A 130,311-nucleotide genomic window follows, 5' to 3' on the forward strand; every position below is an offset into this window, starting at 1 on the left:
CAAACAGTATCTATTCAAACCCCCTTTACTTGTAGGAGTACATCTTGGATCTGCCGATTATGTTATGGCCGAAGTCCTACTCATGGCGACCTGGTCGAATTGGGAGAAGATGTAGGTATTATTGCGAGTCAATCTATTGGAGAACCAGGCACTCAACTAATATTAAGAACTTTTCATACCGGCGGAGTATTCACCGGAGGTACTACAGAACATATACAAGCCCCTTCTAATGGAAAAATAAGATTCAATGAGGATTTGGTTCATCCCAGACGTACATGTCATGGGCATCCCGCTTTTCTATGTGGGGGTATAATTAAAAATACCCGTATAACATTGTGCCTAGTCATTTAGAAACATAAAAAATATGTACAACAAAACAAAGTTATAACAATCATGCTATTCCTATGACTCCAACTGGATCTTTATAATATTATTAAAAATATGCTATTCCTTTGCCTGTGTTAAACTTGGTCCAATCTCCAGTTTTGGTTTTAAATGAAGAAGCAATAGTGGATCAGTTATTAGATGGGGAGACTGGTTCATGGAATAGATGTTTGGTATATCAGATTTTTAATAAGTGGCCTACTCAAATGGATAGTTTTTAGCAATTATGGCAGCATGTGATCTGCAAGTTACAGAGTAATGAGATTGAATGTGTAGCAGCTATACTAAGGAGCATTTGGGCCAAAAGAAATGCTTTAATTTTTTAGGGTAGGTTTGATAAACCAGATCATTTAGTTCATTTATAAATTTGGGACGGGGCCGCTATGTGTGAGGCTATTGGCTCTTCTTAAAAAAAAAATAATAATAATAATAAAAAGAAGATCATGTAGTTCATAAAGCATTGAAGACAGTAGAGAGTTGGCTACATGGAGAAGGCCTGACATGAATCAATTGAAGGTTAATTGGGATGGAGCAGTGGACTTAAAGATGAAGAATCTGGACTGGGAATCATTATCAGGGATAAGGGCTGAAGTTCAAGTAACTCTATGTGCAAACATAAAGGCAAATTTACAACCCTTAGTAGCTAAAACAATGACTTTGAGGAGAGCTATATTGCTTTGTACAGAGTTGGGTTTCTCGAGTGTGCTGTTTGAAGGGTGATTGTAAGGAGCTAGTTACTGCTATTTCAACATTTGTAACAAACCTTTCAGAGGCAGCTGTTGTGATACACGACATTAAGCAATTGATGCATTATAAGTGTGGTTGGCAGGTTCGCTTCAATTATAGAGAAACCAACAAAGTAGCTCACACACTACAAGAAATCAAGCCTTTTCCAGCAATTTTAAAATCGTCACAAAAAAAATCGCTACAAATATATGTTATTTTCGACGATTTTCAAGTCGCCACTCAATCTTCTGTGTGAAGTTGGGAAATGGAGAAATATAATTTTGGCTTGACCTTTTGCAGCGACTTTTTCATCTTTAGCGGCGACTTTTGTCGCCGCAACAGATAAAAATTATTTGTTGCGGCGACAATTTTCCGTCAATGTGAAAAATCGCTATAATAAATGAAATTTGAGCGAAAATTGTCGCCGTAACAAATTTATGCGGCAAGTAAACCTTATTAGCGTCAAATAAAAATTGCCGGAAAAAAGCACATAAAATTTAAAACCCGCGGGTTAGGTTTTTCCCTCATTTGTTTCCTTGAGCTCTCCCCCCGCGCCCCCGCCCCCGCCCCCGCCCCCTTTCTCCCCACATTCTTCTCCTTCAAGCCTCCGCCACGCACAGCTGTCACCGACGACCCCATCACGCCATTGCCACCTCACCTCGACGGCCAACCCCTCTTTTTCCCCCAGCCCCCACGCCGATCTCTTGCCTTTTCCCAAATCTAGCCTCACCTCTCTCTCTCTCGGATTTCTCTATATCGTCGTCGCTGGGGGCGCCATTCGCCACCACCCACACCTCGGCGCTGTCGAAAGTCCTCCATCAGAGCCCCCTTCTCCTCCACGCCTAGCTGAGCAGCCCTAGGGCCTCCTTCTCTCCCTTGCTCTATTCGCAACCCACGACCACAGCTCTCCTCAGCACCGCTGTGCTCCTCCCGAGCCACCACTCCATGCCATGCTACCACCACGACCACCCCTGGTATGGGTTTTCACATATGGGTTCTTTTCATTCCTTTTATCTTTGCTTGATTTCTTGGTTTAGTTTATTCAGAGATTGGGTTTTGTGTTTTGTACCTGTACTGTAGAAATATCTGTGTATCCAAGAAGAAATTCTCATTAGTTCTTAGGTTGCTCTGATTCAGATGGTCGCTTAAGCTTGTCCTTTGTGTTTTAAGATTTTCTTTGAATCTTGGAATAACTGGCACTGACTTGAAAGTTGACATTTGATCTGTGTTTATAAGGTGGGATACTTATTGTTTGATAAATGTTAATAATTCCATTTCTCTTCCTCTCCACCAAGGTTAATGGATTATTGTATTATTTTGTTGATATTATTTTTCTTGAATTTTGCATGCGGGATGCATTTGCATTGTTATTTCTTCCCTTTATCTATGCATTTGCTTTGGTGGTGTTTGAAAAAGTGGTGGCTTGAAACTATATTGAATGGAAGACCGTCAACATTTGAATGAATGAGAAAGATGTGAGAGAAATGTGGCATCTAAAGCTAGCTTACAGTTAATTTTTTATAACAAGAGTAATGCTAGTTATAAGTTCTAAATGTACAAGTCTTGTACAAAATTCTTGGTTAAAATGTAGATTCTACCAAGATGCATGTTGAACATGATAATAATTCTAACAAGACATGTGGATAATATTAAAGGAAACCATTTCGATATGCAAATCTTTCACAGCCTTGACATTACGTACTGCTGTCTCTGATTTAATTTCTAGAAATTAAGCTGTCACGTCATGATCGTCATGTGGAGCTTGAAGATTTATGAAAAGTGGAGAACCAGCTTGCCCTGGTTCATCTTTTTGCTACCAAAATGTGGGGTTTCTTCAAAGACATTATATATACCATATCTACTTATATATAAAGTGCGAATCTAAGAGGAACATTATTTTCGTCTAACACTTTTTTTCCCCATTTTACCCCTGCTTTGTCTACGTTATTACGTTTTTGCCGTTTCCTTTTGCTTTTAAACCAACAAAAATCTCTTTATCTTCTCTCTCTCTCTCTCTCTCTCTCTCAACAGACTACTTTCCCTCGATTTCTTTCTCCATTTGCCGCAACCCTCTCTTTTTCATTTATCCATAGTCGTCGTCGTCCTCCACAAAAGCAAACATAAAACCCATCAAAAGCATCTTAACAAATCCAACTATGGGACAATTTCGCAACCAGAAACAACTGATAACTCAATTCCACTCCCACAGTCGGATCCATGCACATTGATAGAGAGAGAGAAGAAAAAAAGGTACCTTTTTGGGGTTCGAGTACGCGAAGAAGAAGAAAATAAAGAGGACCCGGAAGAGTACGAGGAGGCACCGCGGCTAGACCAAAACCGAGATCACTCGAGGCATCGTTTTTGGAATCTCGATCTCTGTAACTCAGATAAAAAACTATGTCCACTGGTTTCTTGGTCTTCCATGAATTATAAACACAAAGTTTGCTATATCTCTCTAGACTAGAAGGGACCAACCAAAATGCACCAGTCTCAGTTGCCTCTCAGGAAGAGAGTGCAAAACTGCTTTTACCCGGTTGCTGCTGCAAAGTACTGCAAAGTGGAGAAAAATTTTCCCTTTGTATTTTTAATTAACAAAAGAGCCTCTAAACATACCGTGGGCTATTCTGGAAGAGATACTGAACAAAGATTTTTTTATGAAAATTGGTTTTGTTAATAATTATTTTAAAGTACAATGATTTTATATTAAAAAAAAACCGACATCTTCATAAACTCTAATTATTTTATTCTATTTGCGAATAGATAAACATCCATAACATAGGATTCATTATTTTCATTTTTAAAATTTAAAAAAAATTATATATTTTTCATAAATTCAAAATTTTCTTATCCATAACTTTACGTTGGATTAACTATTGAATTCATTAAAATAATAATATAATATTATTTTTTTAATAATAATATTTTTAATTTATATTTTTCATATTTTACAATTACAATAATTATATGTTAATTAATAATTTAATTTGATATTTAAATTATTGTTTTACAACTTAAATATATTGTGGCTCAAAATTAAAAAATAATAATTTAAATAAATAAAATAATGGTTATAGAGTATAAATAGTGAGTTTTTAAATTTAAAGATGAATTGAGATATATTGTAGCTCATAGTTTTAAATTTTAATATTTAATAAATTTAATACAATAATTTTAAATATAAATTTATCAAATTTTAAAACTCATTTAATGAGTTCAATACCAATGCTTAAGGCATCGTTCAATAAATGAGGTGGGTTGATGGGTTTTAGCATTGGGAGAAAGAGAAAAGGGGATGCATGCTTGTTACTTGGATGGGTTATTTTAAGTGGGTAGTGATAGGCTTACCATCCTATTATTATCACTCTACTACTCAAGTGTATTTTAAGTTTTTTTTTTTATCATTATTTAAAATATTTTTTTAACATTCTTAATCATTAAAAAAAAATTAAAAATATATAACTTTACTAATACTCACTTTCTTAATCATTAAGTAAAATAAAAAATAAAAAAATAATAATAGTAAAATAGTAGTAAAATCATTATCATTATTCAATCATAAAGTCAATAAATTATATTCTCTTGCTTCGATCGTAGATCCCACAAATGTAGACTTTAAGGGTGAGGCCGATTAAGCAAATCAGAAAATCAACCCATATATATAGTGCATAAACCCATTTCTGAATATACATATATACAGATTGCCAAATGTTAGGAATATGCCTCACAGAGGAGCAACATGAACGTACGTAAATCATGTCGCAGAAAAATCCATTTGCAGACCAAGCTGCTCACTTGTGTGCCCTAGGTTTCAATTCTAAGCTAGGGATGCAGTCCTCCACTTTGCCAAGTAGGGCTTGGCTTCCATTTGCAGCTTTTTAGCTCCACAAAATAAACCTAACCCCCGCCAGCTTATTCGGTTTCAGCACATTTTTTTTATTTTTTTGGTGCAGCTAGCATTTGTGATTCACATTAAAATTTAAAACAAGCAGGCTGGTTGGTGTGTGTATATATATCTATCTACCTATACTAAAAGTTAATAGTGTGAGGGTGGGAATATATGAAGCTTTGCACAGCAATTGCCATTGCTTATCTCAGCAGCTTGATTTGGATAGTATTGATTCATTGTGGTTGGTACCAACAATTATAAAATCACTTCAATTTATCTCTTATTAATTCAAGGATAACAATTGTAAATTAGACAAAAATGTTTCCCAGTAAGCTTGTGAAACTTAAAATGGCCCAAATCCTATGAATTGAAATCTGTAATTGGTAATATTGACATGGAATGGAAAGTTCAACCAAAGAATACATTGGTTTCCCACTATTATCTATCCATTTGTGGCAAATAGTGTTCTGTTTGCTTAATTTTTGTATTTTCTTTTCAATTATAGCTGCATCCAACTTACACCAACTTCAATCTTAAGCTGCTACTTGTATGTGGTCTTCTATATACTTGATTCAAAACAAGTATTTCTGTGTTAGAGTTGGTTTTGGTTGCTTAGAGTTGGTTTTGGTTGAAATTTGAGTTCACTTGGTACTTCTCATGTCACCTCTTGAGGTTGAGATGGAGGGATGGAACAAAGGAAGAGAAAATGAAAAATAAGGGGTTGAAATGTTAAGAGAATAGAGAATTAAATCTACTGATTTAGTGCTGAATTATTTCCTCTGTTGTACATTGGTAATATTTTCTGTTTTGCTTCTGTTTGGGCTCAATTATCAATTATCTAGCTACTGAATTATCTTGATTCTAAACCAAGATTACATAGCTATTGTGTGAAATGTAAAATGTAAAATGTGGTTGAGTTTACAATTGTGTGATTGGGTTGAATGGCATAGTTGTTGGGTTGTTATTCATTCTGTTTTGTGCATTTTTTTTTAACTACCTGAAATCATTTCCGACGAGTATATTTCACCGGAAACATCGCCGCAAATAAGTTTTTGCAGCGACACTTACTCGCTGAAAAAGAGCCAATCTTATTTGCAGCGATTTTAACCGCTGCAAAAATATTATTCACGGCAATTTTTGAACACGCTGCAAATAATATCAAGATATTTGCAGCGATATTTTGTGTATTGGCGATGATAGAAAACGCTGCAAATACTTTTTCGCAGCGAAACGAGATTGAAATCCTAATGTTATTTTCGGGGAAATTAATAATATTAGCAGCGAAAAAAATCGCTGTAAATAAAAAATTTTTGCAACGAATTTTGTATTTCGCTAGCTAATCTTTTAAAAGGTTTACAATTGTGACGAAAGTCCGGCGCAGTATAAATCGCTGTAAATACTTATTTGCAGCAATTTTTAGAGTTATTTGCAACGAATTTAAGGGCCGGAAAAGACACTATTTCTTGTAGTGACATGTTGGCTAAACATGCACTAACTGAAGAGGGAGAACATGTTTGGATGGAGGAATGCCCCATTCATGTATTGAATGTTGTGATGCATGATCATTGTAACTGAAGTTTATTAATGAGAATTGTTTTTCCATTCAAAAAAAAAAAAAAAAAAGATTGATTTTGATATTTTTTGTCTAATGATCGAAATACATTTACAATTATTTCTGTAACCTTCTTTTTTTTATCTATTTTAAACGATTCTAATTTTTATAAAATAATAATAATCTTACAAGATTAAATATCATCCATTTAAAATAGAATTATAAAAGAAATTATGTATTATTATTTTTCAATTTTTAACGTGTTACATTAGCCGTGAACTAACTATTCTTTGGTTAAAATTCGACTATAAAACTCATATTTTTTATTTTAATTATCCACTTCTTAAAAGTATTACGTAATAAATTTTTTAAATTTAAGATAATGCTATATAATGTGCAGTATTTACTTATTTCCTTTAAAAAAAATTGAGTGCCACCATTAAAAAAAAAAAAAAAAGATTATGTAAGTCGAATTTATTTACTATTTTCAAATTAGGTATACGAGAATTGAAACTGTAAATATTATTTTTTTTAAAAAAAAGTGCCTACTTTCCGTACATGTTGCAATAAGGATGAGTAGCTAGATTTGGTCCAAAAGATAAGAATGGACTAAAAACAACATTAACTGCCACGTTAATATCGTATCTTTTAAGGAAGGAAATGCTTACTTCCCTCCCTATAAATGCAACCACGGAAACACATTTCATGCAAAATAAGAACGGAATTGCGCTCTCTCGCTCTCTCTCTCGCCTCTAGTTCTCTACTCTTCTCTGGCTCAGTGTGTCCTGAGGCCTATTCGTTTCTCGGGGAAATGGAAAATCAGAGCGTTAACGATATTGAAGCCCCGAAGATGTCAGTCCTCAATTGTATTGATCTCTCCAATCCTGACATTCACCAATCCGTTTCATTGCTTAAACAGGTCCATTTCTATTTCCTATACCTTATTATTTTACGATTCTTTTTATCCTTTTCAAAATTCTCAGCTGTTAGTGATTTTTTTCCCCTTTTCTCTCGTTGGTGAAGGCGTGCTTGGATTCGGGGTTTTTCTACGTTGTAAACCACGGGATGAGCGAGGAATTCATGGATAAGGTTTTCGCAGAGAGCAGAAGATTGTTCGGTCTGCCATTGAACGAGAAAATGAAGCTTTTAAGGAACGAGAAACATAGAGGCTACACCCCTGTTCTTGACGAGATTTTGGACTCTGAAAACCAAACTCACGGTTTGTTTTCGCTACCAAGTTTCACTCTTTTGTTTTTATTACGTTATAATTGTACTTATTTTTATTTCTCTGTAATTTTGTTGTTTGGTAAAAAGTAGGAGATTACAAGGAGGGATATTACATTGGAGTGGAAGTAGCTGAAGACGACCCAGAAGCGGAAAAACCATTTTATGGGCAAAACGTTTGGCCTGCGCCAGGTAACTACAGGAATTTGATACTAACAATATTTTTCTTTGAAGGGATATAAAGAGATATAGGAGGCGAATTTTCATTATTCTTTCATAATTCATTATAATGAAAATTAAGGAATGATAAAATAATAAGTCATAGTATATTATCATTATTAAATTTATCTTAATTAACGTCTTATAATAAAGAAAAAATGTTCCGTTAGATAAATTTCACTTAGCATACAGTTAATTATTATTATTATATATATATATATATATATATTTTGAGCAGGTCACTTTTTTAATTGTTTCGTTTTTAGTTTTGAAAATTATGTGATTGAATATTGAATTTTTTGCTATTTTTAAGGACTATTTCCTGGATGGAGGGTGACAATGGAGAAGTTCCATCAAGAAGCTTTGTAAGTTTTACAAACATAGGGTTTGTATGATGGAACGATTAGCAGAGTCTTCTATACACACATGCACGCACAAGTACGAAATGTAATAAAACCACAAAAAGCAGGATTCTAATCCTTTTTTTATTATAATGTTATTGTGGGATGAAAGTATCCTTTTGTAAGTGAGTATATTGCCAAGCAACATATGGTGAGACCAAATCATAGCCGTAAGGGTTGTATAACTATCCACAATGTAAGAAGCTTACATTTTGAATGCAAAGAAGGGCCACACTGCTAATGAACCTTTTGCTCTTGGCAGTGATTGTGTATGTGTTGTTTTAACAAGCCTAAATTATTGGGTATGTTTAAAGTTTGGTTTCCCATATTAATGCGTGTTTAAAACATTGTGATTCCATTCTCGACTCTCATAGTTGTTGTTCCTGTGGATCAATTTTCTGTAGAATGGCCGGTATTCAAGGATCCGGATAGTATAAGTTATTAGCTATTTATTTATTGCTTTTTTTTTTAATCTATTCCTCGTGTATATTCAGGGAGATCGGGAGAGCAGTTGCTAGGATAATAGCTCTTGCACTTGACCTGGAGGCTGATTTCTTTGACAAGCCAGAAATGCTTGGCAAGCCTATTGCAACCTTGCGCTTACTACACTATGAAGGTTGACTTTAATTTCTTGTTCTTGAACAATTTTGAACCCAGCTGTGCTATGGCGTTGGTAACACATCAGGGGACTTTTTTAGGTCAATTGTCTGATCCCTCAAAGGGAATATATGGAGCTGGAGCCCATTCGGACTTTGGTTTGATTACTCTCTTAGCAACAGATGATGTCTTAGGTCTCCAAGTAAGAAGACAGCTGTCAAAATTAAATCTTTTTGGAAATAGAATAGTTAGTTTTTTTAATCTGATTAGCTATTGCAATTGTGTTAATTAATCACCAGATATGCAAGGATAAGGATGCTAAACCTCAGATATGGGAATATGTACCACCACTAAAAGGGTGAGTAACCAAGGGCTTTGGAGATTGAGATTCTAGAGCTTCATTATATTGAGTCTGGCTGATGCATTAGAACTAAAATTTAGTTTTCTAGGTAGACATTATTCTCAAATGGTTTCTGAATTCTATTAATTCATTATTATGATCAAACTTGATTTTGATCTTCTTCCACTTAATTAAACATCAGAATAAACCCCTAGGGGTTGGTTCAAGGGGTAAAAGGCCTTGGGCTTGGGGGTATGCTCCCCCCAGGTCTAAGGTTCAAATTCCCTTGGGTGCAAACAATCTCTAAGGTTCATCGGACTAGGGGATTTTCTCCTTGAATTATCCAAGGTGTATTTGCGAGAAACTCTTTGCCGAGGGCTTGTGTACCCTCGGGATTAGTCCCTCGGGATTAGTCGGGACGATGTTCTTGGACACCCGGTGCCAATAAAAAAAAATTAAACATCAGAACATTTTCTTTCAATAGTTGGAATTCCCGTCATAAATAGATCCCAATGTAAAGTTAGCAATGAGATCAATAAACTTAAGTATCTAGTATATTGACTTTGTTTCTCTTATTAGGCGTTTTTCATGTATATGCTCTGTGTACTCTGATAACAACTTGTTTCTTCATTAATTAAATTTGAACTTCCTTATAAAGAAAAATCAACTTTCTTTCATGCAAAAGGATGTTAGAAGATTTTCTTATGAGCTAAAAGGTATAATTTGTTTCTTCTTCTTCTTCTTCTTCTTCTTCTTCTTCTTCTTTTTTGTGAAGATGATACTTTGTAAGCCTTACTTCAGTACTAATCACTCAGATTAATATTATGAGGACCATATTGATGAAGTTGTAGAGAAATTTAATTAATAAAAAAATTTTCTATCCACCGTGATTATTAGTGGTGTGAAGACCAGGCATAAATATTATTGACTGAAAACATTGAAACTTCTGCTCCAGCCTTCTGTATGATAATATTTTTCTTCCAAGTGGTTGTGCTGTTTTGAACGATAAAATGCTCGTATGCTACCATTTTAGCTGTACATTGTCTATCTGTAATCTCAATAACATTTAGTAAATATGTTTTGATATGAAATATGTAAATAATCACATATTCACATTATAAAAGTGATAAAGAAAAGTTTCTGTTTGGCTTGGTATGCTGAATTTCTTTTCTATGGTTTGTCTTTGTCAGAGCATTTGTAGTGAATCTTGGTGACATGCTGGAGCGTTGGAGCAACTGTGTTTTCAAGTAATACACCTCTTAGCTGTAGCCTTGGTCTTAGCTGTACTTTTATCCCATATAAGAGCCTTTCAAGACAATTAGGTTTTCATCCTTAATGGTATTTAATACTTGGTTGTTATGTCTGAGTGTTCTTTATTGCCATAACCTGGTCTGACTTTGGCTGTTATCTACATTGATCTGGTACAGAAACAATTTCAAATTCTAATATGACTTGTGAATTAGTTTTCCCTGGTTAGATTACTGCAGTGTAAGTTTCCTTAAATATGATTTTCAACATCTGAACATACATGGAAAATCTAAAACTAAATAACTCTCTGGATTTCATATGTAAATAAGTTAAAGATGTCTATATTGCACTCTTTATCGATATTGTATTTATTGCCATCCTAACTGGCTTTAAGAATTCAATTGTAGATGTAGATTTAGCTTTTCTAAGGCATAACGCATTTGATATCCCCAATCAAAATCTAAGTTATTAATCAATCATGTATCAGAAACAGAAAGTATTACTAGTGATCTTTTAAATTACTGGAAAGTTTGACTTTTGTCCTAGGAGTGGTATTATACTGCTGTTTCTTTTTATTGAGCTATTAAGATGTTATCCCGCTTATGCTGGCAAACTTGAATTCCAGATTGAAGTTTGTAGGGTATAGATTTTCCCCAAAAATCATGATTTTCAAGACCGTTATCATGAACCTACTGCTGCTATTGCCATTGCTGGTTTGTTCTTTTAAAGTTTTTATTAAAAAATTGTTGATTACTGTTGTAGGCATTTCTCAGGGACTTTTATCGAAAACTATATTATTCTTGCTCCCCTTCTCTGAAAATTTTCTAACCCTTGTATGGACATTTTGCTACTCAGGTCCACGTTGCACAGAGTTCTTGTGAATGGTCAAGAGAGATATTCTGTAAGACCCCACCTTATATTTTTATTTTTATGTTTATTTTTAATAAAAATTGTTTTGAGGCCCTCCATGAGCCTTTAGATGATACATGAAGATGATGTCACCGGCTCTATAATGTCATCAATTAATTGTCTTAAATGTATTTTCTATAGTTTAAATTTTAATTATGAATTGTAGTTGGATTAATTTGCACAATGTCAAGATGTATTACCAATGGCACTGATAGGTTCACAGTTGAGACTTTAGCTACTCAGAACTCGTTTTCCATATCTTCCTCTTTTAGCAGTTGTAGTTGTGGCTGTCAGGTGGACAAATTGGTTGCTTAGAAATTAGAGATTAATTGTTCTCCTACACTTTTTTGTCTAGCCGAGCCAATGACTATGTCAGTAATATCAGTCTCTCAAACATCAAATCTCTTGCTCTTGATTATTACCCTCTCAGTAGCCCCAGTGAACTTCTCTGTTGTTTCCGAGTGTGAATATTACAGCCCAAAAGTATGTATTTACCCACTTTCTGTTTCAGAGAACATTGTGAATATCTGATGCCTGTAAATGAAATTGTTAACTTGGCGAGACTCTGAAGATTGTTGAAGATTCCTTCAATCTTACTCATGTTCTCTTTGCATGACATTCATTTTATATATTTAGCCTAGTTCCTTGAGTACCTCTTTTTTTTAGTTGTTATTTTTCATCTACATAAAATGCATTTCTATTACTTTCTGTAGATCCTTTTAAAAGTAATAATATGTATGTGTATCTCATTTCCTTTTCCCTGTGGCAGATTGCATATTTTGTGGAACCTTGTCATGATTGTCTTGTTGAGTGCTTGCCAACCTGCAAATCAGAAAATAACCCTCCCAAGTAAGTTAGTTTCCACAAACTATTGCCATTGCAAATTATAAAGCTCAGTGAGTTCCAGTTTGAAACGATTGCTTGTTTTCCTATGCATAAAGCGAATGGGCAATGTGATGTGGGTTTGTCTTAGGATTTAAAAGAAAGGAACAAGTAAATAAAACTGGGTAAATAAAAGCCTCTGAATTGCTGATCTCAGGGTAACACAAATGGATGCGTTTTTACTAAAAGAAAATATTTTCTTGCATAATGTTTTCTAAAATTGCAGACAACATTTTAGTGGGTGGATTCCATTTTAACTTTTTTGTTTACCAGCTATGAGAATTTGTTCATACAGAATTATATACTCTTGCACACGTTAACCATTTGACTGTGAAAATAAAGATCTAGACCACCCAAAATTTACCTGGATAATTAGGTGGCAGTTTTAAATGTGAAATCATATGCATGAACTGAGAAATATTAACGGATTTCAAATTTTTTAACTCTTCTATTTCTGTGCTGCATTTCTCTGTTTTGCCAGGTTTCCTCCAATCTTATGTCAGACTTACCTTTGCCAACGTTATAAGGATACTCATGCTGATCTGAGTAGATACAACAAAACTGAAGCATAATTATTCAACCAAAATATAATTTGGGAGATCTACAAACCTGAACAGCCAGCAAATAATTCTACTGAAACAAGTTAAAAGCATATAGCCAGACCAGTAGAGGTCCTTTCTATACAAGTTTTGCATCTTTATACGTATAAGGGTTGATCATCATCCAGAGATCATATAACCTTTTCTACATGTTTACGTTTTTCTAAGCAGCTCGAATGGTGTAGCGAGCTTTGTATGATGGTGTTCCTCTGCCATAAGTGAGGGTAAATAAATAAATTCGGGGTACAATCCTCTTTAGAAATTGGTGTGTTGAGCTTTCATCAGGCCTCTGAGACATTGTTCGTTTGGTTTAAATCATAGGGGTGGGTTGGTTAAGCAGAGCACCAGTTGCTAAGATCTTGTGTCAGCCAGTCAGGATGTATATGGCAAGGCCAATTTAGGGTTTCAGTGGGCCATTTACTAGAGATATGGATTTATAATAAATTGATGTATATAGTTCATTTTTAAGAAATATGAGACGAAAGAGGTGTATGACTCCTTTATATCTTCCTTTATGCATGCAAGTGACTAGTATCTCTTTCCTTTATGCATCTTGTGTTGCTTTGACATGATTCAATTTCGGAAAATTATTAGTTACTCTCTGAGTATGGATGATGTAGTACTTCCATCCTATCGCAACATGTCGTCTAATTAAAATTGCTTATATAAGCATCAAATTTAATTGACATAGTATCATATGAAATGTCTCTCATGAGACTGATTTTTTCCTTCTGCATGGATATGTGACTGTTTGCTATTGTCGACCAAGGTTGGAATTGTTTAAATGGCCAATTGGATTTTTTTTTTTTTTTCACTGGTTAATGTCTCTAGAAAATGTAACTAAGGCGTTCTTTCTACCAATTGACATGTCAGGTCTGGGGCATACCGTTTCGATTGAAATGTGCAAATGTGACCATTCTTGATTTCATTTTCTAGTCCATGAGCAGCTCCAATAGGGATTGTGCATCACATCACATTGGAAGTAGCCCTTTTGACTGTTGGTGGAAATCTAGAGAGATGAAGAAGGAAGAGTTGCTAGAGATAATCTATAGGAAGTTGAGCAACCACAGCAAGATTGTTGTCCATTTCTAAATTACTTTAGGAGCAAATTGTTGATTTTTATTTTTATTTTTATTCTTTCTATAAGCTGCCTATGAAGTTACATAGCATTCTTTAATCACTAATTGTAATATATTAGATAAAAAGAAGAGACAATATTATAAATGAAAGAAGATAAAGTGGGAAAGAAATGGATGACATGACTAACTATATAAATAAAGAGTAATTCACGGTTGCAAATATATTTTCTCGTACTAATATCATCGAGCCTACATACATACATATATATTATTCCATGTTATTGGAATGGGAACTGATGAGGTTAGGGGTCGATGAAGTGATAAAGTTTGAGAACAAACGTCAGACAAATTATCAGAATCAACACCAGCAATAAACCAGCAAATCTACCGTCTTTCTGCATTGCTCTCATTTTCAAGAAATCAACTCCAGGAAACAAATACTAACAGAACTTGGAAGTGATAAAAGCCTATTCATTCATAAATAATACACAAGAAAAAGTAAAACCCGTCAAGATTTTATTCAACGGCAAAACAAGAAGCACAGACAAAGCAACACATCCTGAAGAACATATAAAGCAACCCCCAAATCAGAAAATGATATCCTCATCCTTGTGCGCAGCTGCAGACAATAAGTTGTGAGCTGAACTTATTGAAATCCCTTGCTGCAAAGATACCTTCTCTGCAGACTGCTCCTCAGCAAACTGCTTGGCAGATGCGACCTGCTTCTCAATTGCCCTCTTCTTATAACCTTGTATCTTCTTTAACCTAAAGAAGTCCTCCCTTTCCAGTTCATCCAACTCCGCCTTAATGTAAATTATGGTGTTCTCCAACCTTGGCTTCACAACATTCTCTAGTGCATTAACCCTACGATTAGTGGTCTTGATTGCTTCATCAAGTGTTAAGAATGATGTCTGAAGTGAAGCAAGCTCAACAAGAACCTCAATTGCTTTCACATAAGCTGCACGACACTGCTGAACTTGTTGTCCACCTCTAGCCAATCCAGTTAGGTCATTCTTGGTCTCACCTTCAGTAAAATATTCGAACTTGGGGAGCTTCACGCCAGCAATATTTTCTTGCTTCGATCGAACTTTAAGAGATGCATTTTTTACATTCTCAAGGACACTGTGCTTGATACTATCTCCAGCAACGTACTTGACTTCGGTTAGGGCAAATGACGAGGTCTTCATGATCTCTCCCATTGACTCTTTTGTGGAAACAATCTTTTTGAGAATCTGACGGAACTGCACAGTTAAAGCATCACTCTTCTTCTTGAGAAGGGCATGACCTCTAGTAGCACCAACAAGACGTGCTTTCATGGCTCCCAGCATTGTTACAGTGGGAACTACATTCAAGCGCTGGCTTTGACCGGACATCTTTACAAATGTCTAAGCCAAAGATACAAAGTGGTTAAATATTTTAAGACAATAAAATGGCTTAGTGCAGTAATGAAATGATCACAACTTTTATAGTTCATTGGAATGATCAAACCAATACAAAACTGTTTATTTCCTGCTAAGCGCTTCAATAAGGAAAAGAAAATATCACATCAAAGAATAACGAAGCGAAATTTAGAATATTACCAGACCCTATTTTATAATAAAACACAGCCTGAATCTATGAGAGTCCGACCTCGAGATGATCAGCATCTGCTAGCATCATATTTATTTTCAAGCTTAAAGGCGATTCCAGAAACTTTCTGGGCTTCCCTCATCATTATCTCTATATCTAATTCCCCTTCTTACTTTACCATACCAACGCTCAAACGCTATAATATAAAAACTTCAAAACTGATCACATAATTCAAATGACGTACTCACTGTATTAAGAAATTAAAGTAAATGAAAACTATTACTGTATCATCGCATATAACTCAAACTCCAAGAAAAATTTTACCCTATTTTGAAACCCAAACAAATACAAAGAGATGAGCAAACCCCCAAGTTCCCATTCATGAAATCGACAATTTTTCCTCGCATATGAATTTTATACCCTTAAAAACAAACCCACAGACCCAAATTCATAAAACCAAATGACATTAACCGTATCTAACATCAAAATGTACCAGATCGGACCAGATTACACACCTAGAATGGTTCGATTCAACAGGAACTAGAGTTTCGGGGTCTCCCAGCGTTGCCCAGCAATTTTATCGCGCTAACGGACTACGCGTAAGGCTGTCGATCGTCTTTTATTTTCGGCGTGAACTCTGCTTCCTCCGGCTACGTCAAGCAGTAAGCCCGGCGACACACGTCTGCTGCTGCTATTATTGCCGAAATAACAGTCGAATGATTTGGTTCGAGTAGAAGGTGGAAATTTCGCATAGAGATGTTATTACGATCCTATTGTTTGTCGTTTATTACTTAAGATAAAAATATCTTGCGGCGGTGATTGTCGCGTCTACAACTCAAATTAAGTCGCCGTAATAAAACTATCTTATAATAATTTTAAAGAAGTGCACAAAGATGCTATAAAAATAATGTTATAAACTGATATTTTAGATCTATTTTATAATAAAAATAATTTTATAATCTAACATATTACATTAAGTTACACCAGTTTATGAATTTACTCTTATGAAATCTATTTATTGCTAAAGTATTTTTAAAAATTGTCTAGAATACTTTGATTCAATGCAAAACTCATTTTGAAGTTTCATATCAGTTTACTCCATCTGTTAAAAAAAACATACAATAAAATATTAACAAGTGCCATTGAAGTAAGCATGATGGGTAATTTTGTCCATTCACACACCTTCATCATCGAATTAATGCGAGTTATGGGCTGGTGGATAACATTTTACTAAATCATAATATGAAGTGGAGACAGAGAGCTAAGAATAATTTGTATAAATTGGGTGATAGAAATAGTAAATACTTTCATTTATGTGCTTCTCAGAGGAGGAGGATCAATAGAATTTCAAAAATTCGAGATGCTGAAAATCAACTATATATGGACAAGGGAAGAAGGGATTAATGAAGCTTTTATGAACCATTACCAGCAGGTTTACAGCTCTTCAATTCCAGGGGTGGGGGAGATTGAAGAATGTTTAAAAGACGTTATTCTTAAGGTGTCAGAGGAGATGAATACTTAGCTGCTGAGATCGTTTACTAGATGTGAGGTGGAGGTAGCTTTAAATGAGATGGGGCCTCTTAAATCTCCAGGACCAGATGGGTTTGGAGCGTGCTTCTACCATAATTATTGGGGTATAGTGGGAGATGAGGTTAGTAAAGTAGTGTTGGATTTCTTAAATTTTGGGATTTTTAACAATTCCTTAAATGAGACTTACATTGTTTTAATCTCGAAAAATAAGAATCCTGAGGGGGTGGGTGATTATAGACCTATTAGCGTATGTAATGTTTTGTATACAATTCTTGTAAAAACATTAGCTAATAGGTTGAAGTGTGTGTTGCCTGGGGTGATTTCTCCAAATCAGAGCGCTTTTATTCAATGAAGGCTTATCACTGATAACATAGTTGCTGCATATAAGGTGTTACATTCTATGAATGTAAGAAAGAAGGAGAGGGTGGGATGTATGGCTGTAAACTTAGATATGGCTAAAGTTTATGATCGGATTGAGTGAATTTTTTTGAGAAGAATTATGGAGAAATTGGATTTTGGGGAAAGGTGAGTTAATTTAATAATGGAATGTGTCTGCTCTGTTAAGTATTCCGTTTTGATTACTGGGCAGGCAGGAGAGCCTATTATTCCTTCTAGGGGTTTGAGGCAAGGGGATCCACTCTCCCTTTATTTATTTGTTTTATGTGTTGAAGGCTTTACTGCTCTTATTAATAATGCAGAAAGGAATGAATGGATTAAAGGGTTGGCTGTAGCAAGGGCTGGAACTAGGTTGAATCATTTGTTTTTTTGCAGATGATTGTATTTTGTTTTCTAGAGCCACATTGGAGGATTGGATTTGTTTGAGAAGTTTGCTGAATATTTATGAAGGGGCCTCTGGGCAGAAATTAAATATTCATAAAACTTCTATTGTTTTTAGTGGGAATACTAGGATTGAAACTAAAGAACTGCTGCTGAGAGTTTTAGGTGCTAGAGCTTGTGGGGATTTGGAGAAGTATTTAGGTTTGCCCACTATGGTTGGGAGATCTAAGTAGAATTCTTAACGAAGCATAAAAGAAAGGATTTGGAATAAGATTCAAAATTGGAAAAATGTATTTCCTTCCCTAGCTGGGAAAGAGGTACTCATTAAGGTTGTTTTGCAATCTATTACCACTTATGCTATGAGTGTGTTCTGTTTTCTTAAGAAGTTATGTGCTGAGATATATGCTTTAGTTGCTAATTTCTGGTGGAGTAGTGTGGAACAGGATAAAAGAATGCAATGGGTTAGATGAGATAAGGTATGGGAGTCTAAAAGTATGGGGGGTTTGGGATTCAGGGATTTGTTATGTTTTAACAAAGCCTTGTTAGCTAAACAAGTGTGGAGGTTAATTCATAACCCTTGTTCTTTGACTGCTACTATATCAAAGGAAAAATACTATCGGAAGGGGGATCTTTTGTCTGCAAAATTGGGACAGTTTCCTTCATATATATGGAGGAGTTTTAGGGGGCAATATCTTTGGTGAGAGATGGGTTGAGATGGAGGATTGGAAATGGGGAAAAAGTGCATATCTGGAAGGATAATTGGTTGCCAACTCAGACTACTTTTAGAGTGTAGTCTCCTATTAAATTGTTGAGGCAAGATGACTTAGTGTGTGCACTGATTGATGCTAAAGAAAAGGTGTGGTTCAGAAGAGAGATAGTAGAGAAATGGATTTTTGTAGTTTGTGGGAGTTGTTAACTATAGGTTTATGTCTAAAAAACTTGAATAGGTTGCATGTGTGAAGAGGAGGATTTGGCTTAGGCGAAATCAGTTTATTTTTTAGGAAAAGTTTGTTGACCCCAAGACTGTTTATAGTAGTGGTTTGAGGGAGATGGATGAATTTCAGCAGGCACAATCAGAATCTCCTAAAGCAAATGATAGCTTCACCAATCCAGTTGTGAGGATAAACTCTTGGAGGGTACCTGTTGTTGGCACTTTAAAGATTAATTGGGATGCTGGTATAAAGGTGGAAGCTAGCTGAATGGGTGTAGGTATTTTGGTTAGGGATTCGATGGGCGAGGTGATTGCTGCTATGGCAAGGGTTCAAGATTCAGTATTTCAACCAGTTTTAGCAGAGTTGTTGTGGAGAGCTGTAATTTTCTATTTGGAACTTGGACTCACAGCTGTAGTGTTTGAAGGGGATGCCCAAAGTTTAATCAAGGAGATTAATAGCTCAAATGAAAACTACAAATGGTATGGACAGATTTTGGAAGATGTTAAAAGCATTCTTATGGACAGATCTTCATGGAGAGTACAATATGTGTCCAGAGAAAGTAATCAAGCTGCTCACCATTTAGGAAAGTTTGCTTTAAAGTATGTTGAAGATGAAATAGTGTGGATGGAAGAGGTTCCGGATTGTATTTATTCTTTTATTGCTGCTAATAGACAATTTAATGCTTGAGATTTGATGAATGAAACTTTTATGAGTTATTTTCAAAATAATAATAATAATAATTTAGTATCATAAAAAAATACTAAATTTCTTATTTAAATTTCAAATTTTACCAAAAAAAAAAAAACCCTCTATTTAAAGTTAAACTAGAGTAGTAAGAATTTATACAAAATTATCTGTCATTACCCCAAAATTAGATTTTAAATTATAATAACTTGTATTACCAACGAACAAAATGAGATGATAATTCTCTTGAGCAATTTTTATTTTCGTATGTTCTCTACAATTATTAAAAAAAATAAAAATAAAATAAAATAAAAGGGATGATTTCAAAGGATGTTGGCTAGAAAGCAGAAAACTGAGAATTTTAAGGAACCAGAAAAGTGAGAGAACTTTTGTGGGGAATATCTGATAAATGCCGGAGAGGGGGAGATGGATCCCTACTAAAGTTGTAGAAACTGTAGATGCAGAACCAAGCTCATGTAGAAGGTTTGAACCTCAACAGTAATTGAATTTTTCCCGACTATACAACCTGCTTTTACATTCACTCACAGCTAAATTGCCAATCGTGGTGGCCAAATTCTTACAATATATAGTTAGTTGAGTGTCAAAATGGCGTTCAAACCAAATCATAAATACATGTAATCATTTTGATATCACAGCATTTGCATGCCGATCCAAAATGACTGTCCACTTTTCTCCTCAATCTCTCCTAATACCAACCATACATCTCAAATGGTTGTGACATGAATAATTGAGTAACAAAATTTCAAGTTCTTAAGCAAATACATGTCCAGAATTCGAAGACGCCGCACCCTTGTAAAAGCAGGATGACTTGAACTAGCTTTCACCTGGCTGCAGCTAACTGATCAAGGCAAAGTAGGGTTTGCAAGTCCCATAGATTCTGCAACTTCTCTAGCATCAAAACTGTCTGCTTGTGCCTAAACATTGCGAAGAACACACGTCCACTGTTAGATGCATACAGCTTTCTTTCAAGTCATGAGGACCAGGTAAGGCATGGGGTTTGGTAGGGTAGATCTTAGTTTTGATTTTTACAAAGTAATACATATACATACAGTCAAACAGTCGTTTTTGAAAGACGACGATTCCTTTTGTTTTTCCTTTTCCTCAGTCTCACAACCTGAGAATTTTCTGTATTATCGCCCCCCCCCCCAAAAAAAAAAACTTTTCGATACAATTATCCTAGCCTATTGTACAACAACATTGATGACAGGTATGGATCATACAGCCGTATGTATGTATGGCTGAAATATAAAATATGGCTGAAAGCATACTTCTTATAATATTTCTGCAAATGACCAAGTATCCGTAGGACCGTACCTGAAGACGATGCATCAGATGCATCAAGAAGAGATGTACAAATACCTAAAAACAATTTCTCATAATTATCAAACAATTCAAATTCATTCATAATCTTTGTCACAAGTACAAGATGAACTCTTCTTACCAGATAAAAAAGCAGGATAACTCGAGCAGTTGGGTACCTCCAGAGAAATCTAGTGGCCCTGACAGCTCCTGAATCTAAAAGTTTTGCTGCCTTCTGCAACTGCACAAGGTAATTGAAAACAAAGTCAACTAAGGAAAGGGAGTGTAGTAATGGTGCGAGATATGAGAGCAGGGATACCTGTAGGCTTGCCCCAACCAGATGGCGGTGATACGAGGGGAGGGGCCTGCAGTTATTCATAAGAAAATTTCCAAGAATGAACGATAAAACTGTAATTGAGACAAACTGCTGCACACATGATAGTGACACTTGCATACCTATTAACTATAGACAATCATTTTTGTTTTTTACAAGAAGATATTTTATTGATATTAAAGTAGGCATAGTCCAAGTACGCGGAAAGTATACATGAGATTACACCTAGTTAGGAACTAGAAATGGATAGAACGAAATCATGAAAGTTGAGACCATTAAAGTCTATAACACCAACATAAATAAAGTCTTCCAGAAAAAACTCTTGAACTCTTCCAAAGAGCACTCTCAAATCTCAAAACTTCAGTCATTCATTTCCCTCCAAATGCATCACAGTAGACAAATGGAAGCCATCTTCCACACAGCTGCAATTTGTGGTATCCCCTTGATCCCTCTCCAGCTAGCTAGTAGGTCAACCACCCACCCCAGCATAACCTATGCTAATCCCATTTTGCTGAAAAAGTAATTCCATGAGGCCCTTGCAAATTCACAATGTAGAAGTAACTGATCCACTGTTTCGCCACTATTTTTGCACATACAACACCAATCAATAAGGATAAACCCACGTTTCCTTGGGTTGTCAATGGTCAGGATCTTCCCTAAGGATGAAGTCCAAACAAAAAAAAGCAGCCTTAAGAGGCGGTTTACTCCTCCAAATGCTTCCAAGGAAAGTGATTACTAGCTTGAGTAGTGAGAACCTCATAGAAAGAGCGTACATAAAAGTTTCCTTTACAAGGAGTCCAAACAAACTTATCCACCACTGTATCACAAGTTAAAGAATTCAACAAAGGCACCAACCTCCCGATCATGTGCCACCCTAATGAAACTGACATTCCACTACTGTGAGCCATTAGTAATTTCCCTCAAATCAGCCACCAAAGCATCCTGTTCCCGCGCAATTCTGAAAAGAGAAGTGCTACATACATAAAAAGAGTACACAAAAATAAACTCACAAACCAATGTGGCTTCATGTAATCCATTAGATCTACTTTACAATAAAAGTAACTTTATAATCTGACGTACTGCATCAAGTCACATCAATTTGTAGATTTACTTTTGTGTAATCCCTTTGTGGCTAAAAGTATTTCTCTTCTGAAAATAGAGGGATAAGCATCCTTAAGAGCCATATCTCCAACCCAAGCATCATGCCAAAAACTAATTCTATTACCATCCCCCATACTCAGCCTAGTGTGGCTAGAGAAGGAACCCCAACCTTTCCGAATATGTTTCCATAACCCCACTCCATATGCCCCCCAACTTCATTAGAGCACCATCCCTTATACTCCCATACTTAGTCTCAATCACCACCTTCCATAATACTTCCCTCTCATAATTCTATCTCCACAGCCATTTCCCTAAGCGAGCCTTGTTGAAGACCCTCAATTGTGAACCCCCAATCATTCTCAGGAAGGAAACCAAAAAAAATTATCCACCAAAAGTTAGAGGTAGCATAAGAAAAGTCAGAAGAAAATGAAAGTAAATTTTGTGGAATTGAATTTTAATGGAAATGTAGCCTTAGCTGGTCACTTAGTTAATCAATCCGAGTTTGGGGGGGAGGGGTGTATGGAATTCAAGTTGGAGATGATGCAAGGAATACATGAATGATAGAAAGATGGGGAAGAGGAATGTGGTAACTGCTCACTATTCAAAGATCACTAACACAACATCAACTCACACCCTTTAAATGCTGACTCCTACAGAAAGGTTTTTCTTTCCAAACTAAAGCTCATTGAGATTTGTGGAAATTTTCATCTCCCCAATATCTATATGCCTACAATTATCCCTCCATCATGTAAAAACTCCAGTTTTACTATTAGATGACCATAAATCAATCACAAATTGTTCAACAATGTCAAGTCTGGTTAAGAAAGCTAATATGACAACTTTAATAGCTGATGAAGACAACATATGTTGATGTGCTTCACCCATGACAAGCTAGAACCATCACAGGAAGCTTATAAAAATTATGACTATTATAATAATACTCTATAATAAAAAGAATTAACATACTCGAGTGCTTTCATTTCAGTGTCTTCTTCCCAAGATGATGATGCCCTATGGAACACCCTACTTCTTTCAGCCTCAACCTGTTCAATAAAAGAGCAAAATCTCTCTAAAACATAATTACCATGAATCAAGAACCAAAGCAAAGAGCATCAGACCTGCACTTCTTGAATACGCTTCTTTTCCTTCTCCAATTGAAACTCTGCTGCAGCTTTTTCACTAACCATGGCCTCTAACTGTGTTTGCTTGTGGTACTGTATAACAGATCAAATTCAGAGATACAAGAACTCGACATAATATTGGAGATAGAAATTAATTAAACTGAGGGACCATGCAGTTTTGAGTTCTAATTACCAGTAGATCAGTTAGTTCCTGGTAGCGTTTTTCCAGCTCCATGTGCTCCTGTTCAATGGCAGCTATTATCAATAAGTGATTCTTAGATAGCCCAATTTACAGAACTAATCAGATCATTAAGAGATACGCCCAAAATATTTATTACAATAGTTGAAAAATGCAAATTACTTGCTCAACTGATGTCCTAAAGGTCACAAAGAAAAAGGACAGTGTAATGGCATAAGAAAAAGTTTTCAAGTTCCATAGCAAATTTATTTTTATAATCAATAATCTTCTGAAGCTTTGAGTTTGGAATTGTTACGAGTTTTCCCCTTGGTTTCACTTCCCCATCAGTATGATACCCCTTTCATGCTTTAGAATGTAGGTTTTTTTTTTTACCATCCATTCCTGTCCACTGCCAATCATGCAACCTACCTATAGCACACAGATATGCATGGATAGAGACAATTTAGGTGCCTCATCTTGAGCTCATGTGCCGGAATCATAGTATCCTAAAGAAAATGATGGGGAAACCTTCCATCATGGAGCTTGGTCCAATATAAAATTAACGAGAATGGAACATAAGAATATAATATAACTTAAAGTTACAATTATATTACAGTTTTTCGGGCCTCACTTAGTTCAAGTTGACATCCATGAAGAACTAATGTTGGTACCCCTCAAACATTCTCATTATACAAAATATAAGCGGCACATAAAACCAAAAAAAATGTGAAAAGCAGATCAATCAGAGAGGTTACCTGGCGTGAATAATGCTCAGCGTCTCTTCTCATTGCAGCCATTTCTACCCTCATTTTCTGCACTCCAGCCTGAAATCAAACATTTAAAAAGTTACCAAAAGACAAAGCCTTGCCCTGGAAAGCAAAAGGTAATAAGTTGAAAAAAAAAGTCAACTGTTAGGCAACAAGCAAAAGATACTTGCCTCCAAAGAAGAAAATTTGCTCTCAGCATCTCTCTGACCTTGGCGTGCACGTTCAACTTCTTCCTGCCATGCCTGCATTTTAAAACACACACAAAAAAAAAACCATGAAAAATAGATGCTTTCTAAAGAAAATTACCATAAAACTACTACTATTACCGCCAGCACTGCAGCTAAAGGACTAAATTATGACTTCATTATAAGTAAATAAAAAGCTAGTGGCATAATTTAAGGTATTGTTCCCACAGGTAAATACAAACCATGTTCACAACTGAAACTGTAAAAAATTTGAAAAATGAAAGATAACATTCAAAGCAGAATGCGCCTTCAACTTCTATAAAAAAAAAATCTTGGGTTCATGATCCAAATTTTATCATATGTCCACACACACACACACAGACCTTCCTACAATAAAACAGTTGAAACACCAAACCTCAAAAATCCTGTAGTCAGATCAAATCCAATTGACTTCAGAATAACATTTGTTCATTGAGTATTTAGAATTATCAGAGTCCTGGTCATAACAGATAATTATTGGTTCCTGGAAGAACATGTATTGAGAATGATTTATCATTAAGGAATTAATTAAAGGTCTGCCACAGTCTGTGTGGCTGGAATTTTTACATTTGAAGGATTTCTGTTATGCAGACCTGAATTACTTGATTTGCCTCTTCTGGCAACTTCTTTTGTCCACGACAAGCACGAGCTTCCATATCTTGTAGTTCTTGATTTAAAGATGCACATTCAACCTAACATTATATGGCAGGAAAAAAAAAAATGTATTTTAGAAATGGAGGGAAAAGTCTCGCCATGAAAATAAAGAAAAAAAAAAAGGGGTTGTTTATCTACCTCAAGCAGTGTCACCTTCTGCTCAAGCTCTGCCGCCCTTGCTGTCCTCTCATCTGCTACTCTCTTAATAAGGAAGCAAACATGGAAATTGAATGAAAATGATGGACATCATGGTCAAATGACAGGTACATTCTTCTAAGTTGCTATTACAAAAGGGAGAGAATGCACCAATTATATTAAATATATCATCATGGAACTCTAAACTCAAGGACCATGGGAGAGGATCACAATGTATTTAATCTATATAGTTCTCTGATATTCCAAAGCAATCAGTCGCAAACATGATGAGTGCTTGTATTACCTGGATCCTTGCAAGGGCAGTGGATGACTCAACTCCTCTATGTTCTAATTCTACTTCTCTTTCCATAGCAGCCTGTTTCATGAGATACAAATTATCGCATTGCAAGGACAAACACAAGAAAAAAGGTAGATTAATTATTCCAGGAACAAACCAGTTTGGTAGCGTTATGTGCAGCACGCTCTTCTTCTGCTCTCCGTTCTACAGATGCCAGTTCCTCCCGTAGAGCCTGGAAAAGAATGTTATTCTTATGAATCTAGGAAAAGAGATAATTATTAATCTCAAAATGTAACGGAAAAGGCCGTATGTGATCATATGGACTCAAAAAGTAAGAGATGTTACATGTAAGGATGAACAACCAACTTACCTGCATCATCCTCGTCTCTGTGAGTTCCCTACTCCTCATTATAGACTCCGTGTTTGCCTGAGGAAAGTAAACTCAGAGTTAGAAGAGCCTCATGTAATCATAAATTCAATTCATGAGCATGCATGGCAAAATAAAGAAAGTTGAGATATAAGTGGCAGCTCAAAGCAGTTAAATGATAAAATATAGGTAGAAACTGAAGAAGGTACTCCAAGTAGAAAATCTTGGCAATGGGATTATTCCTATTCCAATCTTGACCTGGGGCAGCAGCAAATGGCATACAGACACAGCTAACAGGGCATCTTCTAGGGTAAATGATGGAAACGCTAAAGGAAATATATATATATATATATATATATGTCAATCTTATATTAATTAAATAGGGAAACAGAAAATCCTTTTTTTTTTCTAAGTAGGGGAAACAGAAATATCTAATGCAATAAGCTTTGAATGTTAGGGTGCAATCTAAGGTTGAAGGATCGGAGAGGTTTTATGTGACCATGCTTTTTTCATTCATAATAGAAGTTGAGTGAAAGGGCGTTCACTAAGGTTAATTAATGGTGGGAAGCTTATGTAAAAATGCAGTTTTGGGATTGATCAATAACACACTGACTTCGGGTTATAAATGAAAGACATAAACAAGATACCATAAACAGGGGATTGTGAAACAAATCAAGTTGAAATATAAGCACAAGTCCAGCTATAGGTTATAGTTATATGACTCATATGGCATGGCATATGCACCTACAATCCTCATTAATAGCTTCAACATCCATGAAATTTCTTGTGATTCCTTCCAAAATTTCAAAATACTAATGCTTCATCCTTAGCGCTAGACCTAATAAATAGTCTGACACACAATTTGTGCCACAGCAGCTATACTTAACAAGAAAACTACTCTGAGATGTTAAAGGTCTTGTTCAGGCTAATACTTCTTAAAGAAAGTACGCGGAATACAAACAAACTGAGAAATACAAGTTATAGAAGGAAGGATAAACCAACATACGTGTGTATAGCCAGAAATAATTTTATATTTGGTCACAACAACTCCTGAGTGACCCAATCTGTTTTATCTTAAGACAAATTAAGGCTCATATTTGACATCAATATAGAAAATGCAGTAACAAACGGTGAAACAGTTACTTCAGATATAGCAACCTAGAAAAGAATTACAATGCATAAGGTGAGTCTAGTGAACCTGCAATGAAGCCAGATTTCCTTCAGACAAGGCAGTTTGTTTATTAAGTGCATCAAGAGAACCAACAAGTGCCTTAATTTCAGAGTTCTTTGCTGCCAAGGCCTCACCCATATTTGACTCCACCCTTGACACTTCACTTTTGGATTCAGACAGATCTTGCTGCAGCTGCTTTGTGTGAACCTCATATGATTTAGCAAGTTCTCTCTGTAAAGATCACAATAAGGCAAGTGAGCAGCATTCCTTACTAGGATGGTATCAAGATCATAAAAGAAAAAAAAAATGAGAACCTCACCTCAGCAATGAGAAATTCCTCTAGCTGTGCATTCTCAGATTTGTATTCTTGAAGACGGGATGAGAGTCCAGCACAGACCTGAATACTTGTAACAAAAAATAATGTAAACAGCAGATACTGACCAGCTAGTAACTCTCTTCTACCTCCATAGCTTGATTCCTTGTGGGTCAAGGTGGGAGACGAACCCCTTTGGAGATTTAGATTAGGGGAGAAGCCTAGGTAATATTCTTTTTCGACAGTTATATGCACGCTGGAGAATTCTGCCCAATTTGGAGATGGAAGGTCTTTAAGGGGAGGAGCTAGTCCTCCTAAGTGCTAGCCATTCGAGAGATAATGGAGTTAATGTTGGGACAAACTTTACTAATTGAGTGATACAAAATGTCAGAAATTCATAACTGTGTCGGATTATCATGCGAGGGATTTGAAGATCAACTATGGGTTTGCTAATTGCTATTGAAGCAGGCCACTCTCATCAAGGGTTGACCTCTTCCTCCAAGCAAGGTGATAAAGAGAATAGAGAGTTGAAGACTTTCTTGATTTATCAATTATGAATCTATAAGTGGTATCTCTAGTCCCAACAAAAATAAGGGGAGGAAGATGACTATTTCTTTATGACGTCCAAAACGATTTCTTGAAATGTTAAGAGGTTTAGGGCTCGTTTGGACACTTGGAGTAACTCAGAATTCTATGAATAGTAGTGAAATAGTTTGAGTTAAGATGTTATATTGGGTTTTTGGAAAGGAGAGAAAAAAAGTTGAACAAAAATATTATAAAGAAAACAATGCTAACAAGCATCTTAGAAATCTTCTTGACAATGGAAAGCAAATATTGTTTGTTTGCAGGAAACTAAACTAGAACTTGTTTCTAGAAAATGTGTTCTAAGCATGTGAGGATGCAATTAAGTGGATTGATGTTATTTAGCCACTAGAGATGTGTAATGTAGCTCATGGTAAGGATGCTTCTATGGCGGATCTTTTCAAGATATCTAGTGATTTTCGTCTGTACAATGAAAGCAACAGAGCGGCTCATGATCAGGATGTAGATGGGACATTTTCTCTTGTATTTTTTGCCAAAACGCAGCGGACTAAGGTTTCCCTAAGAGCTGCATTTTTTGCCTGGATAGCCTCTCTAGGGAAGATCCTTACCATGGAAAATTAGAGAAAATACAAATCTTTTTGGTTGTGCGATGTTGCATGTGTAAGAGCAAGGAATCTGTGGATCATCTCTTAGTACATTGCAATATTGCTACCGCTTTGTGGTATAATTGTTAATTGTTTCAGTTGGGATGGTTTGGTGTGGGTCATGCCTTACAGAATGCTGGACATTTTCTATTCTTAGAGAGGGCTCGGTGGCAACTCACAAAATGTAGCAATGTGGAAAATGATTCTTACTTGCCTCATATAGTGTAGTTGGAGGGAACAAAATGAAAGAATTTTTTTTTACCAAAAACGGATAACGGAGCTCAAGGTTTTCTTTTGCAATACTCTCCTTTGGACAGCATGTCTTGACTTTACAATAGGCACAATTAACATTTTCTTGTATCTATTTTTCCTTCTAGATAGGTCTCTCTTATGTACACTAGGATTGTGTTTTTGCGCTTTTTAATAGAATAACATAGTTTATTAAAAAAATATATAGTTCATAGAAAAAAGGTAGACCAAAGAGATCCCATCGTCAATTCCTCTGACTATAGAGCTTACCCGAGCTAGCCTTGCCTCTTTAGATTGACCGGTGGAAACTGTAGTTTTAAGCAGTCCCTGAGCCTGCACATAAACTGAAGGAACTAGTCAATAGAAACTCTTAAATGCAGGTATGTACGACAATACAAAAATTGAACAGTGAAGTGCAGTAGATAGTATCCCCTCACGTTACCTCTTCAAGTTGGTCCTGTACTTTGATCAGAGAATCATCAGCTTTAAGATCCTGTTGTCTTTTTTGATTGACAAGAGGTTCAACCTTGATATCAACATCTTTCAGTTGAGTATCACTAGTACCGTGGGAATCAATATACACAGATTGAGATTTCTCTTGGTCGGTCTTCAAAGAAACATCTGTGTCTCTAGATTTGATACCTTGGACAGCATCATTTGGATGATCTACATTAACAATCTCACCTCTTTTGTCAGGTAATGACAGAGGAGGATGTTCTCTATGAACACCTGGAGCATTCTTGCTGATGGGCTCACCATTTGAAGATGATGAGACAACTTCCGCATCAGTAATAGTTGAGTGGACTTCAATATGATCAGCATCGTGTTCAATCACATCACTAATTAGGGTCTCTGTTAAAGGAATGCCCGCAATGGGGGGATGTTTTTCGAAATTCTGCTGCTGGCTGTTGTTTGTTTGGGCAACAGACTCAATAGGAGTCCTGTCATTTTCAACTAACCGAGCAGCCGTAGTTTTTTCAGGTGTCACATCTACTTGTGATGTAAAAGTCCTAGTTTGATTCTCTGAAGTATCAGATTCAATTATGGGGACTCTCTTTTGGGACTGCAAAAATCAAAGTGAGAAAAGAGCTCCTTGAGAAGTATATATAAGGGTTACCATGGTGTTCTTCTGCCAAAAGCAAGGGCCCATCAAGAACATCAAGAAAGTTTTTCTGGGTGCCATCAGCTTAAAAAAGAAGAAGGATAATATATAAGAACAGCTTATAATGTTTGCAAGTACCTTTGTCTTCGGCTTCCTCTTGGCTTGAGATCCTTGTCCATTAGCAGCTTAATATTTCAGAAGGAAAATGAAACAGCAATAAGCACCAAATTTATCATTTAAAAAGTCAAGCTTGAAGCTAGGAACTCATTTAGGATTTATTAGTCATTATGGAGTCAAGCTAGGAAGTCCAACTTGGCTGGAGTCATTGAATTTCAGGTTTTCAACACCCCTCCCCTCCAAAAGAAAAGCGGGGGCAAAACAAAAAATAAAATAAAATTGTTTAAAAGAACAAAAAGTTGGAATGAATAGATAGAACCATGAATGAAGGGTCAACATCAAAAGATCAAATCCTACATGGTGAGATAAATTTAAAATATTCTGAGATAATTAACACCTATACCTGCTGACTGAGTATCAGATTGCTCGTCAGACAAGTCGTTGACAACTAGCTTTGCTCTTCGATCTACAACTTCAAACAAATCTGACCCAAAACATTAGCGTTTTTCAGATTCTTAACAAAAGGTTAATATATGATACGGAAATTTGTGTCAATATGTTTCTGAGTTGATCCTACAAAGTACAACAGCTACTTTTACAAATGAAAATGGCAAGAACTAGGAAAAAAGAATTTAAAGTAAAGTTTCTATATGAAGACATTGTGAATGAAATAAAGATCACGGCTATTGTGGAATATTATTAACTGACATGATATTTGAAGTAAGAAGTAACTTCGATAGTGATTGGGATGTAATTAGATCAATGAACTCTACCATTTTATGACATAATCTTTCTGCGGAACTGCAGAAAGCTACAGGGTACTACCTTAAATTATTTATTATACTAGATATACTTGAGATATATTATTCTTAGAAATAAGCAGATTGGGATGTAATTAGATCAATGAAATTGATTACTTTCATCAGAAGATTTACTATGCTGATTGGGAAAAAATTGAAATGATCACACCCAAGCAACATTTTTCCTCAGATGGCTGCAACAGTACTTCCCATGATGTGGCTAACAACATTAGTGCCACACAGCCACTGCGAGAAAAAAATATTTAATCTATATATATAAATATAAATAGATATATTTCCTTTTAGTATCATATCCAATCCATAATATCTCCATCCAACTATCAGATGCTGCAAATTGATATAAGCAAATCAAGGTCATCATTCTCTGTTTCTCATCCATATAGGACTACCAATCAAGAAAACTTTGATTTTGCACCGATATTATAAAACTTGCAGTTTTTGTTAGTCATCAGGGACTACCTGCATTTTGCAGTTGGGTTGTTGCTCGAGCCATCCAAAAGTGATACCAAGCGAGGTATTAACAAATCCATAACAGTGATTGAAGACAAAGAATGCCCCAAGAACAAAAGTTTTACCAAATAAAGCTGAGATCCCAGCAGACCAAGATACAGATTGCCTATTCCAAAGCAATGCACTTTCGTTCATGTAAATAAAATCATGAGTAATGCTACATTCCACGCTTCCATCTCACTGTATAAAATGTGGCACTTTTATAACCTTTGGATCATCTTTTAATTGTCTTAAAGAAAAACTCAAAATTTGATGGACAATGCCACCCCACATTGTGATAAAAATAAGATGGGAGTATAGTACGTAGAATTTCCCTTAAATCATACCTGACCAAAGGTTAATAGCATTCCTAGAGCTCCCTCTATCTAAGGAGTTGCTTCCAAACCAATGAACTAAAACCCAAAGAGTGAAACCTTTCAAATAATTAAGCTTAACAAATTCCAATTTGATTCCTCCAAGCTCCCACATTTCATTTCCTACTGAAAATTCTAATAGACAGTTAACGAGACTTAAAATATAAAATCAATCACCCCAATGCAGAAGGAAAATTGAGGCCAGAAGATTCACACCTTCTGCGGCTCTGAGCCACGAAGCCATTAAATAAACGTGATTCGGATGGATCGGAAAAACAACTAGACCCTAGACACCAATAAATGGAGATTCCATGGTGATGAACCAGTGGGAGAGAGCACAAGAGGGCTTCGTTACAATCCCCAACAACTCGATGCAGAAAGGTTTGGCTTTGAAGAAAATGGGTTTGGCGAAGCTGAGGTGAGGCAGCGCTTAGCGCATCGGATCGGATCGTCGCGTTTCTGTCAAAGACGGTCGGTAGTTAGGATGTTCGTTTCCGAGTCCGAGTAAAACTGAAGCAGGTTGGCAGCAATCAGGTGCTACCACGACTAACGTCGACGTGGCGAATGAAACGTCGACGTGGCGTATGAAACGTAAAAGGGTGGATTGATCAACGGTTTAGAAGTCCTGTGGAGGTAATCGACGGGCCAGCAGTTCCTTCGTTCTGGTAAGCTGTTGTTCTACAAAAACAAAAACAAAAAACTTTACACTACATACTTTCATTTAACATACATTTAACATACTTTCATTTAACTAACATGTAATTTATTATCTTTTTTTCTTTTTATGTAAAAACATATTTAAGCATTAAGATAGAATGTCTAAAACGATAAATCACATATTGATTAAGTTTAAGTGTGTGGTTTAAGATTTTTATGTAAAATTTCTCCTCTCTTATTCCCACCCCAAAAAAAGAAAAAGAGAAATGCTTTATCCAAGAGATTTTATAAAAGCAAACTAGCCAATTGATACGATTTGATGTTGTATGTTAAATTATAAAACTATTTTTATTATAAATTATATCACTACTAGGTGGGTTCGATCCAATTTAAAAAATTATATAAAAAATATTTTATATTATATACTAAATTGCTAATATAAATATTTTCAAATATTAGATTTTTTATATGGTATACCGTATTTCTGTCGAAGGCTTGTTATGTAGTGTGTTTTAGCGGTAGACCGTAGATCTAATTGTTTTGGCGGTAATAATGGGAGGCTCTTGATGCGTGTAATGCTTGCTATGGTGGTGTATTAATGAAAGAGTTCCGCTTCTAAGCGGTCCGATCGATTATGTGCATATAACAATCTCCTTTTTATCTGCTGACATGTCAGAGATTTCACCAAACCAACAATAGACTCATTCACACTGTATAACTCTTAAAATAGAAAAGAAATATAGCAATATCAGTTCCACCACCCTCAATATCTACTCCTCCGCTGCCATCCTCCACGCTTTGAGTTTCATCATCCATGATAGAACCTACAATAGCCCCTCCACGATAGAACCCACGATAGCCCCTCCACATCAATGTCGAATCTAGAAGCCATTGCACACACACACATACATAGAGAGAAAGACTACTGCACTACGTTTAGCCTCCGTTAACCCACCCAGCAATAACCACCATCATAGCAGCCCAAAGCCCCACCGTGCGCCACCACCCTTACCCAAAAAACAAAAAAAAATCGATACACCATGAGATGAAAATAGCCCAGACGCCATGTCCTAACCACCCAACAAACCTATGTTTTTGCTCTTAAAAAACAAAGCACAATTTCTTCTCATGCACGACAATCCTGCAAGCTTCCTCCGCCACAGCGCCACCACTACCTACAGCCCACGGGAAACCAGCAACTCCACCGCAAGCTTCCTCTCTTCTATTTTTTCATACCCAAAAAAAAAAAAACACAGTGGTGAGCACCCTATGAAAACCACACCAAAGGATTCCCACACACCACAGATTTCATGCACATGAAGCCAAAAAAATGCTCAACTCAGATCTGCATGTCGCTCTCTTTGACTCTCCCTAAAATCAAGAAGTTGGAGGATGAACGCGTGAGAATTTGAGAGAAATTGGAGGTAGAGATGGAAACAAAAAGATGATATTTTGAGAGAAATTTAGCATGAACAAACATGGGAGGAGAGATTTGAGAATCTTTGAAGGTAGAGAGAGAGAAGTTTGAGAGAAGGAATTAAAAGACTGGAGCAGTTTTCTGTTCATGCTAAAGACTGGAGCAGTTCTCGTCTCTCTCTTTCTCTGGTATGTTCTTCTCTGGTGGGAATCTGTTGTTGTGCATTCACATGATAATTGTGGTGGAAAGCTACGTGTCACTTAATTATTGCTGGGCTATTAATTGGGAGTGGATGAACGGACCGGTTCCAAGGTTTTCTCTTAATGAAATTGGAAAATTTTGTTGATTTAGATGTTGTTTAGATAATGAGTTGAAATGAAATGAGTTAAGATAAAAGTTGAATAAAATATTGTTAGAATATTTTTTTTAATATTATTATTTTGGGATTTGAAAAAGTTGAATTGTTTGTTATATTTTATGTTGAAATTTGATAAAGTTGTAATGATAAGATGAAATGAAATATTTTCATTATCCAAACGGGACCTAAGGATAGGAGGATTGGTTAATAGCATGATATGACTAAGGATATAATCTTAAAGTTTGATGAATTTTCGAAATTGCTTGGTGGAAGATCATCTCTTTTTAGAACTCATTCGTTATATATGGACAAGATATTCTTGTTTTCCGCAATGGTTCAAAGAGATCTATCTCGAACCTATTTGGCTTTCTTCACAAATATGATGCTTCATCAGGTCAGTGCATTAACAAGTCTAAGGATTCATTTGGATTAAGAAACACTCTCAACCCATCTCATCTCATCTCATCTAATCATTATAACTTTTTCAAATTCTCACACAAAATATAATTAACAATTCAACTTTTTCAAATCTCAAAACAATAATAATATTAAAAGATAATATTCCTCAATATCCAAACAGCTCCTAAGAGTGCTCTCTTTCTCTCAAGGAAAACAACTGCAGCTAGGAAGATTGTGATGCAAAACACTTCGGGTATCTCTGCAAAAGGATTCCAAATCACTTACCTAGGTGCTCATTTGTATTTTGGAAAGTGAAAATAAACTATTTCGAACTCCAAAAGAAAATAGAAAGCTGGGTTGGAAGATTACTCACACCTGAGGTAGAAGAATCCCTTAGACCAGGCTGAAGATGTGTCTACCAATGCAGGACAAGATTAAGATAGGTTAGCTCATTCCTTTATCGGGAAGCTCAAGAATTCACGATTCAAGGAGTGATCATGACTTTCTAATGATTGCTTTTGCAAATAAGACGAGATCAGTAATTGGGGCAGGCTACGCGATTAACCAATTTATTTTTCTTCTTCTTTATGCTCCTAGTCTTCAATGGGCGTGCAAGAGCCTTCATTCCCTTTTTATTGGGGAAGTCACAAGGCTCATCATCGGATGACACTGATATGAGTGATAGAGGTGGGGCAACTGCACTATATATATGGATCATTTTATGGGGACTCGACTTAGCCTCTTCCTCTTCATTTGCCACAAAATATTGGTAATCTGTGGTGTTTGCGAAGGCCTTTCCTTCTAAAGGAGACCCGGGAAAGAAAGAATTATGCTATTGACCAACCTTTTCGTAGTGATTTTGAATCAGTAGGCCCCTTCTTTTTTCTCAGATCTTGAATTTGGCTTAAATTTCCACACCTGAATATGACTATATGTTATATTAGTCGTTTTGCTAGCATTTCCACTAAATTAAGTTTTGCTTTCATGATCACAAATAGGGGAATTCGGAAATTAATTGAGTTGAACATAAAACTAGGATAAAAATTGAAAAAACCGAACTGAGACGGTAAAATCGAAAGTTTCGGTTTATGGGTGTAAGTTGTACGATATCGATTCTTCAGTTCTCAAAACCGATATATACAGATTCAGTTATAAAATATGTACAAACCATACCGAATCAGACTGGTTACATCCTTAATCACTACAACACATCAGGCCTGTTGTGGACAAAATTTTTTTCATCCATGTTGTTATTGGTCGCAAAAGACAAATTTTTTGCATTTATGTCCTACCATTTCCTGCGAGTACTCGCTCGTCACAAAAAATATCTTTTTGTAGTGAGTAAATTTTTTCGCAAAATTATTGGATCGAGTGAACTTCGAAGTGTCGCTTAGTGAGATCTTTGTAGCGACTTTACGTTGTTGCTAAATATCTCGCTTTATATTTAATTGTTGCGATGACATAAGTAGCCACAATTTCGCAACCGTAAAAATTATATTAAGCTCTGATTTGTTTCCCAACCTTCACATCGATCGTGATCTCTTCTTTTGGATTTTTTTCATTACCCCTCCACACACAAACCACTCCCACGTTATCATAGCTTTGTCCCAGTAAGTCTCTATTTCCCTTCTCTCTCTCTCTCTCTCTCTCTCTCTCCACGTTTATCTCTTCCCTCCAATGCCGAATAATCACAAGCCTATTTGGTTTTTCTGGATCTATTAACTTGTTATTGTTATTGTGAGGTTTGTTTACTCTGGTAGTGAAGGCTTTCATTTAACATTTGATTGGCATTGTGGTTGTCAATGGGTTTTTAATTCCAAGAAAATCAACACATCAATGGAAGCGTAAATCGATCCCAAATCCGATTCCTTTTTGTTAATTATTTTCTTATATATCAAACATCTATGCAACATTTAGTTGGTCGTGATTTGTTATATGGTCGGATTGAGACATTTTTATTTTCTTTTGAAAAAATATTTGCGGCCAATATATTTTACTTTTGTGGTATTATATTAGGAATGAGGAGTTGGTTTCGAAGTTGCTTCATATTTGTGAACTTTCTCTTGTTTGATAGTGAGAGATGTTCAAGTTCTCCTTGTCTCTTGGTACATATCAATATTCTTTTCCTCATTATTTTCATGATTTTCCAAGGACAATAAGCCGATTGTGATTTTTAGGCTCTATCGCCTTTTGGGATCATAATTCTCTCTTGATCATTGTACACAAACTTAGTTTAATTAAGTTTGAATTCTTTTGGATGGAGTAGATTACCCACTTTAAGCCCACGTACACACCCACAACAACAATCCTGCCAATTCGTTGAACCCTTAATTGTTATTAGGTTTTGTGTGTAGGACTTTATGATGTAACACCGTTTTGTAGAATCTAAGTAAGCTTTGTTTCGATTGGCATAAAGAGCTTGTGTTTTTTGAGTGGTTTCCATTCATTTTAATATTTATGCACCATTCGGTTGGTTGTGTACCGGATGTGCATTGAAGGATTAAAAATGAAACTTGAGTACATTTTCTTACATTTTTAACATTCTTTATTATATCAATTTTGTCATTTACTTGCGACAATAAGCTAACTTTATATTCTTATGTTGAAGCTTTCATTTTGTTATCATAATATTGTAATGATATTATCAATTGTTGTAGATGGATAAAAGTTGGATGCATCTCAACAACAGATTAATGTCAAGCGAATATGCTCAAGGAGTTAGGCAGTTCATCACAATGGCTCAAGGTCATGATGCTCTTGAAAGCAACACTATTAGGTGCCCATATCGTATATGCTCTAATAATTTGTTTATACCAATAAGCAAGATGGAGCACTATTTATTTATATCAGTGATGGATCTAAATTACATGGACTGGATATTTCATGGAGATAGAAAATATCAAAATTTTGGAGACAATGAAATTGATGATGACATTGATTACATTGATAACATAGACTATATGTTAGCCGATATCCATGCTGCTACAACTGTGGATGTTAATGAAGACATGACTGCAGCTAGTGGGGGTCCCAGCTTGGAGGAACCATAACCAACAACCTTCGACCATTTCTTCGAAGATGCCCAGCATCAACTTTATACTGGTTGCACAACATTTTTGAAACTATCATTCATTATGAAGTTGCTCCACATAAACATGATTGGCAGCTGGAGTGTCAAGTCCATCAACATTATGATTAAACTGTTAAAACTGATTTTTTCGAATCACTCTTGCCTAACTCTTTCCATGAGACCTACACATTGGATTGAGGTTTGAGCTTTAAGTATACAAAAATACATGCATGTCCAAATGATTGCATACTATATTATAAGAAAAATACCAACAAACAATCGTGCCCTAAGTGTAAGGCATCCAAGTAGTTGTCTACGTAAGAGACAACCAGTACCCCAAAAGGTTTTGAAATATTTTTCATTGAAGCCAAGGCTTCAAAGATTGTTTATATCCTAGAAAATTACAGTTTCTATGAGGTGGCGTCATTCACAAAGGGATGAGGATAGGAACACGTTGAGGCATCCTACAGACTCTGAGGTTTGGACCATATTCGATCGAGAGAACCCCTAGTTTACTAAAAATTTTCGCAATGTCAGGCTCGGTCTTGCTAGTGATGGCTTCAACTCATTTAATAATATGAGTAAACCGTACAGTATATGGCTAGTGATTATAGTTCCATACAACTTGCCTCATTGATTATGTATGAAAAATCAATTCTTCATACAATCGTTGCTAATTTCTGGTCCAAAATACCCGGGAATGATATTGATGTTTACTTACGACCCTTGCATGATGACCTTATTGATTTGTAGGAAAATAACATATCTACATATGATGCATTTGTTGGGCAAAGATTTTGATTGCATAAAGCTTTATTATGGACAATTAACGATTTTTTCGCATATGGTAATCTTTCTTGGTGGAGCACTAAAAGAAAGTTGGCTTGTCCAACATGCAATTTGGATACAAATTCAATGTGGTTGACATAAGGTCAGAATGATTGTTATATGAGTCATCGTCGGTTCCTACCATCAGCTCATATCTGAAGAACGAGTAAATCAAGAGTTCTCGAACCTCATGGTCAACACAGGTAGAGTGTTAGGTGCTACATTCATGCTAAATAGTGGTGCATTTAGTTATTCTTATTAAACTTAGAAAATTATATTTATGTTCTTGTGTTGGTTGTGACATGGCACTTTTGGTGATTAGCAAGTAAGAAATCTGATCGTGGGTCTGCAAAGTGTGCAAAGTTTTACAAGTTTTGAAAGCTTGGACCAATACCTTTGGCCATAAAAAATGGAGATACGGAGGTGTTATGCGAAAATGCGAGCATATTTACTATAAGTTACCATCAATGGAGCGATGTGCCCACTGTCGAGAAAGAGGAGCTATGTAATCATGTCCAAGTAAGCCGCACAAACAAATTTTGCTAGTGATCCTTTACTTCGGGAATTATAATATAAATAATATAATATGTCTCGTTTATACTATGGTGTTTAGGCTAATTTTATCATAGAATGGGAGAGGAATAATCAACGGAAAATAATTACAAACTAGCTTAAAAGTAGATTCAACTCTTTCACTACAAGCTATACAAAATCTACATTGAGTATGAAAGTCATAAAGAGGCACTGGCAGGAGGGACCTCCTTGGTAGATCAAGTGGCATGACAGAAGTTATGTATGCGGTGGAAGAGCGAGGGCTTCAAGGTAATGTTATTGTATTTACTTAGCATTTCTTTATTATGCAATGGTAATAGGATAGTTAGCCAGCATCAATGTTTTAAGTTGGTGTTATCTGAGTCTTCACCGCATGATATACTATTTTGGTGTTGAATGTTTATTATTCATAGAGGTTATCATTGCAAAATAAGGCAAATAGAAAACAACAACATACAAACCACACTGTTGGTTGGAAGTCTTTTGTTTGATTCTTGGATGAAAAGGTAATGAGGCATAGTGTAAGGACCACAATTCATATATTTTCATATACAAATTTTACCAGAAATTAAGTTTAGCTTCCTATTATTATTGTCTATCATTATTGATTCGAGTTGAACTTAATTGCAACATGACAATATAACAAATTTAGTTGAATTCTTTAAAGAGTCGAGATGGTCTAAAAAGAGAAATAGGTTCGTAACAAATGAGGATGAAGAATTTTATGTGAGTAAAGTGCACATGATGTTGTTGTTATTTTTCTTAATTACATAGTTCGAAGAAATTTTTACTTATAAACTATCTAATTTCATCATGTGAATTGATGAATATAACCATGGTGAATGTTATTCATGAAGAATCAAATTGTGGCAAAATTAAATACAATGGAACCTGAGAATCAAACCAAGGAGGTAGCGGCAGGAGTCTTTTAAAGATGTTATAGGATATAGATCGAGGTATGTTAGAGGCATGGGCCAAATTTAGATGCCTGAGTCATCAAGAGACAACCAAAACCATGAAAATGCTGAAAAATTGTCACAAGATGCATAATACTACAAGACCGAGCTTAAGGCGTTAAAAGCAAGTATAAAAGAAATGTTGGAAAAATACGCAGAATTTGATATGTTTATGACATACTCAATGTCACAGTAGCAATCATAGGAAGACTCCCATTGGAGTTCTTTTGCTTACCCTCATTAAAAGGCAAAAGGGTTAGAACTTAATGCATGTCCATTTGATCTTGAAAGTATTAGAGATGAAAGAAATGAATAAAATATATTAAAACTTATTTTGAATTTAAACATGCAATACAGTTAGTTTTAGACCCAACACGGATGCGTGATACTTATATTTTGTTCAAATTCAGTAGTGTCAAATTTTTTATTTTAATGATTTAATGAAAATAATGCTTTAAAGCCTTATTTAATGAAAATAATTGCAAATTGATTGGCATGAAGATGTCATTGGTCATCACACCAATACTAGAACACACTAAAAATCTCTGGTTGCATCTATGCGATGTCAGATAGTTTATTTTTCAGTAGTTATTAGTCATGAATCTTGGGTATTTACCATGTGCACCAAAGTTAGAATTGAAAAGAAATGAGAGTAGAATTGGTTGTTAGGTGAACATATTCAGCTTGTCACCTGAATATATATGATAGATTTTAGTTGAACATCATATGGTAAACCTAATTATAGCTTATCTGATGGAATATCAATCCATTAATGATTATTTAATTGTAAGAACATTGCTAGATGCAAGACAATTGAGTTTCAACGCTGATTGGAGACGAACAAAGATGAGATCTACCATATTCTACAACCAACAACCATGCTTCAATGAAGAGACACAAGTAATGCTAATAACACTATGTAATTATTCTTCTTAGACTCTTAATGTTGTCTATTGCTATTGAAATATCATATGAATACGTCTCTTTTGATATAAAAGTTGTGTATGAATAGAAGGCTTGGAATATAAATGATAGTATTGAAGTTATTGACAAACTGTTTTTTCTTTACATCTTTATCCAATTGCATGCTTAAGCATTACCTTTCAGATGGGTAGATTGATACCTCAATAAATGGACAGATTTATTCATCAAGTCACTGAAACATATTCATTCATCATTAGATGGAAAATTAATTGCTAGTTCAGATTTTTTTTTTATATATAGTTTTGTTCAAGTTCAAAAGATTTTAGATGCAGTTTATTTGACATGCAACTTCTATCCAAATAATTAGTATCTGAGAGAGGTTTTTCAAGCAACTAACGTCGAAAAAATTCTCTTGAAAGTGGATAAAAAAAATTTGATATTGCATATTTTCAGCAAAAATTTGGTGGTCTAGGAAACCTTTTGCATCAAATGCTTTACTTGCAATGATAATATTGCAAGCGGATGATAAAATTTTTTATCCCACAAATCGTAACCAAAATAACAATTTGCGACGCCACCAATTCGTTGTAATTATGCCATCAGTTGGTACAGAAGATCTAATTATTATCGAAAAAATAATTACATAAGCCACCACATAATATCGCCCGAAATAATGTTTATTTATGTCTACACTAACGCCTATTTACAAAGATTTTTTTTTTTGTCAAAATACTTGTTTTGCGACAACACCATGTTAGTTCGTAAAGTTCTTATGTTCTACCATCTGTAGATTTTTTGCGGCCAACATAACATATATTAGCAACAATATTAATCACCGCAATAGGGTTAAAGATTTGCGACCATGTATAAATATGGCCGTAAGATACCTTTTGTGGCACTTCTTTCACGGCCACTTTGCAGCCATCAAAATTGGACGAAAATGCTACTTTGCACCGGAAAATGCTATTTTTTGCGACGTAATTGAGTGTCACAAATAGATGTATTTCTTGTGGTGTATCTAATGTATCATATGAAACTATGTTATTTTGTGAATTTACTTTTGTGGGTTCTCTTTTTGGCTATAATACTTCTAAAAAAGATTGTATTCCCTAACCACATAATTAGTCGTTGAGTTTTGCATCGCTATGTTTTTTATCTTTAAATTTTTACTTTGATCATTTTGATTTTCAAGTTTATAATTTTTCATAATAAAAGTTCAAGGTGTAATAACCTTTTATTTTAATTATTAATTATCTTTGAAATTAAGAAAATTAAAGCTAATTTAGGCACAATCCACCTGGGGCGGAATTGAGGGTTGCTTGGCCGATTTTTGCCATAATAGATGCGCACACAACTATTCTTTTTTTTATAATTCTTTAATTTATTTAATTTCCATTTTTAAATATGTTTCAAGTTTTTATTTAATTAATAGTCTTCTATCCATTTTTTATGAGAACTACTACAAACACAAAAAAATTACATAAAAGTAAACTCACAAACTGATTTGCCTTCACATGATGCGTTTGATCTACTTTACATTAAAGTAACTTAACAATCTAACATACTGCATCAATCCACATCAGTTTGTGAATTTATTTTTGCATAATTGTTTTGTGGCTAAAGTATTTCTCCTTTTTTATTGTTTGAATAGATTTACACAGACAGCTATGCTTGCTACCTGCCCCATTGTGGGGGACTATATATATAGCCAACGCCCAATGCTCCAAATCAACCGTGATATATGTTGTCCCCATCCTATAAGCGAATGAGAAATGATATTTATAGCTTTAGGGGTGTGCAGGCCTCATATAATCTTTTTGAAAAAAGTGAATAAATCTATAATCACATGAAAAAAGTATTTTTTAATAGTTGACTTCACTATTTTTCAAAAGAAATATGCAGGACTTACATACTCTAAAATTGTATATGTCGTTACTTTAAGAAAATATGTATAGATAATTAGTAAATTTAGCCTTCCTTGTACAAAAATCAATATCAAGCACAAATACATAACATGATAAGAATAAAACCCTAATAGCTAGCTAGCAAAAGTTAGAAAATTGAAATAATCAAAAGTAAGAGTAAAATCGAATACATACCTCCTTTCAAACTTGAATATATATATATATATATATATATAATTCAAATTGAAAAATATGGAATAATTGTGCGAAAATCATGAAATCCTAAGACCAAAAATCATGAAAAGAAAATCAAATATTCCAAAATTCTAAGTGGAGAGTTTTGTGATTTAGATTAGACACCCAAAGCAAAATAGCACACATTATAGTAAGAGAGAACGGTACTGTGCGAAGCAAAGTTGATGATGTAGAAAGAAGGGAACCACTAGGAGGCGATCTCAATATTGCGTAGCACCCAACTTATATTTTGATCAATAGTTATCATTCAAGCATGCAAAGTACTTCTAAAATAGACTTGCATGCACGCCTCAACATAAGATGGATGCCAAAAAGTGGGGGTGACATATCGAGGAGAGCTTCCAACGGTATCTAAAAAATTGCATGAAAAATGGAAGGGAAGAAAACTAAAATAAGAAGACAACTGATCTCTTATGAGAGAGAGTTTTTGCAACACTACAACACAATCGAGTTTTTGTGACGGTTTTGAATTTGTGACAGTCCTGAAATTGTCACAAAAAGTGCGATAGTTTCAGGCAATCGTCACTAAAGGTAGACGATAAATGGTTTTACATTCGAACTATAATATTGTTTCGTTCGAACGTAAGCCAGACGATGTCGTTTTGGAATGATTACATTCGAATGTATAAAATGTTACGTTCGAACAGTTCATGTATATTTGAACATTAAGCCCACTTACATGCGAACATGTAAGTTATTCGTTTAAACGAACGATGGTCATTACCGTTCGAACATGAGCTATTTTAAAATGAAAAATCAAATTTCAAATTAAAAAAGATTGAGAATTCAAATACAAAATGTGATACCCTATATGATATGGATAAGTGTAGGTGATATATGAGATTTCACATTACTTGAGAATGAGAAATTTTTGCTTTTTATAAGGTTCCAATGGGACTCCAATTGTATCATTGACTAGTCCTTTTTGAGTATAGGCCATGTGGTTTGGGCCTTTTTTTGGGCGTTACAAATGATATCAGAGCCTGCCTATCTCAACCAGAAATGTGGGATATGAGCTATGCTATCTACAATGGATAGGCTCGACGAGGACATTGAGAATTTAAGGGGGGTAGATTGTGATACCCTATATGATATGGATAAAGGTAGGTGGTGTATGTGATCCCACATTACTTGAGAATGAGAAATTATTGCTCCTTATAAGGTTTCAATGGGACTCTAATTGTATCATTGACTAGTCCTTTTAGAGTATAGATCATGTGGTTTGAGTCTTCTATTGGGGCGTTACACAAAAGCACTAGATATATTAAATAATATTGTTAATTACATAAAATATAAAAAAATAAATATATTAAAAAATAAATACAAAATATGATAAAAGTTTAAAACACTCAAAACATGTTGTTTACAAATGTATGAAACTTCTTAGTCAATGTGTTAACCTTTTCGTTAAGGATAACTAAACGATAACCAACCTCGGTGACACTCTTCTTTACATGCGTGATCTGTTGATCGATATGCGTTGTAATATTTGAGATCATCGCATCAACCTAAACAGATCGTGCATCGAGCCAAGCAGGGTGTGCATCCCCTACAGATGTACCCATCGGCTGCTAACTAGTACTCCCACTATGGGGTGAGACACCGGGCCCAAACTGGGTCGGAGGAACAAGATTTGGGATAGGCTCAAGTTCAAGCCAAGCACGCCCCCTTCCTTGTCCAATGCTCCGACGGTGTGAGGTCATGTCGAGGGGGCTCATTTGCTCAGTCAACCATTCCTCCACCTGGGGTGGCACTCTCTAGTCTAGTAATAGCCAAGTAATGATCACTCCATATAAGAGGTTGTCAGTGGAGATGATGCTCGCCTCATAACGAATCCTCTAAAAAATTTGTAGTAGCAAATTGATAGGCTCTCCATGTGCCACTCGTATGAGGAATTGTGCACGAGTTTGATTGACAACGACCTTATGTGCCACAAGATACACGTTTGTTATAACTATAAGATGCAACATGCGAAAAAATGGTAGCAGCAACTTCTGGGAGAACATGTTCTTCTTCTCGAATGGTGTGCAGTCTCTCCTAGTGAGGATGTCGAAATTCTCATCGCGGTAGTCATCCTCAGGCTAATCAGCACCCTCGCCCTCCGACCGATCTACATCTCTGTCCATAGACTTAATTGGGCCAGTAGATGATGCTGATGTGCCTACATCTGCTACGTCCTCAGCCTGAGCATCTACTGTAGTCGATGTCTTAGATACGTGACAGATCCCGAGTAGCTCCGTGATGACATCTACCGAAACCTCAAACTGAATACCGTGTATAGTCACGATGTGAGATGATGCATCTTGAGGCATGTAACACATCTCCATATTAAACTCTCGAACCATGGAGGGGTATATCCTCCCCCTCAATGTGCAAATGTTAGTCCAATCTCTAGTAACAAAGACGTTTCTAATGCTCGTCTACTCCCACATAAGCTTGTCGAACTCGTTGATAAACACTTCGCGTTCGGCCATAATAGTTCGATAACCTATCCAAGAAGTGTCCCAGTCGGTTCCTTCCTTCCCCCGTTTTCTAGTTGTCAGAAGATGAGCCATATTATGAAAAAAAGACATTAGTATACATGCATATCCAAAAAGTGTCCTGGCTAGTTCCTTCGTTGATGAAGAAGATGATGATGAAGAGGAAAGAGTTATGAAGATGTTATTGAAGAAGATTCTGAAAAAAGCATGAAAAATATATCTGAAAATGAAGAATAAAAGTATTAAATGTTTTATTTACATAGGTGACGGTTGCTTACATTTTTCATAATTTCTTCTAATCTAATTCATTGAAAATATCAATGCTTTTCAATGATGCCATCAAAACGACAACGAAGAAATGTGCCTCCTCCGCCAAGTCCCGAACAAGTTGAGGACTCCCCAACTGAGGACTCCACTCCTAATCAAGTTGATACATAAGAGACAAACAACCAGTCCACACCTACCAATAAGAAAATTCTTCTTGATAATTAATTATATTTGAATATTTGGGGAGATTGGTTTTAATAATTTTAAATATATTAGTTGATACCTTGTCACGTCGCGGTTGTGGCTTAATACGTGGTCTGACTCAAGAAAAAATAGAAGACACAGAAAAATCAAGGTCAACATTCCTAATAACTTCACTGAGGGTGTGGATGATAGTGTGACATCCCTTTCCTCCTATGTCAGGACACTAGTTCGAGCTTATGCGCCATTTTATTTTCGGTCATAGCGAGATGTTCCGAATGAGTTTAAAGATCACATTCGGAGTCATGTATTATTGGTGAATTTATATACCATAGTTTGTTTAGAGATATTTTAATTTCATATTTTTTACGCAACTCAATTCTTAGGAAAAATTCGACCTAAATTTTGGCCGTAACAAGGAAGTGCAAACTAAAAATGAGTTGATGACTACATTATTTCGGCATCACAAGGGATGTGTCATGACCACTTCAAGAAATTTGAGATGCTGGAAATGGTTGTTCAATCCCATCTTCAGAAAATGAAGTTAGACGATTGAAGGTAGTGTTGTGATCTTTTCGCAAGCTCATATATTAGGTATTATAGATTTATCCCCTATAAATTATTTACATCTATATTGGTTTCATATATTATATTTAACATTGTTAATTTCTTTTGCAGCACTTAAATTTTATCAATGCACATAATAAAACGTCTTTAACAATCCACCATCGTGCCGGTTCAAGGTCATTCCAACGCCTTGCCAATAAAATGGTAATTAATAACTTGTTAAAATTCAGTCATTTTTATTATATTCTTTATTTAGGTACTAACATGATTTTTTAAAATTACTAATGTGGCTTTGTTAGAAACGTGATGATCCTGAAAACTTCTCTATCGTTCATGTCTATGCTGCTACTCACATCGAAGTGCACAACGAGTGGATTGATCCTGTCACTAACGATAATTATGTAAGTGAGGTCATTTTGTGTGAATAAATTATGCTAACATGTGAATAGATATTATGTTTATTTACTATTTCTTTTAATATGTTATTTATTGTGTGTTTTCTTTCTAATTGTAGGAAAAAATGATTGAGATGCAGTCAGTTTCTGAGAAATCTTCTCTTAGTTACATGAACATATTTAAGCAGGTCCTCGGGACCAAGTCTGGTTTGGTAAGAGGTTTGAAACGTTCTTTCAAACATGTTAGCTCATCCTCCACGACCTCAATTTCAGAAGTTAATAATTTTACTAAAAATTTGGATTCTTCACTCCAAGAAATTGAGCATATGAAGTCGAGACAACAAGAGTTGGAGGCTCTCTTATCGCGATAGTCCAATTTAGATACGCGTTTGCAGGAGCGAAAAAGAGAATGGGAGGAAAGAATACGTATTGAAGTTCAAAAATAAGTCCAGAGGGAGATGCTAGTCTAGATGGAACGTGTTATGTTACTGCAACAGGATCACGTTGGGCGAGGAAAGAAGAAGAAATAAACCTATTATTGTTCAAAACTTTTGTTTTCTAATTTTGCAACTCTATAAAACATTTTCATCAGATAATGTTATTAATGGTGTAATATGATACAATTTGTATGCTTTTAATTTCAACAATTTGTATGCTTGAATGTAAAGAAAAGACATTTGAACATAACTTTATGTTCGAAGAAATGTTTGAACATAATTACACTGACGTTCGATAAATACGTTCGAATGTAAGGTACTATGTTCGAACATATACACTCTACAAACATTTGAACTTATTCAGCTGATATTCAAATGACTAAAAAAGATACATTCGAATGGACTGATTAACCATCCAAATGTTAAGTCTTTTACGTTCGAACAATTTCTCATTAATGTGCGAATGCGACATTCAAACGTTCGAACGTAAAAACCAAATGTGCGAATGAAAAATACCGAACGTTAGATGTTTATCGTTCGAATGCTAATCGGTCGGGCAAAAGCTCGAACATTATTCTATACATATGACTATTATTTTCTTTGACGGAATTCGATTGTCTCAAAAACTCTTAACGTTCAAACGTTATATCTCACGTAAGACTACCAACTGTTATTAAAAAAAATAAAAATAAAATAAAACTTTTAGTGACAGTTGTATAGTAAACTGTCACAAAATAATTTTTGTGATGCCTTTTGGGTGACAATTGTGGTGGCGGTCTCAAATCGTCACAAAAATTTTTTGTGATGGTTTGCTTATTTTTTGGGACGGTTTCGTCCGTCACAATAGATCAAATCTATTGTAGTGCAACAAGAAAAGAAAAAGATGAGTTATGCTATGGGACGGACTCCTTTATAGACCAATTTTACAAAGAGTAGTGTTATATTTATAAAGGAATTACACAAAAATAATATGACTACAAACTGACATAATTTAATCTAATCCATTAGATCTACTTTATAATAAAAATAATTTCAATTTGACTATTAAGTCACTTCAATTTATGATATTATTTTTGTGTGTTCTATTTAGAATTAAGAGTATTTTCTTTTTACTATAATAAAGGGGCACCCATAGTCGATATCCCTTTCTCTTTCCATTTTTATTGGGAGTTATGAAATGACTTCACGACTCTTGTTGGTTGGACCTTAATGGCCAGCCAGAAGAATAGAGAGAAAGGCAGCGCTAGTGTTCAGAATAGAGAGGAAGGTGAGCTATTATTAATTTGTTATGAATAACGCCTCTCCAAAAAAAGAAAAAAAAAATAGCATTAATTGGAGCTCAGCCAGCTCAGCCCATGCATTGAGAGTTTAATTTTGACTTCATCCAATATTATTAATGATGTCGTTGATCTGGTTATTACCAGTCTCTCTTGGTATATTAATTGGTACATGACATTATCTCTAGTTTCACCTAGTTAGATTCGGAAAGATCGATCCACAGTGATCATATATGCAAACATTCATGTGGTTCAATCTTTCTAAACGAGCTTTAATTTATCTATACATGAAATATAAGGTTCATCTCCTAGCTTGTGACTATTAAATATAAGAAAAATATTTTAGACGTGAAGAGATTTTATAAAATTAAATTTATAAATTAACGTGACTTGATATAATACATTAAATTATAAAATTATTTTTATTATAAAATAGATGATACTGTCGTATGAACTACTCGTATAATTTATACATTTATTTGTATAAAATGCACTTTTCCTTTTATAATATTCAATCGGCCCGACAGGTTACTCATCCATACAGTAATTTTATTTTATTCTGTTGTACTTTTTGTAAGGGTAGGGACGATTCTTCCCTTTCAAGTTGGCTATTATAAACAAGTACGTAGCTGAGCTGATGATTATGCGAGACCAACTTTGCATTACTTTCTCTTTTTCTATTCCGCTTTTCCTGATCTTGGGTATTTATTTATTTATTTAAGCCCCAGAAACCCAAATTAAAGAGAAAAGACTATATATATATATATATATATATATATATATATAAACCAATTCTGAAAAGTTTGGTGTTTAAGTACTTTAAACTCAAACTAGAGTAGTACCATGATCTGTACGTACTAGCTACTTAAACATATTAACATGATATTAATAATCTTATCATGATCATGTTAATCTCAATTAAAGTAAAGGAATTAAAAAGAAGATCAATTAGAGAGAGAGAGCATGGCTATCATGTCTAGGAAACCACTAAAATCACAAAAAAATCATTGTGCTTGGGAATTGATCACTACAACATGCATGGAGAGAAAGCCCTAGCTAGTTATATCTATCTATCTATCTATCTATCTATCTATCTATATATATATATATATATATATATATATATATATATATATATACCTAATAATAAATCGAAAGCTCCAACCCCACCAACCTAGAAAAGCAGTACATTAAAATTCTACACTGCTTGTCGACAAACATAACGCTATCTACCTAGCTAGCTCTTTATTTAAATCTTCTTTATTTATACAGCTAGCAAGCTGGTCCTAGTAGGTATGTGTGTGTGTATATATATATATATATATTTATAAGAACTTTATAAAAAGAAGTGCAACACAAGCTAGCTAGCAAATAAAGAGATAGTAATTAGTTTTAAAGAAAGCAAAATTCATGAAATAATAATATCAGATATCATCATGAAGGAAATTAATTATCATGTGGCTCTGAAGTCATTTGCAAATTGCAGAAAATCGATGCATTAGCTTATGTTGAGAAATTGATCACAGTGGTAGTAGTACATGATGAAACTCGATCGACCTGGCGAGATATGATCGCATGCAGCTAGCACTGTTGCGAAGATTAATGATTGATTTCTTCATCGACCCCACATCATGTCACGGTACGGTGATTCGAGGCCGGCAGTCTTTCTTTTCTGCAACGTGAGGTCTTTGTAAAAGTTCTTTATGAATTCCTCCGCAGCCTTATCCACCTGGCCGCTATGAACATCTCCATCTTCTTTCAACGGAAATGGCGAGTCTGTTACTCTCAGCTGTCGCACCATCGGACTCCTTCCGAACCCAGGTAACGTCACCAGCGGCGATGCCTCCACCGGCGGCGCCGTGTTGTCGTGATTGTTCAGCATCTCAAGCACCTTCTGAAATGCAGTGGCGGTGGTGACGTCGTCGTAGCGATAGGCAGACTTGGAGGCGGCGGAAAAGAAGTGGTGGTGCTTATTGCGCTTGTTGAAATGGAAGATATTGGCGGGGCGGTGATGATAGGCGGGGCTGTTGCTGCAGCTGAACTCGTATTCGCGCGGCGATACGAAGGCAAGAGAGTCGCTGGAACGGCAGCTCAAGGCAGAGAAGTGGTCGTGGAGGGTGAGGTTGTCAGCTATGGCCTTGCCCGCGAGCTTGCCGCGCTTGAGCATCAGATGGAGGTCCTCCATTATCTTGCTCTTGCATATGCCTTTTCTTAGCATGAAGAGCACGACTCGAACCATGTTCCACAACTTCTTGGCCACCATTGGTGGGCTTGGTTCCATTTCCATTACTATTGGTTGGCTCATGAGAGACAGGGTTTTAATTCCGGTTTGATAGCAGAGAGAGAGAGAGATGATCTACAGGTATGTTTTGGGGTTGTTCATGAAGGATGAGAGGGGGAGAGAGCAAGGTATATAAAGGGCAAGACGATTGCACGTAACATAAAAGGAAAAGATGAAGACGATCGAGTTTTTTTTTTGAAGAAAATGAAAGAAATTAAAAATGATATTTGATGAGAAGTAGTAGTCACGAGTACTCAAAGCGCGTTTGTATTATTTTGGAAGAAAGGTAAGGAATTGAGTTTGACAAAGCAAAGGCTATAGCTAGGGTCACTTTGTTAATGTGTAACGTGTTGTCCAGATTACAAAGAGGTCCCTGTGATTGCGACCAAATTACTTAAGTAAGTCCTCGGGCTTCAAATTCAATGATTAGACAGATATTTGGCACTTTTTTAAATGTCACAATTTGCCTAAAGTTGTGGACTCTAGTTAAAGTGACATACAACCACAATTAGGAGCTACATGTCGGGAAGTATTGTTAGAATTCAAGGCAAAAGTAAAATCCGGACATAGACATGTAACTATATACTCTCTTTACTGAATTTAAAAGGTAGGAACTAGGATCAGCACGTTGTTTTTCTATTCAAAAATATTCTGATCATAAAAAGATTACATAAAAATAATTTTACAAATTAACGTAATTTGATGTGATTTATCAAATTATAAAATTATTTTTATTTTAAAATAGATCTAACGGATAAGATGAAATCACGTCAATTTATAAGATTATTTTTATATAATTTATTTGTGAATATAGTAGTACTCTTAAATTCAAATTCAAAGAAAGATTTGAAAATGCATTTGATCCACATAATTCTAATCATACAAACCAATTATTATTTTAACCCAAATATCTTATTTGAGTTAAAAATATTAATCTGTATTATAAATAGAGTCTCTTAAAAATAATCATAAAGAATAAAAACAACTCCCTCTCAAATAATATGATATTTAGTACTTGTTTTAGATTAAGCGAAATATAGATCAGTTCATGTAGAGAAGTACTATAGTTTTCATGGACTTCATGTAAACCAAAGTTGTAATTAAAAATTTAAATGGGTGGTTTAATTAATTAATTTACGTTATAAAACAAATTAAAACTTTAGAAGTAGAACGAAATAAATGGCACTTGAGTACTCCGGTCGACCTCGATCTGGTCTTTATGATCATTAATATATAATAGCGAAGCGTTTGGTGTTGGACATTGAATAACGTATTCCCATCAAATAAGTTTTGTTAAGAAAAGAATATCAATGAATGAAAGTTGCATTTCTCAAATAATTAATATTGAGTTTTTTTAAACCATATACTATATAATTATAGCCTTGCACGCAAAATATGATACCATGGACATCATCATGTGCTACTTCACATATTCTAATTAATCAATCAAATATATGTGAGAAATGTTAAGAATATATCCTAACAAATAAATTTACAAAATCAGCATATCTTTATATAGGAAAATGTTTTGGATCTCGAATTCGAGATTCAAAATGTGTCCCGAATGAATTTTTATTTATTGAATAATTAAAAAATATTTTTTAATAATATTATTATTTTTTTATTTTTTTAAAAAATATTTATAATAATTAAAAAATATATATAAAAAAAATAACCTATTCAAAACACATATTGAATCTCGAATTCGGGACCGATAATAATTTCTCTTTATATAGAAAGTCAAATCTTACGACTTTACAACATGACATATGTCAAATCAAGTATGAAAAAATAATTTATATAATTAGTTTTTAGTGTAACTTATATTGGCATTTCCCGATGTAAATTAATTTATTTAAGATTTTCTCTCTATATTTATCTTGTGTGAGTTATATATTATTAATCCAATAAATTTACGTATAATTATGAAATACATAAATATTATATAATTATTTTAAAAAAGAGTAGAGTCTATTATTAAAAATTTAATTTTTTTTATGTAAATTTATATTTTAATTCACTTTTTTTAAAATGATTATGTGGTAATTATAAAATTTACAATTACAAATATATTTTCTCTTATTAGTATACACTTACGACTCATGTGTATTCATAATTGTGCAGCATTTTTCAAAAAAAAAAAGAATTTTTCAAGTGTATCCTTTTTTTTTTTTTTTATAAATTTTCACAAATAAATTTCCATAATAATAATAACTATGAGGAGTAATATTATGTGTAAGTCTTAAATAAATAAGTTTCATACAGACCTTTTGTAAAAATGAGGATTATACTAAAAAAAAATATGTTTTTTTATGATTTTGCATGGTGAAATTTACTTTTTTACAAATAAATTACGTTAGATTTATCTAATTTAAACTTGTAAAAATTATTTCTCTTTTTCTATATAATAATAAAGAGTTCTTCTACCCAATAATTTTACACAACGCGTACACCTATTGTCGTGAGTCTTTATTTTTTATTCTTTTATTTTTTTTTTCTTCATCAGATGTCTAGTATAGGACTATTAAGTAAAATTTCTCAGTAATAAATATTATTTTAATTTTTTTATTCATTATTCTTATATTACATAATTATTAAAAAAAAATTAAAAGATAAAAAATAAAAGCAGGCACATGACATAGTTAAAGTTGATCTTTGTCACAGCGTAAAGGCGCGTGGACTTTATGTGTCTAATACCGCCCACACCTTTCACTGAGCGAGGGCCCAGCCAGCCTGACAAGGTTGGCAGGATTGAATGAATACAAGCAACCTACTCAGGACACGTGGCCCCCCTCTTGAGGTTCAAATGAATCTATATCCGTACACTCGTACACAATCACTTTATGTAACCCACAATGTGGCCGTCCAACTTTCCTTACGCTTTAAATTTAATCATATTTTTAACCATTTTTCTCTTTGGCTTCAATCAGATTTTTCTTAGAAAAATATTATTATACAGCACAGTTTGATGTTTCATGTATTTAAATTTTTTTATTTAATAATTAAAGAAGTAACTTTTAATATATTAGTGTATTTTTTTTATATTTAAAAAATATTTTATTTTTAAAAAATAAAATAAAATATAAAATTTGTACTCATAAACACGTGTTAAAGCTGACGGCACACTGACATCACTCTTTTTCTTAATGTACCAACCCTAGATTCTCTCTATCAAAATAAACGGGGAGCTGAACGGATTTTTCCTGAGCAAGAAAGCGTCTACTTCAACTTCCTTTATATAAATTTATTTTTAATCATAAATATTAATATTAAATTATTAATAAGTTATTATCTATTCTTATATATTAATTAGATTCTTACATATATAAAATGGTATAAATGTAAGAGTACACTTTTGATAGATATATATATATATATATAATATATCATAGATAAATACAATTTTTATAAGTATATTTTTGCACATTTTTTGTGGTTATTATATACGTAGTATTTTTGAAAACAAAGTTTTGGACTCTATCATGGTAAAAAAAAAAATTATTTGGGTTAGAAAAATCAAGTAGTCCAACAAAAAAAGTTAAAAACCGAATCACACCTGTCAAATCAAAACGAAAAAATTAAAAGTTTTGATTTTCTAAATGAATCAGTCATTATCATAATTTTAAAATAGACTGGTTCAATTTTAAAATATATCTAAAACTAGACTAAATCGAACCGAACCGAACCGAACCAATTACACCCCTGGTATTAGTAAGAAATAAATCGAAACATCAACTATTTGACTTGTTTTGGATATTTTAGTGATAGGTTCTATAGGTTTTTAACTAAATTGAGCGTTGTGAGTTTTTAAAATAGATGCTAATTAATATGAAACCTTTAGTTTCAAATAAGTTCCAAACTTCTAATGCATCAAACTATCACCCATTATATCGACTTTATGATGAAAATAATTTTATAATATAAGATATCATATTAAATCACATTAATTTATAAATTTATTTTTATATAATTTATTTGTACGTAGGGTATTTCTCTTTCATATATTCCTTTATTTTCTCGAACTTGTATGACTATACACACATCCATCCCCGCCATTTACAGCCCACTCAGTCACTGTTGGAGTTGGGTTAAAAATATGGTTTTAACAATAATTAATACTACAATAAAAATAATTTTATAATCTAACGTACAACATTAACTCATATAAGTTTATGAGCAGTTTCTTTCATATGCACATAAAGGACAAGTTCGCCTAATGTATTATATTTTAAGTGGTTATATATGATTGAGAATGATAAAATTAATGAAAAACATGGATCCATATGTCTCTTTTGAATTGTAATTCAATCCTCATTTGATAGCACCCCTTTTATACCAATTGTACCTTTTTTTTTTCCAATTTTGACACTTAGACTGATTACATTGTAATTAATTTTTATTTATTCTTATAATGATACAAGAACTTGGAGGGAAAAGAAAACCCTATAGAACTTGATATATAGGTCATTACCTATTAGGACATTACTCTGTTGATTTTATACCAGTGAGGAAAAAGAAAGAAACAAAGGATATGCCATCAAATTAAGCAAAACCACTGCATGTTATGATCAGCTTTGGTTGCAATTGAAAGGGTACTTCACTACTACAGATATCGAAAGTGCAGGCTCGTGGGTTCGCTGCCTTCGATCCTGTTCCTGCAGAATTATTATTAATGGAGTACTTCTTTTCTTCATTTCTAAGATTCCTGCAAATGCTATCGGTTGTTTTTACAGATGAGATGAATTGAGAGGAGTTGTAAAAATAGATGAAGACCAGTTGGTATGTTCAAATCGTGAATGGAATTCATGAAACATCTAACTAAAGATAAATATTTGGACCAAAAAAATCATAACTTTATTCACAGATGATCAGTTAACATGAGTTTATCTAAAGCCCCAGTAAACCCTTTTGTTGACAATAAAATATGCTAACACTGCATGAGAAAGCAAGGCAAGCCCACAAAATACGGTACTGTATGTGTGTTTACTTCTTTTAAGAAAAGAAAAACCTTACTTTAATTGCTTTAGGAGCAAGCGTGGAACAAAGTAGGAGTTTTTACTTTAATTTTGCAAGGAACAGTTGACGTGTTGCATGTCATCACTCCTTTTGAGAGTTGCATGGGGAATCCTATTCCTAGATATAAGATATATATATTATGTGCCAAAACTGTGTGACAAATACAAGACAAACAAAGATTCCCAACATACCTTAATGCTGCATGCATGGGCTGCTTTTCTCTTTTTACCTTTGAGATTTGAGGGTGGGGTTCCATTGTTTCAGACTACTTCGATTCTATATAATATATCCACTTTTATATGAAAGACGCATCCTTTAATTGTATCATTGAGATAACAAATTAAGGATATTTAATTTTTAAACTTCTTTTTGCAAACTAGCTTCTACCATTTCAACAGTATAAAATCTACGTCTTTCGTACCAACTTATAAGTGAAAAGACTCGATTAATTATTACTATGCATTATTTATACCTATTGAGTTTCTGTCTATCGAATGTCTTTTGGTGGAGTTAGGACTAGATCATACTTTAGAGTTTTACTATTTACAAAGCATGTGCGTAAAGACGCCACTTTAGTACTGTACGTTAAATTAAAAATAGTTATAAAAAAAAAAATCTAATACAAATAGTCCTTTTATGTTTGCTAATGTGGGCATGCAGCCTTTCACATGATTAGGATTTTACATCTGGATATAGATCTGGATATTTGGAAATATCTAGGTTTGCATCCGGATTTTTAAAACCGAGCGGATACCAATTGGTTACAACCCAGATGGGTATCTGGTTTTAAAATCAGATACCCGGATTGTAACCGGTATCTAGTTCTAACAACATTTTTTTTAATTCTAATTTTTCTTTAACTCTAGTTTTTGTAATTGCCACCGTCGACGACGACCGCAGCCTTATCTCAATATGTATCATGAGTTCTATCGATCTCATGTGTGTTTGATATTATAGCCATTTTTCTCCCATGATGGACTTGATTTGAGGCAATTCTCATCAATATTTATTTCTACACTAGGATCCGATAACTTGTTTGTTCATCTTCTTGTATAAATTGATCCTTTACAGTACTAGTCTTTTATCCAACAAACATTTATAACCTTTTTTATGAACAAAGTTGTCATCAAAGTTTCAATGATTACAGCTTTCAAATGTAAAGTTACGGATTTTGAATGCTTTCCAATATTGAATTTAAAAGTAATAGTTGAGTTTAAGTGAAATCTACATGGTAAATTACTCTAAGAATTTTAGAGAATCTAGAATTCATGAGCTTTCACTAACTACGTCTTCTTTTTATATTTTTTTTATCTGAACAATACAGTACATATCAAATAATTATAAATGAGTAACAATACTCTAATCATCTTAAATCTTATAATTCTTAATCACATTTAGATTGATGCCGCCAGGGGCGGCTCAAAGGCAAGGCGACTAAGGCGCTTGCCTAAGGCCCCCAATCCTTAATTAGGCCCCTAATGGTAATGTGGTTTGTTTAAAAAAATTGACACAAATTATTTATATTTTTTTAAAAAATAAATTTGATAGAAAATAGATATTAAAAAAGGTTAGTATTGTAACCAACACATTTCGGATATTTTTTTAACATTTTGCTATGCGTTGTAAATAAATTAATAATTAATATTTCTAATAAATACCTTATAACATAAAAGTATAGTTATTTCAGATATATAGTAATTAAGAATAGAATATAAAATTTAGATTATAATCTCAACTTTAAATAATATTAATCATGATCTGAAAAAAAAAAGTTTTATGATTATTTTTTTCAATTTGGGGGAGGTAATTTTGAATTTCAGACCTCTATTTTGGAAGCTGAATGTTATGACAATCAAGTCTAATGCCTTTAGTTAAAAAAAAAAAAATTTCTAATCTTAAAACTCACTTAAAAAAAAAATTTGATATATTATACAATCGGAATGTTTGTTGATTTATATTATATTAATTAGAGAGTTGATTGAATTATTATATTAAAAATTTATAAAAATAATCTCGTCTTAAATTTTGGCCTTAGGCCACCGTGTGCATTGAGCCGCCCCTGGATGCCGCACATTTTAAATGATCTTGTTTGTCAACCACTTAAATATATCGAGTAATAGGTGTGAGTAGTACTAGGGTTGAAAAGATTTCTTTATTTCTTTGAAAAAAAAATAAATCATTTTATAGTATAAATATAATTTAATGACTTCAAGAAATTACTCTTTGATTACAATTACATTGATAATACACAAGTCATAGAACTCAATTATAATATATTGAGAACATGATGAGTCTTAATTGTAGTAGAAAAATTCAGAAGTACTTCGATCTCTTGCGCATGCATTTTCTGATTTCTTTGAAACTCTATATTTTTACATCTTTCTAACTTAATTTGGTGATGAAAATGGCTTGTAAGGAATTAGCAGTTGCCATTTTAAGGAAGATTTATGGTCAGGATCGATGCAGGAATGCCATTGGTTCAAACCTCCCTTATATTGGATATCATGATCAGATTAATAATTAGGTTACTGCTGCTCTATGCAAAATAACGAACATAATAAGGAGTTGGAATTGTGTTCCGAGCTAGCTAGATATTCACCGGGTAGAGGTTTTGGCTTATAAATCTACTAGGATATTAATCCGCCAATCATCGCATCGGCTCTGCTAGTTAGCTTTGCTATCAAGGCATAACATTTTATGTATGGACTCTTCGAGAAGCGCTACAGTTACATATAGATTTTATAAAATTAGATCTGACGTGACTTTATATAATATGTTAGATCTACTTTATAATAAAAATAATTTTATAATTTAATGTATCATATCAAACCACGTCAATTTATAGATTTGTTTTGATAATTCTCTTGTGGCTAAACATTTCTCTTTTCCTTGACCAACTGAAGTATTTTCTTAGTCTGCGTCGAGAAGGGGTGCAGTTGCCAATTGGAAGTAGTGATGGGTTAATCAAATGGTGTGAGCCTCTGGTCTTTGTCGAAGCCACATATCAATGATCCAATGACATTGAAAGCAATGATGGCAGGGATGAAACTAAAATCTTGCAGGAGTACTTCAGATTATTAATCTCTCATCTTTAGTGGGCGTAATGTATTAGGAATCATCGATCCTCTTACAGGAGGGATATCAACGGACTACCAAGAATACTAGCGGAGAGGAGGAAATTGGAAAACCACTCTGCATTAATAGCACCACTACCCGAACTATACGCTATATTAATGACGTCGTCGTAGAGCTACGCCACATTAAAGAACTCTGACAAAGGAAACAGTGCGAAGGACATAGACTCCATGTCTCCCCAAACTTATGATATAAATAAAACTTATGATATAAATAGCAAGTCTCAGGTATAAGAAAACGCTCTCTGATCCCTAAATTATTTTACTTATTTACAAACTTCCAAAATAATTTATTAGTTTTGGCATCGGAGACTCCCTAGCCCTATTGCCACCCTCTCCTTGTTGCCTCTTTCTGCATCTTTTGCAGGCCCAAATTCTAAAGACCTGAGTTGTCGGAGCCTAACCCAAAGGCATGTGAAATACGACGTTAAAAATAAACATGTGCATAAAGACGCCACTTTACCGTGAAATTAAAAATACTTATAAAAAAAATCTAGTACAAATAGTCTTTTATGGCTAGTGTGGGCAGTCTTTCACATTAGGGTTGTGGATTCAGATACGTATCTGGATAATTGGGAATATCTAGATCTGCATCCGGATTTTTAAAATTGGGTGGATACTCACTCGGGTAAAACTGGTTACAACCCGGGTGAGTATCTGGTTTTAAAATCGGATACCCAGATTGTAATCGGTATTCGGTTCTAACTCCATTTTTTTTAACTCTAATTTTTCTTCAACTCTAGTTTTTGTACATGAAAAACAATGTCGTTTTGCATGTACAAAAAAGACATTGTTTTGAAAAAAAAATCTATTTTAAAAAAAACCCGGTTACGATTAACCGGTTAAATAACCAGATTCGTAACCGGATCCAGGTTGGTAGAATAACCTGCTTGAGTCCAATCTTAGCGAATAATTACCCGGATTCACCTGAATGTTTGGGTTCAAGATCGGATTGAAAAAAAAAATCGGTCTAGATCCTTACCCCTATTTCACATTAGTGGTGTGTTTTTGGTGTTAATAAATATTAATAAATAGACTTGCAAATAAAAATTTTCACAACTTTAATTATAGTCTCGGTTATTAGAAATTTCCTAATCTCAGTTATTAGAAATTTCCTAATCTCCAATCGCCCTCTTCTCTATCTAGCCTATGATATAAAAAATAAATAAATAAATTTTTTTATCAGTCATTATTCACTACCCCACGTCTCACACCTTATGTGGCAAACTAAGTTTACTAACAAGTGAATCGGTTCTTGCCCCAACTCCTCTATGAGAGAGAGCTTGAGGAGAGAGAGAGAGAGAGAGAGAGAGAGAGGTCGAAGGTGATGGATCTGACATAAAAAAAAATGTCATGCGTAAGATATAGAAGTGAATAATAATTGATGTATAGCAAATCTTATAAAAAAAATCATACATGAGAAAATGGTGATCAACGTGAATAGGCACAATGAATTATTAGGAATATGAGTGGCTTCAATGGGACCAAATGGGCATATATGGGAATTAAATAAGAAGGAAAGTTGATTTCGATTGACTTTGAACCCGAGGAAAGCATAGAGGAATTTTAAACCTACAAGGAACCACTAATTAATTTCTATCCCACCCACATACCTTTATGAATTTTCCTTGATTATTATAAATTAAGTATAATCTTCATTATTAGATATTTGAGTCCAAAATTATTTGTGGTCCGGAAAAGGACATAAACTTAAGCTTCATATATAATAAATGGATTGATATTTAATCTAGATAAAAAAAAAAAAAAAATCTCTTAATTGACAACTTGAGTCTTAAAAGATCTAAAGAGTAATGATACACTCATGAGTTCATGTATAAGTATCATGCATTATTTTTTTTAAAAAAGAATGAGATCTATTATTTAAAAATTAATTTTTTTATATAAATTTCATATTTACTTACTTTTTTTTAAAAGAAGTGTATAGCGCTTACGCAACTGTAAATATCATTTCTCCTTGTAACTTATTCCCAATATATGTCATATTTATTTAATTAGTATATAGAGCATGTGATTAATCAAAAGAGAGTTTAGAAATCGGATGCCTGTATTTTTTAAGCTTCTTGACTTTAGTTATATAATGGGTCTTCCTGTCAAATAGATAGTTATATAATTAATTAGAATAAATATAAATAAAAGTCACTATTAGGAATATTTATTTTGTATATATGATGTGGCATCATGTAGACCACACATTTCTCTAAATGAGTGTTGGGAACAATCAACTAGAAGTAGCCATGCAGTGAGTATAAAGTATACACTGTTATAGTAGTTTCTCTCTAACATTACTCAATTAATTATTAATTAAGTTCTTAATTATTCAATTTCACTGTGCTCACTTCCCGTCACCTGCGGGGCTATGCCGAGAGTAGCCGTTTTCAAAGGCGGCATCGACGGCTTTTATAAGCACAGAATTCCCAAATCACCCCCACCTTCTCAACTTATTTACGTGAAACCACCAACACCTAAAACAACATATCCAGCAGGCCGCTCCCCTGGGTCAACCCGCGGAGGGTCACTTTGGGAAACGACTTTAAAAAAACTAACCGCTGGTTTTTTCTTCCTGTCTAAGCTATGTCCCCAGTTTCAACGTTCAAACTAAAGACTTCGAAAGCATCGAAAAGAAAATGGCAAGAAAGCAAGACAGATATCTTGTATTTGCATAAGAATTCTAGGCTACTTGTGTTGTTGTCCAGTATTTCGGGTCTCCATCATTTTCCATTTGCTGAACAAGGTAGTTTTCGTTTGCTTTTCCATCTTTTATTATTATTATTTTTTTGTTCCATTTGATTCAATATACGGATTAATTTTGCTTTCTTTAATCTTGCTTGAACTCTATTTCTATTTTGTAACTGATGAAGTAGTTCTTCTGGATATGCGTTGATTCGTAGTAGTCGATGAAAGTAGGGGGATTTTTTTTTTTTTTTGAAGTTTTGGCTTGTTCTGGATTGGTTTACATGATTCAGTTTCTGTGGTGTTCTTTAACCACATACTGTCAGTTTTCTCTTGAATTTTCTATGCATGTTAAGATTTTGTGATTTGTTTTTGTTGAAAAGTAGTTTTCCTTCTACTTCTTCCTTGTGAGTATTTATTTATTTGGATGGCCCACTTTGGGATAAGTTGTGTAGATTGTGATGAATTACAAGCCCACTGGCAGCAACCAGATGCCCCAAGGATTTAAGGCAAGGCGGGCTTTACAGTTGTCATTGCTTTTGGGTGTTTGCTTCTGGTTGCTATACCAAATTGAGCACTCAAACGGTAAGGGGAAGGACTATGGTGGAGGTCTACAAAGCAAGCTCAGGGAACAAAATACTGTTCTTGTTTTGGGTCGGAAAGCATGGTCAAGTGATGGAGGTGTGTCCAACTTAGAAGATGTCAATCTTGTGGGAGAAGCTAAAATGAAAGAAGATGGTGGAGGTGGAGATGATGAATTAGATGGAATTTTAGAAGAAAAAATTTTCCATGAGGAACTGGAGCAACCGGAGATGGTGTCTCTAAATGATTTAATAAATAATTCTGATGTTGAAGGAGTTTATTCCAAGAAAGGATATGATGATCCATGGGGAAGTAGTGAGCAAGGAGGTGAGAAGAGGCTTGAGATTGGTGATGAAAGAGATGGCAAGAACCCGAAAACAGAAGTTAAGCAGATAGGTGGAGAGGATTCAGAAAGACAAGGTAAGGAATCAGAAAAGGTTAAGGAAATTGCTGATGATTCTATCAAACAATACCAAGATGAAGCAGCCAACTTCAATAGACAAGATGAAAAGGATAAAGATATTATTGGAAGCAAACAAGAGATTGCAGTGCAGCCTAGCGGATTGGAGAACAATGAAACTGCTGTTAGCAGGAGTGAAATGATGTTGGATGGAGTCCATACCTTTCATGATGAGAATGGGGTTCCTCAAGATGGTAATGATCTTGTGGAGACCACACTAAGTGATATAAGAGATGATCACGAAATTATTCTGCATCAAGACACTTAAAATTCAACTAATTCTAGAATTCAGTGAAGGTACCAGAATAGAAGAGGTTGCGTCCCAATAAGAAGTTGGCTTCTGCTTAAGAATCCAAAAAAATAAAAGGCTGCTAAGAGGACTCGAAAGTCATGTAAGAGCATGCAGTAATCATTTGTCAAACCTCAAGCATCAGCCATGTTTCAGAAAAACAAGATGATAAATTACTTCATTCTTTTTTGTTTTTGGTGGGGGGGGAGGGGTGGGGGAACAGATTCTGTGGTTTTTCCTCCTGTTAACAAACTCATTTATGACAGATGTTGTATCCACAATACAATTAATTTGAGTTAAGCACGGCTTAACCATAATCACATTTGCATTATGTTTTTTTATTAGTTAAGGAGGAAAAATAAATAATAAGAAAAAGATAATGTATTAATTAACTCAGAACTGTTACAATTTGAGTGCGTAAATTGTTATAAATTTAGACTGTTTTGCAAACTGAATACAACTGCACTGAATAGGAAGAACTCCAACATATAAGACAAAACTTCATGGCTTTCACTTTGAATTCGTTGCCAAGCTATAGCCAGGAATCTTAGCTAGTCTGCTCTGCTTCATAACTTCTCTTACCATCTCAACCTCTTTCCACAAACCTCTGCTGGCATAAATATTTGATAAAACCACGTAAACCCCATCATTCCAAGGTTCCAATTCTTGTAAATGCTTAGCCACCCACTCCCCCATTTTCACATTCCCATACTTCTCACAAGCACCCATCAAACACCCCCATATTATTGAATTTGCCTTCATCGGCATCCCCAATATTATCTCTCTGGCCTCCTCAAACAACCCCGCTCTACCAAGCAAATCGACCATGCACCCATAATGTTGTAACTGGGGCATTATCCCATAAGCATTCTTCATCATATGGAAGTAATATTTTCCCTCTTGCACAGCCCCACCATGCACACACGCGCTAAGTACCCCAACAAAAGTCACATGGTTCGGCTTCACTCCAGCCTCTCTCATGCATTGAAAGCAATTTAGTGCTTCATTTACGGGGCCATGCATTGCATAACCCACAATCATGGATGTCCACGATGATACATTTCTTTCTTCCATCCTTGAAAATACTTTATATGCCAAGTCCGTCCGGCCACACTTTCCATACATGTCTATAAGCGAATTTGACAGCAAAATGTCCGGTTTTTCAATGGGCATGGCTTGGAAAGCACATTTATGCAGTTGGAGAGCCAAGTCCAAGTCCCCAAGACTTCCACTAGCCGATATTACACTAAGCATAGTCACATCATCCGGCAGAAACCCACATTTTCTTAGCTCCAGGAACATGCCTATTGCTTCCTTGGCAAACCCACCTCGAGAAAGACCTCCAATGATTGCATTCCAAGAACCCAACTTTCTATCACGATTTTGCTCAAACACCTTTCTCGCATTTCCGAACTCACCCACCTTCGAATACAGGTTAATGAACCCACTCTCACAGTACTCGTTGGACTCCAACCCGATCCTTATGGCCAGCGAATGAAGCTGTCGACCAAACTCAATGGCAAGAAACTGACACACAGATTTTAAGACGATTGGAAGCGTATAGGAATCGGGCAAGAGACCGGCTCGTGACATTGCAACATAGACACAAAGCGCTTTATTCGGATCATCTAGCCTAGTGTACGATCTTATAATGTTGTTCCAATGAAAGGGTGCAGGGTACAATTCTAGGAGTTGGGTTCGGACAATCCGTGCATAAACCTGATTCAGTTCCAGTAAGTTTCTGCAATTTGACACTTGGGTCGCAATGATTTTTGCTGGATCATGGATTGAATCCTGCGGTCCCTGATTTGTTGGAGATTGAGCATTGAATTGAGAGTCCAAAGATGAGCTAGGAATTGATGAGAGGCTGTGATTGAGATGGGAAAATATGGTCAAGCATTTGGGTTTGTGTGAAAATATAGAAATCCTGTGCAGGAGGTGGTGAATGGGGGGGCTCATACGTTATTAGAATCGAGAACGGAGTCATAGGCTGGTCCGCTGGATGGAGTAAAAGGAGATGAGACTCATCAGTAACGAGAGTCTATGTGAATCTGGATCTGGAAGTAGGCCCGGATATGTGAACTCATTCGGGTTTGGGTAATCATTCGGTTAAATACTAAGCTCCGGTTTGAATTGAAAATATAATAAATAATTTAATTTTTTTAAATCTCTTAAAATAATAATAATATTAAAAAATAATATTCTAATAATATTTTATTCAACTCATATAAAATTATCTCAACTCATCTCCAAATTCAAACAGACCTTAAATTCGATCGATAGAATTCGGATCATTTGAGTTCATATATCCTTTCGTCACTCTTCACAATTGTAGTAACATTTCTAATGAATCTACTTCAATTATACAATTCTTGTGTTTTTATATGAATTTTTTTCTTATTTGCTTTGTCACTCATCTGTGGCATCATTGCATCAACAACATTGATAAGCTCCTAAATTAAAACTAAACAGGCACACGGATTCACTTGTGGATGTTAGATATTGGCACGATGTATGTTGCTTATTAATAAAATTATTTGAAATTGACCTCTTCATTATAAATTTAAAGAAAAATACTAGAGCCACCGACATTTAGGTACTGATTGGGTCTTGATAATTTTTTATTTTTTTACTTAGTGATTAAGGAAGTATTTTTTAGTGATGTTATGAATTTTTTTTTAAAATATTTAAGAATATAAAAAAATCAATAGAAAGAAATTATTCTTCTCCGAACTGGTCATGAAGTAGATGTAGCATTACTCAAATTTAAAAGAAAAAATAAAAGTTATATTTTACCTCCAACAAGGGCAACCCTCCTAGACGCCCCAATAGAATAGAAAATGGTTGGTTGGAAGTTGGAACATTGACATCTAGTTGGCATGATATGTTGGATTATTTCAAATATTCTCTCCAATTTCAACTTCTTTTGAAATTTTCTTTCAATGTGATTTTTTGTTAGTTTCACATTAGAAAGACGAGCAAATATTTAGTGATTTATAAGTGAATGGATTTTACGATACATAAATTAGAATATAAGGAGACACACAATAGTAGTGTCACCTAATGCAAAGCACTAACAGTATGAAGGTCTGATACTTTAGACGCACTTAGCACGTACGCATCATCGCAAGTGACGGAATTATTTTAATCCAAACGAAATGATATGTTCTTTCATCCTTTTTGACAATTATTATTAACTGTCGATGACAGTTATTTCACACATTTTTTATAAAAACCGTTTTATTTAAATTCAAATGAAACAACACAACTGTTGTTACTACATCTATTCATTCTAAAATTAGTGTTCAGAATTTGCAATCTGCACACTATAGAAACAGTATTGTATCATGAGGACAAACTTGTTATATTCTCTTTTGCAGAACTCAATTTCGTGAGTGAGAGACAATATTTATCTAAGAGACAGATTAACAATCGCCTCACTGTTTTGCCATTTTCAATCTCTGTGTGCTATTCGTTTCTAACATGATAGTTATTGGCAAAGGCAGGAATGACCGACCAAGCAGCATTTCTTACCCATGAATCATGAATGCATCATTTAAGTCATATCATTTTCGGAACCCAAAGTTGTTATAATTTCTTAGGCAAATTGTAAGTCTTTTTAAGAAACTTTGCAGCCGTCTCATCCTTACGGTTACACAAGACTCTTAAAATCGTGTTGGGTTCAGTTGGATCCCATTCACCTGAACATGGAGGCAATGGAAGCTTAGATTTAGCAGAGCCAAATGTCTCGAGATTTAAACGTCTGAACTGCTCGATCAAGCTCTCTGTATCTGTACCAAGTAGAGAAAGAATGGCTTTAACTGTGGTCGAATAATTGTCTATTAGATCACCTGGCAATCCATCCCCATTGGACCAAAATAGATCTATGAGAAAGTTAAAATCCTCCTCTATTATTGCTGAATCTTGTTGACAGAAAGCACGAGAAGGGCCCCCAGCAAGCAGAACCAGCAGGAAACCATCAAAAGAAGCTTTCATTATGTCAGTAATGACACGAGTTCTTATTCTGTCATGCACTGTTAATGAAATAATCTCCAAAAATTGCTCAAGCTCCTGGAGGAAGGGTTCAATCCTAGAAGAAGAAACTTCCCCAACATATAGGGAATCCCAAAGAACATGACTTAGGTCATGGAAGATGATTTTATATGCCATTGCCTCACAGAGTTGTTGCATCCCTTCTGCACAAGCAATTGCTGAAAGCTCAAACCTTTCCATTGTCCCATCTGTAATAATGTCCCCATGAGTGCGTTCAGCATTTTCAATATCCACAAGTATTCTCTTCTCCAAAACTCCCAGCTCAGTTTGTATATGCTGCAAGGTATTTAGACGAACACAGAGCTGGGGTATCCCAAGGGAGTTATCCCTATTGGAAGTTGCAACATGGGATTTCCTCTTCTTTGTTATTTGTGTTTTTTCCTTTTTTTTGGATACACCATGGAACTTTGATCTTGTAGAACATCTAGTCAAAGCAGGCATAATGGGAACGTAAGTATTTCGCATCCCTGCAGAACAAAGAAGAGAAATATAACTTCAAAAGCTAATGCAACAGTATTGAATATAGAAATATAATTTAAAAAACTAATGCAACAGTATTTTGCAGGCTATGGAATAATACCACAACCAGACTTGGCCTTCAATATATAATGTTGAAGACCTCTGTCGAAACCATTCATCAATTCAGGAAGGAAGATCGGATGCATAGGAATCGGCAGCAGAAAGAATACTTCTAAAGTTGCATCTATGGTCCGTAGAACTTCAATAGCAGAAGGAGCAATTCGCTCTTTGTTGGCTCGTGGATTCCAGACCTAAAGAAAAAAGTCAACAGGTCATGGACATCTAACAGCTATCTTCTAGAAAATCATTAGTAAGTTTTGTGATTGAAGCTTGGAAATCAACTGCCACTCTGTAATACATATAAACAAAACAGGGCTACTTAACTCATAGGGGTTCAAACAAGATGCTGTAACAGATCAGGATTGCAAGTGACTAATAATACAGGTGAAAACAACATTCAAGCAAGACAGAAACTTCTAACTTCAAAGTTCAAATTTTAAAAGATGATAACCGAAAGATTTTATCCATGGTACATAACTATTGTCTTCAGCTATCCCTCTTCAAAAGCTGAGGCAAAGACTATCAGACTCTACTACTGAAAGTGTGAATTCCAGTATTAGTAATTAATAGTGCAAGAAAAGTCTAAACCATGACAAAAGAGGCATAACACCAACCCAAATCTCCCCAACACAAAATATATCTGTGCATTGCACAACTCAAATTCTGATATTTTTGCTAGTTCCTTTCATCCTCCCTGGTTGGGAAAACCTAACCTGAGACTTCCCCAATTAAACCCCATCCTTTAACATGTAAGCCAATGTGAAGAACATATTTACTAGTTGCCACATATATGGTGTGCCAAAACTCAATGATAAAGTATCAAAAAGCTAGTCTTGTCAACAGCCAGGGCAAATGGAAATGTCTAATCTGCCACCAGAGTTCGTCCTTCCTTATTTTCTCATCATACACTTCTTCACTCTTGATGAAGTGGGTTTTTTTTGGAGGGGGTTGGATGAAGGGGTACTGGCATCTGATAAAATTGTGTGTGTATGCGTGCAGGCACAGGAATGATATGTAGAGAATGGTGATATCCTTTTGAATCTGATGATAGTACTGATCTATACAAAAAAAAAAAAAAAGAGAGAGAGAGAGAGAAACAATAACTCATTACATCCAATTTGTATATATCATCAATCGATATTGAATTTCCTGCTGTTGAATCAAATTTAGAAAAATACCATCACATCCCAATAACTAGAAAGTCAAGAACCTTCCATCATATACCTCCAGTTGCAGATTCCTATTAGTCCATTCCTCTAGTCTGTCCACTCTTGTCTTTATCCATGACTTTACCATATTGGCTATCACAGCTTCAGCCTCATAAGGAAGCATCTCTCGTATAATAGACTTCCCACCATCCTCGCTGTCCACAGCATCTTCAATTACAATCTGCACAAGATCTTTTTCCAATTTGTCAGCAGCTTTCAGCACTTGTATTGCATCTGGTGTCAATTCACTAATACCCATTATGAATTGCATCAGTTCATTCCCATAGCAAGAATGAAGGGTAGCTATGGCAACACCTGCTGCAAGAGGGTGCCACTTTTTTAGAATTGGACTAAATATCTCTTTCTCATTAAGAGCCAGTTTGCTAGTGTCTTGTGCAAGGATGCAAAGGGCATGAAGAGAACTGTTCTGGTTGTTAGATACATGGTAGCTTGAGTTCACCGCCTTCATTTTCAGCATTAAGACAGATCAATCAGAACCTTGAGTTATATTATTTTCATAGCAAAGCTGAGAAGCAAGCTTGGTAAAATAGACATAAATGTATACAAGCATAATCTTGGGAAAAATCAATGGGAAATTGCATACCCAAACAGGAACTGGAGGAAAAAGGAAAGTCAGAAAAGGTATATAGCTCAGAGTTTAAATTTCAAGACTTTACACTATATAGATCCAAATACATGAAAATATACTCCTAACCACAGTCATAAGGTTATTCAACCATACAATTTCTACCAAAGAATAAGTAAGCATATCATGAAGATACTCCATTGCACAGAGACAAAGATAACAAGGAATGACCAACAAAAAGAATGTAAGGAATGGCCAACAAAAAGAATGTCTTGAAAATATCAACTGACTAACTACAGTTCAGAAGTAGAAAGATTCTGAGGAATGATGGATTGAAGCTCAAGGGAAGAATTGATTTAAGTAAAGGAGATGTTCACAAAAAGTTTTCTTTAAATGAAGAATTTAGTTAGGTAATGTGTCACAAAAAGGTTGGAAATGATCACAAACCTCTCTATAAGTTAATTACAAGATCTCAACGATGATTCAGTTCTACACCAGAAGGGTGAGATACTCTACAGAAGTCATTTTCTGGAGTCAAAACATCTTTTGAAGGCTCACCAACTGGCAAGTTTTAATAGTTGGGTCCCTGTCAAAAGCCTAACTCATACATTTAAGCATAAATGGGTTGTTGGAATCATATTTATATTTAGCAATATAATGCTGAAGAAACTTGCCTGAGCAAAAGCAGCGCGAAGTGACGATCTTATATAAGTTTCAACCCTTCCACAGGTGACATTAACTTCTTTACTCTTCCAACGATACTCATGAGAAATATCTTCTACCAATATTTTCGAAGATAATAACCCTATAGAAACAATACTTTGCAATGATTCAATATTACCGCTGTGGAAAGTATCATGGTAAGCAAGAAGCCTTTTCTCCGCCCAGCCTAATATCACACTCAATGTAGAGCTCAAAACCTTTGAGGAAACTGGATCCCTAATTTCCTTGGCATCTTTTTCGACTTCCATCAACAGATTATTCGATGCAAACAGAAGTTCATTTTTCACTTGGCCAGTTGCAACATAACGGTGGAATAGAACCCATGAGAAGCAAAGATTATGCAGCATTTGGTTCAATCCGAGGATTACCCAGGTCTTCTTTATGAGGTCTAAAACCTCATCGACCTCTTCAATAACAGATGTTCCTTCGTTAAGATCAAAGCATGCTTCTAAGAGCATTTGGTAGAGCCTGAGGTTCAATGGAAATCCATCTGCCCAGTGGCATATCTCAGAAGCAGACCCGTCATATGATCTGCAAGCAAGAGTCATAACAACACTTTGCAAGACTTGCACTGACTGTGAGCCCCACCACGAATAATCTAAGGCCCCACGAATAATCTGCTGGAGCCGTTGCGCTGCAGAGTTTGTCTTCTCCAGCGGCAGACGAGGATGCAGAAGAAGCCCTGCTTCCAGAACCTTTAAATTTCTCCTTTGCCAAGCCTCATATTCTTGCTGACTTGGAAAATCTGAAGACTTGAATTGCTGTAATAGCTCTAGTGGCAAAACCACCGACTCTATCCGTCTTCCAACCTGATTCATGAAATAGAAAACCCCAAAAAATTACTTTGCCGGATTAAAGGACTCGAGCAACAGAGAACCATGGATTCTAAGGAAATTCTTTTGGTTCAATTAGCTTTAGAAATGGATAGATAATATAAGAACTTTGAATGCCACTAACCAGTAAAGATAATCACCAAGAGTAAATATAAAATTAACAACAGCAACTGACTAAAAAGGCACAAAATCACAAGGTGATGATGAATAAAAACTGTGCCATAATTTTACTTGCGCTCCCAAACGAGTCCTCCCTCAATTTCTCTTTTTTCATACTATTTTTTCAAAGAAGTTTGCTTCGCATCAGTTGGAAGCTGCAGCACCTCACGGATATATATATATATATATATATATATATATATATATATATTTTATTCATTGCGTTAAGTGTGTGGCGACTTCCGACTGATATGAATATTTTTTCTTTTACAAAAAGGGAGAAAAAGTTCAAAACTTTTTTCCTTCCCTCAACTTTCTCATCTTCCCTAGAAAAACCAAACCACATAACTAATAAATAAGTCAAAATTAATTAATAGATTAATGACCCAAGTTAATACCTATCAAAAAAGATTATTGACCCAAGTTATAAGTCTTAAAAAAGGCCAAAGTTGGATTTTCCTCCCCACCTGCCCAGCAACGATCTTCAGTATGGCAATCCTAATTCTCGAATCAGTTTGCTCCGAAACCCTCATCTGGACCCTCGTAAACTCCCCAACTGTGACCTGCTTCTTCCCTCGCCCTTGACTCACTGAGTCACCATCGCCACCCCAACCCTTCGAAGTCAATGATGTTTTTGGCCCCAGCGCCTTCTTCACCCGGCTAGCCACAAAAGACTTCAGCGACCTTTGCAATGAAGCCCACGCCGGGATCGTCGGAGCACGGTCAGCTTTCTCGGGCTGCGGAATGCAAGTCAAAGGCAGTGTTACGGTGCTCCGGCACGCCGCGACAAGGATCTCATAAGCAGTTTCTCGGAGCTCAGAGACTGAGAGATTTGGGGTCAGGTCTCCGAATGGATAGGGCAGGTCTTCGATCGAGTATACGGGATGCTGCTGCATAGGGTTCTGGAACTGGTTGTGTCTTTTGGAGTATCCCAATTCTCCGTCTCTGGAAATGTTGGACATTGTTGGCTGCTGATGCTGATCAATGGGGCTCTGCAACTGGCTGTGTCTTTTGGAGGATCCCAATATTCTGTCTCTGAAAATCCTGGACGTTGTTTGCTGCTGCTGCATGGGGCTCTGGGACAGGTTGTGTCTCTTGCAGGATCCCAATATTCTGTCACAGAAAAGTCTGGACGTTGCTGGCTGCTGCTGCATGGGGCTAGTTAACTGATTGTGTCTTTTGGAGGATCCCAATGCTCTGTCTCTGAAAATGTTGGATATTGTTGGTGTGCTCGGTGGGTCACTGACTCACTCGTGCATGCGCCTGTGATAGTGTTGCCTTTGTGTTCTGCTTAGACTTGAAAAAAACAAAAAAAAAAAGGGAAGAAGAAAAGGAGAAGAGAGAGCGTCTGTGTGACAATGTGTTTGAGTGGGGTTGGGTTCTCTCACTCTTGCTTGACTTTTAAGGAAGCCATGATGGTGTGACAAAGGAAGCAGAGGGTAGACAGTGCGAGTTGAGATAAAGGACAGAGTATTTCAATTATTCGTGCTTTTGCATTTGATAATAAAAAGGTCCGTACCTCTGTGTTTGAGAGAGAGATTTTAGAAACGAAGGAAAAGTTGGATGGCGGGTAGGAAAGAGAGATGGCGTGGGAGAAGAAAAGCAGGAGAGAGTTGAGTACAATATAGGAGGTAGAATACATGGTCTGAGTCTGAAACGAAAAGAACAAAATGTTGAAGACGGCCATGGACACTGTCTCTCTGCCATTACCCACTTCATGTGTAGGGAGTGAAATGGTGGGTGGCACTTGGCTGTTCGGAGTAGCCCAGAGAAAAATAAAAGAAAGTAATTGTTTATTGGTAATAATTAATATAAAAAGATTTAGACATAAATTCATCGCTTAAAAATATATAATTTTATTTTTTAATTTAATATAAATATCATAATAAAAAAATAATATATAATTTTAAATAATATATAGAAGAATAGGATTTCTACGTAGCACAACTCAATTAATATATAATGGTAATTAGACAATAAATTTATATAAAATCTATTTACTGTAGAGAAAACAAAGAAGAATACATTACATATGAAATTTATTTTATAAATTAATTTTTGTCTACATATTATTTATAATAGTTAGATATGTGTATTTTATTTTGGCATAATGTTACAAGCAAACCTAGCTACGTGACAAACCTTTCAAAGGTTTCTTTATTTCTCTGCTTCTTGTCTTTGCAATTTTTATTCAATTACCACAACCCATTTGGTCATTATATTTGTTAACATCTAGTCCACCCTTTCATTTTCTAAGACCACGAAGAGGTAGAAAAGAGAGAAAAAATCCGACAAGTAAAAGCATTAGTATTGATTTTTCTATATGCATATGTAAAATTATATTTTTTAGAGATTAATTTTATATATCAAGAAAAACTCACACATTGAATTATAGATTTTTGAGCTAAAATAATAATATTATAATTTCATTTTTCCTGATTTTTTTTTATATATATTTTGTAATTAACACCACTGCATTAGAGAGGGAGAGGAGAGAGAAAAAAATAATAAAATAAAATTTGGATAGTAAACCATACATCTTTAAATTTGTAAAAATATTATTCGTAACTATGTAAATTTTTACATATGTATAATCTAATACAGTCCAATTTAAAATAAATCATATTATAAAAATATGTAGATACATAATACAATACTAGTGCTCGGTGCATGGATTTGCATTTTGCTATCCTTCTATATATACCCAATTATATTGTAAAGAAAAGGAAAAAAAATAACTAGTGGAAGGATTGTTCGACCACTTTGTTGTGGCGAAAGAGTAACCACGATCGTATGTCCGCGTTAACATTGATCATCTTTAATTGAGTGGAATTGTTCGACCGCTTTATTATGGTTAATCTCGATCACATACGCATGCGTTAATCTTGGTTGCCTGGCGGCGCTGGTGATGGAATGTATCCAGTTATCTAAGGTTTTAGGCGTCTATTAGGAGCCATTAAGAGTTTTATTTGTTTAGGATTTTAATTGAATTAAAAGTACTAATTTGGGTGCACAGAATTTGGATAAGCAACTAGACCCAAATTATGACACATGTTGTAGTGACATGAGTCCTACTTGTATTAGCTTATAAATATAATTTTTGAATAATTCATGAGGAAAAAAATATCACCCCAAGTTAAACTATACTAGAACAGTCTGAACAGATTAGGGGTGTAAAATTTAACTGAAAATCGGACCAAACCAACTCGAACTGGTGGAATCGGTTTTCATAATTCCAAAACTGGCCAATACCAGTCTAGTTCTGGTTCTGTACTTTTTAAGACTGGACCGATTTACAATATTATATATTTTAAATTAATTTTTTTTATATCATATAAAATTTATATATATAATATGTATAATAATATAAATTATAATTAGATATAAGATAATGTTATTATAATTTAAACATAAAAATTTATCTGATCATATACTTTAAACATAAAATATATATATTAATAACATTTTATGACTTAATAAATTTTTAATATATTCTTTTTAATAAATATATAATATATTAGTAATATTAATATACATTAATATATTAATTATATTTTGATTTAATTAATTAGTATATATTAGTCTACTAATATATATTAATATAATAATTATATTTTATATCCTAATATTATTAAAATTGAAGATATTGATTTAAAAGAATAACTAGTACGTAATTAAAATCGGATCAGACCGAATTAATTACACCCCCTAGAATAGATGGCCTGCAAGGCTAGCTGGTTCAGGAATCAGATCTTAGCCTTTCAATGGGTGCCGTTTTCAGCCGCTAGAATTATAGTGCTGACCGTCAATCGACATTTGGCTCCAAATATGAGGAGGCACCAGATTTTTAGGCATAGACTTGTTAAAACATTAGTGGGTCCAATTGCTGTATGACAAGTAGGAAAATGTCAAATAAATAGGAGGAATATATATATATATATATATATATATATATAAAATCTATTTATTATCTTAATTCTCATCGTTCTTTTATTATTTTATGATATTATTTTATAATATAATATTAAATGATAGATTCATAAATAAAATATAATAAATAATTTTTAATCACTTAATATCACATCATAAAATAATGAAATGATGATAAAAATTAAGATAATGAGTAGATTATTCATATAGATATATATATATATCTATCATGTACAACACCTCGACACGATAGCACATAGCAGCTTTGTTTTATAAAATGTCTTTGTTGGGTCAATTTTTTCAAGATCTATGTGATGCTCCAACTAATTCTCAAAATATATGGTTGAGGCAAGTGTGACAAAAATAAATAAATAAATATAATAATTATGCATTGAGTGTTAAATCCGACATTCATTGTTGAATGGATAAGTATTATAAGTTGAATCTACAAAATATTATCCCTAGGATTAGGATAACTCCCTTTTAAAGTTTTCCTAGAATTGAATAGCATAAGGATCTAATTAAAATAAGGAAACTAATCATGTTCTTGTTATTTCCAATCATATTAGTTTACGTGACATATTTTAAATAGATTCTCACTTTAATGATGGACACAATAAGCCAAATCAATAATGACATATCAACTACTATTATGAATTAATAGAGGCGCATATGCAATGATCTACACTTTTTTTTTTTTTAATTCGGGGAGGGGGTCGAAGTTTGGGTGTCATGCCATTAGGCCATATGCCTTTGACACAATGATCTATACTTAAACATCGGTTTTTGAGTGTATCATTTTACATTTAAGATGTGATTTAATAGTTATAGAAAATATCACATTAACACAATATGATAAATAGAAGTGTTGCAATCACAAATAAATTTCATAAAAATAAAGTTATAAATTAATGAGGATTTATATGATAAGTTAGATTTTCTTATGATAAAAGTAGTTTTATAATTTAAGGTGTCATCAAGCTACAGGCTACAGACTATGTCAATTTATGAGTTTATTTACGTATGATCTATTCATAACTAACTAATCATTTATATAAGATAAAAGTAAAATATCTCTCATACACGGTGAAATTTCACAGAATTTGAACATATATAATCATTGAACATTACATGAACAATAACAATTTTGCACATTTGCATGCAAATTCTGTGAATCATAACTCACCCCGTAATGTAAAATTATGGAACAATACATAAAGAGTAAAAAATTTGGACGTACAAAATCTTGTCATTTCTCAGTGTATACTCATTACTCATGTTTGCATGCATGTGAAACTAAGGGTGGTAGACCGTGTTTTTGGGCCGTGTTTATGTCGTGTTAATTCATAAGCATTTGACTATATAGATTAATCCGAACCCAACTCGTTAAGTTAAACGTATCAAATGTTCAAACCCTAATCCAACCCATTTACAAGTCGTGTATTGTCATACCTTTTGACCCGTTTAATAATTAATTAGAAATATGTTAACACGACATGACTTATTTAACCTATTTGTTTCATGTAAATAAGTTAAACTAAAATGCATAAGTCATTTAACCTGATTAACATAATTTTACATAAAAGTTAAAATCTATATTTATTAATAATCACAATATCTTAAAAAATATATATCAATATTTTTCAGATTTTAACATATAATAAAACCAATATTACAAACCATACAATAACAAATATGAGCATAGGACTAAAATTATAATCTCAGCACTAAAAACATAGGCATATTGATAAATACTAATATTACAACTTAACAATAATAAAATATTAATTTTGAAATAAATTCTAAACGGATCAAAAATGATTGATTTCGTGTTAAACAGGTTGACACGTTATTGACTCCATTATAAATTGTGTTTTAACAGGTCAACATATTTTGACTCAAACCCGTTAAAATCAAATCAAAATCTGCTAAATTCGTGTCGTATTAGGTTCACGAGTCGTGTCACATATTGTCACCTGTACGAAACTAATCCCTTGTGATTCCGAAGTACGACTACATATCTTTTACAGAAAATGTTAGGGAACCCGTTTTGGGTTCTCGTTTAGGCTACCCGCTTGACATGTAAAGGCCACTTGGCCTTTTTTTTTTCCTCTCTCACTTGTCTTGCATGCTACCCCTCCCCTCCCCTCACCCAGCTCTCTCTCACTTGCCCCGTGCGAGACCCCTCCCCTCCCCTCCCCCAGTTTGTTCTCCATCTCTTCGGCATCTCCGTCTCCATCTCCATCTCCCCTCACCCAATTCGTCTTCATTCGTCTCCCCTGCCCCGCGTCTCCATCTCCGACCGTCTCCCATTCCCTCACCTAGTTCAGCCTCTTCAAAATACTCGAAAAGTGTTTTTTTCAAAGGTAAATCTACAATTTTTTTTAGGTCATTGTCTTTGAAACAATTGTACTTTGTTTTATGGAATTTGTTTTGGAATTTGTTTATGGTTGAGACTCATTGTTAAGTTTTGTTGAAGACTAATGAGGTAATTTTCTGAGCACCAAGTGCTCGACAGAATGCCACAACAGTTTTGTCTTTGCATATTAAAGGTTTTAATGATCTGACGCCACATCCACATATTAAGGTTTTGGTATTATGCTCAACTCATGCATTTCTCCTTGCAAGTTGTAGTTCCTAAGGCTCCTAGCAAAGCAAATCAAGATATAAATCATAATTTCTCAACATAGACAGGTGAATGTGCATATTTTTTTGATTTCCAACTTGCATATAAAGCAACTAGAACAAAAAAAAAACTTTGTGACAGTCGATGAAAATAGTGTAACCATGAGTCAGAAAAAAAAAAAAAAAAAAAAAAAAAAAAAAAAAAAAAAAAAAAAAAAAAAAAAAACTGCCTAGTTTAGTGTAACTATGAGCAATGTTTTAAAATATACAATGTTTCCTGCCACTTTAGTTGGCTTAAGCAACCCGACATCTTTATTCAGTAACATTCCCCTTTTCCTTTTTTTTTTTTAAAAAAAAAAACAAATATCATTCCCTTTTAAATTCCTTTTAGTAATGGTACCATGAATCATGGCTTACATTTATGGTTTTATTATTTCTCGCTTGTTATTATAAGTAGTCACAAGCTTTCATTAATGAGAGAAAATGACATTTCAGATCATCTATTTTAGAGGTAATGACATAATAATTATAAATATTGACACAATGTCTAAAGCACGTAAACACTAGTAATATCTCACATTCAAAGAACTCTTGGCAAAATTAATATCCAATATACTTTTGTAGTATTAAAGCATGTTGATGAACTTCGCAAATGGAGGATAATGACGGACGTCGATTTGTTAGTTGCCAAAACTTTTGAGGTATGTTATTTCACTCTCATTTGCTAAGAAGTGACTAGTAATCCTTGTTTGCTAATGTGTTGGTTGATTTTGCAGGTTGGGCATTCTTGCGGATATTTTTGTTAGTATGATCCGGAAATACCACCATATCATGAGAAGAGAATCAACTATTTAAAAATCGAGATTTAAAAGATAAAACTAGCAATGAATGTACAAACAACTCGACATCGACTAGAAATAGAAATTGAGAGGCGCAAGAGAAAGGTTGAGAGAGTCATTGTAGTTTTAGCAATGTCATGGGTACTTTGTTTAGACATGTTTTTTGGAAAATTCTAAGACAATATGTAATCTATGAAATTCATTTCAAGTAATCTTGTTACTTTGTATAGTACTGGGTACCTTAATAATATTTCGCAGTTTAGTATTGTTATTGTAATTCAAATTGCATGATTACAATTATGATATTGCATCAACAAAGAGTTATAAAAATCAAGAGTGCTTATATCAATGGAGGAAAACCATGATTGCTTACATCAACAAAGAGTTACAAAAACAGGTTCAATAAATCCCAAGATTTCAAATTACAAAATTGTGACCAATATTACAAAACAGGTATAATTAATGATCTAAACATGTCATTGTGACCAAGATTACAAAATTATCTCATGGCATCTACCTGTCGTGCCCTCCATTTAATTAGTTGTATCAACTGTGTTGCTAGTATCATGATCAGCAATACCATGATACTGTGTCTTCAATTGTTCTATCTGACTAATCAATTTAAGACAACTGCTCTCGGCCTTTGAAGCATTAAAACATAGTTCATAGAAGCAATTTTGGATCCTATCATACCTTCGCGTATCGTCGATACTACTAGTGTCATAACTACTTTTCACAAAGGTGTATTTTCGCTTAACATCTTTCCTCCACCGATCCAAGATGTATTTTGATGGTATTGTATGTTGGCCCATCTGAGTTAAGATACGGAGAGCGTGCCTGCACAAAATACCTCTAAACTCAAATAACTTACAACTGCATTCCACATCAAGGGGATCTTGATCAACTTTGACAATAAAGGTTACACGTTTTAATAAGTCATCACCAACTTGAACCTCATCCACAACAACGAACGTATATCTACCACTCTCACACCCCATCTCCTTAGTAGTCAAATATAGAAATCCTCGCAATTCATCTTGTACTTCTTTAAACTTAGCAAGAGTATATGCACTTTGAAATTGCTTCTCAAAAGGATAGCGACTGATGCAAGGAATGTTTGTGTTAAAAGATTTAAAGTTAGCAATTGTTTCATTCTCTACATTCCTCTTAAGGGCTGAATCATACTGGTCAACAAATTGATTCAGAGTAGTTCTAGAGTGAATGTAGTCACCAAAAAATGCATTCATTCCTTCACTCGGTTGTGTAGTTGACATTCCTGCCCAAAATGTGTTTTTAACATAGGTCGGCACCCAAAAATGCCGATCACTATACAGTGATACCAACCATGCATTCTCATGCAAATCATATGTATTGAGCATATGACACCAATGTTCCTCAAACTCATGCTCACTGAAAGAGTCATAAACGCACCTATGTATAGCACTCTTGATTTCTCCATATCGACAATGTGATCCAAACTTCTCAGGAAGCCTTTTCATTATATGCCACAAGCAGAATCGATGCCTAGAAATTGATAACACCCTCGAGATTGCAATTTTCATGGCATTGTCTTGGTCTGTGATGATTGCATTTGGCGGTTGGTTATTCATACACTGCAACCATGACTCAAATAACCACTCGAATGTATATGCGTCCTCACTGGATATCAATCCGCATCCGAATAGGATTGACTGCCCATGGTGGTTCACACCTACAAACGATGCAAAAGACATTTTATATGCATTAGTCAGATATGTTGTATCAAATGTAATCACATCCCCGAATGATTCATACATAGCTCTACTCCGAGCATCTGCCCAAAACATATTTTTTAACCGCATCTCATTGTCAACGTCTATCTTATAATAAAACTCTGGATTTCTTTTTTGCATATCTTCGAAATAGTTACATAGAGCTACACCGCCTCCAACCCCAAGACGAAGTCGTCGTGCATTGTCAATGTAGTTTCGACACTCATTCTCCCCGAATGTTACATTATCATAACCCTCCGCCTCAACAACCACAGACTTAAAATTATTGGACAATCCTATTTTTGTCTCGTCATTTATTTCAAGTCTCTTAGCGACACGAGCATCAACCTTCTTAAAGCATCTGAAATGTCTTGTCTTTCCCGGACTACAGGCGTGTGTGTGATCCAATATCACCTTAGATATAGTATATACACCTTCATCATTGAATACCGCATTAATCCTAGCCTTACACCCCATCTTTACCGTTTGTCTTGGTTTCATAACATTGGCAGTCCTACTCTTTGATATGCCTCCTCGCGAGCATGCCAAGCAAAACCATCTTACCGTCCCATCGTCATTCTGTCTAGAATTCCTTTTGGATACCCCAAACCCTTTTTTCTTACCATACTTCATATAGTAAGCATGCACTTCTTCTACAGATGAAAATTGCATTCCAACCGTAGGTTCTTCAATAGTTTCATCACCTCCAATCTCCTTATCAATTCCTAACTCATCACACGCATTATCTGAATATTTTATGTTGACATCCATTGCAATGCTCGAATTGTCTACAAAGATACAACATGTGAAACAGGAATATTAAAATAAAGCTTTTAATGTTGTATTATAAAAATAGTCAAACGTGAAGCCTTCTACAATTGTTACTCCTATTTTTTTTTTTATAAAAACAAAAAAGCAATGGTGCTAAAAAAAAAACTCCTATTGTAATGAACAACTACATATAAGAGATAAAATAACATTTTGTCGAGTATTTGGTGCTCAAAAAATCATGATCAAGTTAATAAATATAAGAATATGAGTAAAATGAAAGTGCAACATATAACGTTTTCCATATAAATGAAAAATCTATAAATAATGAACGTGTGGAAGGGCTTAGTCCATGGGTTCAAACAAAATGGTCATAGAGCTCGCATTTCCTAAGGCACAGAGCCTTATCAACTAGAAAACAGCATTGATCTTATTTTTTTCAGATCTTTTAAACATTTCCCATCTCAGGATTTCACACATACAGACATATATCTGCAAACTAACACAATCAAAGCACCATGATCAAAATTTATTTATTAATTTTTGTCGATCAGGATCGGATCATTAAAATCTTTAATCTGCAAAGATAAAACTGTTGTGGCATTCTGTCGAGTACATGGTGTTCAGAAAATTACCTCATTAATCTACAATAAAACTCAACAATGAGTCTCAGCCACAAATAAATTCCAAAACAGCCACAGACAAATTCCAAAACAAATTTCAGAAACCAAATACAATTGTTTCGAAAATAATGACAAAATTTTTTTTGTAGATTTACCTTGGAAAAAACCCTTTCCGAGTACTTTGAAGAAGTCGAACTGGATGAGGGGAGCGGAGGGGAGACGGTCGGAGATGGAGACGCAGGGCAGGGGAGACGAACGAAGACGAACTAGGTGAGGGGAGATGGAGATGGAGACGCGAGGCAGGGGAGATGGAGAACGAACTGGGGGAGGGGTCTCACGCGGGGCAAGTGAGAGAGAGCTGGGTGAGGGGAGGGGAGGGGTAGCACGCGGGACAAGTGAGAGAGAGAAGGAAAAAAAAACAAAAAACAAAAAGGGCCAAGTGGCCTTTACACGTTTTGGGCCACTAGCATTTTCCATCTTCTGCACTAAAAGTTACCGTTAACGATCAAAGGCCTTATGCTAATTTTAGTTACGGACATGTCGCTTTGGGACCCGAATTTGGGTCCCGTTCCGAATGTTTTTTTCTTTTTTTTTAGTAATTAAAGAAGTATTTTTTTAATGATATTATAAATTTTTTATTTTTTTAAAAAATATTTATAATGATTAAAAAATATATAAAATAAATAAATAAATAAAATGAAGTATAACGTTCGAGAGAATTTTTCGAGACAAAACTTCGGAGCCGTAGCATTACTCTTGATATAAAGGAAAACTTTAATTCAAATTCCAACTTCCAAAACAAAATGAAGGCCAAGCACAAGCTTCGCCACGCCGTAGACCTCTTGTACTCTCGTGGTTCTGCTACCTCCGATGCGTACACACGTCTCGTGCTCGAATGTGTCCGAGCCAACGAAGTCGACCAAGCCAAGCGATTGCAACATCACATGGAGCTTCACTTCTTTCAACCAGCCAACACTTTCCTTCAGAATCGTCTTCTTCATTTGTATGCTAAATCCGGTAAAGTTTTGGATGCTCGAAGTCTGTTCGACAAAATGCTTAACAGGGACGTTTTCTCCTGGAATGCTATGCTCTCCGCTTATGCAAAGACGGGGTCGGTTGAGGATTTGCGGGCAACTTTTGATCAGATGCATTTCCGTGATTCTGTTTCATACAATACGATGATAGCAGGTTTTGCGGGGAATGAATGTTCAAGCGAGGCCATAGAAGTTTTTGTGAGCATGCAGAAGGAGGGCTTCGAGCCTACTGAATATACCCACGTGAGTGCATTACATGCATGCTCACAGTTATTGGATTTGAGGCGTGGGAAACAGATTCATGGTAGGGTTCTTGTGGCTAACTTGTCTGGGAATGTGTTTATTTGGAATGCCTTGACAGATATGTATGCCAAATGCAGCGACATTGATCGTGCGAGATGGTTGTTTGATCGGATGCTTAATAAGAATGTGGTTTCATGGAATTCAATTATCTCTGGGTATGTGAAAAATAGGCATCCCGAGAAATGCATTGAATTATTCTGTGAAATGAAGTCATTGGGTATGAAGCCGGACCAAGTTACAGTTTCTAATGTTCTTGGTGCTTACTTTCAATGTGGATGCGTAGATGAAGCTAGTAGGATATTTACTGAGATTGAGGAGAAGGATAAGATCTGTTGGACGACAATGATAGTAGGGAATGCGCAAAATGGGAGAGAAGAGGATGCTTTGATGTTTTTCAGTTCAATGCTACTAGCAAATATCAGACCTGATAGTTTTACCATTTCAAGTGTAGTTAGTTCCTGTGCCAAATTAGCTTCTTTATATCATGGCCTGGCTGTTCATGGGAAGGCAGTTCATATAGGAGTTGAGCATGATTTGCTTGTGTCTAGTGCCCTTGTTGATATGTATTGCAAGTGTGGAGTCACTGCAGATGCTTGGATGGTTTTCAAAATGATGCCAACTTGGAATGTGGTTTCTTGGAATGCGATGATCGGGGGCTATGCACAAAATGGAAAGGATTTAGAGGCATTGGCCCTCTATGAGAAAATGTTGCAAGAAAACTTCAAACCTGATAATGTAACTTTTGTAGGTGTTTTATCTGCTTGTATCCATGCTCGTCTAACTGAAAAAGGACAAGCATATTTTGATTCTATCAGCAGACAGCATGGAATGACACCCACTTTGGATCATTACGCATGCATGATCAATCTCCTTGGCCGTACAGGTTACATCAACGAAGCAGTAGATCTTATTGAAGGTATGCCCCATGAACCGAATTGCCTAATCTGGTCTACCATTCTATCTGTTAGTGCAATCAGCCATGATGTCAAACATGCTGAGATGGCAGCAAAACATCTCTTTGAATTAGATCCACTCAATGCTGGACCTTACATCATGCTTTCCAACTTGTATGCCACTTGTGGAAGATGGAAAGATGTGGCATCCATGAGATCTCTCATGAAGCACAAGAATATAAAAAAGTATGCTGCTTACAGTTGGATTGAGATTGATAACAAAGTCCACAAATTTGTATCAGAAGATCGGACGCATCCAGAAACAGAACAGATTTATGAAGAACTAAACAGTCTGATTAGGAAACTCCAGAAAGCTGGGTTTACTGCTGATACGAACTTGGTTCTACATGATGTGGGAGAGAAGGAAAAGTATGAATCGATCTCTTACCACAGCGAGAAACTTGCTCTTGCATATTGGTTAATTCAGAAACCTCATGGAGAAACACCAATAAGGATTATAAAGAACATTCGTGTTTGTGGAGACTGCCATGAATTTATGAAGTTTGTATCCAAGATAATTGGTCGTCCAATTATCTTGAGAGATTCAAATAGATTTCATCATTTCATTGGAGGGAAGTGCTCCTGCAAAGACAACTGGTAATAAAGGTCCTTCGGCAGAGTGGAGAGTCCTTTCAAGTTTGAGATACTTTGATCAAGATTAGAAATGGAAAAGCTGTAGTGAAGGTGAACATATAACAGGGCCATGGCAATTCTTTCTGGAAAACTTTGGAAAGAAGGAATGGCAGCACTAGTAAAATTCTGGATATCTTCCAGGAGAAGAATGGGTGAGCTGATATTTTGTGAATATCCCAGTAAGAGGAATGAGATTGTTTTGCAAGCACTGGTCGTAAAACAACACATGATGTTGTGATTTATTTTTTATCTTAACAATATGTAGATAAATTTAACAATAAGTATACAGCGGCAAGAAACAACTAACATGCAGCCGGAGCTTGATTGTTTTGGAAGCTGATAAAAGAAAGGTTACAGTCCTACAAGCAATTGAAATTCTGTGAAAGCTATACACCAACATTTAAAACTTGATGGACGCTCCGAGATGAGGAAAATTAGGAGCTGGTTTTTTGTAAGGTAAAAGACGGAACTGTACTCAAAAGAATTTTTGTTACTAGTTTTATTATTTGTTAGAAAGTACGTTATCATTGTTGATGAAGGCTAACAAGCTAACACAGCTCTTCCGTGGTTGCTAGAACATTGATATTTTCCTCTTGGCATGCGCCTGGTTGGGGTTTGCAGGGAAGCAAACGGATTGAAATATGCTATATGAACATCCTATATATGTTTACTCGCTAACCAGGACCGATTACCTGTAATTGCTCTAAAATTCTGTTTACCAGAAGCCATTCTTCTTACAACATTTTGAGAAGCCAGATTCCATTTTCATTTTTTTATGCTGAATTAACTGTCGATTTGTTTGCCGCAGGTTACATGAATCTGTAATCCTGGTTTTATGTCACGATGATTGTTGTCAGCTATATTGTTTAATGACTTTTTTTTTACATATAACTGCTATATCTGCTCTATAGTAATGGATTTCCTTTTCAGGGTGGCAATGGGTGTTCAATATTTTTGTTATGTTCAATATTTAGTCCATAATGAAAAGAAGGAACGTTAGAGTCTCTGCTGATAGTGAGACAAATTCTCATGCATTCACTACCATACCAGTAACATTACAATCATGCAGACTGCAGGCTTTGACGAACAAAACAGAGAACACTGATTATTTCAAGGACAGAACACTCTTAGAACCAGTTTACTACACACGCGCACACATCTAAAATAAAAATTTCTGAATTAGCCAGAGATCTCAATGGCCTTAACCTCGGGCTTCTTCTCCTCCTCTTTTGGAACAGTGACAGTGAGCACGCCATTCTCCATGCTAGCCTTCACCTGATCCATCTTGGCATTTTCTGGCAACCTGAACCGCCGCTGAAACTTCCCACTGCTCCTCTCAATCCGGTGCCATTTGTCATTCTTCTCCTCTTCTTCTCTGCTCCTCTCCCCGCTGATTTGCAGAACTCTACCTTCCTCGACCTCGACCTTCACCTCATCCTTCTTCAACCCAGGAAGATCAGCCTCGAATATGTGAGCCTCCGGAGTTTCCTTCCAGTCAATGCGTGTGTTCACAAAGGCAGAGGTCTTACTTGCCGAACTGGGAACATTAGATTTAGTGCTGGCGAAAGGGAAGAAGCCGTGGAAGGGATCCCAGATGTCTAGGGAGAAGGGGTCGAAGATGTTGGTTCGTTGGCCAACAAGGCTCGAAGTGAGTGACATGTTTGGAGTAACTTTCTTGGATTGGAGTGAAAGAAGATAGATTGGCTGGTTGATATTGATAATGGCTTTATGTATGGTAGAAATTAGAAGACAAACTTGGAACAATGCTCGTTGATGATGAATATGCAGGAGTGCAAAGTTTATAAATAGTTTTAGAAGGGGGAGTAGAAGAGAATTCTGTTACTTTCTGGTAGGTGTTAGTTGGATCTTCTGGGCAATCATAGAGGGATAGAAACTTCTGTAAGAACATTCATTTCTAGTGCCTCCTCGGACATTCTGATTGGATAGAGAGAAAGGTCCATATGTTTCTATACTTCTGGGTCGACTTTTTCTGGCCCTGTACTAGAACCCAGCCCAAACAAAGTGGACAGAATGTATTGGACTGGTTTTCTTTTGGTGTCAGCGACAGAAAGTTCCTTTAGACTATTAGTATTGGACTCATCAAATTTATCTTTACATTTTGATAAAAAGTACGTATTTTTCATATATCTAAAACTTTCTTATCTATAACTCCACATTAGATTAGAATTCATCAAAATAATAATATTATATTATTTTTTTAATAATATTATTTTTTTCATATTTTATAATTACACTAATCATATATTAATTAATAATTTAATTTGATTCTTATATTATTATTATAAGACGGTTGAAGATTAAATATGAATAAAAAAAATTATTAGAGAATAAAAATAAATAAAAAATAAATTTAATAAGTGAACATAGCCCTTTAGATGAAATAGAAACATGAGGTTCAAAATAGCAGAGTAGACCTGTTTCCAATTAGGACTGTACGATAGTCCTTGTATCCTGTAGCATGGGTCCGAATTCCGATGACCTTTTCTAGTGAAAACGATTTAAATTTGTGGGGGTTATTCTTTTTGTAGGGTTTCATCCCTACATGATAAGGTGCTCTAAAATTCACTGTTCAAACCATAAAAATTGACGCATTTCTCAGTCCAATCACTGTTGAGAATCTGAGATGGTATTTCTGTCCAATCACTGTAGTGAAACTTCATGCTATATATCAGTTTTGTGAAAAACTATGATCTTGATCCTGTTTAGTTAGTAATCTCCATCGTGATATAATGAAAGAGTAATTCTATATACAATCGTGAAGTGCGTAACCGTCGCGTAATCGTTTTGAAAAAGAGTGGGGTCTACTATTAAAAAATTAAATTTTTTCATGTAAATCTCATATTTTATTCATTTTTTTCAAAACGATTACGCGACGGTTACGCAATTCACGGTTGTAAGTATATTTTCTCATAATTCAAATAGCTATATCCTATCTTAATAAAAGATGGGCCAACCCAAGCCAGCTTAGTCCGACATCTCTCCTTGATCGAGCCTGCAGGTTTCTATTATGGATCTCTGCCTTTTCCAGGTGGACCCTATGTTTAAGCCCGACCCATGTAAACACTACGGCTAATTACTTTTGTTTGTTTTTAATCTTTATTCTTTTGTCTCAAGTTTTATTTCAGGCTACTGACTCAAAACAGAAGGAAAGACTCATGTATTTATTGTATTTTCTCGATCGTATCTGCATCGTGTGGAATATATATGGTGTTATTTATTTTTATAGATGAGTTGAAATGAGATGAGTTGAAATAAAAATTAAAAATTAAAAAAAATATTATTCGAATATATTTTTTTAATATTATTTTTATTTTAAGATTTTAAAAAATTAAATTATTTATTTTATTTTATATAAAAATTTAAGATAAAATAAAATGAAAACTTTTACGAAAATCAACTAGACCAAAGAATCTCCCAAGTCAACGACGGCACCGCGTAGAGAAAGAAATAAAGCTTATTGGAAAGAGTGCTCCCGACATTAGGAGATCGAGTACGTGCATTAGAGTAGATTTTTTTTTTATTATTAAAATATTATTATTAATTTATGATTTAAAAAAATTAAATTATTTATTATATTTTATATAAAAAATTTAAAAAATTATCTTAGAAGAAGATCGTCCCGTTTATAATTTCTATGTCTTAATCATATTTTAGATGACATTAATTAGAGACATGACTGTGCGTGGGCTCACCTTAAAAGACTTTACATCCAAACTGTCTTAATATTCAGGAGAAGATCATCATGTTTATAATTTCTCTGTCTTAATCATATTTTATATGACATTAATCAGACACACGACTGTGCGTGGGCTCACCTTAAAAGACTTTACATAAAATGAACAAATTTCTAGGGATGTGTCGGAATTGATTGATAAATGAAAGGTCAAAGGTTCTCCTCTACTTGTCCATCAAAAAAAATTAAAAAAAGGTTCTCTACTTAGTTAAAAAAAAAATACAACTTTTATAAATGTTTAAATAAAAAATAATATTACAAAATTACATTCAAAAAGATTTTTAATTTTATATATTCAATTTCACAAATTCCAATACGACATTTTTATTTCTCATTTCTTAAAATTCAATAAAATATTTTTATTAAAACTATTTCATTATTATTAGCAAAATTTTGAAATATTTTAAACATACAAACATGCCCTCAATCCCATGACATTCTTTAGGAGAACGATAAAAAAAAAAAAAAGAATGAATAATATCATACATCAAGCATAACTAATGACAAAATTGTTAAAGGGTTGTAGAAAAAAAATAGTAATTCATTAAGAAAAATATAAATACATAACACTTTATACAACAACGTTTTAAAAAGAAATGATATTTTTATAAAATATTTTATAAAATTAATATTATTTTATAAAAATATCTTTATTTTATAATATGTATTGTAAAAAATGTCGTGTAAAATATTATGTATTTATTATTATTTATTTATTAATATTTGAAGTTATTTATGGTACCGGGAATAATGTAATTGTGGTATTGGTTTTAAAAGGCCGTGTCACTGTGTGACAGTTCATCGTTCCGATGGCGGGCAGTGGCTGTGGCACTGCAGAATCGAAAGCAAAATCTGACAATAATTAAGGTAGTGTTTGGATGTTGAAGTGAGTTGAGTTGAGTTGAGTTGAGATGATAAAATATTGTTAGAATATTATTTTTTAATATTATTATTATTTTAAAATTTAAAAAAGTTGAATTATTTATTATATTTTGTATTGAAATTTAAAAAAATTATAATGATGAATTGAGTTAAGTTTGAAAACCAAACAAAGTCAGTAAACACTTATTGGGGACAAGAAAATAAACAAAAGTCATGTGGGTGTAATTGACGTTGATTGTTTTACGCACTGTGAGACACACACACACTCGGAATATTAGCGTCACCTGCGCGAGAGTTGCATAGTTATATGATTAATTATAATACATATAATCATTTTTACGTTTTTTTTATATTTTATTAATGTGATTAATTAAAAAAATTATTTTATATTATAAGAAAAGTGACGCAATTAATCATATTAGTGAAGTGTACAAAAAATACATAAAATTGACTGTACACAAAATTTTTAATATATATATATATAAATATACCTTACTTTTCATAATATATTTTAAAAAAGAGATATTTTATAAATTATTCTTATAAAATTAACATCATTTTATAAAAATATCCTTATTTTACAATATGTGTTATTAAATATGTTGTGAAATGTATTGTAGTATAGAGATAAAATGAATTATATAAAAGTAAATTTAAAAAAATGATATGGTTTTATGTGATCTGTTAGATTTATTTTACAATAAAATTAATTTTACAATTTAACATTTCATATCAAACTATATCACTTTTTTGAATTTAATTTTGGATAATTTTTTTATTTAAAGTATTTCTCATAAATTAAAGCACATGAACTTCTAGTTTCTGTCTAAGGGTGTAAATTTAAACCGAAAAATTGAAAAATCGATCCGAACCGGACCGGTTATACCGGTTTTGAACCGGTCCTGTCCGAGACCGATTCTTGCAATGTGCAAACCGGCCGGAACCGGTCGGGTTGGTTTTATGATTTCTCGGACCGGACACGTTGATAAAAAATATATATAAATTAATATTTTATATATAAGTTTTATACAATATTAATATTATACAAAATCTTTTATATATAATATATATAATTATATATCATATATGAAATAATTTCATATTAAAATTTATAAATTATAACATAAAATGTTAATCTTAAATATGAACATTTGTAATTTGTTTGATCATATGCTATTAATATAATTATATATAAGATAATGTTATTATAAAATAAAAGTTTAATCTTAAAAATGAAAATTTCATTGATCATATATTATATAGCTATACTAATATATAGTTTATAACTAATACTAATATATAGCTATACTAATAGTCTAATAATTTATATAGCTATATTAATATATAAGTTTATAACTAATACTAATATATAATTATACTAATAATCTAATATTAATACTATTATATAGTTTAATAATTTATATAGCTATACTAATATATAAGTTTATAACTAATACTAATATATAACTATACTAATAATCTAATATTAATACTATTATATAGTCTAATATAAACTATAGTTATACTTATAATTAATATAGTTATACTAAATCACTAAAATTCTATAACTAATAATAATATATAGTTTATAACTAATACTAATAGTCTAATATAGACTATAGTTATAGTTATATTAATATAGTTATACTAAATCACTATAACTAATACTAATATCATTATAATATATTAGACTTATAGCATAATATATTTATAATAGACTAATAGTAAGTTAACTTCATATGTTAGTATTAAGTTCACTACAAGTCTACAACTATGTATAATATGGATATCACTATTAATATCGGTATAATCTATAGTTATTTAGTATAAAGCAATTACGTACAAATATTAATGTAATTAACTAAATGTAATCATAGCATAATATATTTATAATAGACTAATAGTAAGTTAACTTCATATGTTAGTATTAAGTTCACTACAAACAACTATGTATAATATGGATATCACTATTAATATCGGTATAATCTATAGTTATTTAGTATAAAGCAATTACGTACAAATATTAATGTAATTAACTAAATGTAATCATATACAAAATGTAAAAACTAAAAAGTTTAATATATTGACAATTAACATAGATTCATAATATTAATACATTGACATTAAGTTAGTAACAAATTAGCAATTAACATCATAAATATAATTATAATTAATTATTTTTTTAATCACTTAATTAAATAATACACATTGAATAGTTTACTTAATTTTAATTTTAGTAATTTAAATAATTTTTTTAATTAAATTATTATATGCCAAAAAGATAAAAGAATAACGCTATATTCATCTGCCAAATACTAAACGGCGGCGCCGTTGAGTATAAAACAGGACCTAAACGGCGCCAAGTCCAAGAGGGGGAGGATTTTGAAACTGAGTTGCGTGAAATTGAGTCGTTTCACGCAACTCAGTTTTTTTTTTTTTTAAAAATAAACCGTCTGTTGAAACGGCGCCGTTTGGGTCCAATTTCAATCCAAATAACGCCGTTTCATCATTAGTTTTCAGCCCCTATCAGAGTCACATTTTACTACTGTAATCCAACGTATTTTGTATTGCATTTCAATGGATATTTATACATGTCTTGTACAAGAATCTGGAAGAATAAAAACAGTTATACAACTTGAGAGAATGTCTAACAGAAAAGCCTACGGTTTCCCTAAGGTTGCTTCTGCAGTGACCTTTGATGAGGTGGCAATATTTTCTATGTTAATACGCCCCTTCGAGTCCAAGGGAGTGTCAACAACATTGAGACTCGTTCTTAGTTGAAAAAATCTGTCAGCTACAAGTGGCTTTGTAAAGATGTCTGCAATCTGATTCTTTGAACTGATGAAGGAAATATTTAATGTCTTTGCTGCAACTCTATCTCTAACAAAGTGGAAGTCAATATCCATATGCTTTGTTCTAGAGTGATAGACTGGATTGGCAGCAATATTGTCACACCAGATTGTGGGGGCTTGGTTCAAAGGGAGTTCGAGTTCAGAAAAAAGTGTCTGAAGCCAAATTAACTCTGCTGCCGAAGAAGCTACAGCTTTGTATTCTACTTCCGTGCTTGATCTTGCAACAGTATGTTGTTTCTTGGAGCTCTAAGAAATTAGATGCTTGCCCAAATAGACACAAAGGCCACCTGTTGATCTTCTATCATCTGGGCAGCCGGCCCAGTCTGCATCCGAATATGCTTGAAGTTTGAATGAGGATTGGGAGGAGAAAAATAGACCATAATTTATAGTGCCTTTCAAGTAACGCAATATTCTTTTTACTGTAGTCCAATGGGGTAATTTAGGTGCATGCATGAATTGACACACCTTATTTACCGCAAATGAGATATCAGACCTAGTAAGTGATAAATACTGCAATCCTCCAACCAAACTTCGAAACAGTGTAGAATCATCAAATCCAGGAGAATCAAAATTTGAAAGTTTCAAAGATGCTGCCATGGGAGATGTGATAGGCTTAGCTTGTAGCATGTTAGCTCGAGTTAAAAGATCCTTAATATATTTTCGTTGAGAGAGTAGTAGACCATCACTCAGCTTAATAATTTCAAGACCAAGGAAGTAGGACAAACTACCCAAATCTTTAACAGGGAATGCTTCACTTAAGTCATGAATGAATTTATCAATGGCAGAGGCACGAGAAGCAGTAATTATAAAATCATCAACATAGACTAGGAGATACATGTGCAGATCACCATGACTGAGAATAAAAAGTGAGGCATCTGCTTAAGAAAACTTAAAACCGTAGGATAACAACCAAGTGCTTAATTGGGCAAACCATGCCCTAGGGCCTGCTTGAGGCCGTAAATTGCCTTCTACAATTTACAAACATAGTGGGGGTGCAAAGGATCAATAAAACCTTGGGGTTGTTGCATGAATACCTGATCATGGAGTGTTCCATGAAGGAAGGCGTTCTAAATGTCAATCTGTCTGAGAGGCCATCCACGGGCAACCGCAATAGATAAAACAAGTCGAATTGTAGGAGCCTTGACCACATGACTGAATGTCTCCTGGAAGTCGATACCAGGCTGTTGGTGGTAGCCTTTGGCTACAAGTCTCGCCTTTCTCCTCTCAATTGAACCATCAGCCCATAATTTTGTGCGATACACCCACCTGCAACTAAGTATATTAGTAGAGGGATTAGGAGGAACCAAACTCCAGGTATGGTTTTGAAGAAGGGCACGAAACTCCTGTTGCATAGCATCTTGCCATTCTGAGTGTTTGGAAGCTGCAGCATAACTGGTTGGATTTTCGGGAGTATGTACAATGGTAGGTAGTGAGACAAGTTCGGGGAGGGTATGGCACGGTGCCGTCCATACGAACACGGGGACGAGAGGATTGAGTATGAGACCGAGTGATAATGGGGGAACGTGGTGGAATGAGAGTGGGATGAGATTGAGGATTAGGATTTTGATGCAAGGTAGTAGACGGATTGATGGTGGGGTTCGTAGTGTGGGACGGAGAGAAAAGAGCAGAGGAATTAGGGATTTCGGGAAGACTGGGTAAGATAGGTGATGAGCTTGAAGGAGATATATGTTGCGGGCCTGGATGTGAGTGCATGCTTGGGGCTGGGCTTGGGCCTGGGTCGAGAATTGACGGGGAGAGAAGTGGTAAAAAGGCTTGTGTGGAGTTGCCGGTGGATTTATTTGTGTGAAGAAGGAGTTGTGACCGTGAGTTAGAGTAGGGAAAATGATCTTCATGAAATAAAACATCCCGGGATATATACAAACGCTGAGTAGTGAGGTCCAAGTAGTGGTAGCCTTTATGTGTAGAACTGTATCCAATAAAAAGACATGGAGCAGACCGAAAATTAATTTTATGCTTGTTATAGGGGCGTAAGTTGGCAAAACATTTGCAACCAAACACTTTAAAAAAATGATAATCAGGATGACGATGACAGACTTGAAAAAATGGAGATTTATTTTGAAGTGTAGGAGATGGCAGGAGGTTAATGAGATAAGCAGCTGTCTCAAAAGCTTCAGCCCAAAAGGGAGGAGGAAGAGAGGCATGGGCCATAAGGGCAAGCCCAGTTTCAACAATATGCCGATGTTTCCTTTCCACAAGCCCATTTTGTTGATGGGTATGTGGACAGGAAAATTGATGATGAATGCCCAATTTTTGACATTCGGGTGTGAGAGCTTTAAATTCCCCACCCCCATCAGTTTGAAGAGTAACAAGCTTAGTATTGAAGAAACGTTCGACATAAGATAAAAAAATAGAGAAAACATGAAGAACATCGGACTTAAGTTTTAATGGATAAAACCAAGTGAACCTGGTGAATTGATCAACAAACGATACATAGTACTTGTATCCTAATCTAGAAACAAACGGGGCCGGGCCCCAAACATCAGCAAAAACAAGCTCTAAAGGCCAAGTGGAAGAGGCCCAGTGAAACACAAATGGTAGTTGATGGCTTTTAGCAAGTGGACAGTCGAGACAATTGTATTTAGAGCTATTTGAAGAAATCTTCAAACAGTTGATGTGCAGGATGGTGGAGACGATAGAGTGATGAGGATGACCCAACCGAAAATGCCGTTGAGCCGCAGTAGTACGTTCACTGATTTGAGCTGATGGAGAGAGAGTAGAAGATGATGGAGTCGTAGAAGGAGAGGGAAACACATAAAGGCCATCACGGATTGGACCTATGAGGAGGGACTTCCCTGTCGCTATGTCCTTCACAGAAAAGAAGTTTGCGTGAAACTCAAAATAGCAACGATTGTCTTGCAAAATTTAGAAACAGAGATTAAATTTTTGGTTATGCTTGAAGCATGAAGAAGATTTCGCAATAAGAAAGAGGAAGAAGGAGAAGATAGGGAGGAGTCACCAGTGTTTTGAATGGACAGACCCGAGCCATCTCCAACCCGAATTTGATCATTACCATTGTACGGCTCTGAGGAGAGATTGAGGTTGTCGAAATCATGAGTGATGTGGTGCGTTGCTGCAGAATCAGGATACCATGTATTGTCTGAGAAAACTTGAGATTGAGGGGTTGTGTAATTTGCTGAGAAGGAAGGTGGAGTAGCATATTGGTAGATATGATCGAAGCGATGCCTACACTGCAAGGCAACATGACCTGTTTTGTTGCAAACTTGACATGTGGGTCGCTGATTGTAAGACGTATGTGATGGAGCAGGTGATTGATTGTAAGAGAAACGACCACCACCATTTGAGTTAGCATTGCGACCACCTCTACCATTTCTACCATTTCGACCTCCTCTAAAGGAGTTACGTCCACGGTTGCCAGTATTGGTGAAATTTACTGAGGGCTCCATGGAACTTGGAATTTTTGTTGTATGAGATAATCTGCTTTCATGGACAAGCAACAACTGATAAAGTTCATTAGAAGAGTTGGGCTCAGCCCGTGTAGTTATGGAAGTGAGAAACGATTCATAAGTTGAACCAAGCCCCGTGAGGAGATAAGTAACAAACTCTTGATCTGGTAGTGGAGTTCCCGTCGAGGCAAGTATGTCAGCGAGGGAACGCACCTTATTGAAAAAGTCTGTAATAGTTTGGTCACCTCGAGTGAGGTTAGCCAGTTGAAAACGTGCCAGAAATTTTTTGGCCTGAGAGTGTGATGCAAATATGGAAGCAAGGGAGAGCCATAATGCACGAGAAGTGTTTGATGAAAGCACATGGCCAATAACAGAATCTGAAAGAGAGGTGAACATAATACTTAGCACTTGTTGGTCAGTGTGTTTCCAGGAAGAAAATTTTGGATTGAGTTGTGGAGTAGAAGAGGATGCATCAAATATATTTTCTGGAGGACAGACCAAGCTACCATCAACATATTGGTAGAGATCCTGACCTTTCAAGTATGCAGTAATTTGCACTTTCCACAGAAGGTAATTTTCTGTGTTTAATTTTATGGTAACAATATGAGAGAAAGAAGACATAGTGGAAGGGTTGGAGGATGACGCCATGGATCAGTGACTATAAGTCATTTGCTCTGATACCATATCAGAGTCACATTTTACTATTGTAATCCAACGTATTTTGTATTGCATTTCAATGGATATTTATACATGTCTTGTACAAGAATCTGGAAGAATAAAAACAGTTATACAACTTGAGATAATGTCTAACAGAAAAGCCTACGGTTTCCCTAAGGTTGCTTCTGCAGTGACCTTTGATGAGGTGGCAATATTTTCTATGTTAATATTGCCACCCAAAATCCCTCGGTTTTCAGTTTTCACTTTCACTTCCCCCCTCCCCCGAAAGGCGGAAACCCTAGCCCTCCTCAGTCCCATCCTCCCCCTCCGACGCCTCCGTGACTTCGTCGAAGTTCTCTTTATCCCCTCTGTCGCATCTTTTCGCTGATTTCTTATTGGTACTGTTTCACTCACTCTCTCTCTCTCTGGTTTTTAATCTTTTGTTGGTGTTGATTATGGTTTTGAATCGCTGTTGTTTGTTGGTCGTTTTGTGGTTTCTGATGTATTTTGGAATTGGGATGTGGGTATGCTCCTGCCTCCAGTAGATTTAATTGATTTTCTTGATTTTATTGATCAGAAATTTCATGTGTATCATGCACAAAGTATGTACTATCATTGATTTTATTGATCTGTAATGCTCCTGCAAATGTGTGTGTGTACTGTCATCTTTTCTTGATCTCATAAGGAACTTGTCATGTGTCCAAATTCATCATCAGGCAGCACAAAGTATTGGGGTAAAATACTCATATAAATCTATCGACACATAGTAAAATTATAAAATTGCATAAAGGGGAAATGAATAGCCTGACAAGTGAAGAGTACTAGTAAGTTAGACAAACCCAAATGTATTTTTCACTGCAACCAAACAAAAGTATTCCATGTCTTGCATGCATGGTGTCACTTGTTTTCTGTGCATGCGAAAAGCATAGATGTTAGCCTTGAAAACATCTTAGACGATTGAGGAGCAAAAAATCTATATGAGACCTAATTTATCATCTATTAGATTGTTATTGTGAAGCTCTTACTCTTCAATACATATAATCTATATTATTGCAAAGCTGTAAGATTTTTAGGACATATAAGAAGATCAATAGTCTATTGCAGACTTGGGGCATTATTTTCCACTTATAGAATTTGTTGGTCATCTAAGCCATTATATGACATCTTACTTGACTTTTAGAATCTGTTGGGGCATGCACTGATATCTTCCATTTTGTTCTATTTTTTATAAAGCAGATTTTTTATAGCAATTTTTTTTTACATAGCAGATTTTTTTTATAAAGTAGATTTTTGTAAATAGTAACAGATTTTTAATAAAACAGTAAATCAGTTTTTTTGTTTGTTTTTGTTTTAACAAATAGATTTTTATGATAAATTTTCATTTTATTAAAACCTGAAAACCGGACCAAACAGGACCGGAAACCGGTAAAACTGGAGGTATTGGTTTAGGAGGGTAACCAGTATGTAATTGGTTTTAAAAAATACAAAACCGGTGCATACTGGTTCGGTCTTAAATTTTGTCTAAAATCAGACCGGACCGGACCAGTTACACCCTTAGTATCTCACTGTCAGCCGTACACTAAGTGCATGGCTGCATGCATTTTGTTATGATTTTAGCTGCATGCCAATCCAATACACAAATATATTTTTTTTCTTTTGTTTCTATTTGGTGGTTGCGAAAGTTCATGTACCACTGAGCTAGTTTTTGCACATGTAAACCCTAAACAACAGTTCGAGAATGACTATTTCTCTTGTTTTGGTATGTTGTGCGATTTTTAACATTAACAGTTGGCTCGTCTCCCGCCTGATCTCCCGTTCTAGCAGTGCGGTTGAGCTTCGTCTCCCGCAATAGTAGTGCGATTGAGGTCCGTCTCCCGCTGGGTTCAACCACACTCAAGCCCTTGGGTTAGCCTCCCTCAACACGGTCGAGCACATCTTCTGTTGGGCCTAACCCCACTTAAGCACACGGGTTGCCCCCTTAGCGCAACTGAGCCGTCTCACTCCATGCTCAACCACACTCGAGCAGTCGAGTTAGTCTCCCACAATGTGGTCAACCACATCTTCCAACAAGTCTAACTCCATTCGAGCACACGGGTCATCCCTTAACGCGGTCGAGCATCTCCCCCAGCAAAGTCGAGTCCCTTGACTCGAGGCGAACAATGGCCATGACAGTCCCTTGACTGCTTCGACTCTTGCCATGAAGCCAAGTCTCTTGATTTGCGACAAATAATGGGCGATGACAATCCCTTGACTGCTTTGACCCTCGCCCATAAAGCCGCATGCCCTTGCACCCATGTCTAGATGTCAACGCCAACACAGATAAATGCCACCTTTAGCAAATGCCGAGTGCCGACAATTGGCGGGTTACCTTTGGGAATGAGCTCCTGAGCTCCACAACCGCCTCATAAGGTTACCTTTGAGAATGAGTTGACGGGGTCGACAATTGCCTGAGATGGACCCAGGGGGCCCACAAGCTCCCTGACCACTTAGCGCGAGTTACAACAAACGAACTCTAACATCAATACCAACAGAAAATCTCCCCAAGGAGCCAAAATAAATCCACTACTAAAACAAATAGCAAGAAATAATAATAGAAATATGCACTCTTCACTAAGAATAACAGTCTCATGCAACCTATTAGGAAAATGTTCATACAAACAAATTCCAAGTCGAGCTCCACGCTCGCAACTAGTGTGGTTGAGCACATCTCCTTTCTATCTCTCCAAGCCAAGCTTCGCTCTCAAAACGAGTATGGTCGAGCACATTTGCTGCCTATCTATCCAAGCCGAGTTCAATGCTCGCACCCAACGTAGTCGAGTCCATCTCCCGCCTATCTCTCAAAGATGAGCTCTACGCTCTCCATTAGCGTGGTCAAGCACATCCTCCACCTATCTCTCCAAGCTGAGCTCCGCGCTCACAACTAACACGGTCGAGCCATCTCCCTCTTAGCTCTCCAAGCCAAGCTCTATGATCGGAGTTCTTGACTAATTAGCACAAACAAATAGGAAACCGGAGACCAGCTCTCATAATTTATTTTTCTACAATGTTTCACAGAATATCTTTATTGCAGCTTGACTTGAAAATTCTCAAGACCTATTGTGGAGCAAATCGACCTTAAGAACTACGGGCATACTGGAGGGGATAAAAATAGTATGCCTAAATATACCAAACCTAGCTCATCAAATGGTCATCATTATGAGGCAAGTGGAAAAATGGAGGAAGGGGACAATATTAAAAGGAAAATAAGGGTGTCAAAGAAAAAGAGAGAACTGACAGATAAAATGAGAAAGTTGAGAAAGGGAAGTCAAACACGCAAGGATGATGAGATATAAAGCTGACATTCTTCACTACTCCCAAGGGCTTCGATAAAAGAGGATATCATTGGATCAAAAAGAAGGAATTATCTTCAACCTCATGACGAGAGCATCAGATATATTATCTTCTCCAGGCAAAGGGGTCTTCGACCTCCATTGTACAGAAAGAAGCAAGAGGTCATGAGAGACGGTAAAATACTTCTATTATAATGGATTTGCCATTCAAACGACCCATGGATGTAGGTCTTGTGTCATACTACATAAATCTATGTGTCTCCATCTCTATTTATATTTCTAGTATTCTTTTTCTATTTACTGTTATGGATGTACAAACGGGCACCATATCGACGGCCCGAACTGCCACCACGGGCTTCAGATCGCTTCATCGAGACTTGGCCATATCCGTGGGTCGGGATTGATTATTTCTTCTGTTCTGACCAGTTGTGTGATCTTTGGCATTAACAATATACATATCATTATCTGGAACTTTGGAATTGGTGTATATGTCTATCACCTATGCTAAAGCTAGCACAAATATACTACATCAAAATTGCAACGGTGCTATATATATACACAGACATACATAAACCTTTCATTTGTAGATTATAAAGTGAATACAAAAGGAGGAATGAGACCATAAACACTCCAAAAATAAGTATTCTAGCATATAGAAGTAAACAAAAATAAGAAAATTGAGCAAACAAGATGGTCTAGTCTTCATGGTTAGTCGTCACCAACAATTCAAAAGGGTAATTACAAAGACACGATAGGGGAAGGCACGCTTATATATAATGAAGTGGTCATTGAAGAACTTCTCAACAAAAGAGAATACCATTCCTTTTTTTATGAAGGCTAGATATGTGTTTACTACTCTTCGGATAAGAGTAGTGTTACAGAGCAGCCATTGTAACTGTGCACACAATGCATACACTACGTGGCTACTTCTTATTTTTTTTTCCTCACTTTCTCTCTCTCTTCCCTCACCCGATTCTCCCTTAGCCCAGCTCGGGGCTACCCAGCCTCACCGCCACCACCGGCGACTCCCCCTCACGCCGGCTACCAAGCTAGCCACCACCGATCTCCCCACACGCAACTCTCTCTCTCTCTCTCTCTCTCTCTCTCTCTCCCCTGTGGTAATCCAACCGAAATGGGTTTCACCCATTTCTCTCCACTTGCGCTGCCGTACGCGGCCACCCCAGCCACCGCACCTCCACCACCTCACACTGACAACCATCTCTCACAGACCCAGCCACCACGAATCTCCCTATCCTTCTCCATCGCACGTGCAAACTACACATAAAATGGGTTTCACACGAGCTTGGGGCCACCGACAGCCCTATCGCCGCCTTGCTTCAGTTCTAGCCCCACAGAGCACCTCCGAGCCAGCCAAGCCCTCCACTTCTCTCTCGGTCTCTCTATCTCGCCCTCCACCTCTCTCTCGCTCTCCACCTCTCATCCATCAGCTCTATCTCTTAGTCCGGTAGTAATTTCGAATTTGAGATATGTGTGGTTTGGATGATGCCACGTAGGGTGTGCAAAATGACTGCTCCCAAATAGTGGCTACTCCCCAGATTAATTCATTATTAGAAATATGGTGGTCGTGATTGGACAAGAACAAATCTGACGTGTAGAAATGACAACAAAGATTAGGAAGATGAGAGATGAGAGTAGAAAGTGAAAGAAATAAGGGGAAAACCAATAGAATAACAGGTCTATATATATATATAATTAGATTCATGCCATGTGTTTTAAGAGAAATGCTTTAGTAACATCTCATAAAAATAAATTTATAGAATGACTTCACTGGATGTGGTACGTTAAACTATAAAATTATTTTTATTATAAAATAGATTTAACATATAATATAAAACAATTTCAATTTGTAAGATTATATAAGAGATCAATTTTCATTAAATTCGAATCCATATGAACTCAAGCTAAACATCATGTAAAACCTAAGGCACCGTTTGAATGTTGAGCTGAATTGAGATAAATTGAGTTTTTTTATGAATAGTAGTGAGTTGAGATGGTGAAGTGAGTTTTATGGGATCTACCTAAGATGAGTTTAAATGTGTTTGGATGTTAAAATTAGTTTAAATATATTTATGAGAAGTTAAAAAGGTTATAGATCTCGCATGTAAAGATATGTTGTGTTGAAACAGGTTGTAGGTCTTACGTGTAAAAAGATTTTGAATTAAAAAAGATTATGAATTCTATGTGTAAAATTTTAAGTTGAGATAAATTTAATAATTTAATCAATTTAAAATTGAATTAAATTGATCTCAATTCAATCCAACTTCCGAACGGACCTAAAATGACTCTCAGAAGACCAACATTCAAACCCACAATTAGTTATTACTTTCATATACAGAACAATATTTTCATTGGACGAGATCATAAAGCAGATGCATGACAGAAGCGATACAATCAGATCACTAATATAAGAGTTATGACACACTATATATATAAATATATAGATTACAAAAGAAAAATCTAACTAAATCAAAAAAAAAAAAAAACGCATCGTCTATCAGAATTCGAACTACGATCTAAATTCAAACCTTTCTGAAAAAATCTATCCGCACGAGCAAATTATTATATGTCTATGATCCTGTGGACGCCGCAAATCTCAGAGAGAGACTCCCAACACTTTGTACGTAACTGGCGACTGCCACAACACCGCCCCAATAGTCTATTGATCTCTATCTCCCCCGGCAAATATCAGCTCTTCATGTACGTCCATTTTTACATGAAAAGCCAGCTAGGGATGTTGAATTTACGATCATGCATGCAGGTCTTGTGGTTCAAGCGACTGCCACGTTCTTTGATCCTGATCTCATATATATTGAAGTCGGCACATTAATGTCATTGGAGCAACCTGCAGGGGACCCACGAGTCTCATTCTGCAATAGGCCACGACCATCCGTTCCATATCTTCGAGTATCCGTGTGGTAGCTGATGATCATGTATGGCCTTTAATTACATGTACCACACCTCTTCTCGTATTAATCACCAAGAAAATATTTCATGGGGTCCACGAAAAATTTGAGTCTTATTCTCCTATAAAAAAAAAAAAAAATGAAGTGATCAAGATATTATATATAGAAGCATTAAGAATGAGAAAAGAATGTGATAATCATCAATTTATTTAGTGTAATGCTAGATTATGTAGTTATGAATTGCATAAGTTATGCGTATTTTTTTTTTAAAAAGTAAAGTTTATTATTTAAAAATTAATTTTTTTATTTGAATTCATAGATACTCTTTTTTTAAAAAATATATAGAGTTTGCATATTCTATGATTATAAATATTATTTTTCTAATTTTATTGACCATGCTGAATTAATGAGTTGAGACTAATGTTCTTGTCAAAAAGATTGTTTCTATGAATAATTCTTACATATATTTCTTCTCTAAGTCAGGAGGCAATATATAGATACAATTATATCCTACAAAAAAATGAAACAACATATTCCAAGGGAAACTAAATACTCCTACCTTTAAACACAAGATTGATCAACTAACCAGATTTCTAAGAATAATTACAAAATCAATCTAACAATTACACCTCATATACAGCTCATACAGACAATCCCCCTCAAGTTGGAGCATAGATATCTATCATGCCCAACTTGGCGATTATACTATGAAACACATTTCCTGAGCATATCCACTAACTGGCTTTCAGACTGAACAAATGAAAACTGTATAATCTTTTGATCAAGATTCTCCTTGATGAAATGATGATTAACTTCAACATGTTTGATGCGGTCATGTTGTACAGGATTCTATGCAATCTCAATAGCTGCCTTATCATCACAATGAAGACTCATAGGTTTTTCATATTCAATTCCCAAATCTTTTAGTACACTCCTAATTCACAACAATTCGCATATACCATGAGCCATACCTTGGAATTCAGCTTCTGCACTTGATCTTGCCATGACTTTCTGCTTCTTGCTTCTCCAGGTGACAATATTACCTTCCACAAATGTAAAATAACCAGATGTGGACCTTCTGTCAATTTGATCCCCTGCCCAATCAGAATCCATGCATCCTTCAATGTTGGAAACATCATTTTTTGAGAACAACAATCCTTTTCCTGGAGCACCATTCAGGTATCTTAAGATTCGATATATGTGACGCCCCCGACCCCCATGTACGGGAACACAGAAATCGAGACACCCGGATGATGACAACACGGTCACACATCCCAACGATAGTGTCAAGTGTGTTTACATGCAACAGTGTAAATAAACAACACAGCGGATAATTTAAGTAAGTCAACTAAGTATCAGAATTGTTTAATATAAATTTACATAAGTAAAAAATGGTTTAAAAGAGTTATACAATCATCCCAAATGAAATATAATACAAGACTAAATACAAAATCGAGTGATCTCATATCACTCCTTGGGCGGAGCCGAATCCTCAGGCTCACCCTCAACATCATCTGCATCAAAATCTGCGTTACCATAAAACGGTACCACAGGTAAGTATAATCCAAACAATTCACAAGAATAAAAATGCATTAATGCAACCAATAATAATACATGCATATGATGAGATATGCATTATGCCCAAAACATCATTTTTCTCGAAAATGAATACTTTCCAACGCACGCCAAAATCCCATTTGGCCCAAAATATTTCCATAAAAACATTTTCCAAGAAAATGTTCCAAAAAAATAATCCATCATTTTCCCAGAAAATGATTCACACAAAATCCGTACCCAACACATGCTATTTTCTTAGAAAATAGTCCAATAATCCCTTTTACCGTATGCACCATGATCTCTCCTAGGGACCATCCGCACACCCTGGCTCCCTTCGCCACGCGAAATAACGAGCGATGTCCAGTTCCGCGCCCAGTGCGTACATGATCAAGCATTCTCTAGCCCCCGCCAGTAGAGGGCCACGGAGTCGGCACGAGAGCGTTACCATCTTGTCGGATCCCATTGTCGCCCAGCGACAACCCAGGGGACGTCACTCAGTATATTCTGCTCCCGAGTGACCAGAGGAGCTCCACCGAGATAAGGCCCCATCTCAGCTTGGGGTCGTGATACACACGCACCCAAAAATCATTTTTCACATGAAAATTCAGTTTTCATAAAATACACATAAACATGAATGCAATTACACAAAGACTCAGTTTTCATTTACAAACATGAACATGCGTGCAATTATGCCATATACATGAAATGACACCAATAACCAACAACCAACAACCAACAACCAACAATTGCCAACATAATCCAAAACACACAAACAGCTCCATTCTCCAATCCATCCGACCCTCTTACTCCTCGGACTCAGTCTGGCATAACCAACCAGTTCACAGTAAAATGAGTTAGTGCAAAAATACATTTAAATCACGAAAATTTTTTGGAAAAATACTTACAGTACTATATTATAATTTTCGAAGGATCACGGAACTGCAAGAAGTGGCAACACAGCAACAGAACAGTGCAAAATGCACTGTGGCTGTGGGTCTAAAAAATACACTTTTGAACAAGGACAAATCAAAACCCGAGATTGCTAGGGAATGACTTAGGAATGTCGCTAAAGCTAATGGTGGTAGTGGTTGGCCGTGGGTGGCGGCGTAGAGGATGGTTGAAGACCAAAAAGTCCAAAACGAAAATGGAGTGGGATGTACTTCACCAGTGACAGATTGGAGCTGAGAATGGGTGCTTTAGGTTACTAAGAGGTCGAGGATGATGTGGTGAGAAAATGGTGGCCGAAGGTGGCGCAACGGCACAAGGAATGCCGCGCGCGAGAGCAAACGGCGGCGCGAGAGGAGCTAAGAATGGAGGGAGGTGGTCGCCGGCCGGTGGGGAAGCGAATGGCAGGGGCAGTGTCGGGCATAGCGGCGCGCGGCGGTGAGCTGGGTGGAGAAGAAGAAAATGCACGGGGGAGAGAAGTGAGCAGGTCACGAGCACGGGGAGAGAGAAATAAGAAAAGAAATGGAGAAAAAGAAAAAGAGAAGAAAGAAAAAGGGAAAATAAAATGAAAGGGAAATAAATGAGATCCAATCCTCACATCTAGGGTCATACAAATGATCCAACGAAAAAAATTTCAAAATAGCAAGTTAAATAAAATAATTCAAACGTAGTGATTAAAAGAAAATTAAATAATTAAATTCAACAATAACTAATTGAAAATGAAAAGCAATTTAAATGCATAACCATAATTAATAATAAGATAGCACATCAAAATAATTTTGACAAATTAAAAATTATAAAATAAACCAACTAAAAATCCGGCAAATTTAAAACAAGAGAATACATTTTTGAATTAATAAAAATAATCATTAAATAAAAATACACTAAAATACGGGGTGTTACAATATACCACATTCATATGTTCTTCACTTGGTGTATGCATGAACTGGCTTACCACGCTCACTGCATAAGCTATATCCGGCCTCATGTGTGACAAATAGATTAATCTCCCAACCAACCGCTAATAACAACCCTTGTATGTTGGAACTTGATCTGAAAAAACTCCAAGCTTGTGATTCATCTCTATGGCCGTTTCTACTGGTTTGCAAGCAAGCATTCCAGTTTCAGTTAAAAGATCTAGCACATATTTCCATTGTGAAAGGAAAATCCCGTGTTTTGATCTAGCAACCTCAATCCCCAAGAAATATTTAAATTATCCAAGATCCTTCATTTTGAATTTAGTAGCCAAATACTCTTGTAATGCTTTCATTTCGCATGGGTCATCTTCTGTCAATACCATATCATCAACATACACGATTAAGGTCGTTACCTTTCATTCTTTGTGTTTTATAAACAAAGTATGGTCTAAATTACTTTGCTTATAACCGAATGCCTTCATTGTAGAAGAAAACCTCCCAAACCAAGCTCTAGGTGACTGTTTCAGCCATACAATGACTTCTTCAATTTACAAACTTCACTTCTACATGAAGAACCACATTTAACTCTAGGTGGCAACTCCATGTAGACCTTTTCCTCGAAATCTCCATTAAGAAAAATGATTTTTACATCAAATTATTGCAGAGGCCAATCTCGATTTGCTGCTATAAATATGAGAATGTGAATTGTATTGATCTTGGCTACCGGTGCAAAAGGCTCTTGATAATCCAAACCAAACCTTTGTGTATACCCTTTTGCAACTAACCTTACTTTATACCTATCAATTCTGCCAGCTTCTTTGAGTTTCACTATGAACACCCATCTACATCCAATTTTCTTCTTTCCTTCAGGTAATGGGACAAGTTCACAAGTGGCATTCTTCTGTAGGGTCTCCATCTCTTCATTCATCGCCTTTGTCCATTTTGGATCCGTTAATGCATCATGCACACTACTAGGAATAGATACAGTAAATGCATACGATTTGGACAATCTATGGGAGGACACATGGTTGCTAATTAGGTACTTGGCCTTGGCTTTTGGATTAGGTTCATATTGTTTCTTTGGAGCTCCTTTATTTGATCTTTGTGGATACTTGGGAGTCATATATTCTACAGTAATATGTATTTCATTAGACTCATCAATAATGGGGTTCGAATTTACCCAAGGAAGAACATTCTGGGTTGATTCTTCAGTTAATAGTGTAGACATGGGCAACTTTGAAGGCATAGATGATTCTATCATGTTGGAAGCACCTGGTTTATTTTCTGGTTGTACTAACAACTCACTCTCAATTTCAGGAATACTATCATAGCCTTGCTAAACACTTTTCCCATACCGTTCATTCCCTTATTCTAACTCTATAAACTCATCTCCTCCGCCACCTTCTTGTAATACATTCTCTTAACTATAGCTCTCCCCCTAAAGAGAAGTTCCAAAGACTCCCCCTGAGTAATAAGGTTCTAATTCATGAAAACAAACATCCAAAGTCACATGTAATTTTCGGGTTTGAGGGTCATAGCACCTATATCCTTTTTTAAACTCAAAATAGCCAACAAAGACACATCGTTTTGCACATGGATCAAGTTTATTTTGTAGACTTTTTGGGATGTGAACATATATAGTACAACCAAAGACTCATGGTTCAAGATTTGGAAGGTGAGGAATTGAAAGTAAGGATTGCATCTTTTGTTGGGGGGTTTGAAAGTCTATCACTCGAGAAGCTTTTCAATTAAGGAAGTAAACAATAGATTCCACAGCCTCTCCCCAATAGAACCAAGGTCTGTTAATGCCAAAGAGAGAAGCACGAACCACCTCCAATAGTTGTCTATTCTTCCTCTCCGCCAATCCATTTTGCTGCGGAGTATAGGTGCAAGAGGTTTGAAGACGAATCCCAAGATGGCTAAAAAACTTGCAGAAGGATGCATCTACATATTCAGTACCATTGTCGGATTGCAGAACACGAATATGCTTTTGGTACTGAGTGCGAAACATATTATGAAATTCCTGAAATGTTGTACATACATCACTTTTTTTGTTAAGCAAAGACAACCAAGTCATTCTTGTGCATTCATCAATAAATGTAACCAAGTAACGAGCTTTAGAAATAGAAGAGATTTGTGTACAACCTCAAACGTCAGAGTGAATAACCACAAAAGGTACTGAACTTTTATTCAAACTTGGTAAATAAGAAATACAACGGCTTTTAGCCAATTCATAGATGTCACAATGAAATTCCAAATCATTCAAAACTGAAAAAAGATGGCGTTGTAACTTTCTAAGATAACCAAAAAAGATGTTCTAGTCTCCAGTGCCATAACCATATAGTTGATCGAGCTTTATCTTTGCTACTAGTTTGATTTTCCGAACTGAATTTTGGTATCCCATTTTCTGTCAACTCCAAGTAGTAGAGTTTTCCCTATCTAACACCATAACCAAGAATCTTCCGAGTTAGAATGTCTTGAAAAACACAAAATGAAGGCCAAAAAGTTACAGTGCAAGCGAGAGTAGAAGTAATTTGGTTAAGAAACAAAAGATTATATTCAAGGGATGGAACAACAAGAACAATATCTAAAGTGAGAGTATTGGATAAGATGACAAATCCCTCTCCAGTAATAGAAGAGGTACTACCATTAGCTGTGGAGATAATAGATTGAAGAGAAGGAAAAATGGATTGTAACTGACCGGAGTCCCTAGTTATATGATCGGATGCACTTGTATCAATAATCCAAGTACTATTCTTAGAAGTTGTAGAGAATACAAAAGCCTTACTAACAATTCATGGGTGAGCAACGTTTGTTGTAGGCGGCGATTGGTCTTCCTCTGTAGAGGTCACCATAGCTTTCCCTGTAATCTTCTTTTGAGGTTTCTTTGTGAAGTCCCACCGCTCAGGATAACCAATTATTTCATAACATCGATGTTTTGAATGACCTATTTCGCCACAATGAGAATGTACTAGTCTGCTAGTCTTTCCAGTTGATTGATTGTTACGATTTTTTGAAGAGCCCAATGATGGTCCTTGTCTAGTTGGATTAGCTAGCATAGCTGAGCTTTCAGAGATTGGAAAAGAACCTCCCATTGTTTGTTTATGTTGGTTTTCTCTCCTGAGATATGCATACGTACTCTTCCGAGTTTTGGGTCTTTTCGTAAGATTTCTCCACGAACCTGATCAAATTTGCAGTCAAGTCCACTTAGAAAAATATGAACTCAAAGCCTAGCCATCGCAGAATACAATTGGACCACCCCTTCAACTCTTCCTTCCTGAGAGATAGTCATGTGATCAATTTCCTGGAAAATAACAATAAGTTCATTATAGTACAATGATAACGGTCGACCATTTTGCGTGGTATGAAAGGATCTTTGGTTCAATTCAAAAATACAGGTTTCATCTGATCCATCATAGAAGGTTTTTGATATAGCTTCCAATATCTCCTTGGTTGTGGGGAGACAAATAAATCGTTACATCAGCGACAGACTCATTGAGTCAATAAGCCAACTTTTTACTTTGTGATTTTCGATAATCCACATTACAAGATTGGGATATCCAGGTGCTAATTTTTTCGCTTCTCATTGAGGTATCTAGCTTTGTTGCGAGCGCCAATACACATCTCCATCAGTTGAGACCATAATGAGAAATTGGTCTCATCTAGTGTGATACCGATAGAAAACGCATAATTGTCTTGGTGGACAATAATTTGTGGCTCTGGTTTGGTGGATACGCCTGTAATGATGGCCATTGGATTCACAACAGATTTATGGTGGTGATATTTAGAATACGAACTTCACAAAAAGAATACAGTGGATTATCACAAACTTCCTTAGGATCGAACTTGGCTTTAATACCATGTCAAAAAGATTGTTTCTGTGAATAATTCTTACATATATTTTTCTTCTCCAAGTCAGGAGGCAATATATAGATACAATTATGTCCTACAAAGAAAGGAAACAACATATTCTAAGGGAAACTAAATATTCCTACATTTAAACAGAAGATTGGTCAAAGAACCAGATATCTAGGAATAATTACAAAATCAATCTAACAATTACTCCTCACATACAGCTCATGCAGATAGTTCTTTAGGGGTGGGCTCCGACTCCCATCAGAAACCCCACATTTGACCTCCAACTCCTATCGGAGGTCATCTCAGACTCAGAGTCGAAGCATTAGAGCAAACATGAGAGAAATCACCACTGAAAAAAAAAAAAACAAAAACAAACCAATCCAAATATGATTTTCCACCCCTAGAAAAAAAAAACCATCCAAATCTGATTGCCAAAAACAAAAACTCTCCAAAATTTCACTCTCCTAAAACCAACTAAACATGATATCAAGACAAATTGAACCGCATAAAAAGGATGTTGAACGTAGCACATATCCCTTCCTGAGATCAAAATCCTAGATCGGCAGGAAAATACCAATCGAAGCTAAAGAAATTGTATAAGCCGCACAAGACAATGCAAGAAAACAATATAAACCTTAGTACCTAGAAAAGCTTTGGTAGAATCTAATTCAAAACCCGGATCTCTCAACAGAGCAATCAAAATATGTAGGACTCCAAACCCTAGTTTCAAAACCTATTCATTGACATCCACAACCAGAAAGAGAGAGAGAGAGAGAGCCAAAGACAAAAAGAGTTGATGGAAGGAGTGAAGGCAATAAAGAATTAGGGCTTTGAAAGAGATGAATATATAAGGGGTAGAAACTGACGTCGTTTTATAAAAATAAAAAGTTTGCAAAAAGGGGTCTGTTGGGGTTCAAACACGAGACTCGTTATTTGCAAAATACATTTTCAACTGTTAGGCCACTCAGATGTCTAACACTAGTATTGCAATTTTAAATATATTTAATTTAAATATTGGCGTCGGAGTTCAAAGGTCGGACCCAACGCCGGCTCCAACAATTTTTTTCGGAGTAACTCCGACTCTAACTCCGGCCAACGTTCACTCCTCCGCCAGAGTAGGAGCAAACGTTAGCCGGAGTCAGAGCCAGTGGAGTTTTGGCCACCCCTAGTGTTCTTTGATTATCTCAAACTTCTCATTTCTCGTTACGAACGAATTGAATTTTCTCTCAAGTACTTTTGTATGCATTGAGGGCGCATGCACGCGCACAAATATGCCTTAAAATTTGTGTCAACGGTAGTCTGGCCGTGACTGAAAGTTCCTAGTTTCGTTCGTGGCTAAGCCCATAACAAAGGGTGTTGCTGCAACCACATGTAGAGTTGTAAATGAACCAGTTTATTCAATAGATCGCTCGGTACTCGTCCGGTTAAATTCAAATTGAACTTGACTTGTGAAAAAAAAACTCGTCCGTAAAAGCAGATACCCACTCGATTAGTAAATGACACATACCCGACAAAACTCGACTCGACTCGATTAAGACTCGTTAAGGCCCGCTTGTTTATGTTTGAGTCGACTCTTTAGCTCAACTCAAATATATATATATATACACTTATGTATATATACATACATATATATGTATTAGCTAATAATATAAGTATATCATTTTTATAATTAAATATATAATATGTAACCTAATTACTTATGTCTATATATTAAATATACTTCATAGCTATATTTTATAATTTATACAATAATTAGTCGATAAGATTTAATAATTTCATATACTAGTATGTGAGAAACATATGTGAAACATATATATGCTATCATATTATGTGTGTATTAATAATATATGTATGCATATAATATATTGTTATTAAGGATAAATATCAACTAATTAGATATTAATTATTTAAAATTTTTAAAATCTTATAACTCAATAGAGGTTCTATTTGTTAGTTGTACAAATTCAATATTAGATTTATTATGTTTTTATTTATGTAATTTATTAGTTATTAAATTTTATTCAAAAAATTAAAAAATATAAACAATTCGAGCTCGAGTTAAGAGTTTAGTTTAATAAGTTGAGCTCAAACAAAAAGTAAATAAAAATCTTGAATTTAGGCTCGAGTTCAAATATTTTGAGTCAAGCTGAGCTCAGCAAGCCAAAGATTGGCTCGACTCAACTCGATTACAGCCCTAATTACAGGCTAATAACATAAAAAAAGTCACCGAGTGTGTAAATTGTTTTTTTTAAACCCTTTAATCATTTTTTTTTTAAATCACAAATTTATTAAAAAATATTTCCTTAAATATTCAGTAAAAAAAAATTTAATCGATGATTTTTCTCAACCATACTCCTCGAGAGAAATGATGGGAATTATATCATTTCCTACGTACCAAAATCCTCCAATCAAAAGTACTTTTTAATATATATATATATATATATATATATATATGCTGCTTCCAAGTAAAAAATATTAAGTTTCAACATGTTTAGATGATTTTTAATACTCCTATAATTAAATAATATCTTTTCGAGTACTCTCCATTTCATAGATGTGACTTCGGACTTTGCACTAACCTTTTCAAAAATAAAAAACAAAACCTTTTGACAAACCTAGCTTCTTTTGCTTATCTATTTCGATTGCTTAACTCTTGTCATTTTGGTTGATATACACAATTATTTATAAGCAAGGAAACAAAAGAATGTATTCAACACTTTGGGCCTGTTTGGACTTGAGTTAGGGATTGTAAAAAGTACTTAAATAATCTTAAAAGATCTTTATTAATAAAATTAGCTTATTTGATTGTTACATATTAAACTACTTTTAAATTTCAAAATAACTAAAAAGTGTGCTTCAGAAAAATATTTTTTGCAAATGTGTTGTTCTGAATAATGAGGAACATAGTTTTAAATTTAAAGGAAATTGTTAATGGACAAAAATATACATGCAACTTTTAAATAATTACAGATTTACCCTTTAATCGATCTTATCACAGGTATGACACTATAAATCTCAAATGACATTTTTATGTCATTTCTACATAAAAATATATATTTTTATATTATTTCTAAACAAATGTAACATGTTTAAAAATATTTTAAGACATGTTTATTAAACAGTAAATAGATTTTTAATAGTACTAGAGCTTATTACTTAGGCCCCATTGGGATACTCAGTTGGTCTTGTAGAAACACTTATTTCTCTCCATAAAAGGCCTAATAAAAGGAGTGAGGTAACTCCTTATAAAGCCCAGGATGAGTTTGTTCCTAAATCGTGTGAGATTTCTCAACACGCCCCCTCAAGTGTGGGCCGGTATTTTCGGTACCATTATCGTGGGTAGGTCGCAGGAGCTCATCATTAGTCATAGGTTAACTTGTCTCTAATACCATATAGAAACACCTATTTCTCCCCATAAAAGGTCTAATAGGAGGAGTGAGGTAACTCCTTATAAAGCCCAGGATGAGTTTGTTCCTAAGTCATGTGGGACTTCTCAACAGGTCTCATATCATCTCATTTTATATCAACATTCAAACACTATTCAAACATAAATATTTTTCAATTTGGCTTTCATATTTTTTCATTTAATCATTATTAATCATTATAATTTTCTCAAATTTCCATATAAAATGTAAAAAAAAAAAAAATCAACTTTATATTATTAAAAAATTATATTCTAACAATATTTTAACGTTATAGAATTTCTATTCAATTTTTTCTCTCATCTCCCGAGATCTTATAAAAATTTTAGAAAAAATCTATTGATCATCCATATACCGCTCACCACACATGATTTTTTATTTTTAATTTTTTTTTCTTTACTACTAAATGTGTGATGTATGTATGATGAGTAGAAAAATTCATTTAAAAGTGTAAGAATAAAACAAAAAAATAAAAATAAAAAATCAAATGTGACGTGTGGTGTAGGGATGAGGAGTAAAAAGACTCAAAATCTTAGCTCAAACTATTTTACTACTATTCACAAACTATCTTACTATTATTCATAAATTTTTCATCTAATTTCATCTCATCTGATTGCTTTAAATTAAATGGAAAATGATTTATACAAAATAATTTTTACAACACTTTATACAATTATGTTTTAAATGGAAGATATTTTTATAAAACATCTTATAAAAGTAACATAATTTTAAAAAAAATATCTTTATTTTGTAACATTCTTATATAATGTGTTGTATAATATGTTGTGTATATAAAATATCCTCATTTTATAATATTATTATGCAATGAGTTATATGATATATTATGTATATATCATTACTGAAACTAAATTTTCCATCACAATCTCAAACATTTGATCTCATATGTACGGGAGGTACTGTATATATACACCCACAAAACTTTCCATTGAAAGATACATACAAAGACAATAATTAAAGTTGTCGATTAGTTAGTATATTTCGATTTTTTATGGTGGAAGAGATAAAATCATCAATTAGATACATAACTAAGGGCGTAATTATAATTATTTTTTTTTATTGATTTAATCACATCATCAAAGAGATTGATGAGACTGGATCACATCATTGGTTTCCTTGACATTGACAATCATGATAACGAATTATCCAAGTAAACTACTAGGATCGAGTTAAACGCAATCAAAGTCTGCCACTTAATTACTTTTTACTAGACAAATTGCATGCATGCTTGCATGATTAGTTCATGTTAGGTGGGTCCAATTTCTGACATTTTCGAGTCATGATTTAAAAATTAGAATTATGTTAAAGCTGCCGAAAAAGAGACTCGAATTAAATTCTTGAATAATATATTTTATTTTTTAATATATTTTATATATTTTTTTCATCTTCATAAATATTTTTAAAATAATAAAAAAATTCATAACATTATTAAAAAACACTTTGTTAATCACTAAATAAAAAAAAATCATTCGAAACACTTTTTAAGTATCGAATTCGAGACCCAAAATATTTTTCTAAAAATTAATAGAATAAAATTCTTGAAAAGGATAAGATAAATATTTTTTTCTATATACCCAAGTACTTAGATTTATGATATAATATTTAAGCTATCAAAATTAGTAATAAAACTTCTATTAAAAAATAATTTTTAAATAATTTTTGAATTTATAATATTTTAATTTAATATATTTTTAAAAAATTTAATAAAATATCTTAACTCAAATAATTTTACTATTATTTATAAAATTTTAAGATATTTGAAAATTTTAAAATATTCCAAATATTTAAACGAGCCTATTTATAAATTACTGAATCTTGATTATTTTTACTTTTGATTAAGACCTGATTATACGGTTACTTGATTTATTTCTACAATCAATTATTTCTACAATGAGGTAATTTATTATCATTATTAAAAAAAAAAAAAAAAAAAGTAATGCTAAAGATCAAATTAGGGGTTGAAAATAGACTTAATAGCTAAAGGTGTGATCAGAAGTTTGCTATGGCAGATATTTGACAGGAGTCTTTTGGTGAATTCAACATGCTTTGTTTGTATTTGAACCAACTTTTTTTCGTGGGTCCAAATCAGATTCCATATTATAACTATTTATTTTTAAAATAATATTTATCTCCCTCTTCTTTTTTAATAAAAAATGAAAATTAAAAAATAATAATAAACGACAAAAGATGTCAAAGCCATGCATTTATTTATTATTTATTTACGAGTATTGAAAAAGATATTGATGACAGAATCGACAACCGCAAAAGTTGAAAACAGAAAAAAGTTATAAAGCTGCAAGCATTTTACAAACTTTATTTTGATGTGAAATGTGGGATCGGTGAGCTTTTTTAATTTTTAATTATTATTTTTTATTTATTGGTAATTTCCACCTAGCCTATCATGTAGGAGCTAGCCAGCGGTCCCTTTCTCTTTGCTTGGGAAGAATCGTCGACGTGTTCGGCGGAAGACGTAGGTCATGCAGTGACCGCTTTTGACCCTGCCATGCCGACAGTTCATCGTCTACAAGTCCATGCATGATGATGCATCTCGGCGCCGCCACTTCTTACTAATTCTTTAGAGCATTCCCATTGGGTGAGGTTAAAGTTAAAATTGGACTAAAATCACGTATTTTACTTTTTTGTCAATTTCATTCAATAGAGATATTCTATACATTTATTTGATAAAATAAAATATTATTAATTTAATATTTTATAAACTTTTATCTAATTTATTTTTCTCATATTTTGCTATTCAAATTCATCATAAATTGTAAGAACCCCAATACCTATATATATATATATATATATATATAATAATTAGTATGGTGTAAAGATTATGAGTAGAATTATTCTGAACAGTAACCATATAAACATAGATAGTTATGCTGCGTTTGGATGTTGAACTGAGCTCAGCTGAGTTGAGTTCTTTATAAATAGTAGTGAGTTGAGTAATAAAGAGAATTATGTAGGATCCATCTAAACTGAGTTTATAATGTATTTAGATGTTAAGATGAGTTTAGTACTTTTTATGAAAAATTGAAAAAGGATGAGGTCTCATGTATAAAGATGTTTTAAGTTGAAAAAAATTGTGAGTCCCACGTGTAAGAAGGTTTTGAGTTGAGATGAATTTAGTAATTTGAGAGTTGAGTATTTGGATGTTAAACTCAGTTTAAAATTAGACTGAACTCAGTTGAGTTCAGTAACCAAACGAAGCCTATTCTAGCTAGCAAACAAAATATTTTTCCTTTTACCTCTTTTAGTGTAAACAATTTTAAAGAATTTTTAGCTAAATCTTGATTTATATTTACATTTGCTTAAAGTCTTGTTTGTTTTCACAAAATTTTTTAACTCATCTCATCTAATCATTACAACTTTTTCAAATTCACATACAAAATAAAATAAACAATTCAAATTTTTTAAATCTTAAAATAAAAATAATATTAAAAAACATATTCTAACAATTCATCTTAACTTACTCATCTCATCTACGAAAACAAACGAGGCCACCAATGAGAATGCTCTTATACTTGATCTCCTCCCTAATCCTAAATCCTCAGTCTATAACTAATTAAACAAATTGAGAAAATGAAAATGATTAAAGGCACAACTTTTTTATAATCATTTTCACTACTTTGTTTTAGTTGTAAAATAATTATAAAAGTATTATCATTTTATAAAAATAATTTAATTCAAAACATGATTATAAAAATGATTGTGTCTATCATTACTCTTGAAAAATTGAAAAAAAAAATTGTTGACAGGGATGAATCTCCTAATTAACTAGACAAGGTCGTTATCAGTACAGGATGAGAGATACTTGACACTCTCTCGTTCATGGGAAAGTCATCTACAATATCCCCCTTTTAGGAGGATTATTAGAGTCATTCCCATTAGGTCACTAAGGGTGTAACTTAAATAAAACTATTTGACAGTACTCAACTTGAATTTGATTTCTTCAAATTCGATTTCACGTGATTTGCATATTAGATATATGAGTTATTTGTAAATACAGAATTATAATTGATTGTTAAACGAGACAACTTGTATAAAAGCCCATTAACTCAACTCGATTAATGTTGATAATTAAGCTTATATAAAGATCGACTCAATTCCGAACTCGCTCATATATATATATATATATTATATAAATGTATGTGTTAATGCTAAAAATTGCACAATAGACCAAAAATGGAGAAAGAGTTATCTCCTACCCACATTGGTGATTTGGAAGTCGATACGGCTCTCTTCGCGTTCATCCATAAAATAAATAATAAATAAGTAAATAAAAATAAATAAATAAAAGAGAGACACAAAGTTTTATGTGGTTCGACATAAAAGCTTACGTCCACGGATTGTTTGGAGGCAAAATCCATTATAACAGGTGATGATTTTACAATATCTCATGGTCTCCCATATCGCTTAATACAATGAGAGAATTTAATCTCAGGAGAGTCCCTCTAGAGTATGTATTATAAGAATGTAGTATATTAGTTATAAAGTAGTTAGGTACAGTTAAAAAATATATACATTAAACCTATTAAAATGTAATTTTTATTCATTTTATTTATATTTATTATCTTGTTTCTTATTTTATTTTTCATTTATTATCTTATCGAAAATGAGAAATATAAGAAATTCAGAAAGATTCTCAAGCATAATTGAGCTCATTTGAGCACTTCGTTTGATTACAACTCAGGTATGGAGCCAAGTTCATGCTGAATATCGCAAGTTCAAGCTAAATTTTTTAACCTCACTAGTAAACAAGTTGAGTTCAGGTAGCCTTATTTCATCTAAACATGACTCGAATATAGCCCTAACCACTACAATTGGGTGGAGAGACATATACCATTGGTGGGATTCTTTGTTAAATTCAAAATCTTAGCTAAGATTTTAATATCACGTGTCCCTTCATTGAAGAAATATTTGCTTCCCACATGTTAAATGAACACACTTGTCCCTTATCTTCTTCTTCTGTTCTTCGTCTCCTCCAGCCCTCCTATTCTTCTCCTTCTCATTCTCTCCCTCCTTCTCACATTCTTCTCACAAATCCATGACCATGTGTCACCTAAGCTGATTGTAGCTCAGAGACATGAACATGGCCAATATCACGCAATCTTTCAAGCTGGTTGTAGCAAAGAGACCCACGACCATGACTATGGGGTTCCATTATCAGAATCACATTTTGCCTCAATAATCCAACGTACATTGTATTGCATTTCATTGGTTATTTATACATGTCTGGTACAAGAGTCTAGAAGAATAAAATCTGTTACAACTTGAGAGAAAAGGACTAACAGAAAAGCCTACGGTTTCCTAAAGTTTCTTCTGCAGTGAGCTTGATGAGATGACAATATTCTCTATGTTAATACGCCCCTTCGAGTCCAAGGGAGTGTCAACAACATTGAGACTCGATCTTAGTTGAAAAAATCTGTCAGCTACAAGAGGCTTTGTAAAGATGTCCGCAATCTGATGTTTTGAACTGAGAAAGGAGATTTTTAATGTCTTTGCAGCAACTCTATCTCTAACAAAGTGGAAGTCAATGTCCATATGCTTTGTTCTAGAGTGATAGACCGGATTGGCAGCCAAGTAAGTGGCTCCAATATTATCACACCAGATTGTGGGAGCTTGATTCAATGGAAGTCCAAGTTCAGAAAAAAGTGTTTGAAGCCAAATTAACTCTGCTGCCGAGGAAGCAACAACTTTGTATTCTGCTTCCGTGCTTGATCTTGCAACAATATGTTGTTTCTTGGAGCTCCAAGAGATGAGATGCTTGCCCAAATAGACACAAAGGCCCCCGGTTGATCTTCTATCATCTGGACAGCCAGCCCAGTCCGCATCCGAATATGCTTGAAGTGTGAATGAGGATTGGGAGGAAAAAAAGAGACCATGATTTATGGTGCCTTTCAAGTAACGCAGTATTCTTTTTACTGCAGTCCAATGGGGTAATTTAGGTGCATGCATGAATTGACACACCTTATTTACCGCAAAGGAGATATCAGGTCTAGTAAGTGACAAATACTGCAATCCCCCAACCACACTTCGAAACAGTGTAGAGTCATCAAATCCAGGAGAATCAAATTTTGATAATTTCAAAGATGCGGCCATGGGAGATGTAATAGGCTTGGCTTGCAACATGTTAGCTCGAGTTAAAAGATCCTTACTGTATTTTCGTTGAGTTAACAGCAGACCATCACTCAGCTTAATGATTTCAAGACCAAGGAAGTAAGACAGACTACCCAAATCTTTAACAAGAAATGCTTCCCTTAAGGCATGAATGAAATTATCAATAGCAGAGGCACGGGAAGCAGTAATTATAAAATCATCAACATAGACTAGGAGATACATGTGCAGGTCACCATGACTGAGAATAAAAAGAGAGGCATCTGCTTGAGAAGCCTTAAAGCCGTAGGACAACAACCAAGTGCTCAATTGGGCAAACCATGCCCTAGGGGCCTGCTTGAGGCCGTAAATTGCCTTCTGCAATTTACAAACATAATGGGGATGCAGAGGATCAATAAAACCTTGGGGTTGTTGCATGAATACCTGATCATGGAGTGTTCCATGAAGGAAGGCATTCTGAATGTCAATCTGTCGAAGAGGCCAGCCACGGGCAACTGCAATGGATAAAACCAGACGAATGGTAGGCGCCTTGACCACAGGACTGAACGTCTCGTGGAAATCAATACCAGGCTGTTGGTGGTAGCCTTTGGCTACAAGTCTCGCCTTTCTCCTCTCAATTGAACCATCAGCCCGTAATTTTGTGCGATATACCCACCTGCAGCCAAGTATATTAGCAGAGGGGTGAGGAGGAACCAAGCACCAAGTATGGTTTTGAACAAGAGCCCGAAACTCCTGTTGCATGGCATCTTGCCATTCAGAGTATTTGGAGGCTACGGCATAGCTGGTTGGATTCTCGGGAGTATGTACAGTGGTAGTGAGACAAGTTCGGGAAGGATATGGCACGGTGCCATCCATACGAACACGGGGACGAGAGGATTGAGTATGAGATCGAGTTATAATGGGGGATCTGGGTGGAATGAGAGTGGGATGAGGTTGAGGATTCGGATTGTGAGGCAAGGAAGTAGACGGATTGATGTTAGGGTTCGTAATGGGAGACGAAGAGAAAGGGGCAGGGGAATTAGGGATTTCGGGAAGGTTGGAGGAGATAGGTAATGGGCTAGACGGAGATGTATGGTGCAGGCCTGGAAGAGATTGCACGCTGGAAGTTGGGCCTGGACCTGGGCCGAGGATTGATGGGGAGAGAAGTGGTAAAAGGGCTTGTGTGGAGGGGCTGATGAATTTATCGGAAATAGATGGATTTGCTTGAGTTGTGATGGACTGAGAGTTAGAGTATGGAAAATCATCTTCATGAAATAAAACATCCCGGGATATATATAGGCGCTGAGTAGTGAGGTCCAAACAGTGGTAGCCTTTATGTGTAGAACTGTATCCAATAAAAAGACATGGAGCAGACCGAAAATTAATTTTGTGTTTGTTATAGGGGCGTAAGTTGGGAAAACATTTGCAACCAAACACTTTTAAAAAATGATAATCAGGATGACGTTGATAGACTCGAAAAAAATGGAGATTGATTTTGAAGTGTAGGAGATGGTAGAAGGTTAATGAGATAAGTAGCTGTCTCAAACGCTTCGGCCCAGAAAAGAGGAGGAAGAGAGGCATGGGCCATGAGAGTAAGCCCAGTTTCAACAATATGCCGATGTTTCCTTTCCACAAGCCCATTTTGTTGATGAGTATGTGGACAGGAAAATTGATGATGAATACCCAATTTTTGACATTCGGGTGTGAGAGCTTTGAATTCCCCACCCCCATCAGTTTGGAGAGTAATAAGCTTAGTATTGAAAAATCGTTCAACATAAGATAAAAAAATTGAGAAAACATGAAGAACATCGGACTTAAGTTTTAAAGGATAAAACCAGGTGAACCTGGTGAATTGATCAACAAACGATACATAATACTTGTATCCTAATCTAGAAGCAACTGGGGCCGGGCCCCATACATCAGCAAAGACACGCTCTAAGGGCCTAGTGGAAGAGGCCAAGTGCGACACAAAAGGGAATTGATGGCTTTTAGCAAGAGGACAGTCGGGACAATTGTATTTGGAGCTGCTGGAAGAAATCTTCAAACAGTTGGTGCGCAGGATGGCGGAGACGACGGAATGATGAGGATGACCCAACCGAAAATGCCATTGAGCCGCAGTAGTACGTTCACCGATTTGAGCAGATGGAGAGAGAGTAGAAGATGACGGAGTTGTGGAAGAGGAGGGAAACACATAAAGGCCATCACGGATTGGACCTGTGAGGAGGGACTTCCCCGTCGTTATGTCCTTCACAGAAAAGAAGTGTGCATGAAACTCAAAATAACAACGATTGTCTTGACAAAATTTTGAGACGGAAATCAAATTTTTGGCTATGTTAGGAGCATGAAGAAGATTTCGCAATAAGAAAGAGGAAGAAGAAGAAGATATGGAGGAGTCACCAGTGTTTTGAATGGAGATGCCCGAGCCATCTCCAACCCGAATTTGATCATTACCACTGTACGGTTCTGAGGAGAGATTGAGGTTGTCAAAGTCATGAGTGATGTGGTGCGTTGCTGCAGAATCGGGATACCATGTATTGTCTGAGAAAACTTGAGGTTGGGGAGTTGTGTAATTTGCTGAGAAGGAAGGTGGAGCAGCATATTGGTAGCTGTGATCGAACCGATGTCTACACTGTAAGGCAACATGACCTGTTTTGTTGCAAACTTGACATGTGGGTCGTTGATTGTAAGACATTTGTGATGGAGCAGGTGCTTGATTGTAAGAGAAACGACCACCACGATTTGAAGTAGCATTGCGACCACCTCGACCATTTCTACCATTGCGACCTCCTCTGAAAGAGTTACGGCCACGGTTGCCAGTGTTAGTAAAATTTACCGAGGGCTCCATGGAACTTGGAATTCTTGCTGTATGTGATAATCTGCTTTCATGAACAAGCAACAACTGGTAAAGTTCATTAGAGGAAATAGGTTCAGCCCGTGTGGTTATGGAGGTGACGAATGATTCATATGTTGGACCAAGCCCCGTGAGGAGATAAGTAACAAATTCTTGATCCGGTAGTGGTGTTCCCGTGGAGGCAAGAATGTCAGCAAGGGAACGCACCTTACCAAAGAAGTCTGTAATATTTTGGTCACCTCGAGTGAGGTTAGCCAGTTGAAAACGTGCATGAAATTGTTTTGCCTGAGAGTGTGATGCAAACATGGAAGCAAGGGAGAGCCATAATGCACGAGAGGTGTTTGATGAAAGTACATGACCAATAACATAATCGGAAATGGAGGTAAACAGAATACTAAGCACTTGTTGATCAGTGCGTTTCCAGGAAGAAAATTTTGGATTGAGTTGTGGAGAAGAAGAGGATACATCAAATATATTTTCTGGAGGACAGACCGAACTACCATCAACATATTGGTAGAGATCCTGACCTTTCAAGTATGCAGTAATTTGCACTTTCCATAGAAGATAATTTTCTGTGTTTAATTTTGTAGTAACAATATGAGAGAAAGAGGCCATAGTGGAAGAATTTGAGGATGACGCCATGGATCAGTGACTGTGAGTCATTTTTGCTCTGATACCATATCAGAATCACATTTTGCCTCAATAATCCAACGTATATTGTATTGCATTTCATTGGTTATTTATACATGTCTGGTACAAGAGTCTAGAAGAATAAAATCTATTACAACTTGAGAGAAAAGGACTAACAGAAAAGCCTACGGTTTCCTAAAGTTTCTTCTGCAGTGAGCTTGATGAGATGACAATATTCTCTATGTTAATATCCATGACTCATAGCCACAGCTTGGCCATGGTGGTGCTATGGGTCTTTATAGCCCCTCGGCCAAGCTGTGGCAATGGGTAAGTTGTTCTTCAATATATATATATATATATATATATATATATATTTTAACTTTCTAGTGGGATTTACATATTTAAAGTTTGATCTACATTTTGATATTTGAATGTGGAGATTTGGGGTATGGATTTGAAGATTTACGGTTGGATCTTTGAATTTATCTATATGGACATATTTTGTTGGGTGAAGTACAAGTAGTGGGTTGAAAATCCGCATCCGTTAAACAGGGTGGACGGATAGTAGCTCAGTACAGGGTGGCCATTTACCACCCTCCCATGCGGGTGCGAGGGGTGGGGGATCGCCCTATATTGCCCAGGTCTCACTATTGAGTAATTAAAAAATCTACACAACCTCTTACTATTTACACAACCTTCACACACCACACTTTTTTTAATTTTTATTATTTTTTTCTTTTATAAAAAATTTAATATATGAATAATGAATAAAAGAATTGAATTAGTTTAAAAAGAATAAACTAAAAAAAAATTTAAAAATTTTAAAAAAATGTGGTGTGTGGAGGTAGGGGAGGTTGTGTAGTATTGCTCATTACTGTACTTACCGTTGATCTAAGTTTTTTAAGAAAAATGATTTACATACAACATTTTTCACAACATTTTATATAACTATGTTTTAAATTAAGGGTATTTTTGTAAAAATCTTATAAAAGTAACATCATTTTACAAAAATACCCTTATTTCATAATATTGTTGTGCAATGTGTTGTGCAATGTATTGTGTATATATCATTACTCATTTTTTAAACAAAATTACCTGTTCAATTAATTCTATAAGACCTACATCATCTTGATCATGTCTATATATCTTTATTCTACTTAATTAAACCCTTGAGTGAGTCTAGTTGATAAAAAAAGCTAGTGCTTGATGCAAAAGGGAGAAGGGGCAATGACAAGTAACCTGCCCACACGTACGAATGCTAGATGTTATGTGTGTGTGGAAAAATCTTCTTGCAAGCAAGTTTGCGTACCAAACCGTCTACCGATACTGAAATATAAGATATTCATTTAATGAAAATGTGCGAATTAAGACATAAATGATTTTCGTAAAACAAAAAACCTACTTCTTCTTCTCTCAAAATTTTCCTTTTTTTTATTTTTCTTTTCCAAAAGAAAAAGCGGTTTAGTGTGTCAAACTGCTTGTACTTAGTAATGCTCTCTCTCTATATATATCCACTAAAGTTAATCTACATATGGTCCAAAAAGTAAGTGCTTCATGTAAAGGAAGACAACGATCGACAGAAAGTAATATAAATATATATATATATATATGCAAAGCCCCCACCTCCCGAAGAAAAACAAAACGGTGAAGTTAGCTCCATATAGCAACAAATAATGTGCAGTTGATTATAATACTTAGCAAAGCAAAGAAACTTGACAAGAAGTCAAGATAAGGGTAGGTTCGATTAAAAGAACAGGGTGAAAAGAAAAAAAGGTTTGAAACGCACAGTATTCTGCCCCCAGCTTGCTCGTACGTGGAGTTAATTTGCATATTGCGCGCATGCATGTAAAACGACAGATCATGATCAGATCGATGAAAATGAATTAGCCAGTACTACGTACTTTAATTAAGGAATGAAACTTCAACGTGCTCAAAAAATAGTATATAATTAATACTGTATAATTAATAATAATCTAGCTAGCATGCTGCATGCATGCATGCACCTTTAATGTACGTTAATTTGGGTCATGACAAGAGATCATCATGATGATCATTGCTTAATTAATATATAGTTACTGCAATAATATCATGTTCACCGGCTGCTTAAAGGATTAATAGTATTATTAATTTCATGATTAAATACGGGCTAATTAATTATCAATCAATTTTTTTTTGGGAAACAAGATTAGACACTTGTTTGTTTTTGTACATGATCATGTTGATCAGGTGGGCCAATCACGGTGATGATCACCTTATTTACCATATATATATATATATAGAGAGAGAGAGAGAGAGCTAGCTATTGTCCAAACTTAAGCGTGGATGGATCTTATTATGAACTCCTGCATGTAAAAATTCTATCGATCTAATCAAGAAGCTGCTCGTCATGTGAAGTTTCTGCATACATTAATCAGTAATATTCCTCAAGTGCATATGATGCACGTACCATGTCATAAAAGGGGAATTAATAGTCACTTCTATTAAAGTTTCTAAACCCTAAATTTCAGACAAAGGCTCTTTCTTTGGGTTCCATCAGATCGAAAAGCTGGCGAGAAGTCTTGCTGGATTACAATCGGATATGTAATATGTCGGCAAAGAAAAGAAAAGGAAAACATTGTTTATTAAAAGTAGCTGCTGGCCGACTGCATGCACTACTTGTAATCAAGGACATATATATATAATTATTATAAAGAGGTCCTGATGAAGTGACTTCCCAAATATACCTAACTAAAAGTTAAACGTGATTAATTGTACGTTAAGTACGACTTGATCTATATCATGTTAAACATTTTTTAGTCAATAATTCTATTTCAATGTTAAACAGCAGCTAGCTAGCTAGCTAGTCCTGCTTAAATTACTGAGATATAAGAATGATGGAAGCCATATTCAAGGCACGATAGGAACCATAAGTACTTATATATGCTTAAGAGTTACTTTTAAGAGTTACTCTTTTCTCAAGCATGTCATGTATAGAATATATCATCGACCATATCACTTAAATCGTAAGATTTAACGTGTAAGATTCAAGTTTTAAAATTTATCTTTCATCATGTATATGTCACCTGTAGTGATATTACAAGAAAACTGTTTATTTGTGGCCATTTAATTCCAGCGTAATGACTATTTACAGTTAAAATGAGTCTGTTTTGATCACAAATAGCCTTTTCACCCAATTAAATAGTCACAAAAACCTATTTTTTTTATAGTGTGATTATACAACAACTTGAAGCCATTATCTTTTTATTATTTCTAAAAAGAGAGGACAATATTTAAGTGAGCGTAGTGTAAAAACTCAAAATCTCACTCGATCTCTTCTTTATTATTATTAAGAATAATATTAAATATAGTTATAAAGTATGCAAGTTTCAGACATTAGATTTTTTTTTTAAAAAAAGGGTAGAGTCTACAATAAAAATAATAATTTTTTTATATAAATCTTATATTTATTTATTTATTTATTTTTAAAAAAGTGCGTAAAATTTACATATTTTAAGACTATAAATATTAATTTTCTATTATTAACGAACGACATGATAGGTTAGAACTTAGAACCTTAATTTTTATTTATTTATTTATTTATTATTATTATTATTAAAGTAAAAGTCATCAATTATTTTCAATTTTTTATGTGCTAGTGGATCACCAATCGTTTTCAAACATTTACGGGCTAAAAAGTAAAATTAGTTAAGTTAAACTTCCAATAATAGGGGTAGTACTACGTAATCATGAATCAAGAATCAAAAGACAGGTTGTTATATATTAAACTAATTCAAAAGTAATATTATATTTAATTAAGACTGATCCATCTAATTAGAAAAGCAAGCAGCAAGTACGTGCGTAGTAGTACTCATGCATATATGGATAATTAATCCAGTCTGGATCGGTCGACTAGGCCAGGCTTGGAACTTGGAAGGCACGTGCCATTGATCATTCACATTAATTGATCAAGATCTATGAATTAAGAACCTCGGTTGACCGGGAATTAAGCTAGGAATCACTATAAACACTTCGAAATTATAAAAATAAATGCATACTTTCCTGGAAAGATTATTTAATTTGCATGCCAAGCTAGCTAGCTAGAAGAGTATTTAATTTATAAATACGTACCAGTACTTAGGGCAAATTCTCGTTTGTATTTGAAACTCATGTCAATTCATTTCAGCTCATCTCTTCTTATCATTATAATTTTTTTAAACTTTTACACAAAATATAATAAATAATTCAACTTTTTCATATATCAAAACAATAATAACATTAAAAATAATATTTTATTTAATTTATTTAAAAATATCTCAACTCATTTCTGAATCCATACATGAAATTAATCCTTGATTAAATATATATATTCACTCACAAGTACTACATTATTTATACTTGTGCAGCACTTCACGTGCCTGATCACCACTAGCCATTCGCTATCCCATACTAATATATATACTAATATTAATAGTTTAATATAAACTATAGTTATACTTATATTAATATATTTACACTAAATCACTATAAGTATTTTTTGTGAACTGGCATCAATATGTGCATAACTGCATCTTGTAAAAGCTTTAATGAGCTTCTGATTTAGGATTTATTTTGTTGTTACAGTTTTTTTTTACATCAGATTTTATATTTTATAGCAGATTTTTCTATAGCACAATTCACAGATCAATTCAAATTATCTGACATCACCTCAACATCTTATATATAGTAAATAGTTTTTATCATTTAATTGACATGAGTCGATCGGTCGCCTTATTTTAAGTTGGTAATTTAGGGTAAGGCCTCCCAATTTCCAGCCACATAAATATCTGTATTTAATATATTACAAAAGAAAAAAAAATGGTAATTAGCAAACAAAGGCATGCATGGGTCCTCGATGGAGTAATTGCTAGCTAGCTCTTACGTTTTACAGTAGCTAGCCATGATAATATTGATGATGATGTACGCGCGTAATGGGGTCATGAAAGCTTGACTAAAATGCACGATTCCTATATATCTATACGTAGACATGACATGATCACCTTAATATCCCCCATCGATGGAGTATCTACTAACTTCTCTAAGGGATCTGACCGACGAGGAGGACAATTATGAAAAGCTTCTCCTTGTAATGAAGCCATCCACTAAATAATTAATTAATTCTTCATGAATCCTCCCCAATAATCTTAATTGATAGAGTACGAGAAAGAACCTTTTTATTTCTAAAATTATAACAAATAATCTCATATTAAATATTTTAATAGAAATACAACCAAATTTATATTTTTTAGGACAAAACTAAACCCACAAAAGTAACATGATTTTATGTGGTAAATTATATTATAAGTCTATTTTTATTATAAAGTTGATCTAATGTATCATATAAAATCATATTAGTTTGCGAGTTTACTTTTGTAGGATCTTTTTATAATTGTAGTACTAATTTTCAAAAAATTATATTTTCATAATTCTAAAAATTTTGAGGCTAGCTCTTATTTTGTAGTTTATTTATTTTTAACGTATGTTGTATATGTGTGCGTGTGCGTGTGTATATATATATATATATATATATATATATATATATATTCCCTTTGTTAGATTTGGGGGCAATTTTTGGATTTTTTTTTTTTTTTTTTAAAAAGTGTCTTGTTTGTGGAAACCCATGTATGCATGCATGCAGATCAGTACTTTTATTTGAAAACATCAAGCTAATTATTTTTCATTTGGAAAATGATAAATCTATAATTAATTTACAACTATATTTTTACCACTTTACTTAAAATGAAGGGTAATTATGTGAAATAAAATTATTTTTTAATAAAATATCACAATTACATTGGTTACTTTAAACTGAATTATAAAATAGTTATAAAAAAGTTATAACTCTTTTCATTTTCATAGAATTCTTACGAACGAGGGGCTCATACCTGTAAAATATGTGAATCTAAAAATGAATGGTGCCGCGAGGTACCTAACAAATAAGCAATGACACCTCATAATTATAATATATAGTATGAGAACATTGAAATCCCTAACAACCAATCAAGGACTAGGTACCCTCAACAACAGTACCATGGCATCCAATGGGAATCCAATGATCCCCCTACTCTCAAAATGATGCATATATATATATATATATATATATATATTTGTTTTAGTATACTTTAGCCACTATTCACCTCTACGAGCCACATCTCACACCTGATTTTTTTTTTTTCAAATGGTGTCGAGTGTGGAGTAGTGAATATAGTGACTAATGATGAGACTTATTCTCTTTTTCTTTTTTCTTTTTTTTTACCTCTTTTTGTTGTATTATTTTTTGGGCCGACCAAGGGCCTGTAACATGCTTTCTCAAAAGAAATGTATGAATGTTGAAGAGTGCTACTTCAGGCTGTTCTGGTGTGTAATAGCATTTTACACCAACAAATCACAAATTGATACTTACGGAATACAACTTCAGATAGTCTAAACTCGCACACAGATAATTTTTTTCCCAGATCTCTCTCTCTCTCTCTCTCTCTCTCTCTCTCTCTCTCTCTCTCTCTCTCTCTCTCTCTCTCTCTCTCTCCCTCCGTCACTCTCTTTCTCTCCCTTTAGAAACTCATTTCAGGCCAAACTCATGACATGCAACCAAGAACCTTGCTGTGTTTTCTCTCCCTCCCTCTTCCGATTGTTGCTCTCCTTAAGGTCCAAGAGAGTTGTGGCCATCGATGAGAGATTTGTGAGGGTATTGTCTGCATTTCTATCTGATTTCATTGCCTTTAAATTTATGTTTGGATGCTAAGAAAAGTGATGTCCTAAAACCTTGTTCTTCAGATATCACAGTCTTGCCCTAAAACCGATGTCGGTTTCAATTTCCATGTAATATATATATATATATTTTTATTGTGCGTAGTATTGCAAACCAAGCTCTCCATAAACCAGGGTGCAGAGTGTGCGTGTCCAGTATTGCAAACCAGTTCATTCATTGCAAACCAGAAAAAATTTAGGGGAGAGGAGAACAAGAAATTCGAGAGAGAAGAAGGGCTACGTGGGGGAGGAGGAAAGATGGAAAAGAGAGAGGGGTACCGGATGCATACCCCATCGTAATTTCTACAAGTCTACGACATACTTGTTTTTTATTGGTGGGTGTAAAAAGAAAACTAACACTCGACTGGCTTTAAGGTTTTTCCAGTGTTGAGTATATAATATCGATCTAAGAGCATCCTTATTGGCTTGGCTAAAGTTGAAATGTGGCTAAAATTTAGATAATCTGTGTAAAAAAGACCCCACATTGGATTAGACATCTCTAAAACAATTTGGACATCTGTTACAGTGGTTGACCAAAGATAGTGAACCACAATTGATTCACCAAATATTAA

General features: G+C 34.8%; 10 protein-coding genes across 14 annotated transcripts; 3 read left to right on the plus strand and 7 right to left on the minus strand.

Moving 5' to 3' along the window:
• Nucleotides 1–7,251: 7,251 nt before the first annotated feature.
• On the plus strand, nt 7,252–13,476 carry LOC108991406 (2-oxoglutarate-Fe(II) type oxidoreductase hxnY-like). Of its 2 annotated transcripts, none has more exons than XM_018965643.2 (11): nt 7,252–7,467; nt 7,572–7,767; nt 7,863–7,964; nt 8,305–8,356; nt 8,887–9,008; nt 9,091–9,191; nt 9,289–9,347; nt 10,520–10,576; nt 11,433–11,478; nt 12,256–12,335; nt 12,850–13,476. In XM_018965643.2, exons 1-11 carry the CDS (start codon nt 7,360–7,362, stop codon nt 12,938–12,940), a joined length of 1,014 nt encoding a protein of 337 aa, XP_018821188.1. In that variant the 5' UTR covers nt 7,252–7,359; the 3' UTR covers nt 12,941–13,476. The 2 variants fall into 2 exon arrangements, with proteins under 2 accessions (XP_018821188.1, XP_018821189.1); XM_018965644.2 differs by having other exon boundaries at nt 7,866–7,964.
• A 941-nt stretch (nt 13,477–14,417) lies between these two features.
• Nucleotides 14,418–16,378, minus strand: LOC108991416 (V-type proton ATPase subunit D-like). The gene is made up of 2 exons (XM_018965655.2): nt 16,131–16,378; nt 14,418–15,431 (listed from the first exon to the last, which is right to left on the minus strand). The coding sequence occupies exon 2, from the start codon at nt 15,417–15,419 to the stop codon at nt 14,634–14,636; it is 786 nt and encodes a 261-aa protein (XP_018821200.1). The 5' UTR covers nt 15,420–15,431; nt 16,131–16,378; the 3' UTR covers nt 14,418–14,633.
• Nucleotides 16,379–20,026: 3,648 nt separating this feature from the next.
• On the minus strand, nt 20,027–32,351 carry LOC108991417 (golgin candidate 1-like). Of its 3 annotated transcripts, none has more exons than XM_035694593.1 (21): nt 31,457–32,351; nt 30,580–30,660; nt 30,198–30,244; nt 29,400–30,020; nt 29,228–29,290; nt 27,528–27,605; nt 27,236–27,439; nt 26,041–26,097; nt 25,828–25,902; nt 25,677–25,748; nt 25,376–25,438; nt 25,177–25,275; nt 24,530–24,601; nt 24,348–24,416; nt 23,608–23,655; nt 23,412–23,507; nt 23,260–23,336; nt 21,178–21,223; nt 21,001–21,099; nt 20,874–20,918; nt 20,027–20,473 (listed from the first exon to the last, which is right to left on the minus strand). In XM_035694593.1, exons 1-21 carry the CDS (start codon nt 31,488–31,490, stop codon nt 20,402–20,404), a joined length of 2,118 nt encoding a protein of 705 aa, XP_035550486.1. In that variant the 5' UTR covers nt 31,491–32,351; the 3' UTR covers nt 20,027–20,401. The 3 variants fall into 3 exon arrangements, with proteins under 3 accessions (XP_035550486.1, XP_018821202.2, XP_035550487.1); XM_018965657.2 differs by having other exon boundaries at nt 20,069–20,473; nt 32,077–32,320; XM_035694594.1 differs by lacking the exons at nt 20,027–20,473; nt 20,874–20,918; nt 21,001–21,099; nt 21,178–21,223 and adding an exon at nt 21,232–22,150.
• A 17,824-nt stretch (nt 32,352–50,175) lies between these two features.
• On the minus strand, nt 50,176–51,249 carry LOC108991407. The gene has a single exon (XM_018965645.2). It carries the CDS (start codon nt 51,107–51,109, stop codon nt 50,420–50,422), a length of 690 nt encoding a protein of 229 aa, XP_018821190.2. The 5' UTR covers nt 51,110–51,249; the 3' UTR covers nt 50,176–50,419.
• Nucleotides 51,250–61,822: 10,573 nt separating this feature from the next.
• On the plus strand, nt 61,823–63,574 carry LOC108991409. 2 transcript variants are annotated; one of them, XM_018965647.2, is made up of 2 exons: nt 61,823–61,987; nt 62,382–63,574. In XM_018965647.2, the coding sequence occupies exon 2, from the start codon at nt 62,388–62,390 to the stop codon at nt 63,234–63,236; it is 849 nt and encodes a 282-aa protein (XP_018821192.2). In that variant the 5' UTR covers nt 61,823–61,987; nt 62,382–62,387; the 3' UTR covers nt 63,237–63,574. The 2 variants fall into 2 exon arrangements, with proteins under 2 accessions (XP_018821192.2, XP_018821193.2); XM_018965648.2 differs by having other exon boundaries at nt 62,374–63,425.
• LOC109021056 (pentatricopeptide repeat-containing protein At1g77170, mitochondrial-like) lies at nt 63,466–65,306 on the minus strand. The gene has a single exon (XM_019003594.2). The coding sequence runs from the start codon at nt 65,214–65,216 to the stop codon at nt 63,768–63,770; it is 1,449 nt and encodes a 482-aa protein (XP_018859139.1). The 5' UTR covers nt 65,217–65,306; the 3' UTR covers nt 63,466–63,767.
• A 1,394-nt stretch (nt 65,307–66,700) lies between these two features.
• Nucleotides 66,701–72,710, minus strand: LOC109021055 (protein unc-13 homolog). The gene is made up of 5 exons (XM_019003593.2): nt 71,866–72,710; nt 70,358–71,215; nt 69,114–69,560; nt 67,891–68,080; nt 66,701–67,777 (listed from the first exon to the last, which is right to left on the minus strand). The coding sequence occupies exons 1-5, from the start codon at nt 72,550–72,552 to the stop codon at nt 66,846–66,848; spliced, it is 3,114 nt and encodes a 1,037-aa protein (XP_018859138.2). The 5' UTR covers nt 72,553–72,710; the 3' UTR covers nt 66,701–66,845.
• A 6,431-nt stretch (nt 72,711–79,141) lies between these two features.
• LOC109021054 (protein FAR-RED IMPAIRED RESPONSE 1-like) lies at nt 79,142–82,320 on the minus strand. The gene is made up of 2 exons (XM_019003591.2): nt 82,090–82,320; nt 79,142–81,331 (listed from the first exon to the last, which is right to left on the minus strand). Exon 2 carries the CDS (start codon nt 81,312–81,314, stop codon nt 79,326–79,328), a length of 1,989 nt encoding a protein of 662 aa, XP_018859136.2. The 5' UTR covers nt 81,315–81,331; nt 82,090–82,320; the 3' UTR covers nt 79,142–79,325.
• Nucleotides 82,321–82,701: 381 nt separating this feature from the next.
• On the plus strand, nt 82,702–85,798 carry LOC109021052 (pentatricopeptide repeat-containing protein At3g62890-like). The gene is made up of 2 exons (XM_019003589.2): nt 82,702–85,313; nt 85,433–85,798. The coding sequence occupies exon 1, from the start codon at nt 82,738–82,740 to the stop codon at nt 84,823–84,825; it is 2,088 nt and encodes a 695-aa protein (XP_018859134.1). The 5' UTR covers nt 82,702–82,737; the 3' UTR covers nt 84,826–85,313; nt 85,433–85,798.
• Nucleotides 85,799–85,869: 71 nt separating this feature from the next.
• LOC109021053 (18.1 kDa class I heat shock protein-like) lies at nt 85,870–86,734 on the minus strand. Its single transcript, XM_019003590.2, has one exon. The coding sequence runs from the start codon at nt 86,514–86,516 to the stop codon at nt 86,037–86,039; it is 480 nt and encodes a 159-aa protein (XP_018859135.1). The 5' UTR covers nt 86,517–86,734; the 3' UTR covers nt 85,870–86,036.
• Between the last annotated feature and the right edge of the window lie 43,577 nt (nt 86,735–130,311).

This window comes from Juglans regia, chromosome 10 (genome assembly GCF_001411555.2).
Source record: "Juglans regia cultivar Chandler chromosome 10, Walnut 2.0, whole genome shotgun sequence".
Taxonomy (NCBI): Eukaryota; Viridiplantae; Streptophyta; class Magnoliopsida; order Fagales; family Juglandaceae; genus Juglans; species Juglans regia.

Coding starts and splice junctions, on each gene's coding strand:
- LOC108991409 (XM_018965647.2), top strand. CDS start 62,388: ATGAATTACAAGCCCACTGGCAGCAACCAGATGCCCCAAGGATTTAAG.
- LOC108991417 (XM_035694593.1), bottom strand. CDS start 31,490: ATGGCTCGAGCAACAACCCAACTGCAAAATGCAG. Junction 24,602..25,176: donor AGGCAAATCAAGTAATTCAG/GTCTGCATAACA, acceptor TTTAAAATGCAG/GCATGGCAGGAAGAAGTTGA. Junction 23,656..24,347: donor CTGAGCATTATTCACGCCAG/GTAACCTCTCTG, acceptor GCCATTGAACAG/GAGCACATGGAGCTGGAAAA.
- LOC109021055 (XM_019003593.2), bottom strand. CDS start 72,552: ATGCAGCAGCAGCCAGCAACGTCCAGACTTTTCTGTGACAGAATATTG. Junction 69,561..70,357: donor TTCGCGCTGCTTTTGCTCAG/GCAAGTTTCTTC, acceptor CTGAAAATGAAG/GCGGTGAACTCAAGCTACCA. Junction 67,778..67,890: donor GAAGGCCAAGTCTGGTTGTG/GTATTATTCCAT, acceptor TTTGTTCTGCAG/GGATGCGAAATACTTACGTT.
- LOC109021056 (XM_019003594.2), bottom strand. CDS start 65,216: ATGAGCCCCCCCATTCACCACCTCCTGCACAGGATTTCTATATTTTCA.
- LOC109021052 (XM_019003589.2), top strand. CDS start 82,738: ATGAAGGCCAAGCACAAGCTTCGCCACGCCGTAGACCTCTTGTACTCT.
- LOC109021053 (XM_019003590.2), bottom strand. CDS start 86,516: ATGTCACTCACTTCGAGCCTTGTTGGCCAACGAACCAACATCTTCGAC.
- LOC108991416 (XM_018965655.2), bottom strand. CDS start 15,419: ATGTCCGGTCAAAGCCAGCGCTTGAATGTAGTTCCCACTGTAACAATG.
- LOC108991406 (XM_018965643.2), top strand. CDS start 7,360: ATGGAAAATCAGAGCGTTAACGATATTGAAGCCCCGAAGATGTCAGTC. Junction 11,479..12,255: donor ATGGTCAAGAGAGATATTCT/GTAAGACCCCAC, acceptor TCCCTGTGGCAG/ATTGCATATTTTGTGGAACC. Junction 12,336..12,849: donor TCAGAAAATAACCCTCCCAA/GTAAGTTAGTTT, acceptor CTGTTTTGCCAG/GTTTCCTCCAATCTTATGTC.
- LOC109021054 (XM_019003591.2), bottom strand. CDS start 81,314: ATGGATGTCAACATAAAATATTCAGATAATGCGTGTGATGAGTTAGGA.
- LOC108991407 (XM_018965645.2), bottom strand. CDS start 51,109: ATGAGCCAACCAATAGTAATGGAAATGGAACCAAGCCCACCAATGGTG.